The sequence below is a fragment of the Pimephales promelas genome, chromosome 5 (genome assembly GCF_988280905.1).
Source record: "Pimephales promelas chromosome 5, fPimPro1.hap1.1, whole genome shotgun sequence".
Lineage (NCBI taxonomy): Eukaryota > Metazoa > Chordata > Actinopteri > Cypriniformes > Leuciscidae > Pimephales > Pimephales promelas.
The window spans coordinates 26,244,324-26,388,502 of record NC_142773.1 but is presented as its reverse complement, the minus strand read 5'-3'; the positions used below and the strand labels follow the sequence as shown (position 1 = coordinate 26,388,502).

Sequence of the window (144,179 nt, the reverse complement as noted above, 5' to 3'; positions counted from 1 at the left end):
CCAGATCTAGCGATTTCCAGTTTTGATGAATTGGTATCTTTTTTCTTTCTTTTTTTAAAGAAAAGAGTACAAAACAAATATTAAGAGAAAGACAGATGTTTGAGTTTTCAATGAATAAATAAATAAGTCTGCTCATATCTCTACTGATTAAAGGGGAGCTTTTTTAAAAGGAGGTTTTATCTGTGTTGTTGCCAGTTGCTGAACATTATGAGATTGGAATTAAAGAAGAGTTTTTTTTTTTTTTTAGATAAAGTGTATCTTAAAACAGAGAAACTCTTTATATCAGCCTCCTCGTTGGGGACTGCAGTTTTTTCCCAGTTTTTTTGTGGAATAAACTGGTTTGTATTTTATGAGTTTAATCCCCAGATGTCTACTAGCTATAGTAATGTTGGGTATTAAGTATAGACAGTGCCTCGGGTTAAAGAGATGCTTGCGAGCTTTCTCTCTCCCGAGTCGGTGTCATCGTCGTTATTAACCCTGACGTTACCCACCAGCCATTATAAATAATGAATACATTTGTATTAAGCAGCCCTGGTGGGTAAAGTATAACATGGATGATTGTGAGGGACGACTCTCTGAGGAGGGTCGCCGCGCTGCCAGTTCAGTTGTTTCCCGCTGGTGGCCACAGAACTATATAGAAGTGTATATATTTGTTTTTTTCTGATATAAAAATAAAGGGAAAATAAAGATATAAATATGTCTGTTCTTCTGGACGCTCCGCTTTCAATAAGACTAAGAAATAAGCCATTCAGTGGCGTTCCAGAGGTTTCTTCCTCACCAATCTAATGTTCCTGAGACTGCTGGGTGGGAGCAGTCTCGGCCTATTAAGCTCCTTGCAGCACAAAGTGCAAAATGGAGGCGGTCAGGCTTCTAAGGGTGGTCCCCTCTGGAGTAGGGACGGTTTTGAGAAATCGTTTCTCCTAAGCGCCCTTTGGGATGCGATTCTCTGAGGAGGGTCGCAGAACTCCAGTTCGGTTTCCCTGCCGGTTCGCCGTTTCAGCGCACCAAGCTGTCAGTGTCCCCAAATGAGCCTTCAAAAAAAAAGAAAAAGAGAAAAAAGAAGAGCAATCAATTCGGATTCCCTGCCGGTTCGCCGTTTCAGGGCGCCGAGGTGCTATTATCTTCTTCTAGAGATGTTCAGAAGTCATTTTTTGGAAGTCCAAATCAAGTCTCAAGTCTTTGAGCTCGAGTCCAAGTCAAGTCTTTGAGGGGCAAGCTCAAGTCAAGTCTCAAGTCTTTTGCCACGAGTCCAAATCAAGTCTTAAATTATTAGGCATTATTTAATTAAACATGTGAGAATATATATATATATATATATATATATATATATATATATATATATATATATATAACAACGAAATCTGAGTAGCCAATTAGATAAAGCCAGGTTTAAAATATTTTTTTTTCATTGTGTTCACAAAATTGATGGGGGAAAATAGATATTTATGGATATCTATTTTTGTTATCTTGGAATCATATAGCCGTAAATAGATTTTCGCCATGTTTTTGGAAAAAACAATGTTATACAAATCAAGCTAGGAATAATATATTTACAAATCCATCTGTAATAGGCTTCATAATAAAACTAGGTACAAGACTGGAGAGTTTGGTGTATATGGGTGCTAATGAAGTGGAGATTTCAGACTTGGAGTTTGAGAGAAAAGTCATTTTGAGAAAGCGCAAAACGGGCTCTAAAGATCAGGCCAATGAGATTGCTCATTTAGAGTTAAATCCCCCCTTTTACTTTCGCTATTGGTTGCTGATTAAAAGGAAACGGGGACATGCAGCTTATCATACGCTTCCCCAACGTATGCGCCAATAAAATAAAATAGAAATACATTAAAATGAATTTTGATTTAAAAAGCAATAATTGCATGAAAACAGGTTGTTGAGTCTTTTGAGTCGAGTCGTGAGTCAAGTCTGAAGTCTTTTGGGTCGAGTCACAAGTCAAGTCTGATTTTGTTTGGGCATTAGATGCCTACGCTGCACAGAGCTGCCCTGTGGCGTAAGTATGAACAATTGTTTGTTTACTTTGGGTCACTCAAGATTTGGGTCCCCTGCATCTAAACAGGTTACGAGCAAATGGATAGTCGAGGCTATATCATTGGCTTATGAAGTGGCCGGACAGCCTTCACCTATGGCTGTTCGGGCCCATTCAACTAGGAGTATGATGGCCTTAATTTTGGGTGTTTCCCTTCTTGACATTTGTAATGCAACAGGATATTCCTCTCTGCATACATTTGGTAGATTTTATGACCTTGACCTCTCCACTCCAGGGGCTAGGTTGCTTGCTTAGTGTGCGCAAGGAGTTCACACAGAACGGGTATTTCTCAGCATGGCGTAGTGGGTTCCCACCGCGTTTTAGTGCAGCTCGAGGTTCCCTTGAAAGGGAATGTCTCAGGTTATGTATGCAACCCTGGTTCCCTGAGAGGGAACGAGAGCTGCGTTCGCCTGCCATACTTCCTGCCTGCCCTGATCGACTTGCTTCAGGTTTTTTCAGAAGCTGGCGTGGTCTGACTTCAGGGGTGCTTTATAGTTTCCTGGTCTATGACATCACCCGCCTTGACGTTTCGGGCTTCCATTGGACTGATTTTACATTTGCTTCACGACATAATCATGCAGAGCGTTCCCACCCAGTTTTAACGCATCTCTCGTTCCCTCTCAGGGAACCAGGGTTACATCCGTAACCTGAGAAATTTTTTTTACAAACACTTTTTACTTGTGTTTGTAGTTCCTCTTCTAAAACGACATGGGTTTTGGGCAATATTAGCTGTTACAGTGATCCAGCCCATTCTCACCCCCAAGGCGTCACCTAACTGACGCCTTGGGAAGCATTTGGACATGCTTCAATATCTGACGCTTTAGGCGCCCTTTAGCGTCAGTTAGATGACGCCCTAGGATCGCGTGTACCCTACCCCCACCCCACACCTAAACCTAACCGCGTCCTCTAACAGACGCTTTCCTTTAGCGTCAGTTAGATGACGCCGTAGGATCGCGTCATGTAAGTGATGCTAAAGGGCGCCTAAAACGTCAAATATTGAAGCATGGTCAAAGGTGACGCCTTGGGGTGAGAATGCGTTGAGTGATCGCATGGATCCACACTTTGAAAATCTACAGGAAATAGTAGACCATCCGGGGACTTCCTGAATACTCTATATACCATACTATGCTTTGGGACACACTTATTCTAATCTCACATGTTTAGGACGGATATATGGACATTAAGACGCAGAGCTTATCAGCCCGGCATAGCAACATTAGCTGATCCGATGGCACAAGCTTGGGTTGGACCCGGTAAGAAAAAGAATGAGCTGAGTCAGAATGCAGTTAAGATGGGCTTGTGGTCAAGTGCCCCAAGTCTCTATAAATCCTATGGAGAGGCGGACAGCCCAGACTGATTCCTGATTCCCATTCATCTCAATGACAGTCGCTCAGCTGGTGCGAGATCACCCCACAAATAAGTGATTTGACATCCTGCCATATTGTGCGAGGCTTCCAAAGTCATTCGATTCCAGTTTTTCTTTTTGAATGGGGTTTATTTAAATGGCTGAAATCAGGTCTGTGGTGAGCACAAGCTCAAGAAACTCTCACGTTTTATTCTATGACATAAAATACATATTACTTCACTCTGGATTTTTTTAAGCCATTACGTGTCTTGAAATAGGCAGTTAAATGTGACTACAGAGGCAGTCGAGGAGATTAAATGTCATCACACCGAAAAGGTAAACGGATTTACAAATTCCGTATTTACAGCCAAGTTATGGTTTGACCGACCCATAGCTGTCAACATCGAAGGGAGATTTCCCGGAAACGAGGCTGAATCCATTCCCAATATATATATTCATGATTCTTACTCACAAACTTACTCATAAACTAAATAAAGCACTAATCATTCAAAGTCTAAATAGTTTATAACTAGCCTACATATGTGTGAGAGAGAAAGAGAGTGTGTAATTTAAAAAAATACCATAGAATGTTTAAATACAAATATCAGCTTACGAGGGAAACGGGGAGGCTGCTTCTGCTGGAGATGATTGGGAGAGGTCACCTTTACCGATATGAGCGTGCACTGACACGGAGTAAAGCTTTGTTTATACTTGACGTGTCTGCACGAGCGCGGACAAAATGACGCGTTGGGTGTGCAAGACCTCATTTCGCTTAGCTGTGGGAATGGAATGGATAATAAATAATTATGAAAAATCTCTATTCATATGTACTAATCATGTTGATAACAATGTTGATATTTGTAAATAAAAAAATGCATATATTAATCATGTAAATTTCCTGCAACTGTAATAGACGTCCAAATGAGGTCTAAAAAATGACCCAGTTCAATGGTCAAATGTTGAACGTCAATATGCAACGCATTCTCACCCCAAGGCGTCACCTTTGACCATGCTTCAATATTTGACATTTTAGGCGCCCTTTAGCGTCAGTTACATGACGCGATCCTACGACGTCATCTAACTGACGCTAAAGGAAAGTGTCAGATAGATGACGCGGTTAGGTTTATGTCTGGGGTGGGGGTAGGGTTACGCGATCCTAGGGCGTCATCTAACTGTAAAGGGCGCCTAAAGCGTCAGATATTGAAGCATGGTCAAAATGCTTCCCAAGGCAAAATGCTTCAGTTAGGTGACGCCTTGGGGGTGAGAATGGGCTGCAACATGACGTTCAAGTTGGGTCACGGTTGGACGTCCAAATAATGGACCAGTTTGGACGTCAAATAGATCTCCAGAATTGGTCATGGACCGACGGACCCAATATATACATGATCTGCATGTCTATCGGACGTCCAGTGTTTGCTTATTTCTGGCAGCGGCATTTAGGCTTCAAAATTCATAAAAGTTGTATTCATCTGTGATCATTATCATGATGGACAAAATGTGCAAGTATCATAAACTTTTGTTGATCACAGAGCTTGTTTTTAGCAATAATCCAAAAGCCTATGAGAAAATCCCATTGGGTTTTTGTTGAGGGAATCGGCATGATGATGCTAACATCATACCTGCACCACTCAATTGCAAACTGGTATGTGTTATTATTTTATTTGAATTAAACCACACTGATTTGGAATGCACATAGTTTTACTGAATCGAAGAAAAGAAAGCTTACTTCTGCATTGCAAGATAAGACAATTAGTGGCATTCCTTAAATTTGATTGGTCGTGTTTGGCAGTCCAACAGTAACTGGTCCATACATATCACTTTCTGCATCTTTATACCAGTAGGTGGCAACAAATGATTGTCTTTATTGTGTTAAGTGACAGTGAGCTGGTTTTGAACTCAGTAATGGCTTTAACTGCTTTGACTGAGTGAGTCTGATTTGAGCCGCTAAAGGCGCAGTCACCTTGGCGAAATTTTGCAGGTAATCAATGTCCATCAAAGTCAATTTCAAACCAAGAAGCTTTCTGTGAAATGATTTTGCCTGCAAGAAAATGCTAAACAATGCCCCAGCCGTGTTTTTATAGAACTTTTTGAATAACACTTTAAAAAGACCCACAAAAGTTTTTTTTTCCCCTTAAGTTCATAAGTTCATTGAACTACATAAAAAAAAAAAACTTTTTACTAAGCCTTTCTCCTAAAATTAAAATAATAAGAAACCCATTGTTCATTCATACTGCTTGAGGAATTCAGAAGAATCAAACCAGGACAGTATTTAAATAAAGATCCTAATGCAACATGATGAGACTGCGTAGCTGTCAATATTTAATATCTTTTTCTTTTTTCCAGGGATATTTAAACTGCACTTTGCCAGGCTGAAAAACTCTAAAGAGTTTTATTCCTTCCCTCAGCATTTTCCTTAAATCAAGAGATTAATTTAAATTGGCCAAAGGCATTGCGTTTGTCCATCTTTCTTTACTACTGTGTTGAAACAGAGATCTGTTTTATTTAGGGGTTTGAATATTTCTTTTTGAAATGGATGGATGACTCAATCACAGACCATATTACTTGTTTTTAGAGCTTTTGGAGAAGAAGATGTTTGACACGCTCTGGGGTTATGGTGGAAACGGGATTTCACTTAGATCTTGAGTCGCACTATTCAGAGTTTAGGACCTTGATTAAAGTCTTCCTTCTTATTTTTGGGCCAATTTCAGGATGTGCACTGCTCTTTGAAATATACATGCTGACTGATCTGCATATCCTGGGGAGAACCTTCATCCTTTATTAGAGCCTGTTTGTTGACCCCAGGCTTTAGGAGCTCTACAATCTCAAATCTCATTTGCAATTTAGAAAACTGAATGCTTAATAACAGATAATCCGTTAATAAGATGTCAACGCCCGCCTACACTATAGGTCAAGTGTGATTTTTCTATCCATCTCAAGCACTTTAACAGTTGTGATATTGCTATTGTTTGTGCTCATGTGTGTGCGTTTGTAGGGTTCAAAAATAACACTCGCCATTAAATAGTTTTTTTTTTTTTAAGTTTCTGACTGCTTGTTGACCTGTAGGTTTACCTGCGCTGTTTGTTGTAAATTATGCAAACAAAATCAGAGCAAAATATTAATACTTTTTTTTTCTTTTTTTTTATTACTAATAATACTGTGAAATCACTTCAAATGCATATAGGAAGTATTTATGCATATTTAGGCATGTAGTCTCATATTAGCAAAATACATTTATACAATATACAGTAGATTGAATTTCTTTCACATGTTGTGCTCCTGGTAGACCATCCACAACAGACAACATTGTCAACAGACTAATTCTTCACTTTCTTTAGCCTTGTATATGTATCTCTGAATTGTTGGCTGGATCCCAGTGCTTACAGGGGTCCTGGCTGGTGATGAGGGTACACTGGGAGGTGTCCTGTAGAGAGGGAGGCGCTGAAGTCTCACAGAGTTGAGATCACACCATAAAAGCCAATGTTTATTAATTCCTCATGCCTTAGGGAAAGCACAATAGATATAGGGGGGATGGTTTAGTTGTCACACTTTCTGCTAAAATATTGACTAAAATAACTACCATTGATTTACGGTAAAAGAGTAGCCCTTGAACTTGACGCAAAACCTACCAACTTACTCTTTTTATGTATACCGATCTGTTCGGCCGTCTGCCGGAAGCTATTTTATTTGATAAAGTTTTAAATATGGATATTTTTCTGACACAAACACATGGCTACACTTCAGAAGACCTTCTTTCACCCCCGGAGACGCGTGGAGCATTTTAATAATGAATAGATGCTCTTTGTTGGACTTCCAAAGACATACAGCCAATCACTGCCATTATGAAGCTTGGAAGAGTCAGGTCATTTTTTTTTTTTATATAACTCCGATTGTATTCGTCTGAAAGAAGAACGTCCTATACACCTAGGATGGCTTCAGGGAGAGTAAACCATGCATGGGCTAATTTTCATTTTTTGGGTAAACTACCCATTTAAAGGCATATAGATGGATAGAAAAATCACACTTGACCCACCTCGTCTAAAAGGCAAAGGGGGGGATGTTGCTGTAATTTATAGTAATATCCTCAAAACCACTAAGAAATCTAGTTTTAAATGTACTTCTTTTCAAGTATTGGTGCTTAGTGTAAAAATATATTGTGTAAATGATTAAATGTCACTTGACATTTAATCAAATTAAATTATAAATTAATAATATATATTTATACATAAAGCTACTTTTCCACCCTTACTGGCCTCGAAAAAAAGAGACAGTTCATTGAACATACATTCACCCCCTGCGGGTCTATATTGGGACATTTTGTCACACTTTATAGGATTAATTAATATTCATGTTTTAGCTTGGAGGATAAAATTAACAAATATCGATCGATCGATCTATCGGATTTGAACAAGGTGTTTGAAATCAACATTAAAACCCAATGCTGAAGAAAACATGCATAACTATTAACAGAGATATAGCTCTTGTGACACCTTCCATGTGTTACAAAATCAAACTTAAATCCTTCCTCATCAAATCTCTGTGAACTGGGTAGGTTAGCCCACACATCCTATTAAATGCAGTAATGGGCTGCATGTGTTCGTGCAGTGAGCTCTGATGTAACACTTGTCACCTACAATTGATATATCTTCATGTTTGTTTGTCTTTTCTTGAAAGGTGAAATATTACTATCTTTCGTATTTCTTTATTTCTAACAACTTACCCTACAATTTTCTGTCTGCGATTCAAAGTAGCATGATTTGATATTTATTTGTATTTTCATTCTTATTTTCAATCGTTATTTCATCCTTATATTATTTGGTAACATTATTTGGAAATATAACTGATTTGGAAATACAAAAGCACACTAAATTGAAAGATATTTAATATCTGAATAAGACACCAGAGGCGTCCAAATGCATCTACAGTAGTTTCAATGACATTATGCCACAATTAAACACATATATGATCCGGTTCTTGGATCTGGTAATAGAATATGGAAGTTATAATTTCAATGAAATTGTAATTATATCATCATGTGAGCAATTATAAAGTCTATTTCAGTAAGCCATCTGGTAATGCAGATGAGTTTAATCACTGCTATTGTCACGGCGACCTTTAGTAATGCACTTTTCTGCTCCCTTTGCTGTATCATTATGTGTCTGTAGCTTCTCATTCAAGTTATGATATCAATTAAACTTTATTTATGTTCAAGACTATACTCTTTAAAGGGTGCCAATGCAGCCAGTGATAATTATCTCTTAATTCGGAGCTGACGTTTACTTTATTACAGGAGTATTTAATTAACATTCTAAGAGGTCGAGTCTCTACATTGCCCGTGATTTCCCGATATACCGTGTATAAATATGAAATGAAATAAGCAATGCATTTCTGGAATAGTTATTGAAAATTGTCAAGTTGGCATCCATCCATCCATCAAGTTGCAAAAGTCTCATGGGCGTTTAAAGCTGTGGAAAAGAGGGGAGAAAACAATACAAGTTGAGGGGACCTTGATGTATTATAAAAATATAATCCTATATGACAACAACAAACTCCAAAGAATAAGGGAGAAACGTGTAAAAACAGTTAAAAGTTCTAATCATATTTTCATTATATGTGCACTAAAACCTCTGAACAAATGGGGGGGGGGGGGGGGGCTTGGGTAATGACATTTTTGGGTGAACTGTTGCTACATAAGTTCAATAGAATTCCTTCTCTTGGCAATGACAAGTTTAATTTAGCATGTTTGGGGGTCATATGAACTATGTTCAACAAACCTGTCTGTCAGCTCTTGTTTTCCTCAGCTGGTCTAATCAATCCACACTTTGCTCCATTGCTTTGACTTTGACAGTCTATCATTCGTTGCTCCTTCATGTTACACTCCGTCAACCAACCTGCATTCCTGTGCACAGAGAATCAGAGCCGACTGATTCAAGACTAATGTTTCCTGAGTCTGGTTATTACCGTGTGGATATGTTGCCCCGGAATTCCATCCATCCCCTCGGACAGGAATCTCTAATAGAATTCTCATGTGCAACGTTCCACAAAAATATCCGCAAATATCCGTTAGCAAAAACAGTCTATATTCTCCAAATCAGCCCGACTTTCTTTATCATCCGGTCCTGTTATGAATGAGACTTTGCAGCCCGTGCTCTCTGTTTGTCTTTTTTTTCATGCTTGAGGGAAAGATTAATTTAACCAGAGAGAGTGGGTAATGGATTTCAGATAGGAAATTATGCTTGAATCTGTATACACTGCGATTCTGATATTTACTGTATTGCATGGCTGACTTCAGCTTCTGAAATTGGCTGCCTCCAAGCAAGAGGAAATGACAAACAGAAAAATATAAAAGAGAGAAATGGGGAAGCCGAGTTCTATGGTCCATGTCAGGCAGTCTCTCTGTTCTCTCTCTCGCCAAATACAACACCCACAAATCCTATAATTGATACATACATCTCAAATACTGACAAATACTGCACTACCCACAAAAAGTATCAGCTAAATTCATCTGCAGCAGAAAAAGAGATGATATGGGACTATAGGAGTTTTCTTGGATCTGGTGTTTGTTTACATGTTTTGTGCATCCTGTGGAAACGCAGCATCTTCATATGTTCCATCTGTCTGCAAACAGCCACCTGCCCCCGACAAGCTGTGCTCTCCCCAGGGTTTTGCTCTGTGCCGTCTGCCCTATGACCTGTCTGTAGTTATCACTCTATCCTCTTTCTAAACCCAATTAGAACCAGTTTTTAAGTGTGAAAAGTGACAATATGTTCATCATATACATGTCACTTTAGCTGAAGTGATAAGTCATGAAGGGGTTAAATTAGAGCTGCTGTGGCTCAGAAAAATAAGAGATTTTTGACTGAACGATCATTTTTTAAATAAACAATTTAAAACTGTATGTGGTTGCAATTTATTTCATGATTTTACTAGAATAAAGAGCATAAGCAGTTACTTTGTATCTTCTTTAATCATGTTTATCTTGTTTTTTTCATTTCATTTTAGTTTAGCCTTTCTTTTTTTCGTGTTTTCTAATTTTTAAAAAGTGACAGTAAATACTTTTACATTGTTACATTTAAAGTTAAATCTCAAATGGATTGGATCATGTGACACTAAAGACTGGAGGAATGGCTGCTATGTACAAGCCACAACATGCACAACCTTGAGGGTTGGTTGATGGGCTACAACAGCAGAAGACCCCACCGGGTACCACTCATCTCCTCTACAAAGAGGAAAAAGAGGCTACAATTTGCAAGAGCTCACCAAAATTGGACAGTTGAAGACTTTAAAAATGTTGTCTAATCTGATGAGTCTCGATTTCTGTTGAGAAATTCAGATGGTAGAGTCAGGAGTTAACAGAATGAGAACTTGGTCCATCATGCCTTGTTACCACTGTGCAGGCTGGTGGTGGTGGTGTGGGGGGATGTTTTCTTGGCACACTTTAGGCCTCTTAGTGTCAATTTGGGCATCGGTTAAATGCCACGGCCTACCTGAGCATTGTTTCTGACCATGTCCATCCCTTTATGACCACAATGTACCCATCCTCTGATGGCTACTTCCAGAAGGAAAATGCACCATGTCACAAAGCTTCAATCATTTCAAATTAATTTCTTGAACATGACAATAAGTTCACTGTACTAAAATGGCCCTCACAGTCACCAGATCTCAACCCAATGGAGCATCTTTGGAATGTGGTGGAATATGAGCTTCATGCCCTGGATGTGCATCCCACAAATCTCCATCAACTTAAAGATGCAATATGGGCCAACATTTCTAAAGAATGCTTTCAGCACTTTGTTGAATCAATGCCACATAGAATTAAGGCAGGTCTGAAGGCTGAAGGTCTGAACACAGTATTAGTATGGTTTTTTTAAGTGAGTGTATATTCATATAAATTTTTTAATTTAGTTAGATTGATAACAATGATAACACTCACTGCAGCTGCTACTTTAAACAAACATGGTGAGAAATCACAAAAATTGTAAATGGGCTGACAGCTTCATTGCACATTTTTAGGGGAGCTAAATAAAAAAGGGTGTAAACCTATAGCTTCATAAGCTGTTTTTCTTCAATCCAAGTAAAATTTGTGGCAAAAATCATTCAAAGTGGTGTGTGTGTGTGTGTGTGTGTGCGCCTGGCTAACCCTACATTATGGGGACAAAATGTCTCTACAAAGATAGCAATATCTGAAATCCTTGTCCTTGTGGGGACATTTTTGGTCCCCATGAGGAAAAACAGCATAAATCATACTAAGTGAGGGTTTTTGAAAATGTAAAAATGCAGAAAGTTGTGTGTGATGTGTAGGTTTAGGGTTAGACTTAGTTTAAGGGGATAGATTATACAGTTTGTACAGTATAAAAATCATCATGCCTATGAAGAGTCCCCACAGAGAAAGCAGACCAGACGAGAGAGAGAAAGAGAGAAAGGTCATTAATGCTGGGCAGTATTTAAGTACATCTGACAGTGCACATTAACTTTAACAGAATCGTCTGCTTCCTCGGCTGGAGTAATTTACAGTTTAATTCATTGCTTAAGGGGGTCTCTTACCCTTTATTGACACACAGTGTTTGTTCGATGTGCTGAGCATGAGCATATGTTCTGAGTGGACACCAGAGAAAATGAATGGAGAACTGGTACAGCCTCATGCCACATCTCCTTAAACTGATTAAAGTAATGACTAACCGTTTGTCTTTTTTCGAATACACTTTCAATTAGCTCCAAAATGACCTTGAACATCTCCAATCAGATGAGAGCCTGATGCAATGAATGAAATAGGTTTTGTGGAAAAAGCAGATTTCATGAATTTTCCTGTATTATGAAAATAGGAGTAAATAGCCAGTGGTGAGAAGGCTTAGTGTTTTTAAATACTGTATACTGTATACAAAGCAGGCTGGATGCAGAGCCGAGCCGGGCCAGCCTTCAGCAGCAGGGTGACTGGGCGGAATACAGAGCATTTTGCTCGCGCCGAGCACCAATGAGCGACGGGGGCCGCCATGTGATTTGTGTTTCTGCCTGGGTCGGAATCACACAGCTGTTGCCATCATTGCGAGTTATTGCCCTTGGTGACTCTGAGGACTCACCTATCCTTCTCAGAGACTGCACCTCCAGTTTCTGAACTCCCCGTAAATAAGTGCAGCACTCAGCGGGACCCCGAGCTTTCTCAAGCCTGCGAAAGCTCCCTGGTTCGCCCGTCAGCTTCGCCAGCCTTACTCGGATCGTTCACAGACGGACAACGGCAGCCGTCCGCAGCCACTTCCGCCATTGTTAATGTATAACCTTGAATGAAAATACCATATGAAAAGTTAATGCAGGTTTTAAATTTGTTTAAAACAACATAAGGACACCAATTTAGTAGATGAGCGTTTTTTTGTCGTTTTTCAACACCACGTCATTTTACGTCATGAAAGGGACCCTCAGCTCAGTGCAGTAGGTTGGCTTTCAGTAGAGCGGTCATGAGTCAGTGCGTTTTCGGTAGTTTAAAAAAAAAAAAAATTATCATCTTCATGCTAAATTATTGTGTTTGTGGAGGTTACAGAAACTTCGAAAACCGCGTGCTTCAGATTGGAGGATTATCATCCCGGTGATATGATGGAATTCAACATTGGATGCCGAAGCAAGAACCTTGGGAGGTGACATTTTCCACTAAGGCCAGTTTGTATCCACCTCCCTGCAGCACTGACTCTCCTACCTGTGAACATTGCCTTGCATTTAAACCTTGCCTTGCATAAGCTAACATTGGTCTCTGACCAAGACACTTGCCTTATTCTCCACTGGTTCTCCTCAAACCACAACCCAATTCATATCCTCTTACCGTTATTCTGTCTAACATTAATACTGGCATGTCCCTACTCTCTGGGCAGCATAGCAGGCTCATAATTGTATGGCTTTGGTCCGTCATATGATTTAGTATGAGAAGAACTTCCTCGGCATCCGAAACGTCATTGGAATCCATTGTTTTCCTGTTGTTTGAATCGCCCACTATAACGCCTGTTAATTCACGTCCGGCACGCCCATTTTCAGACACGGTAAATTTAAAATTCTCACAAAAACTCCTCCAGAAGCCTCTGTAGTCATGTATTTATAAGCATTTTTTAAAGAAAATCTAGTTCACATTTTTCTATACATTATTTTTTATACCTTGGGTTACCTAACCTGCAATATGCTCTATGTAATTATGCAATATGCGAACATATAGCCATTCAATTTGATTATATAGTGCAGGAATTGAAGTTCGGATTTATTTTTGTGGAGACATTTATGTGGCCAAGCGTAAATGGAACCATTTTAACAAATCAGATAGCTATCTGAATAGAAAAAAACGTATGTGTGAGCTGTCATGAACCAGGTTTCTCTCCTCTTCTAATTAGTCTCTCTCGCACTCACTTGCGCACACACTCGCACACCTTTTCTCTACTTTAGCTGTTCCTCATTATTGTACTGATCATCTCACACCTGCCCTCCCTGATGTTTGCTACTTCTAGCCTTCTCTCTGTCTGCTTCCATGTGAGATTATTTTGTATCAAATTGATGTCTGAGTCCTCTCGGAGTCTTTTCTCTTTAAATGGTATAACTAAACCGCAAAACATCTTTTTAAAGTTAATGATCTGTAAGACTGCATGGGGCTTTATTAATGCTGTTAATTGATTCAAGTAATTTTTTTGACATTTGGGTATAAAGTAGGGTGTAACAAAAATTCACGAAATTCACGGTTCGGTTCGATACGATACACTTGTGTCACAGTTCGGTGTGGCTCGGTACTTTTTCGATACAGCAAAAAGAAAGAAATGCCCGAGAATTTTCCTTGATTTAATTATTTTTTATAATATTTTTATTAAAACTAACATTATAAAGTTGTTGTTTTACTTTGAACAATGATGGAGCTACTTTTCTTAGGAGCATTTAAAACAAAACTGCTTCTTGGACAAAATGAAATGTAATATTGTAGTAGTTATAAACAAAGGTTTATTTTAGTTCGGATTAACATTTGAGGGCAGAAATTGTGTTCATTATGTCAAAATAAAACTGACGTAATGTTATTTGCCTATTCCTGCCAAACTTCCATGGTTACAGTTAATACAGTTAGTAAAATTCCATGTAGTGTCACTACAGTAAATCCATGGTGAATGTTGCTGATCTGTACACACTGAATAGTTCATTCATGGCACAATGTTTCCTTTTTGTTTCCAGCGTCAGCAATGTTTCCAGCGTCAGCGCTGTTTGATCCATTAGTAATGGAGAAATGTGAATGTTTCTAACTAGATCTTGCAGCGATGTTATTACTTTAGTGGCGAATATTTTTTTTCTTTACTGGATTTCGCTGTGTAGTAACAGTGCTGCTTGATTAAGATTGACTCGCACTGCATTGGTTCAAACTGATAAACGGTCCGTAAACCAAACAATAACGAGTAGCTCAGTTTCATTCTGCTTAAATAACATTTGCCATTTGATGTTGGGCAATGTTGTGGTCACTGACATTTTGTATGTAAGTCTTTTATATTATGAGCGCACTTGTCATCCGCAACGCGCCTATACGTTTGAACATTTGAAATAATTTGAAAAAATTTTGGTCAGCAGAAAAAATGGTCCAACGAATCGTTCGGTTTAAAAATGCATACCTGAACGGCTTGTACCGAACGGCTTGTACCTTGCCTTGTACCGAACGGTTCAATATGAATACGTGTATCGTTGCACCCCTTGTATAAAGTGTTTTAATTCCACAATATATGGTGTAAAAACGTCTGAGTGCTGCCCTCTTCAGGTTGAATGGTGGCTACTGTAGTTCAATTTTCCTTTTGGAAGTTGTGGTGCCTCAACACTATCTCACGACCAATTCGTACGAATTCGACGCATGATTAAAAAGTGTCTAATTCGTACTAATTCGTACGATTTGTCTAAACCCACGTGATGGTTGGGTTTAGGGGCGGGGTCAGGGGTAGGTCATTCGAGGTCGTATGAATTATTGTTACGAATTAGCCACTTTTTAATCATTTAATCATTTGTCGAATTCGTACGACTTGGTCGTGAGATCGGGTTGGGTGCCCTGTGATGTAAGCAGGCACCAGCTAACCATGCCCTTGCCTACAGAGAGACCTGTCTCAGGTGAACTTTTAGTTTCATTTGCGGCATATTGTGCGTCCCCTATAGACCTTATTCAGAGGAGCGCCATCACTACATTTTTTTTGTCTATTGAAATTTCTTGGAAAGAAATATTTTTTGCAGTGTTTGATCAGCAAACCAATCCAAAAACACATTAAATAGGCGCTGATGGCGAAGATGGCGCTGCTGTTAATAAAGTCTATATACTGTAGCTCTTTGACGTGCTATATCTGTGATGAATGTTGAAGTAGCACTGTCATAACATGACATATATCCTATCCTCAGACATTTATTTTTAAACATTTTGGGAAGACTAAAATGTATATTATGGTATTAGACAGTACAAATAATCTTGGAATGTGTTTTAAATCTGAAGCTATGGCTAACCAGAGCCACTTCCACTAATAAAACATCAGGACAGTGAACTTGCAATGCTGTTTAATCAGTTCCTTGAAGTATTTTGTCACATGTCACATTCCTCCCCAGAAGGAGTACCATATGCACAGAGACTCAACATACAACATCCTGTTCACTGTTTGCTTGTTGATGTTGTTTAAATCAGACAGGGTGTTTTGGCATGACCTTGGGTCTTTTTGTTCTCCACATCATCTGTGAATGCTCATTTCTCTCCTTCATGCCAGAGGCTGCTTACTATTAACACCTCAAAGCAGGGGTTGCCAAGCTTGCCACATCCATTTGATGTATGAGAGAGAGAGAGAGAGAGAGAGAGAGAGAGGGAGAGAGAGAGAGAGAGAGAGAGAGAAAGAGAGAGAGAGAGAGAGAATTTGATTTAAACAGACTTTTACTTTGACCAGACACAAAAAGGGCTTATGTTCTTGAAAAGGCTTGACAAAGCCCATATTGTGGGATAATAAGGGATCAAGCCTGAAGATGTGAAGCACTGCAGAGACATGCAATGAAATTAATCATGCTGGAAATGTTGGATACAATCTTAATAATCTCACTGAAATGCTCTAAATCAATGGATTGAACGGTATAATGGAAATAGATTCCGGGGCTTGTGCATCCATGGCATGATTATTAGATATATGAAATCAAATTAGCCTACTCTATTTGCCTTGTACACATACAGTACATTTTAGAAAAAGAGGTATTTAATCATCACTGAACGCAAATGTTTCTGGTCAGTTTTAGTGATATTGATGAATAATGAGATTTATCACTGTACATGCAGTACCAGCAATAAAACTGTGTTACTGGGTAACAAAAGCTTTTGTGTTCTGGTTTTAAGTCAGTCCTATTAAATTCAATTCCAGAAAAAGGAATCTCTGCTCTAAACATGGAACAGTAATTGTTGGAGTGGAAATCCAATTATTTTTGCTAATGTTCAATTTTAATATGTTATGGTCAATTATACAACTAATTAGAAAGCTAATCAGAACACGTCCTCTACATGTTCCGACTGCTTTTATCATTCCGACTGAATTTCAATTGAATGGCCATTTCTACTCATATTTTTCAATATTTCAATCATCTTGCAGCTGAAATTGTAGCTGTGTGAATTTGATGTAATTGTATTAAGTTCTGAATTCATATTAACTCTGTTACAACAATATTCATAATGCAAAATTGATTTTTGGAAATATTTTCATGGCATTAAAAAAATAGGGTCAGTAGTTTTTAAAGAAATTAATACTTTTATTTCAAAAGTGACTGTAAAGATATTTATATTGTTATAAAAGATTTAAATTTGAAATAAACGCTCTTCTTTTGAACTTTCCATTTATCAAAGAATTGTTACTTTTTTATCACTGTAAGCAGTATTGAAAGCACTTTTCAACAATGACATCAAAGTATCTGACCAGCAAATCAACATTTTAAAATTTAATTTAATTTCATTTTAAGATTTCTGAAGGATCATGTGGCACAAGACGAGCAATGTCTGATTAAAATTCAGCTTTGTCATCACAGGAATAAACTACCTTCCTCCATCTTCCTCCATCATCTTATTTCTATTGGCATCTCTGGCACTGCACTTCTTTGGCTTACCTCCTACCTCTCTGACCATCACCAAATTGTCTCTGTTAACAGCTGCAACTCTAACACCTCCCCTGTTTCCCCTCGGTCAGATCATCCGCCACCATGGACTCCATTTTCATTGTTATGCCGACGATACCCAACTCTACATATCCACCAAATCCATCACCCCGGCTATCCTCTCCACCATCCCCGATTGTATTTCTGATATTAAATTCTGGATGGAAAATAACTTTCTTAAACTCAACAGCAATAAAACTGAACTTCTCATCACTGGCCCAAAATCTTTCCTCTCATCTATTCAGAACTTTACTCTCCTTATCGACGGACAGAATGTCACCCCCTCTCTCTCTGTCCGAAACCTTGGTATCATAATGGATCATTCATACCGAACACACATCAACCATATCACTAAACTATCCTTCTTCCACCTCCATAACATTGCCCATTTTCGCACCTCACTTACACAGTCAACAGCTGAAATCCTCATCCAAACATTCATAACTTCAAGACTTGATTCTTGCAATAGCCTTCTCTACGGATCTCCTACCAATCAACTCTCAAAACTACAATATTTCCAAAACTCAGCCGCCCGCCTCCTGACCCACACCCAGTCCCGAGAACACATCACCCCTGTTCATTATCTCATTCAATATAAGCTTCTCCTCCTCACCTATACGTCCCTCCATTACCTGGCACCACCCTACCTCATTGAGCTCCTGGTACAGCACAAATCCACCCACCACCTCCGAACTAGTTCTAGTTCAAAGTTTAAACTAGTTCAGTTCATAGTTCAAAATGAACCAAGTTCACGGTTCCAAAAAATGAACAAGCCAGGGTTTAAGCTGATTAAATAATTAGAGAAGTTTGGCATCTGAAGATTGAGTTATCACATTTAATTTTTTTACAGTGATGCATGTACGGATTAATAATTTTCAATAAGATCAATAACATGCATTTTATGTTGACACTTTATTTTAAAGCACGCTCAAAAGAATGCTTAGTGACCAAACGATCAAAAGAAGTAAAACAGGTCAGCTGGCATGACTCCATCTGCAAATGTGTTTATTATGAATGAGTTCCTTTGTCCTGAATGCTCTGTTCTGTTGCCATTTCTGATGTACTCATTCAAATGCTAATGTGGTGTAGGTGCTGAAGAGCTGGTAATTCAAGCGAGTAGCGCAGCTGCTTGAGTGGGATTTTGTTTGGGCTGTTGTGTTGTGCAAGGATGGGTGGGGGCGGCAGGTAACGGGATGTCATCCGATGCCTCAGTTGCTGAAAACTTCTGTTTGCTGCCTTGTCATAACTCCCCAGGTTAATCAATAATTCACAGATTGACATGTTCTGTGGCTGGCTGGTTTTCTCTTCTTCTGCTGCAGGGGCCCCTGATTCTCAGCTCTTCATCAGTCATGCTGTATTCATTTTGTTCTTACCAATTTCTCAATAATAGGAAAACCCTATATTGTATTATTCATGAGGTATGAATTCTGTCTCTGTATACAGCCGAAATATCAACCCACTTAAAGTTAGTGCTAACTGCCATTGAAGGCACGAATATGTGGTTTAGCGTACTGTAGGGCAATTTCTTGAAACACAGCAACTTCCAGTCAGCCCCAAACAAAAGAGTGTTTGTAGTTCCCTTTCGTTGTCACTCCGAGTTCCGTCGGATGACGTTGAATGAGGCTTCGCTTAGAAAGTCTATTAGCTTTGATTAATATAAAATGAGGTCATGGGTCTGCAGATTTTGCATGGCGTAACGCCGCCTCACCTCATGCGTATAAAAAGGAAGACGATTTCTGCTTATCTGTGCAGACCAGTGAGTGTGTTTCTTCCCGGGCACTTCAAGCACAGAGTTTCCTCTCAAAAAGAGCTTCCAATCGGCATGTCTTTATAAAGATGCCTCACCCGTGCACTTCTGGTTGACCATCGCGTCACTACCGTCGAGACTCAGTGAGCTTGCAAGAGCGAGAGTCCCCTCATCCACACCCCGATCTACTTCCTCTAGGCTTAGAGCTAGTACTTCGGCTGGTGGCCAGGGTGACCTGAGGGTGACTGTGTGGAACATGGTACTGACTACCAGAGCAAACTTTGCCCCGTGCAGAGGATCTCCGTGCAGCTTACGAACGAGCGCGCACAGTCAATGCTGACTTGCCTGAGACAGTTCGAGGGCAAGAGTGCGGTCCCACTGAAACGTTTTTAGAGGTTCCTGGGGCATATGGCATCTGCAGCCATGGCAACGCCGCTCGGATTGCTTCTTATGAGACCGCTTCAGCTTTGGCTTCGCGACCAAGTCCAAAGATGGGCAACACGGCACTCTCTGAGTTACTCCGACCTGCCGTCAGACCTTCACCACGTGGACGAACCTATAGTTTTCTACGGCCTGCAGTGCCCCTGGAACAAGCTTCCCGGCATTGTTGTAACGACAGATGTCGACAGATAATGACACTGTAAATGTGTCTTTCAAAACTCTGAGCGTCTTTCCCTTGGCAAGCCAACTTGCCACCCCTTGGGTTGAAACATTCCTCCTGCGGCTGGACACCCCAGTGTTCTCCTTATGCATCCCTCTGGGTCATATGTGTATTCTCTAAAAAATAAATAAATAAAAATAAATAAATAAATAAAATAATGTCTCTTTATTTTGTTTCTCATTAGACCTGTTTAATGGGAATGATTCACTCTTTACTTAGGTAATTGGTTTATCTTTAGGACCAAGATTTTACTGTGGACATCTAATAGTGACCCAACATATTACTGACTATGAAATACTATGAAACTTTGCTGTTCAGTAAGTGAGTCACATCTTGTTTCATTACCAGGGATAACCAATTCATTTCTCAGACTAATTCAAACTGGCACTCTTGAGTTTGTGAGTGGTTGGAATGATTCATTAAAAAAAACCCCATTAAAACTAATTAAAAGACTAAACTGTTTGTGATGTGTATTTGTATTTATGTGTCTGTGACATCTCAATAGGAAGATTTGTTTTCTTTCTTCGTTTTCTTTTACTGTGAATTAATGCATCACAGCAAAGTAATTCATCAAGTGAAAGCGTGGCAAAATATTGTAGGTGCAGACACATTTACTGCTGCGAAAGCAAAACATTTCACCACGCAGATATGGCACTGGGTTCTTCATGCGTTTTGATTGGCGAAACATTCATGCATTTAAGGGTTAAAAGTGTTTTCCTTTATACGTTTCAACTGTTTTCAAACAAGGTAAAAGATTAAAAGTAAGTCAGAGTATTCTCAATATACATGTGTGAATGTAACCAACGGCTCCTTGATTTCCTGTCTGTATCTGATTGACAGTGTTGGCAGTAACGCATTACAAAAGTAATACATTACAGTAACATATTACTTTTTGATGTAACGCAGTAGTATAAGGCATTACTAATCAATTTTCAGTAATATTTTACTCGTTTTTACATGTTCAGTGAGGCTTGTATTACAGTTGTATTACAGTGAATTGTCTGCTTTTACTTCTTAAAGGCAACAGACTATGTGAAAGTTTTAAAGCAGTCTTTTAGTGCCAGTTCAGTGCGGTCGCGTCTGTGACATTGTTTTTTCCTCATAAATGCGAACACGAAAACTAAAATAAAATGAATATTTTAAGTTCTATGGAGACTGGAGAGCCAACCCTTCCTCATCCGATTTGCGCAGTGTAATTAACAGAATTACAAAAAATCGATTTTGCCTCCTATTTTTTTGTCATGCATGAATGTGTGTCTTTTCCCTAATATTAAAAATAAAACAGACTGATATTTGTCTAATGTCTGGAGTCCTTTAAGGAAGTAGCCTATATATGTTTCAATACATGTATTTTCTGAGAATTTTTATTTCAAGTTTTGACTGCAAATGTCATGTCCATAATGCTGGACTTCCCCAATTTTAAATAATTTATCCTCAACTAGTTTTGTGGTGTAGGTCTACGTATTTTATAATGTTAACTTCAAATACTAATAGCCTAATTTAAAGATAAGGCAGCATTGGATATGGACGGTAAGGAGAATAACGCTGGAGTTGGAAGAGGTGTGTCGCGATTCTGTAGGTTCGTGGATCTGAGTCGTGTGGCGAATCGCGATTTCGGTTTCATATTGCATATCGTTATAGCCCAAAAGTTAAGTTCTACTTAGTTATTTTGGTGAAAGTAACTCAAAAGTAATACATGAGTAATGTAACGCATTACAATTCTGGGACAGTAATATTGTAAGGTAATGAATACTTTTAAATAACAGTAACACCTTACAGTTTGGAAGTAACTTGCACAACACTGCTGATTGACAAAGTTTACTGTCATTATTTCACAGTGTTATAGATTTACACTTCAAAAATACATCATAAAAAAACATTGTATTTTAAAGCTGAGCCTCTTGAAAATAATTAATTTGCATACTGGCTCTCATATTACATCCCATTCATCATCTCGATGCAACAAACAGTGCATTTCCGTAGCTTTTAAGTCCAGTCTGTGGGCTTGAGAAACTACTAAAGTGTTCTTCAGAAAAAGATAAAATGGTTCAGTTGGATTGGTATGGGTTGTCATACGCGAGAGTCATGGGATGCAGTGCTGGACGTAAATACACATAAGCGGAGTCCAAATAATAGAACTTACAGAGCCTGGTGTTGTGATCCCACCCAGTAATAGGCTTACATCAAAGAGAAGAATGCTTAATACAGGAGGCAAGGGGAGGGAGGAAACGGTGGCTAGGTATCGGTCTCCTCACACTTCTGCCCCTTTCATCCTTTTAAATGCCATCATTTCTCCACATGGGACTTGTCAATTTCCTCCAAGAATTATAATTGCTTTCCTAGCCGTCGTACTGCAGTCTCGTGCTATGTTATCGTGTGCCAGATCTGTAACGATGAGCGAGATTACTTTATTGATCTTCACGTCTTTGACAATTTTATCCCTCAGAATGCACAGCGCAGGCAGTTAGCGCACATCATGAGCACTCCTTACCTTCCCATATCAGTTTTTCTAACCAATGCTCTTTTGTATTCAGACAGAGCACTGAAAAATCTTTCATGCAACCTCAGCAATGTAGGATAACTTTTGGAAAAGTATACTGTACTGAAGGTTACCCTTGGAATTTCTAAACAAAAAACAAAACAAAAAACACTTTATCTGAAATGCGTATCGGCAATGTAATTTATAATGATGATTTCATAACACTATCTGATAGAAGTAGAATTCCTGATCTGTGCTGCCCATCTTTTTTATGCATTTTTTAGCTAATCTCTAAGCTAAACAGATTGCGTGCCTGTCAATCATATACGCATTATTTTCTTTTGCTTGTTAGGCGTCCTCAAAAGCCAAGTGTTTATGGATTAACTGTCACACATGTCTTACTGTATGTAATTCTACAGGCTGCCCTTGTTGTTGTCGGCTTATGTTTTCCATGTTTACAAGAAGCAACATTTTGAAACTCAAGAAATTCATGGCATGACTTATTATTTCACATAGCTGACCGCACACAATATGCTGATGCCATGTCAATATTTGGAATAATTAGATTTTTTTTTTTTTTTTCAAAGCAGCAAAAGATGTCGAATAAATGGGTCTACTTTCCGGTCAAGCTCTCATCGTTTATGAGTTTTACTGCTTAAAAAAACCTCTGAGTAAACAGTTTCTGTCATATGAAAATCATAGCCATAGAGAAGATTGGCTAGTAGATGTGTTATCCTCCCTTTTTTACATTCTCCTGAGCTCTGTTACCTCGACAACCAGGTCTCTGTAAAGCTTTGAGAGATTGCAGCATGATCCAATTAAGGTACATGTCCTCACACGATGCACTGCAAACCATCTCTTGGGCCAATGATAATTACCCTGGGGGCCCGGCAACTCCAATAACCTTTTTCAGTCCTTACCAGGCAGAGAGCAGCTTCTCCTTAGTAACTTCCTGTCAGTGTATGCCCCTGGTTCAGGGTGTGCACCGGTGCAAGGTATTGCACTGGAAATGTTTATTGATGGCAACCATGAAGCACAGCATAGACTGGGATTTAGATCAATGTTTATTTTTTTACTGTATTTACTGTGTTCACAACTATCTTACCCCTGTTTGTTGTGCATTGTAGTTTTTATTTTTGCAAAAGCACTCAAGTTTGATAATAGGCTTTATATTACTATTGTCTTCATATACAGGGGTTGGACAATAAAACTGAAACACTGGCCAATGTTGGAGGTTTCACATCTATATGCCTGGCGGCCAATCTTCAGAGTGAAGCACGGGTGGATCAGTGATGGTTTGAGCTCCAATATCATGACAATCCTGATTGTATTTGATGGACACGACACTGCCGAGGACTACCAAACCCTTAGATGAAGATGAAAGTGACGTTGAACATCTCCCATGGTCTGACAGTCACCAGATCTGAATATTATTGAGGTGTTTTGGAGGAGCGAGTCCACCAGCATCATATAGTGACCTGGACACTGTTCTGGAAGAGCAACGGCTCATAATCCCTCTGGTCACTGTGAAGGACTTCTATCTGTCAATTGGTGCTGTATTTGGATGCAAAATGAGGCCCTCACCATTCTAACAAATTATTGTGTAGTAAAACCAGGTGTTTCAGTTTTTTTTTGTCCAACCCCTGTATACTATTGTCTTAATTATACAAAAGTTATACTCTGTTCACTCTAGCATATTCTTTGATTCATTCATTGTATTCTTTTAGTGGTCACAAATTAATACTGTGTGATTTCTTTGCGAGTTTGTGATTTCAGACGCAGTGAAATTTGCACTTAAGAATCGAGCCAGAATTAGGTTATCCGGGTACTTTTTATCCGGGTCAACTTTTTTATGAGTACCTTGAATTAATTCAGACACATTTGTCACTTACTGTTTTTATCATAGTGGTGAAGTATGTGATTTCGGAAACAACTACTGTCTTTATGATTGAGTCATTGAAACCTTCATTCAAATGATTCATTCAGGAACCAAACAAGTGGCTATCATTTTGAGTGATTCATTGAAGATGCTTAATTCTGCTGTGTTTGGAACTATTTTTGTTGGCCAAGAAGCAATATACCAGGTAATTGACTAAGCCCTGACCACCTTTTTGAGTACTTTTAGACAAACAAAAAAAGGTTTTATTAAACGGCTGTTCTTATCTTTGTTTGTCGTTTGTTTTTTAACAAATTCTATTGCAAATCAAATTTCCCCGGGTGTGACAATAAAGACTGAACTGACAATACGTCTGAAATGTAAGTACTCAATATTAAAATTTTGTATCAAACTATTTTATATAATCTATCTCGCACTCTCTGACCATTTCAAGTTTCAGCAGGTATATTGTGTTTGTGTATTATGGGGTTTGTCTTCTAGTTTTATCTATATTATTTACATGATTCATGTCATTTGATCCACAAATGCAGCACACACACACACACACACGCTAGCACTTCCTGTGCAAGTTGTTTGACCTCAAGTGTCACAAAATGTAATGGTTAAAGTGCAACCAAAAGAAACAGAAAACTACAAGGTGTGCATTACGTGCTCTCAAGCCTTTTTCAGTTGTGCTGGAGTCTTTCAGAGTCTCGAACATTTACTCAGAAAGGTGTCATTTATTTTTCCCATGCATCTAACAGAGTGTTTTTTATTTTTATTTCACCACTGTGTGGGTTTCAGTGAGGAAGGGATGAGGCCTGTGTCACTTTTTTTGTGTGAGGGGTGAGACTGTGTGGGAAGAGGTTGGTAGAACTAACTGTACTTGAATTGTAATAGCTTTCAGCTCCCACATAATTACATTCTTCATTTGTATAGACCCTAAAAGGCTTTATCGTCTTACTAGCTCTGCAGTCATGACCTTTCCATTTGAGTTAATTTAAGCTATTTGTGTCTAAGAGAGCAACTTGAAAGGTTAATTCAAAGGGAATTTTTAATAATGTATTATAAACAGACTGCTTTACATCCCCAGATTCGAAGATTAATTAGCAAACACTGTCAATTTAATACTATGAAAGAACAACTTTGCCATTTCATGTTCCTCTTTTCAAAATCTCAATATTCCAATATATAAATATTTGTGTGTGTGTGTGTGTGTGTGTGTGTGTGTGTATGTATGCATGTATGTTTGTGTAATAATCAGGGTTAAAATTTTTCTACTTGCAGCATAAAAATAATTAATTATATTGTATTTATTATGCTTTCTAGCTAAGATGTACATTTTGTTTAATAAATGAGTTTGGTTATTGAGTTGGTAATTGAGTTTGGTAACTGTTATTTCCCGAATCTATGGACACGGTGAAATGTGAATGATTTTTTAAAAAAATACTTCACCTAGTGTGGTTTGTTTTTGCCCTTTAAATAACGTGACAGCCTCAAGTTGGTTTGGCAGCAATACTGCAGCTCTCTCTTCACAAATCTAGTACATCACTCTGTTCTCAGATATCCACCTTTCTGACCTCCCACATTGGCACGGAGCTGTCACAGTGAGCTAGAGCTTTACTTCCCTTCCATCTTTAATCTGATCTCCAGGGATTTCAGATTTCACACTGTCACCCATGTGCCAAAAAAGATTTCAAGGCATCTCTCTTTCTCTTTTACTTCTGTGTCTAAAACTGATATAGAGGCTAAACAGAAAGAAAGTAGAAATGATAGGGTGAAGCGATACAAAAGACAGAACTCGCAGAGGCTGGAACCTGCTCTCATCATGACAATTTATACCAGTGCAACCTATAGCGCTGCAAAGGAATCAAAACATTCCCAATATAAAATAATAATAAAAAAAATCTTGGTTGGTTGAAACGTATCTTGAAAAAAAAAAATAAATAAATAAAAACACACAAACACCACCCTCCACCAATGAATATACACATATATATATATATATAAAGATTTTTTTTTAAATTAAAGAAATGAATACTTTTTTCAGCAAGTTCATTACATTGATCAAATTTTTTTTGGCTTTTTTTTTGCTATTTTTTTCTTCATAATTGTAGTCTACGTAGTTTTAAGGAATGGTCATGGGTAGGTTTAGGGGTAGGAGTAGGATTAGTGGCTCATAATATATTATAATGCTATATTGTTGATAAAACTGCCATTTTTATATTCTGTATAAATGTATGTTTTGGTTTGGGAAAATGGTTAAGATCTTACATTTATCTATAAAATGGTAAAAGAGAAATTATACAGATATCTTTATGATATGGAAAATATGTAAGTGCAACGTTTTGTAGCTGTAAAATCATAATTATGTTATGTTAATGTTGCAGATGCATCCATATTATACATTTCTTATACATCTTTTTGTAAGTTTCCTATCTTTGAAAATAACTTATCACTACATATTAACAATAAGACCTGGCTGGCTGAACTTAAGTATGCTGGCAGGTAAGTGTGCAACGAGGTAATTAATGTAACACAGCTGAACTAAGATCTAATGACATTAGTAACCATGACAACGTAAGAGAAGCAGGAAAAGAACAAAGAAACACAGGAAACTCAATAGAACAAGGACAAACTCAACAGAATTTTTGTAACAGTAGGATCTTGTGACTGATAGGATTTTTGGTTGCTGAGCGTTTTGCTATGCCGTCACAGCAATAAATGATAAAATAGATTCAATTTTATTTAATCATATTTTGGTTCATTTTAATTCTCAACATAAATTCACAATATTACCGTTGTACTGTATTTTGTATGCAGCCTTGATGAATACTAGAGACTTCTTTCAAAAACATTTGAAAAAAAATCTTACTGATCCCACACTTTTTTATATGTCCTGAATATATATATATTCAATATACATATATTTGCCAATTTTTGGCAATTTTCTATATGTACAGTCTGTAATATACTGTATTTAGGCATTTTAAGGTTTAAATGTAATCTATTTCAAAATATATCAATATTCATATTCTAAAACAGTAGCCTATTTCTTTGCAAGTATTTTAGGTCACACTACAAACATTTGTATTGCTTTCTCATTTCAATCTGAAAAGTTCATAAATTCAGTGCACAGTGTTGTTGCAGCTGTGCCCTTTCAGGGTTTACATATCTGATGAATCTAATTGCTATTCAGGAGTCCAGTCTGATGGCATTTGATTTCTTGGGCACAGTGTATTTGTTTTTCTTTTTTTTTTTTCTTTTCTTTCCAGGATCGGTCATACTTTAAAACAAAAATTACAAGTGAGTCATTAAAAGATTGATCATTTACATGGCGAAAGCTTTGCCACCGTGACTCCAGCCCACTTAGCAGGTGTACATTAATTAATAATCTCACTAAATCCCAGTGACTTCAGGCATATTAATTTACTTCAGTGGGGCATGTTTAATTATTTTCCCTTGCTCAAATGCCACAGCAAGAACGTGTTAGCTGGAAAGTTTGGGAGAGTAAAGGTCTTTCATTTTTTTAGCTCATAGGCATTGTGTCGAATTTTAACCGAGGAGTAGTGAATGGAAAACACAAAACAACAGGGCGGCAACAACATATCCACCATAATCAAACACCTACTTGAACAAATGCCAGGAACTGACTCTTGTTGTCGAGTGAAAAAATATTGAACATTACTCAGTGGCTTTCTGCAGTTCAGCCAGTGTTTATGCACTCAAAGACACTCACTGCGTATATGTCTTCATTTTTGAACTGCTCCTTGTGTTCTGTGAGTATCATTTTGGGATTTTCAACTCTGAAAGCTCACACCCACACAAGCCAAATGTCATAAAGCAAACTTTAAGAAGCTTTAAAAAGACTTAATTCTGATCAGAACCACAGATCAACACCTCTTTAAGGCAGCGTCACTCTAGCAACAACTTGATTCTTGCATTTGCCGACTGTTGAGGAAGTCTAGCCCTCTTCTTCTGGAGGTTATTTGTTTGAAGGGTGAAATAAATAAATGCCTCAAACAACTGCTTATTGGTCACTTCAATGGCTATAAGAGTCCTGAACATCAGACAGAAAATTGGCTAAAATGATGGTTTATGTAGCATATCAAAGTCCACTTAAAGAGGAAAAAGTATTGGGTAACACTTTACTTGAAGGGGTGTGCATAAGACTAAAATGACAATGAAGGAAGGTTATGAAAATGAAGGAAGTTTTATGCATGTTTGTGACGCTCAGTTATGAGATTTTTAATGCACATATGACATTGTTTGAGATGTCTTTGTCATGACAACTTGACATTACTAAGACAACACAACATGTCATAAACATGACATAGCAGATTAATGATCAAACTTAAGAAACCACCTAGCTTTATTGGTTAACATCAATGTACCATCATCATTAAACTGAGGTAAAATTGTCCTTATAATGGGGATCACTTTCAAAGTTTTGTTGGAACATCTGAAAAAAAAAGGACTAAACAAAACAAAGTTTCTGATGTTTCATGCTTTGTGCACTTGCCAGGTTTGCCGAGTTTAGAAAAGCCTATTAGTTTACCAATAGAAGGGTTTGGAACCAGAAAGTGATCCATCTAAATAACTGTCACTTATTTGACAGCAATGTATTTTATACATCAATTATCTTTTATGTCTTATTTTTAAGATTATTTTTTTAAAGAGTTTTACCAGGCCTAAAATGGACCACAAAGTAAAACATAAGCTTTAGGAAAAAAATAACACAAACAAGTCTTTGATCCACTTCTTAAGCTCGGAGGAAAATCCTAAGAACTTGGAAGTTTTGATACGAGTGACTTGCTTGTTTGTTCTTTGTGCACTGCTTTATTGTAGAAATCTAACAGAGTGAATACTGTTGATCTTGTGGGGAAAACTCTGTCACACTGCATAGAAGTTCTTGTGTTGGGATCTGATCAGAGCGGGCTGAAGTTGTTTTTTATGGTGCAGTGCTGCATTGTAGATTATTGTGGAAACTAGACACATTCCTTGAGAAAACTACCAACTTGTCAAAACTGTGTGAAGGTTATATTTTATAAGTAAGTGAGAAATGAGAGATGCTGATGGTAATGACAGTTATCTCCAGAGCAGTGAGAAGTGCTACGAGAAATCACAATGATGTGATATGCTTTCCACAGTACTGTGAATTTTTGCAGTGTACCAACAGATCGCTTGAACTGTCGACTGTCTCACTGCTAGGAGACTGACTGTGCTGTGACTCTCGCTATAGAAAGACGGTTAGCCTTGAAAAATAAAGTTTTTAATAATGTCATTTAATTGACATCAGCTAAGAGCCATCCATTTTGATATAAAGGCTCAATCTGGTGTGTTTCCCGAAAGCATCATTAGCCAACTATGGTCGCAACTTCCGTTGTTACCAACCGTCGTTTCCGTCGAGTTCAATGGAAATTGCGACCAACTTGCGATCATAGTTGGCTAACGATGCTTTTGGGAAACGCACCCCTGAATGATAGTTATTAACAAGAAACATTTTATTCATTCATTACTTGAATTATATAAATGCATTCACTCATAATGCATATAGGTTTTTTTTTTAAGAAAATAAGCTAAATGTTTAGGTTTAATGTGTTGAAAACATTCTTTCAAATGCAAGATTTCGTTTCAATTTTTATTTTTTTTTTATCATAGACTATCGTATAAGAACATAACATGTTATGGCATGGTAAGAAATAGCCTAGCCTAACCTTTTTGAACGTAATAATTTTATCACACAATCACTTTATCATTTATATTTAAATTAAAGGCTGTTCTTTTGGACTTTCTATTTATCAAAGAATCCTGATTAAGTTTCCACTAAAATATTAAGAACAACTGCTTTCAGCCAATAATACAAGAATAACTTCCATATAAGAATGACTTCTGATGGATCATGTGACACTAAAGACTGGAGTAATGATTAAAAGTAATTTGCTGATTCATCAAAAATTCAGCTGCGCCATCGCACAAATAAATTACTTTTTAAAACATTATAAGCTGGAAATGGTTTATAAATATAGCAGTAATATTTCACAATATTAGAGCCTACTGTTTTATTTTTTGTTTGTTTTTTTACAGATTTTTTTTTATTTAATAATTGTAGCCTTGGTGAGTGTAAAAGACTTTTAAAAATATTTTTAAAAATTGTGCTGACCGATATATAGATTCTTCAGGAACCCAGCAGTGCCAACATTGTTCCAGGATCACTGGTTGTCTCCCATGTGCCTGTGCCATTTTCATCTGATCCTGAATCACACACACACACACGATCACATATAACAGCACACGCATGCCTCGTCATCATCTGAATTTGCATTCTGCTTGACATGATCCACTCATTCCTGTTCGTCTTCCTCCCCAGGGATTTTGACAGTAGTGGTGTGGACTGGTTGCTCATTTTGGGTGTCATTGGTTCTCCTCCTGACAGTTGTGATTAGAGGAACTCTCTGGAGGGAGAGACAGTCTTAGGACATCTTCAGGGATGCTTCATTTTGGGACAGACACACAAACCACCCTGCCATCGAGGTGAGTGGTTCTCTATAGCAGACGCTGCCTCTCCAGGAATACATGAAGCTCAGAAACAAAAGCAGAATTTGTTTTCACACACTGCTGCTTGTGTCCTTTATTTCACTGCTTCTGGATGTTTCCTTATCATTTGTTTCCTGACACCACATGGCATTGTTATAATTGCAATTGGCTACTTAATAGATAGGATGAGACCTTACTTTGTTTGCTCTGAATGCAACATTAGAAAGCCAAGGTGAAAGATTAAATTTTCTGTTGCACAAGGACAAGAACTGTACACAATCCATACACAATATTCTTATTGCATTACATCAGCAATAAGGTACGAGAGGCTGTGCTGCATCGTGAATAAGTAATAGTGAAGGGCGTTTCACGGAGTTCCTGCAGCTTTTACTTATTCACGATACAGCACTTGCCTCGAGTACCTTATTGCTAACGGTTACCACACAATAAAAATATTAGTAAAAAAAGTTTAAAAAAAATGTATATATGTATTAGTGCAACTTTCATGAAGTAATCACTAAAAGTCTTCCTTCCGCTGGAAAAAAAATAGTCCCTGACCGTGAACAGCAACAACGTTTCAATGTGTAATATGCATGAAAGCTCAAATTAAAACAGCATAGGCAGCGCAGTCTCATCCCAAGACGTCATACAACTGAAGATCGAGAATTATAGGCCTGGACTTATGTTGTGTTTTATTTTATTTGACAGCCGTCATCTATGAGGGGGCATTTCTTTTCTTTTTGTATTTGTTTATTTTATTATTAAATTGTGTAATGAACGTTCCCGGCTACTCCTTCCCACAACATTAACTGCCTTACAATTACTAGGCCGATAATTTATTGACAATTAAAATTAAAAACTTCCCCATGTTGGAAGAAATGGTATATTTAAGGTATAATACAATTGAAAGCTTCCCCATGTTGTGAGAAATGGTACTGTATATTTAGGGTATACAAATGCAGAGATATACAGAGTGCAACCAAGTTTATTTTCAGTTAAACTTGAGATTTATGTTTTAAGGGCCAAGGGCCAACATAAGCTTTGCCATTGGCTGTTGTCAAGTGTAAGTATTGCTTTCTGTTGGTTGGGCGCAATAGTAAAACAACCAAACTAATTATACAGTTTTAGCTAGTACGTTGTAAAAAATGTAGCATTTGCGGTTTTGATGCACAGTATCAATTCTATGAATTCCAAAAACCATAAAATTAATAATATAACATCTAGCACACCAACAAATTCAATTATTCTATTTTCTAGTCCATCATTAAACATGGTATTGAATGCGAAAGACAACATATTTCAAGGCCAGATACACATGAGAGTTTCCCCCAATGCTTTTCTGCACAGCTTCAAATGAGCCAGTGTCATTAAAGAGTTACTCACTCTCTTTTTTCAGCTGCACATTGCCTGGAGCACAAAAGAAGAAGATCAAGAAAGACGGTTGCAAAAAAGTCCCTTTATTTCTTTATTTTTGGGAGGGGATCCTTAGTTCTTGTTCTTTCAGCTGGCCTTAGGATTACATTAAACCGTTGTCTCCTAGTAGATCCTGCATAACTTTTGTCATTAATGTAAGAGGAGAAAAAGAAAAGTATAGGACAACCTTAATTATAATACTAGGAAAGCTTATCACAAATAAAGTGACCGTTAGAATTGTGTCTTCATTTACTCAACTTCATGTCGTTCCAAACCTGTATAACATTCTTCATTCCGTGGGACAAAAAAGAAAAGGTGAATTGTTTATAAATCTGTTATCAACAAAATACTTTAAGGTCTTCTTGTGGTTTTCTGATTAGACAACATTAAGACAGCCATATAGTATTGGTATTTTATTTTTGGTTCACTAAAAATAAAATAATTCAAATTATAATTTTTTCTGTTTCTATTATTGTACCTTTTATTTTACAGTATAATATTATTGCAATAGTATTATATTTCTTTGGGTGTTTAATTTAAATAATAATAATGTATAGTCATATTTAGCTTTAGCTTCTTTTTTGTCCTTAGCTGATCATGTTGCACGATACAGGTTTGGAACAGCATGAAGGTAAGTAAATGATTACAGCATTTCAATTGTTTGGGGGTAAACTGTTTCAACTCTTTGGTGGTGAATCGTATGCAAACAAACACAGATTAAAAAAAAAAATCTATTAGAAACCAGTAATATTTTAGAGGTTCAGTCACAAGAAAACAGATTTTCTTCAAAACGACTCATTGATCTGAACTTTTACCCTCCGTGGCAGATTCTGTTACTTCTTCAAACCTCCCATTGACCTGAGTAACAAATCACATCTTTATTCCTCAAGTGGGAAACGGATTTCAGGATTACAACCCACAACCCAAAGCGGTTTCCTTTGAAAATAATTACTATTCATTAAAGTGTCCTGTCAGATTCTCTTCTACCCTTTTCCTCTCCCTCACAGGATGTCCTTCAGGACTCCCGGTGGCTGTCATTCTGTCAACCCCCAACCATCTTATCGATTCACACATCTCTGCTGAAGCTGAGGAAGCTGGCGGGCCAATTCCTCCTGTTCCTCTACCAGTGTCGACCTTTTCGTTTCTTTAAAACCCCCGTTTTAGAGGGAACAAATAAACTAGGCTGGCGTATCCACCCTCAATGCCCATGGAAACCTGTCTTGTTAACTTTCTTCTAGTTCTCTGTTGTGCTAAACTGGTTTGTGGTGTCTCTTTATCTGCCTTTGAATCCTCAAACATACACTGGAGGAGAATCAGGCTGAATTTATTTGCTCTGCGGTGTGATGTGTTGAAGTCAGATTACATTTTGATCTCCCTGGCTCTCTTATCTTCCTGCTTCCTCACAGGATTTCTATTCCAGCAGGAACATACAGTATAGAGTCAGTAGGAAGTGACTGAGTTCAAAATGGCCTCTCTTATAAACAGAGCCACAGCAGCGAATTTGGCAATGTTTTATAAAATAGTTTTTGGTTAAAATCAGTTAATGCTCTATCCAAGGTTATGTGACATGTTTAAGTAAACCAATAACCTCAACTTTCTGTTCCAAAAACAGAGGTAACATTCAGGGTAATGTAAGTAGCCAGTTGACAATTGACTGTTGACAATGCCTTGTGTGTTAACATACTTATAAACATATTTATTTTGAAAAAGTAATTTCTTCATGACCGCTAAAACAGTAGGCTATGTTCTATATACACGTAGTATGAATGTAATCTAGACGAACTACATTTGCCATGTTGTCACTATCATGTGACCTACCAGTGTCAGTTATGTGCATTCACTGACATTCATAAATCCTCTGCCGTGGCCTCATGGGTTAGTAAAGTGTCCATCGTATGCACACTTCAGAATCTCGCCAGAAGAACTATCATCTTGGTACTTTTAGCCTACTCTTTTATGACTACTGTAAATTCGAACTTTTATTGTTACATACTGTTTTTCGCCTACTACATTACCATTAAATTTAGACTAAAACAACTCTTTGACCTAGCATACACATAGCATTATCAACTTCTATAATTCAATGTTAGGCTGCATAGATTAGGTCAGCCGGGAACACTTCCCTTAAATCCTGATGTACTCGTTACATCATAAGAAGGATGATGTCTACGTTACTATTAGTGTCTTTGTTTATCCCGAGGTTTACCCCAGTCCCCCGGATCCAAGCCATATCCAGATCTGATGAAGGACCTGCACCCGGACACGACGACAACGCAAGTGTCTACTAGTCTATCCCCAGGGAAGACCTACTTCCCTTCCCTTTACCTCTGTACAGATAAAACGTTGTCAAAATAATTTCAGTTCACATCATGGCTACGCGAAAGCGGTAAATAATTCTGTATTATACATTTTTAAGGCCAGATAAGAAGTTTGTTGAGGTCAGGTCAATTTGTAAAGAAAGACGTGCCTATGCACATATATATTCAAATGCGCATACCTATAGACTATACCTGAAACAATCAAAACTAACTTTAGCTGGACAATAACTTTATTCTAGAGCTGCTGCGAACCCAAAACAATCTCTGTTATTTTAATTTCCAAGCTGCTTTGAAACAATAACAAAACAATTTGTTAAAAGCGCTATGCAAATGAAGGTGACTTGACTTACCTACTATAATATTTCGACTGCAGCCCATAATTAGCTGGTTCACGTATGTTTAATCAGGGCTGGAGCTGAACTCTACAGGACAGTGACCCTCCAGGAGCGGGATTGGACACTCCTGGCACACACTGATCCCTATGCTAAACCTAACCAATAGCTTATTCTAGTTTCACAGGATTCTTGAGTGTTGGACATTGCAAGTGCAATGTAGTACCAGGTGAGCTAACAAGCAAGTTTATTACACCAGAAAAAGCATCATGGAGCTAGTTCTACCAGAAAGACTTGGGAGATAAATGATGTAACGAAGCATTCATTTATTTGCTGGCCAGCAAGCAATTATTCATAATGTTCTTTGGGGTAGGCCCCGTCCATAGTTCATAATCTGAGGGTGGCGGATCAGCATCTCCTGCCTGAAGACGAAGGCAGGGGCGCAGCCGACCCCCTGGGAAGTACGACAGGACCATGCAGGTGGTGATGGGGAGGATGGAGGTTATTGTCGTGTCGGCATCTGCAAACTCAAACATGTGTAAGTACCACTCTTTACAGTATGAATAAGGACATGATTGGATAGATTTGAAGGAACTTAAGTAACGCAGTAATTAAGTCTTCCTGGCAGAATGTATGCTAAATCTTTCATTTCTGTAATGCCAACATGAGTTAGTTTACAAATCGTGTATGGTAAAAGTGTTGTGAGGTCATAACATAAGCTACAGTACTATTGTGAAAGGAACTATGTGAAAAATAAATATAGTAACATATTATAATGACCCCTGTAATTATTATTTGTCTGAAAAGGAATATGAAAAATGGTCATTTCAGATGGGATCTGCAGTGAATATAGGTACATTTTTTTGGAGTTTTGCAAAAATTTAATAAAAGGGCACGTATTTCCAGAGGGCCAATATGCTACATTCCATTGAAAAACAAATTCAGAAATTAGAGTTTTAAAGGCATTCTGAATTCAATTTTGAATAAGGGACCCTCTAAACCACAGACATTTACTTAAAATAAAACTGCGGTTCTATAAACCGGCTTACAAATTGATGCAGCAAACATCTCTATAAAAGTAAATGATTGGCGCCATGGAAAACAGGCTAAATTCAATCTTTTGATGGTCGCCTGTTGCTGTATAACAGTTCAAAGAGTAAGCTCTTCATGGCAGAATGGCATTTGCCCAGTAAAGCATTTATTTAGGGACTCCATGCAGGGAAAGGATTGCTTCTTCCTTTTATTAATTCATGTAGAACATAAGAACATTTACATCTTGTTAAAACATTGAGAGAGAGAGAGAGAGAGAGAGAGAGAGAGAGAGAGAGAGAGAGAGAGAGAGAGAGAGAGAGAGAGAGAGATGATCTTAAGAGTATAAAGATTGTTTAATTTCACAGCCACACCACCCATATCTGACGGTGTAGAGCATCATTCGCCACATACAGAATCCTTTCTGCAATATTTCATGCCGGCATCTCACGCTCGTAACTGAGCTATATTGTCTTTCATAGTAATGGATGCAGTCAAACTATTTACATTCAGCACTTTGGTTCTGGACATTTATAGCTCTCAAAAAACAAACAACAAAAACACATCCCACTGTTGCAATGCATGGAGGCTGAAGGCAGGACTCTGGACTGACCCCTCTGAGATCAAATCTTATTTGAACATTATTCATGAATTGCTGGATGTAACAGGCAGGCATAATAAATTCATCACCACTGTTTATGAAATGGTCGAGATTCAAATTCAGTCACTTGATGTTTACAGCATGGTAAAGCTGTCTGCTGTCTGACTACTGCAGCACAGAACTGTAGTTTAAATATGGGATGGGGTAAATTGATTGCTAACAGAATCAATAAATCAAATGAGCTGAAATGTCCTGAAATAGCATTCAGGTGTGTTTTAAGTTGACTAGTATGATGCCAACGGATACCTCAAACTCCAGGAGTTGTATTTGCTTGACAACATGCCATTTTGTTTCAGAGCATGCCAAGTAAATACCTACAGGCTAAAATTAATTCATGTGATGATTTCACTAAAAATATCTGTTGTTTTTTTTTTTTTTTTTTTTTTGCCTCTTTCCTGCAGCATTACTGTAGATTTTTTTTTCTTCAAAGAATGCTAATGAGAACTGGTTTTCAGAACGTTTTTCTGAAACTCCCTCCCCATTTTATTTTTGAAACGGCGTGCAGAGAAAGCCTGAAAGTAGGTCACATATTACATGTTTCTAGAAAAGCTGAATCGTTTGTATCTGTTGCAAAATCAGAAAAAAAAAATAAAAAACAAGGCTGCTTGTAACTGTTACAGTAAATAATCTAAAACATGTCTGGTCTGTGTTGAAGGTAAATGTAGATGTTAACATCAAATTTGCAAAAGGAAAACAAACAGTAAAAACTGGAATCCAAAAGGTGGCTGGGTTAAACATATAGGTACGTTCACTTTGAAATGAGTATATTCCAAAACATTCAGTAGATGGTCAGAGCCACAGTAAATTATTTTCATCCAGCCCATTCTATGCGTTGTTTCATCTCATGCCTTTGCACAGAAAAATACAATAGCTTTCTCAGTCAACTGTGCATAATCAACACGAATGAGACCATATAGCGTAGGCTATTTTAATCAGAAATATATTAGATTGTAAGATAAAAACAAACAAACAAACAAACAAACAAACAAAAAATTAAATCTCTAAACTCCAAGTACAAAACAGTGAGATATTAACCCATGATTTATATCTCACATATCCATGAGATAAACTATTTAATAACTTTTTAAGCAGTACATCATATGCTTCAAAGATCACTAGGTAATACTGATACTGATTATTGTACATATTAATTTAATATATATATATATATATATATATATATATATATATATATATATATATACGCTACAGTACAGAAGTTTGGGGTAAGTAATTTTTTTTTTAAATAAATGTATAGTTTTATTAAACAAGTACACTACACATTAATTTAATAGTTACAATGTTGCATTTAAAATAAATGCTGTTGAATCCTGAATATATATATATATATATAAAATATATAATATATATATTTTATACATATTTTATATATATATATATATATATATATATATATATATATATACTATATATATATATATATATATATATATATATATATTTTATTACGTTATATATTACGGTTTCCACAAAATATTAAGCAGCACAACTTTTTCAACATTTTTCAACATATATATATATATATATATATATATATATATTCAAATCAGCATATTAAAATGATTTCTGAAGGATGTGAGAGTGAAGACTGGAGTAATGATAATGAAAATTATCTTGGCAGCCTTGCCATCACAAAAAAATATAATAAAGCAGAAAACAGTTGTTTGTTTTAAATTGTGATAATATTTTACAATAGTACTGTTTTTTCCCTGTATTTTTGACCAAATAAATGCAGCCTTGGTGAACAAAAGAGACTTTTAAAACATAAAACAAATCTTACCAACCCCACACTTTTGAACAGTAGTGTAAAGTATGTAAATTCTTTATTTATGACTTAATTCAGAAAAGTTATTATAAAGTGTGTCTCAAAAACATTGTAAATTCAGGCAGTTTAGTCATAATAAATCATGAAATACAGAACTTCATATATTCAGATAGTTTATGCCTTCTCAAGAGGGAGGCCCCTGCCATTTTACATATGTTGTGATTGATTAGATGCCTTTCACTGTCTTGACAATTTGTTGAAGGGTGAAAGCTGATCCCTGTCTTAGACATTAAGATAAACAACTCATATTTACAGACTCTGTGATTTCCATCTTCTGAATTTAGTGAGAATGCTCTCCCCCTTTGCAGCTGAGTCACATATATATATATATATATATATATATATATATATATATATATATATATATATATATATGAAGGTCCTACGGCTCTCCATGACAACAGCATAAATTGCACTTTTTTATTCTGTTTTTTTCCCCTTGCACTGTAAAAGTTGCTCCTCATATATTGAGCGATCCATCTTATCTTGACAGAAAACGTATCTTTTTTTATGTTGATGCATATATGCAATTTTCACAGACATTTCCACACATTCCCATTTTATATAAAAAGCAGTAATAAATGCTCTGTGTTGTCAAAGGCTGTAATTCTGTGGCTGTTCATGTTGACAAATGCTACAACCCAAGCAACTTAACCAAGAACACTTAAGCAGTACATGTACAGTTATTCAATGCTGAGTGGAAATAATTGCCTCTAGATGTAGAGATATATTAAAATGAATTCATGTATAACAGTTACGCTTTGTCACATCATCATGTCTAATAGAAAAGCAGGGAAATGTAGTAAAACAAAGCTATCGAATCAGGTGATGTAAATGTAACTCTGTATTTGCACATAGATGACACGTAATGCACTCCTCATAATACTTCAATTAAAAATGGACATTTACAGAGAAGAACATTTCTTAAAGCGAGAGACATACAGCCAAGTGTGCTTTGATATCAGAACAGAGATTTCACTTCATAAGGCAATTGTTTTGTGGTAAAGTGTTTTTTTTTTTTTTTTTTTTTTGGTCTTTGCACTTTCAAAAAGTGCAAATACGGGTGTTTATCAGTATATATCCAAGAAGCAAATGTGAAGCTTTTCATGTTTTGAATGAGATGAGCAGTATTTACAAAGCGGCCAACAAACAATATTGTAAGCGTGTTCCATAACTTTAAGGTTGCCTTCTCAAAAGAGATTTCAATAAACATTAAAAAACCTGTAATGAAATTTAGCCATTCAGTTTACCTTTTGGTTTAGCCATATCTCTGAATACAAAGGAGTTTATATCCAACATTCTGGCAATTTAGTCCCACATTAAATACAGATATACAGATCTCACAATACAGGATTTGTAACTCCAGATAGAATAGAAAAGCACGAATTTGAATCTTTGCTGATTGTTATAACTGTTGGACCACTGTGCTCCAATACTTTACATCAGAATAGACTTCTTATTGTTGATTCTCCATCTCAAACAATGACATGACCAAGAATAACTACAGCCCCCGCACATACGTGCTAAGAAACCGTAGGTATATATTCTGACTTAAATTGTTATTTTTCAAGGCTCAAGGCAGTCCACTTAGGAAAACCCCCCATAGTCTCAAAAGGAACCCTTACTCAAAGACACTATGTGGGTTTAACCGTAAGCTAGATCCAACAATGTTTTCCAAGCAAGGGAATATTCTGGCAACGTACGGCTTCCGCATGGTATGCTCCTGTATCGGTTACAATCAAAAATTCTGCTTCTTACAATTGGTGCCCGAAGGAAGAGGGTTCAAAGAAAATCTCATCCACAAACATTTACATGTACACTGACAATAAATTTATTTTCCCTTTCTCCCTTTTTCTCTCTTTCACATTTACAAATACATTCTCACTGGCAGGCACAAATGAACAACAGAGGCTCATTTGAACTAACTGCACAGCTGACTGAGTTCTGGCTCTGTGGAGTTGGGGAGCTTGGTGTTAAAACTCTGGAGTGCTTCCCGTATTCGCACCACCTCGCTGGACGAAAGCTTGAGCCTGTGCCTCAGCAGGCAGGAGAAGAGGTCCAGCTGCTGGGCTCCCGGCGGAGAGAGCCGGTTGATGCGGTCCCTCATCTCCAGAAGCATTAGGAAGGCCGCATCCTGGGATCCTTGCGTGTACGGGTAGTCCAACTGCAGGATCAGGTCCTTGATCCCCTCCGGATCAAAGTGCATGCTGTAGCCAAAGACCTTCAAGCTGTTGATTTTCATGTAGCCCAGGTTGGCCGAGTGGTCATCCAGGTCCAGTGGCTCGTAAAAAAGCGTCTCATTGACGGCGGGGTCGTCAGTGATGATGCGACTGCGCAGGTAAATGTGCACTGTTTCAAAGAAGGACTTCCACTTGCTGCCAAGAGCGAGGGTCCAGTTATAGCACTGGAGTGAGGCATCCAATTTAGTTCTTTCCCAGTCTGGGAAGTCTAGCTGGTTGACGGGCATAAACCAGCTCTCGGAGTGGCTTCCCCCGAAGGGGTTGACATAGATAGCAGGCACGGGTTCCAGCGTGCTGTTCTTGGTGGAACAGATCTGGAAAGAGATCCCCATCAGCATGTGGATGAGGTTGGACTTGTTCTTGTTACTCTTGAGGGTGAGCAGCATGCGCTTCCTCCAAGCCGGGTTGAACCAGCTGCCCAGGCGCACGTCGTTGCTTATGTAGATGGCGTGGACCTCCATGCGGCTATCGAGCCTTTGGAGAAGGTAACGCATCTCTGCGTCTGGCATGTCAAAGTCAAAGTTGATGTAGTGGTCCAAAGAGTTGGCGATGTTGGGGCGGCAGAAGCCCATATGGAGGATGCTGCCTGGGAGGCATGTGCCACAGCGGGTGACGTTGTCCGGGGCGCAGGACAAGCAGAGGGTCCCCTCACCCACCCCACATGGCACGGAGCCCTGGCAGACAGTGCGTTGCTCTGCGGCACAGATGCAGCTCTGCAGTTCCTCAGAGAAGGTGCCGTGCACACCATGCTCGCTGCAATACAACAGAGACTGGGCTTTGTTGAGCCAAAAACCCAGAGTTCTGCAAGACAGAAGGTAGCAATTACCGACAAGATTAGTTCCTAAAAAAATTACAGGCTAGCATTTGCTAAATGAAGATAAAAATCGAAAGATTTCTGTGCTTCGTCGCCACGAAAAATTGTTCAGCTAATATGTTAATATTGTTCAGTCACAACTTGACATCAGCTTTATTTTCTTTGTGGTAAATGAGGCATTCATTTCCTCTTGCTGATTGATACGATTATTATATCGAGTGCTGATGGCCTGTTCTTTGACAAATGCAAATTGTTCTTAACTAGTAGAGGAAGTGAGTCTTGCCTTTGGGGATGTGTGTGAGGAGATGGCACATTCTTTTCATTCTCTTTTATCCAATTTAGTGAGAGACAATTTGAAAATAAATGCTCTCCATTATTAAGTGCAACTCACTTCACAATTGTTGACGAATACTTAATAGCATGCATAGATAAACAAAATTTATTTGTCCTTTCTGTTGGCTGCCTCCCTATGGGATTTCATTTCATCTTGCCTTCCTTTTGTCCTCGAGTCTCGAGTTTATTAATCATCTTATAATGTAAAAGGTTCTTCTTTTTCATGAGAGCATTTGATGTCAAGATGCAATTCAGGCGGTAAATAAACCACTAAGCAGTGCTCATATATTCATGTTGACTCAGTTAACTGCATCTTGGTTCAGCTTGGCAGCTTGGTTCAATAATTAAGTTGTTGAATATTCTATTTTGATGACAAATCTCTCTGAAATCAGTTGTATGTTAAAATATTCTTTTTTTTACCATTCAAATAAACTGAAAATATCATAAAACAAATAGAACTTTTCTTCTATTTTTGAAAATTACTAATTGTGACCATCTCAGACTTGGCCAGACATAGCAATTAAGTTCTTAAACTTTTTTTGGGGAACATCAAACTTACAACATAGCTCCACTGTCTGTCAAGAAAATAACCCTAGACTTCATGCTAAAAAAAAAAAAAAAAAAAAAAAAATATGAATGCAAAGGGGATCAAAATGTGCACAGGTGATCAAAACGACCTGGTTTTAGTTTTTATTTAAAGAAAATACATCATGATTTGATATTTTTCAGAGTAATGCCATCATTTTCACGAAGCAGATTTTTGACTACAATTATAATTCTAAGTTGATTCTAGGGTACTTTTGTTTATGAAACTAATGAAGCAGCAAAAATGATTTCACTCTCCGTTTGGGTTAATTCTAGTGTGTTTTTCCTTGCGCGGTGTTAAACGTACAAGCAGACACAGATGGAAGCAGTCTGAAAGGAGTTAAAGTCTTCAAGCTGAAGGATGCTAACTACAACCTGTCCCTCGTGTGGAGCTCTTGATTATAGTGTGTGCAAGCTGACCACTCTTCAGAAATGTTCGCTCTAAACAGGCACCACGAGGCACAATGTTCACTCACTTTAATTTCATCCAGCCTTATTTCTCATCTCTTCCCCCCCCCCAAAAAAAAATCAAATATCCAGCAACCATTTCTTTGCATAATCAAAAATGATTGTCCTGCAAGAACAACATCTGAACCACACAATCGTGCAGCTTCAATGCCTCTAAGCCATAGTCTAAATAAACCACACAATGTTGTGTTTACTGAGAGTGAAACAGCCAACTGTCTTATAGACACAGAACCACAAAGACAAATGTTTGAATGCTAAAGTAAGCTAAAAAAAAGAAAAAGAAAAAAGAAAAAATCTTATCATTTGCTTACACTCATGATGTTCCAAACATGTTATTTCTTTCTTCTATGGACCATGGAAGACGTTATTTTGAGGAATGTTTTGAAGAAATGCTTTTGTACATAAAAAGTCAATGGAGTCAAAAAACAACCATGAACTTTCATTGTTTTGACAAAAATACTTTAAGAACTATCCTATTTTTGTTCCACTGAAGAAAGACAGAAAGTCATGGAAGGTTGAACTGACACGAGGGTGAGAAAATGATGAAAGAATTTTTTTTTTTTTTTTTTTTGATGAGCTATCCGTTTAATTGATGCTTTCTAAAACCCACAATGCACATGCTCCCTTACATGATTTCCAAAAACAACAACAACAAAAGGCCTTGTACCTTTCTCTAGGCAGGCTGATCTTTGGCTGTGTAGGACAGCGCTTGCTGAGAGCGAAGAGTTTGCGCACTATCTTGATGGCTTTTCCCAGCACCACTTTAGTGCTCGCCTCCAGCAGACCATAACGTCTCTGCAGGAGCAGATCTGACGTCCAGAACTTTAAGACGGCAGAGGTGTTTAAAAAATGATCTGTTGGCAATTTCTTGAGAAAGGCCTTGAACTCATCTGAAAAACATAAGGAGAGCAAGAAATGTTATTATAGTTATTATTACTGTGAAACCTTGGAGAAGGTGAATAAACTATATCGAGCTGTTATGAGCTTCAATAAGAGGACATGAAATGGCTCATGATATGAATGCAAGTTATCGAGCGATTCATTGTGGGTGTTAGGGAAATAACAGTAGCAGAGACAAAAACGTTAATCACTTGACTCGCAACACATCACCAAACTGTATAGCAGCATCACAAAGTGAGGTTTTATTAAAACTTTTGACAATCATTGTGTACTTTTGATTGATCACTACTTGAAATAAGGACAAGCTAATCTGTCTTCAGCACAGACAGTTTAGCTGAAAAACTCATAATTCTTAACAGAATTTCCCAACACCTTCCATTGCAAAATGTTGTACAAGCTGTAAACAGTGAAATATTAGCAGAATTATCAAATTCGAGTCTAGAAAATGCATTTGGTGCCACTTAAAAAGACATTAGCATCCCTCAAAACTGGAGAGAAATGAAGACATTTGCACAGCTCTGAGGAGACAAACCCCTATCCCCCTGAATTTTTTCATTGTAAGGCCATGCAGAAAGAGCTCCATTAGTGTCACAGGGCATTACATTGTGCAATGATCCCGCGAGCGGTGAGCCCAAAGGCTTTGGCATTGGCTTAAACTGCCAGTTAAGCTCAGTTTAAACTCTGTTTTTCTTCTTCTCTTAGCATTTTATTAGTACCCTTCTTTGGAAGTCACATGTGTACAGTATATTATATCTGTGTATTGCAGTGAAAGCAGTGTAATATTAACAACACTAAATTATTAGGAACACCATACTAATTCTGTGCTTGACCCCATTTTGCCTTCAGAACATGACTTAATTCTATGTGGCATTGATTCAACAAGGTGCTTAAAGCATTCTTTAGAAATATTGATAGGATAGCATCTTCCAGTTGATAGAGATTTGTGGGATGCACATCCAGGGTACAAAGCTCCCATTCCACCACATCCCAAATATGCTCTATGGGTTGAGATCTGGTGACTGAGTTCACTGTAATAAAAGGGCCCATTGTCAAGTTCAAGAAACCAATTTGAAATGATTTGAGTTTTTTTGACATCAGAGGATGGGTACATGGTGGCCATAAAGGGATGGACATGGTCAGAAACAATGCTCAGGTAGGCCGTGGCATTTAAACAATGGCCAATTGGCACCAAGGGGCCTAAAGTTTGCCAAGAAAACACCCCCCACACCATTACACCACCACCAGCAGCCTGCAAAGTGGTAACAGGGCATGATGGATCCATGTTCTCATTCTGTTTACGCCAAATTCTGACTCTACCATCTGAATGTCTCAACAGAAATCGAGACTCATCAGACCAGGCAATATTTTTCCAGGCTTCAAAAGTCCAATTTTGGTGAGCTCTTGCTAATTTTAGCCTCTTTTTCCTATTTGTAGTGGAGATGAGTGGTGTCTTCTGCTGTTGTAGCCCATCCGCCTCAAGGTTGTGCGTGTTGTGGCTTTACAAATACTTTGCTGCATACAGTCCCTCGCTTGTAACAAGTGGTTATTTCAGTACAAGTTGCTCTTCTATCATCCTTGAATCAGTCGGCCCATTCTCCTCTGACCTCTAGCATCAGCAAGGCATTTTCACCCACAGGACTGCCGCATATTGGATGTTTTTTCCCTTTTCACTCCATTCTTTGTAAACCCTAGATATGGTTGTGCGTTAAAATCCCAATAACTGAGAAGATTGTGAAATACTCAGACCGGCCTGTCTGGAACCAACAACCATGCCATGCTCAAACTGACTGCACTCACTGCTCTTGATAGAATAATTATAAAAAGTAGCTTTTATAAGAACATATTTTTTTTTTCTTGAATGCTTAAAAGGATAAGTTTATTCAGAATTAAAAACTCCTGATAATTTACTTAAATGAGCAGGAGCAATTGTTTCATCACATTGCCATCTTCAGTGCACCTGTTCATTTGTTTTTAATTCACTTTCGATTTGCACTTTTTGAACAATGCAATAAAAAACAAACAAACAAACAAACAAAAAAACAATGCATCAGACTACTAAATCCAGTATGCGGCCAGCCACCTTCTTGCTCATTTTCCATAGTACTGTGGCTCCACGCACTAGAATTTTTATTTTTTTTGTCAATTTAGAGCGCAGCAATTTCTTCTAGTTTCCTGATCACTCACTCATGCGCGTCCACGACTTCATGCATTTATGTTGAAAAAGTCATAAATGACGTAGGCGGAAGTACCGACCCAGTGTTTACAAAGCGAATGTGCAAAGCATAAATTAAAGGACCTTTACCAAAAAAAGGTAAAACAATGATGTCAGGCGAAGAAAATTAGATTTTCGCTTTGTAAACACTAGGTCGGTTCTTCAGCCTACGTGACGTGTGACCTTTCCAACGTGACTATGTAATGCGTGAAGTCGTGGATGCGCAGAACTAGTGCAAGACGAACATTTGTGGTTAAAAAGTAAATACAAATTTTATTTAATTTTTTTTTTTTAGAAAACTTTGTAGCTGCATTGAAACTGCAATTTTGACCTTCAAACCCGTTGACGTCACAATGCATTGAAACAAACCCAGATAGCAGACTGACATTGAATCAACGTGGAAATATGACATCGAAACAACGTTGATCTGACATTGTTTTGCTCATCGAATTAACGTTGAACCAACGTCAGATGCGTCATTCTTTCAAAAATAACGGAAAATCAACTTGAAATCAACGCGTTGTTTCAACGTTATGAAAGCAAACCAATTTTCGATTTCATTTAGCTTTGAAGAATGCCGCGTCTGACGTTGGTTCAACGTTAATTCGATGAGCAAATCAACGTTGTTTCAATGTCATGAGAGACGTCGTTTCCACGTTGATTCAATGTCAGTTTGCTATCTGGGAACGGCTTATTCCGAGACACTGTTTATGATTTATGAGGATTAAAATGGAGTGTGTAAAATTCTACCATTATAGGGTGGTTGTGTACATATATATATATATATTCATAAATATTTTTCATAAATTATACTTTTGATGCAGCTAGTAGTATACTTACATTTAATTAGTATAGGCCTATTTTATTGATTCATTTAAAACTTAAACAACGAAAAAAAATAGTATGTAATCCTAATAATAATTATAATGATAATATGATGAAGAAGAAGAAGAAGAAGAAGAAGAAGAAGAAGAAGAAGGAGGAGGAGGGGGAGAACAGTTTTATTCTGTCACGAAACTGCTGCTATAATTCCTCTGCTGTTATCGCTTCAGTGAACCTCGCGCTGCCCGCGCGCACCACAGATCAGCTGATCATCGTCGGCATCGGATTTGAAAGTAACGGCTCCTCTCATCAAAGCTTCAGCTGTTTGTTCGGCTCTCCGTTACAAGGTTTGTAAACTCGCCAAAGAAATATACAGAGTCTACTCACTTTATACTCAAACACATACATATATAAACTAAAACACGCGTTCTTACAGAGTTTATCACTCGTTTATTGCACAGCCTATGTGGTATGAAGGTTTGAGCCGCGATGCTAACTAATCTAACGTTAATGAACTAACGTTAAAGAATTAATGAAAATCATTGACTTATTGTCTTAGATTGATTTAGTCATTCACTTAAATCTATTCTGTACAACTGTGTATTGCTGATATAAATTATTAATAAATAATTTCTGCTGTCGACTGTCGTCATTGGCGTTATGAATAACAAGTGGATAGGCGTTAGTTTGGTCTGTTTTTGTTTAGCTATTTACTACAGGTGCCCTGATTCTTTCAAATACCATTTTAAAGCCCTTTACTGGCCAACAATTATTATGTTGTGAATGGACATAATCAGCTTTGTTCTTTTGTTTCCTCAGAAGAACCACTCACTGCATTTCTAAAATCATCATTTCAGAGGCTATACATTGAATTACAGTAAGTTATATGCACCACATTCAAGTAGGCCTGCTTTATTATGAACTTTTCTGTGTGAATTTGTTTTGTTTGACTGTGTACTTGTGTGTTTTTTAATCAGTTATTCTCTGAAAATATTCCTTCATGCTCTCAAATCACAGATTTGGCACCAATTATGCTATATGCATTTTTTCTTATACCTTAATCTTTTGCATTTTAATATAAAAAATTGAACTCTGAATTATAACTTAAAGTGTATTCTTTTTAGACAAAAATAGGGCTATTATATGGCTTCAGAAGACTTGCAACACAACTCGTAACACATGAGTTGTGGACCAATTTTTTTTAATTTAATTTTTCATATTTTTTGGATCTTTTCTGTGACATTTTTGGAGATTAACACAATATTTAACCATTTTTACATAAATTGTTGCATTGAATTGAACTAAACAAGTGTACATAAGAATGGTTTCATGAATGATTTACACAGTTTTGTTCTGCTTGTCTCCGGCTGTAAAACTGAATGATGACTGGGGTTGCATTACGCCTGAGATCTTTTGGGTTCCACAGACTGAAAGTCAAACAGGTTCGGAATGTCACAAGGCTGAGGACATTATTTTAAGTTCACAACTATCGCAACTATCACAAGTTTCGCAACTATATTAATTTTTGAGGTATGTTCCGCCATTATCTGATGAGTGATATCAATATTCTTATTAAAAACAAATGATTCAGTTTAGTCATTTAGTTACAAAGAAGGCTTTGCATTCCTTGATTGAATGAGCTCAATGGGCTATATGCACGCATAAATTCCGCATTTGACGCAAGGATGCTCGTCCATTTCCGGTTGTGGAGATTAAAGCGGAGGAGAACCAAGGAAAACGGGATTATGGCAGAGTCTTCAAAATTTACTGTCCTCCCGACTTTGAAACGAAACGTACATACGTTTAGATGTAATTTTATATATAGTTATGTTTATTTAATATAATTTTAAAAAGAAGCATAAACACAACGAGGGGTGTCTGTTTTATCTGTTTTTGTGACTAACGTTTCTTTATTATAACCATGGAGTATAAAATTCAATATAAATTATCTGTATTGCATTGGACTCTACGATCGGCGGAAGTTATCGAGCATCCTTAATCCTTCACCGGAAATACCGCCGTGCATAGAGCCCATAGCATTTCGTTTTACAGTTATTGTATTCAGATGATTCTTACATCTGCACAGATGCTTTATCGCTTCATGAATCTGATCTGCAGCACACTTGCTTTCATTACATGATAAAAAAGCAAGCATTTAATATGTATACGTATTTTCCAAACAAAAGCCTAAAGGAGATGAGATCAGGGTTGTTATATAATGCAACCCAATAAAACCATAGCGGTTCGTTCTGTACCTGATCATAACCTACCGTCCCTTTCCCACATAATGGCATGAATTGTAGCCATATGCAGCAGTGCTTTTATTAGATTTTTCTCACTCACTCTCTCCCTTTCTACCTTCCTTACTTTGAATCGAATCTCTCTCTCTGTCTCTCTCTCTCTTTCTATCTTTTCCCCATCTCTTTATCTCCTTCTTGCCCATATTCTTCCGGATATCTCATTATTCACAGCGGCACATTTACAATGTGAACTTTTCTTCCCGTTTCTGCCATATTCTGGCATTTATGACTATATGTTCAAATTTATGGACTATTTAGCCCTTCCTAAAAATGTCAGCTGGAATGATGAGGTTATTTTCCTCAAAACACATTCTCATTTTGTGCATTAGTACCTAAAATTTCTATGAACAAGAAGAGATGGGAACTTACTGCTGTCTATGCACATTCAAGAACATAACTATGGGAAGCCGTTTAAGCTTAAATTGTACCCAGCCTTACTCGTCGTAATTTCATTTTTACGAGTAAGAATTCAAGAGCTGTACAATTCAATTCATACAGGTAGCAATTACAATTAGAGAACTCTCTAATTCAATTCTACCAGTACCAATTGCGATTAGAAAGCTCTCTAATTCGATTCTTACTAGTAAGAATGTAATTGCAGAGCTAGCTCTGCAATTGCATTCTTACAAGTAATAATTGAATTAGAGAGCTCTCTAAATCAGTTTTTGCTAAGAATTACATTAAGAGAGCTCTTTAATGCGATTTATAGAGCTCACTATTCAGTTCTTACAATAAGAATGCAATTTCAGAGCTCTTTAATTCAATTAGAGAGCTCTTTAGTGCAATTCTTACTAGTAGGAACTCAATTAGAGAGCTCTGTAGTTCAATTATTACTAGTGAGAATTACACTTGCAGAGCTCTCTAATTAAATTCTTACTAGTAACAATCCAAATTGGAGCTCTACAAATGAAATTTTACTAGTCATATGTCTCCAATTGACCATTCATTTTTAATTACAGAGCTAACAATTAGAGAGCTCTCAAATTGAGCTCTGCAATAGCATTCTTACTAGTAAGAATTCAATTAGAGAGCTCTGCAATTGTAATTTTTACTAGTAACAATTAAATTAGAGAGTTCTCTAACTGTAATTGTTACTATAGTAAGAACAGAATTGTAGAGCTCTAATTAAATTCTCACTGGTACAATTACGACGAGTAAGGCTGGATACAATTTAAGCTAAAACGGCTTTCCATACATAACCGCAATCATGCTCATTAAATAATGGTTGATTACTGGTCGCTACATCTGCATGAGCACTGATTGCTCATGCAGATGTAGCGCAGACCAGACCGCTGGCAGGTGACAATTCTCAAATGTGTTTGTACCGAATTAGGTCCCTTAAATAGAAAAGGAAGTTGTGTGTACATAGTGAGTTTATCCTGTAACAACAACAACCCTTTGGATCACGGAGGAGAAAACTTGACATTTACACTTTACCTTACCATTTCTTATATTGCATCCTGTGTTGCATCTGCACAGTATGGACTGTAAACAACAAAGACAGTTGAAGGAATAGTAATCAATGCTGTCTGCTGATGCAACTATAGACTGTCAACTACAAAACTATCAGATCTCCAACAAAGTTTTTCTTAGACAGCCACAATTTATTTGAAATGATAATTCTTTACCTGTTGTTGTAGTACACAATCCCAGTGCAACTATTTGCGTTCTCTTTTATTTTAGATATTCAGTTTCAAAGTGCCTCTTAGATTTCATCTAAATGTGTTCAGTTTGTGAACACATTTATAAAGCTCCAGTGATGCCTTTTTTTGAGCGTTAGAGAGCTGTCTAACCAAGCCAAGCGTCCCTGCAGGTATGGCCTGATTTAGTTTTGTAATTATAAGCAAACCATCAGTGCGGTGCAAACTATTCTCAAGTAGACACACTGAGGAACTTAAACTTTTGATATCAGGCTGAAAGCAGATGCTGGCGATATTGTTGAAATTACCTAAAAAGGCCTCTTATTTTTTTGTTATCACATGCAAATAGGGCTCGCAAATTCATTATAGCTGTAATGAACTGTTTTGCATCTAAATAGAAACAAACGTAATTATCAGCTCCAAAAACTCCACAGAAGTTGCATTCTGTGCAAAGAAAAATACAAGTTGTATGGAATTTAGTTTACAGTTGTTTGAAATAACAGTTTTGAACTGTTAAGTCAGGACAGAGAAGACAGATCAAGGATGTACCTTCTGCCCTTCAGCTTATTATTGCTTGGATTTTTTTTCTTTCTCAACGAGAAAGCAGGGCACCTGTATAATATATTCAAATGAGTGCTTTTCGCTCTTCATGGGAGGGAGCATTCTTGTTATCTTTACCGGACACCCTACAGAACAAACAGTGCCGCCTGGCCTCTTTACGTCTTTTATATCTCCAAGTGGAATATGATTTTAAAGCCGGTAAAAATGTGGTGGCTACCAGATGACAGGGCATAATTCAGAGATTGATCAAAGCACAGGTAACGGCGGGATGGCTGAATTACGGCTCGTCTGGAGATGCTGACTAGTCACTGGGTCCTGATTAGACATTTCTCGCGGTGTTAGAACGAAATGAAGGACATTTGCTCTGTTAATCAGTCAACTGGGCACAATTTTTTTCCCTGGACATTAATGCAGAATTGAGTTTCCCCTGTAATTGCAGAAGAAGACATTTTGTGACATGAACAAGACACCGTTTCAAGTCTGTGGAAGGAATCGAGGTAAAATAAGCCTGGCAATCAGGCAATGACAGATTTACATGAACTCACGATTTAACACATTCCAATGACAGCCACATATGTACGTGTTTTTACATTTCTAGGCATCACCCCAAGCCTTTGAATCATCTTATTTTTTAACTGACAAACAAAAGTTGGTTTTGTCTATATGCAAAAGTGATATTGCATAGATAACGCCTATCATGTCCACAAATAGAGGTTGAATAGTACTGTGTGTACAGACAAATCGAAGGGCTAATAAACAGTATTTTACTACTGTTTCACTGTACTGAGAAGCCATATTGCATTCTGAAGTCACGGCTGTTGCACCGACAAATGGAACTCACCACAAAGTAGGCCTATGTTTTTGTCAGAATGTGTATGTCCAGTTGTAAAGGCGAACATAGCAGTGTGTGGGTGTCTCAACGTTGCTCTTGGTACTGACCTGAGAGTTGACCATTTATAGTGCTGCCCGTTTGTCAAAATTGTTCTGATATCAGTCTGTTGATAATCGCCAGTAATGTTTATGCGAGTACTCATGTCACCAGTCATTAGTAGGCTATAGCTTTTTACATTTAAACTGTAACCTGATTACTTTCAGTATAATTTATTTTACATTAATTTATTTTTAAATCAGCAGGCCTACTTTACACGTTGTTAAATTTGCACTTTCTCTGAAACCAAAATTTTGTAAGCCTCTACTAAAATTAGATGTAATTTAATCTGACTAAAACATATAAATATGACATTTACTTTGAAACTAAATGTCAAGAAACAATATTTTATATATATTTGCCATTGTGGGACTGACCATAAAAACCAAGAAATTTTCTTTTTCGTCCAATAAAGAAAAATGAGCAATGAATCATCTTTCTTTACACGCTAAACAAGAAAGTCAAAGCGAGGAATGCTATCATAATGCATCGATGGCAACCTGTTGAAAGAGACTGTATAGCTTTTAGAATAAGAATGAACCGTCGCTTGAGCTTTTCTCTGATAAAATACTGTTTCCTCCACTCCTGCTGTCATCAGAGCTCCAAAGCAGTCACTGAAATATACCTCTCTCTCCCTCTCTCTCTGTTGCTGAAACCTGAGACATAAATTTAGAGCCTTTAGCCTCTTTGTCTTGGTGCTGTGCACTGCGATCACTGCTTATGGTTCTCTTGTGTGTGCTTTCAGCAAGGCCAAGCTGTGTTGTTGAGGTCTCAGCCTCCAAAATCTCATGAAGGAGATCAATCCTAACTAAGACAGTGATTTTTGCCAATCAAAGTCTGGAGAGGAGCATAAAACACTTGAAATGCCCGCTCGTATGTTGTGAAATATAGGCAGCCAGCATTGTGGACCGACACAACATAAATTTATAATTATAACCACAGTCGCAAAAGTACACTCACAAAAAAGAAAAAGACTGAAAGAAGACAAACATGTTTACAGAAGAGTACTCAATTCCATTAAACATATAAGCATGTCTTTTTATAGTCGGTTTGAAAAGATTTATCTGCCATGCTATGAAAAGTGACGCAAATTTCTAAATGCGTACATAACCATATTGCAGCCTGGGAATTCTTGGTTTAAGTAAAATTATAATTTTAATCACCCCATACTTCTAAGTTATCAGAAATGATAGTGCTGCTTGTTTTTCTTAATAGTCCATTACAAAGTAGCATATCAGGCCATCGTGTCATTATGAGTTTGAGGTGCACTGAGGCCTGGTCTGAACTTAAATGGGGCAGCAGGATGAATAAAACTCTTAACCTGAAACAGGCATCGGGCTGCAGCATATTCATCAAAACCAAATGGACTGTTCTGTCATACAAGACACTGCTCGCATCATTAAAGTTAAAATAAAATTAAAATGTAAATGCTTGTGAGTTCGGAAACTAAAGTTAAGTGGCAGTTTTTTTTGTTTTTTTTCCCCCCTAGGCTGGAAGATAAGTTTGCATGATTCAGTTTAGTTGCAAATTATTGCGGTCCAGCAGGGCTGGCTGGCTGTACTTGGTATCCACTACCAATTTATTATTAAGACATACTATTATTTGGAGCTCTCCTACAGAACAGCAGGAAGACAGCTAAATAATCTCAATCCATTTTCTCCATTTTTACACAAACTATATAGTGTTGTCTGCATTCATAAATCTCCACCGGCTACCCAAGTAATTGTAAGAAACAATAGCCTAATTATCCACAAATAGTCCACTTTAATAATACATTTAAATATAAGTTTATTAACAACTACAAGCCAACATATGCCACCAAATTAACAAACCCCTACTGATATAGGGATGTATATGTTATTCAGCTCAGCTTTAACAAAAACACAAACAGTATACAAATATGATAATATTGAGCCTGACACATATTTTTTTATTTATTTAAAATAATTGTCAGTGAAAGGTGATGCTTAATAAAATAAAAATGTATGAATCTATATAAATACAACTTATACAACAGTATTTTATCATCTTACATTTTATCTAGTTTATTTTGATGTTTAATTAAAGGTTCTCTAAGCGATGTCACACGTTTTTTTAGGCCCAAACATTTTTTGTCTCATACAGCAAACATCTCCTCACTACCCGCTAGCTGCCTGTCCCCTAAACACACTGTAAAAAAAATAAAAAATAAAATAAAAAAAATTAAAAATAAAAGTGGTCTATGCAAACAACCCAGGCTCCACAAATGACAACAAAAATAAACTGTGGCAACCCGCTCCTCGAAACATAATAAACTGTTTTTAAAAATCATCTCCAAAAGACGGTCAAAATTTAATTAGACTATCATGAGATTGACAATCAAACAATTTTAAGATACTCTTTTCACTGACAATTTAATGAAAATAAATAAATAAATAGAGATTCTTGCCCAGTTTTGTGGATTTGTTGAAGAGATTATGGTCAATTAGTCATGCTCAAAACAGAGAGAGAGAGAGAGAGAGAGAGAGAGAGAGAGAGAGAGAGAGAGAGAGAGAGAGAGAGAGAGAGAGAGAGAGAGAGAGAGAGAGAGGGTGTTCTGCAGTGTCTCTGCTCATCTGTATGAGAAAAGCAGATCTCACTCAGTATTCCATCACTCATAGTGAGTTATTCGCACTCAGTACACCTGAATTTCATTATAAAATATTCTCAGATTCCATGCAAGGTCAGTAAGATTAAAAACAAATAAAAAAAAAAGCATTAGGGGGTCTGCAACTTATTTGAAGTAACTGTTTGAAGTTTCACTCACGCAGAGAAAAGAATTAAAGTGGAAAGAGCAGCAATTTTCAAATAACTTATCACCTAAGGAACTGAATAAGATAACGTGACACAAATATACAATTTACCTTTATGAAATATCACCAGTCTTCTACTGGCCTTCAGATGGAAAGCACATAGGCGGGTATGCTACTGTACTGTATGTTATTTTCTCTACTTTAAGAATGCCTCGAGATTAAGGCTTTAGCTGCTTGCAGATTTTTTTCATTACCTATAGCTAAGAAAACATTTCAGGTCTATCATATGTTTCTCTGTCAGACGGCCCACCTTTATCTTTAAAGACATTTTTTGAGGCTCAGGGCTGAATTGAAGTCTGCATGGCACCGGAGCTCAGTCTCCTGCCCACATTAGTGCTCTGACAGCAGGGGTGCCATCACATGCTTGAAAGTAAGCAGTTCAGAGACCCCTGATGCTATCCAGCAACAGAACTCTGATGGATCTGCTCAGTCGGCTATAGCGTCTTTACACAAGAAAATCCTTGATTTAACTGTTTGACAAATAATTGCAGAAAAATGAAGTGGAGATCTGCCACAGGATTTAGGACTGGAAAACAAAACTGTGTGCAATGCTGCTTATGAACCTAATATGCATACTATGTATTTACACACTGTCAGCAAGTGTAATTTTTCATACATGATCCGCAGTTTTGATTGTACATGCACACTAGGAATAATGCAAACAAGTCCAGATGGCTCTATTGAACAGGTGTGTGGTTGAATGTTGCTTCCTTTACATAAGCAAAACAATGAACTGAAGCACAAAGAAAAAATAGAATCCTATCAGGGTCATTAAATCATGTTTATATCTCTGAGAAATATAGAAAAAGGGAATTATTTTATTGCATGTGTATTTTTAGGGTCCGGCGGGGTTACGACGAGTCAGGCATTTGATGTCTTATTGAACTTATTTGCTCTGCTTTGTTGCACTGCAATTGCAGATGAATGAATGCTGTCAAACTGTTTCTTACAAAACAATTGAGATCGAAAGAAAAAAAAGCCAAAATAAAAGGAAAAATGTGTGTAATAAATTAATATAATATAAATTAAGTTATTATTCAATGGCAATTGTATTCATGTATTTATTTCTTTAGAATAAAATATAATTAATTGATTTACAGATATTAACAGCAAAAGTATATCATGTTTGGACAGAATTAAATAATAATTATAATGTTAAAATTAATTATCTAAATTAAAATGAATATATAAAAATAACTATTGTATTTATTTATTTACCTTTACAACAAAAAAATATGATGTTGTAATTTTTTTTGAAAGACAGCATTTACTAAAACAATCCTGTTGAAAACTTGGAACTAGGTTTTTGAAACTAAAATACAAAACCATTTAATACTGTAGACTTTTTGCTATTGAGATATAGCCCTTATAACAACTTCTCTGTGCACCAACTAGCCCTGTCTCCACTATATTTAACTCTTGCCGTTGCTCACATCGCCCTCATTTATAAAAGTCAATGATATCAGTAAATGGACTGCTCATAGTCCTAGAGAAAGTGATGTATGTCATCATGATCGTCATCACAGTGAAGATTAGACTTTCAATTAAAGTCTGTCTTGCTCTTCTTTTGAGGAAGCAAATGACCTTGACTACCCTGCTCTCCTAGAAAGATTGCTACATGTGTGAATGCTAATAACAGTCTTTTTTATTGATCCTAGCAAATTCAACAGAGATGTACAGAGCATGGGGAATACCTCATGTGATCTCTTCTATGCTGATGTACCACCAATTACATGTAATGTAATGCCAGTAAAGAGCTTGTGGAAAAACATAAATCTTAGCACTCACAGCAGGGAGGAAATGAGGATACATTTCAGGCTTTCTTCCTCAAGGAAGCATTTGTAGCCTTCGGCAACTTAAATTGTGTTTGTTTGGCGTTCTTTTTCATTCTTTTCTTGCTTTTTTGCTTGCTTTTTTATTGTGAATTTACTCTTTTCCTTTTTCTATAAACTCTTATGTGAATTGCAGGCCTGTTTGGTGGACACAATTCCTCCCTGCATGCGTTTGTAGAGCCTGTTTTGCTTAGTTACATTCTTTTGCCGCATTCTTTGTGTTTTAGGTCATGTGTGGAGCTCTTAGTTTAGTCACATTTAACCAAAACCAATCTCGCTGTTCCACGTCATTGCACCAAGGTGACACCAAACTGTCATGCTGCGATGTTCGTATATTCTATTCCCTACCTTTATTTTCCAGGGTTGACATTTATATTTTGCAACCTCCTCTAAAAATTTTAAAAAACATCTTTTGTGTGGGAGTTTTTCAGTGAAAACCTACTTGGCTGTCCGCAGATTGCATGCTTTACTACACAAAGACTACGACCTCATCATAACGTGTTTTAGAAATAGCAGGCAATCACTATTTACTTTCTGCCTGAACAGATTTATTATATTTCAGAGTGACTCGTGATCACCCTGTATCTACTGGTTTGGCTGCCGTCACAATGGATATTGGAAAGGCCAATATCTGACCCATGCAATTACAATTTTATTGGGTTCACAGATATTGCCTAGAGGACCAAAATCTCAGCTGAAGGATACATACAGTGATTCACACTAATGGATGCATGTGATTCACATTAATGACCAATCCTGATTACAAGAAAATCTCTAACATCTGCTAATAACCAACAATAGACTAATGCATCTATGCATCCCTAGCAAACACTGCTAAATTGAAATGGTTGTCAAATAAGAAGACAATTGAAAATCAGGAAGACTTTGACCCCTTGTTACTCCCCCATAATGGAAAAGTTAATTTTCTATTGTGCAAACATTAACATTACATTGACCAATGCCAGAGTAATGACTTAAATGGACTGTAAATATCTGCAAACATTGATTTTGAAGCTTCTAATCCAAAACAAGAAAGGCAGAACAAAGAAGTGAGGACATGATAAGTAGCTGTTGACTGAGTATCTCTGACATGCAAGAAAAGCTTATACCTCTCACCCACCATTAACCACTCAATCTTTTCCCATTAGTGCTGGAGTGCCTTTTGATTTTGATGAATTTATATAACATGCATCATGGCCTATTCTCTAGTGATGAATGCAGATATTGATTGTGCCTCTCCGATGACTGCCTCAACCAACTTCACGGCAATTAGAGCAATTAATATAGACATGGCTGATTCTTACAACACAGTTACTGTTGTTCACTGTTCAACATTGAAATGTGACAAAAACAGCTGCACATCCTGTTAAAAAATGAAAATGGGACTGAGATTTAATATGTAGAGGTGCAATATGTGCTATTATAATAACATTTAGAGTTAGCACAATGTCATCATTTTTACACCAGTGAGGGATCCTTGCTCAAACCGACTATTGCGGAAACACTGGTTGCATGTTAGATATGTTCTATTTAGCATATCGTCTATTTTCGTTGCACAGTATAGGTTTTAAGATGGTTCACTCATATTACTATGAATGTAAGAAAGTGCAATGCACAATTTGGTAGAATCATTCTTGTTTTCCCAAAAATAAACAAGAATATTAACAGCACTGCTAAACGGATGTGTTTGACCACTGCGCTGGTAGCAGAGAATCTCAATCATCCTTATCATCCTCGCAAAACTCTTCATAAAAGTGATTATAAATTCAATTATTGCATCTAAAATGATTATTTTTAGTTATTAGACTTTTATTTTTTATTTATTTACAAAATATAAAATGATATTCTATTAGGCTACTGATATAAGAATCGATTCCCCCTTTTACCTGATATATAATATTTGCAATTTGTACTGAGTATAGTTTACACTGTATACTGTGGCAAATTGCTACATCTTGAAATCTGACTGCAAACTTACAATGGAGAAAACTTTCTTTTGTTATTTGGTAACACTCTAGAATACTGAATAAATACACAGGAACAAATGAGTAAAGCATTTTTAACACTCTAGTAACTCTAGTAACTTACTTAGTCAGTAATAATAATGCTTAGTTAAATGTGGTGCTTCACTGTTAGCAATTGGTATCTACATTTTTTTGTACCTCCCAGAGGACTGCTAAGACCTGCAGTTTCATAATTAATATGAATAATGTATAAGTGTTATAATTATAATGTGTAAAAGTGAAGGTCATTGTAACCCACTAATAACGACTCAAGTATTACCAAATCCTTCAGAAGGAATTACTAATGATTTGGATCCATATTCTAAAGTGAAAAAAACATCATTATAAGCTTGAGTTTTTTTGTAATGTTTTGGATGATAATAATACGGTGACCCAGTAGTGCACAACACAACACAATTTAAAAAAAAAATAAAATACATAGGTTCACAATGAAATTTAGCCACAACACACCGAAATGAATGAAATGATTTCTTCAAAGGTATACATTTTTCCCCCCCTCCATTTTTCAATTTACGACAGTAGGTGTCCTCAAAAAGTTTTTATCAGTGCCATGGACTGCTGTGTTGAATAGTGCTACAGAATACTAATGTCTTTTTAGCGGTGTGTGTGTGGTCCCTCCAAATGACATTATTTAGAGGTGCTCAGTGGGTGATCTCAGCGAGAAATGTGACCTGAATTAAAGGCTTTCTCACCCTACTCGAATTACCCCAAGTGGATTTGATCCTTTTCCCTTTACACGAGCACATAGATCAGGCCGCGTACAAGACGAACTGCCATTGTCTCTCACATTTGTCAGCAGAAGGAGATCCGGGAAGTGCTCAGGCTACCTACAAGCCTAAGTGGCAGACAGTCAGAAAGTGACACTTCTAATACCATTGCTGATGACAATGACAGTATTTTTTCTCAGAGTCGAAAACTCATTTTGTACACGCCGCACCGCACAAATCTATCCTCATTTTGTCTGGGCCACCTGCCAGATTTAATGACAGCTGCTTATCAAGGCAGAAAATATATGCAGCTGTGCAGAACAAGGTTTCCCAGCAGTCAGTGGGAGTGTCACTATGTGATAAACCTTCGTCATACTCATAGAAGTCTTTATGTCTGTCTAAATGTAAGTAGGTTTGTTTACTGTAATAGTGTAAAGTGCAGCTTCCGAGTTAATTTCTTTATTGTAATGGATATTTTTTTTTAAATAAAAACAAGGGTCTGAATTATTACAAGATAATACAATAATATAAGAGACTGTATAATTTCTATGAATTAGATTGTTTTTCTCAGTAGCTGTATTTCCATTACCTTTCAATTGTGAATTGAAAATACGCACAATGGAATTTTTTTTTTTTTTTACGCTTGCACGAGGTGGTTTTTCAGGAAATGCGAAAAAGGAATATTTCGCAAAACTACAATGGAAACAGTTTTTGAGCATTTACAGTCACCTGACTTAGAAGACACAGTGTGTTTCAATCAATGAGTTTCTCCTATTTCTTGGACTAAAATTTACAAAATATAAATTCTCGATGAAATGGGATAACCCTTTATATGTGTTACCTCAATATTACAGGTTTTTAAACTATGGTAACTTTGTAATATCATTTTAGCTGATGCCTTTGTCTTATCTAACATTAATGATAAACTAAATCCTATGAAAATCATCTGCTTAAATCTATAACAGATAGATATTCATACACAAGTATAACTACGGTTGCAGAAGCACAGTCAACTAACTTTTGAGTGTTTACGGACTGGATTTGACTGTTGCAGCCCATAGAAACAGATGTTCATAGTATTTTTTGTAATTTTTAACCAAAATGTTAGGATTCAAAAATGACAGTCAAAACATCTGACTTTTCTGTAGTAACATATTCCCGACGTCTCCTATCATTTAGTCCAATAATTTAAACCCTGAGACTTTTTTCCATCTAATCAACAACCAATTAATAAAACAAAGTCCCCATCATTACTTTTTACTTGTATGTATCACAATACAATAAAAACCATCAGTTGATACTCACATTTAATTGAAACTTATACATGTATATTAAAAATGTAAGTAAAATAAAATAAAACGTAAAATAGAACTATATAACATATATAACTATATAAATAAAAAAAATATGTACATCATGCAGAGTTATATATTTGTAAAATGTAAAACACAGAGATATACTCAAAACTCTGAGCACAGAGTTATATAATTTGGCTATAGGTTTAACCCTAGCGAACAATTAATCAATCAATCCTGTTAATTCATGGAGTCTTAGGGAAAACTGGTTTTCCCCAACTGGTTATTTTATATTACCAGAACAGTAAGAAAAATTGAGAAAACAGGTATTTGTTCCTTTCTTCAAAAGGTTGTTCTATGGCATCAGGCTGTCAAATGTGTGTGTATGAGTGTGCTTATGTTGTGTAAGTAAGTGTGTGAGTGGGTGTCTAGATGTTGTCAATGTGTTATGGAACTGTCCTACACTAACTGAAACTGACTGTACATCCACAAAGGCCTTTGGAAACATCTACAACGTCCAACATTGTACCTTGCTGAAGATTGGACCTTGATGTCCCTAAGCCGGAACCTATCTGTCAGTCTAGGTCCAGTGGGAACCTCAGTGGGATACAAGGTCAGTAGAGCTGACAGGAGCTCCAAACAATGCATTTCTCTAGAAATCATCTGCCTACATGTGCTCTGCTCTGTCCATCCTCTTCCCTTGCCCAACAACAACTTCATGACAGCAACTTCCTGAAGTTTCTAGAGACCCTTTGCAAAAGTTTCTGGACTTTTCAGAAATGTACAAGAATGCATTGAGAGGAATGGTGATAGTCTAGCCCTGAGCAGAGGAAATAATCCATTGTGAATCACAGGAATTGAAGAATTCTAGGACTATTACAAGACAAGTGTATGTTATCATACATTCAAAAGATCAAAACCATTGCCTGTGAAAAAAAGCATCAGAAAATGAGATGCGCATAGTAAAAAGAAAGATAAATAATAAATATTATTTTTCCAAAATGGTTAGTAGCTGTATTTGCATTGATTTTGCAAGTCAAATTAAACCGCTTTTATTTATTTTTATTTATATGCAGCATTTTTTAGGTAAAAATCCTGAAACATTGAAATTACATTTCGATGATAAAAAATAATAAGCCTGGTATTCTGCTTAAGAAAACAAATGGCTTGACATCTTAAACATCCCATTACAATCTGAACTGCTAAACATACTTAGTTAATTGCAACAGCAAAACATAAGGGAAGGACATGCTATCCATAATTCATTTTCTAAATCCACAGCAATTATTCCCCCCAAGCAACATGCAAATATTAAATAAGAAACTGCCATTTTTGGCATTTGTGAATATGCATAGGTCGACCCGCTGGTTTGTTTATTGGCTTCTTTAGCGAAAGCGAATAACTTGTGGGATTTGGTGGGGAGAAGTATCATGTTTATGACAGTACAGTTTTGTATAATCCCTAAAAGCACTGTTGCTGGGTGAATCCATTCGTTCTGCTAGCTGATTTAACCCGAAGTGAACGGACTCGTAAAATCTTGCACGCTAGAGAACTCAGGATATGGTGTACTTTATTCTTAAAAACAGCATCCACTACCGTGCCAAGCTAATCTACCTCTGATTTACTCAGTTTATGAGGTAATGAGAAGCATGGTGAAGCGATTTACTACCTGCATTAAGTTAATCAATTGCCAAAAGGAAAATGTTTGTATTAAGCAGGCTACCGTGTGCTACATTTGACATGTCAGATACAGTAATCAAACAGTTTGAATCATATTTTTAGTCTCTCTAAAGTAAGGAATTCTATTTTCCAAAGTTGTCCATTAAGAAGGAATAGACCCCTTCATTTTATATTGTTTATCATAATCCTGCATGACAAATCAGTTTCCCATTCTTAATCTGAATGAATGTTCTCACTCCTATTTGGCCTCCTGACAATAGTGACAGGTTTCTGTGAGTCTGGATAAATAAAACCCTTACGCTGTAGCTATGCTATGGCCAAAGAGCACTTTCCCCAAGCCTAGCACTTCACCTGCTGAAAGGAGATATGCGTTCTTATGAGTGCAGTGCCACAGTTAAAGGGATTTGAGCTGCTTTCATTAATGCTCCATCACTGAGCAGGAGAAGCTTTTAGAGCCAGCTAGGGTTTATCTCTCTGATTGAATCATTCTTTGAATGTGGAAATACTCAACTAGGAGAAAAACCTGAGGTGCCATCTTTCTATGCTTCTCTCTCTTCGGCTTGCTTTACTTTGAGTTTGCTCTCCCTCTCGCTCAGACACCATTAAAACCCAAGATTTTATCAGTCTGGCCTTCTCGCAACCATAGCAATAAAACAGACAAACCCTCCCTCTTGTCGGTTTAGTTTTCTACTCCAAGGTGCAAATATATCATAGTCAGTGAACTTTAAAGAACTCTGAATTAAACCCAAACATGGGTCCCATTTATCAAAGCAGTCCACAGTTCATTATTGACTTGTAGGCCCTTGCAGGCTTATTCAGGGTTTTCAGAAACAAATGAACCAAAAACCCTGTAGTCAATCATTTTTATCCATTAAAACTCATCTATCATCACCAAAATGACATATTTAAAAAAAAATAAAAATAAATAATATATATTTTTCTTTATGCCTAAAATGGCTTGAATGTAATTTGCTTTACACCTTTTACACCTTTTCATTATATGATGTATGCGGATACATGAATATGCAAATTAGCCCTGCCTCCACTCCACTGACAGTAATTAATATTAGCCTTTTGCTCTACTGGGTTATCAAACAGCTGATAATGTGTTGCTAATGTTAACACAGTCTCATCCCAAGAAGTCATATAACTTACGTCTTGGGACGTCTTTCGACCATACGTCAACATCCGCCTTTTTAGGGTACCCTTAAACGTCGGTTACATGACGATCCCGGGCCGTCATACAACTGACGCTTTACCTTTAACGTCGGTTAGGTTTAGGGGTAGGTTTAGGTCTGGGGTAGGGTTAGGATCCGATAATGTCATCTAACCAACGTTTAAGGGTACCCTAAAAAGGCGGATGTTGACGTATGGTCAAAAGACGTCCCCAGACGTCAGTTATGTTAAACAAACCATGTTGCTGTTAAACAACTCGGACAGCAATCTTCTACAAATCAGTATCCTTAAAAACACTTTAAAAACATAGAACATCAGTGGAGAAAGCCAAAGGCATATATATCATCATAGGATTGTAATATTTACATAATTCACCTGCTACATTGCTAAATGTACCCAATTTTTCATCTCAACAGAAAAAAAATACTGGGATAACCTGGCTTCTCTCGAGACTCCACTGCTTCACAGCATAGTTAATGATACTAAAGCCCGCATGCATGTCGACGTGATTTGTTACAAGGTAGTTTGTGAGGTAAGGAACAATGTCGATTTTTAAACTGCGTTTTTGAGACTGTCTTTGGTTCACTGCAGTTTTGAGAAAATAATCAGCAATGGTGTTGACTCATGAAATTTCACTTGGTTTAAGCCTTTAAAAAAACACACAGAGACATAAACAACATTAAAAAATTGTTTTTACCTTCAAAGAAATATAACACCAGGACACATTTAAAGCCAAAATTCCATACTTCAATATAAAAATAGTGTTATTTATACTTATCTAATAATAATAATAATAATAATAATAATAATACATATGTGGCTTTTAGTGTCTTCTACTTTTTAAAAGTTTTGAGTCATTAAGATTAAAAAAAAACGTTTTGAAGGAAATCTCTTATGCTCAGCAAGGCTGTATTTATTTGATCAAAAAGCAGTTATATTGTGCAATATTAATACAGCAATTTAAACAATTGTTTTATATTTAAATATATTTTAAATCTGCAGTCCGCAGTTTTTCCTCTTTGTCGCCATCTGTCATCTGCAATTGCAGTCATTCGCGGAATTCTCAAATTTACTTGAGTTGTACTTCAACACCCTCAACACGGCACAGCGTGGATGAACACAATGTTTGAGGAGAGTGTGCAGCTGTCAGTCGCCACGCCGGTGTGGATACTGGCATTCATAATCACTGATGTCATCTGAACTATAAGAAACATCCACTTTTGTTCTGGTTCTGACATTGCAGTAAATCACGCTGATACCATATCATATCATATCATATCATATCACGCAAAACCGTGCAAATTATACTTTGTTCTCGAATTTTTCATTTTAACAACGTCAGCATTGCGTGACTACATGTATTGTCCTTCCGATATGTATCCTTGTTTTCGCACGGGTCCGATTGCAGTCTCTTTTTTTTTTCTGTAGCCACTCCCAAGTCTGAACTAAGTCTTTTACATTTTACAGCAGGTGAATCTGTTGTCACTGGTGATTGTTGTTTGAACCTTTCTAGATCCACCATTAAATTGATACGTTTAATTATATCAAGTCAAGTGCTGTTAGAAAAGGCTATAAATCTCCACCAGTACCACTGGAATTAAAAACATTATTACAATCTTACCGCTTTGATTCGAGCTAAGGCAAGCAGATAGTTTTGAACACCGGCTGAAATGCATTTATGTATTTTGGATCATTTTTAACCCCCCAAAAAGCCTGCCTACGGACTGGAGCTTTAAAATGTAATTTATTCCTGAAGGCAACACATATTCAGCAGCCTTTACTCCAATCTTCTAGAAATCATTCTAATATGCTGATTTGCTGCTCAAGAAACATTTTTTATTTTCAATGTTAAAAATGGTTATGCTGCTTAATAGACTGTGAAAAGCATGTTACATTTCATCAGGATTCTTTGATAAATAAAAAAGGTTAAAAATAACAGCATTTATTTACTGACACTTTTGAACAATTTAATATATCCTTGCTGACTATTAATTTATATATATATATATATATATATATATATATATATATTAGAGCAGCAGTTGTTCTTTAATTGGACCCATCGATTGCTTGTCTGATACTGAATTTAATAACACTGACTTTTTAATATATTCAGTCTGTAGGGGTTGTTGTTAACATTTAGCAGATGCTTTTCATCCAAAGTGGCATACAGTACATTAATTGCAGAGACAATCCCCCAGGTGCAGCTTGGGGTTAAGTGCTTTGCCTATGGACACAATGGAAACAGAGCAGGACTGTTTTCTCATTAACTCTCCCATTTCCTTGGACACCTGGGATTGTACCTTCAGCCCTTGTGTTTGAAGCACAGATCCTTATCCATTACGCCACTGCCCATACTGTATTACCCTATGCATTATCAATGTAAGTGTAATTAAAAGATACTTTGCTGGAGCTGTGACACAGCTCTAAACACTTTTTAGTTCTGATGTTCTTTTCATAGTATATACTTGCAAAGTGCATCTGTTTACACTGCGGTGAACTCAGAAACCTTGAGAGAAAGAGTTGCTGAGGGAATATGACAGTATATCAATCATCTGTCAAGATTGAGATATAGCTTACCAATGATACCTGCCATTTTAAACCTGAGAAGTTCCACACTTTGATGTAATGTGAAGACACGAAGTGAGTGTGAAAAGGTGTTGTAACCCCAGAGATTATACAGATTTTAACACTTCCATGTCCATCAGGTTAACTTACCTGACTCCATAAAGTCATTGTTGAGGTTGACCCAGGACTCTTTGCTTTTTCGCAGACTATCCTCCATAGCTTTGATGTCTGCAAAGGGGCAGTTACAATCAGGGAACTTTGCGGAGCAGCGGCACCAGCAGTCATTGTTGCGGCACAGTAGCTCGCCCTCTGAATTACATGCCACGTAACTGAGCGCTGCCTCCACAAAACGATTCCGTAGAAACTCAGGAAGCACATCCTGCAAACCTGTGAATGGGGGAAAGTGAGAAATATCGGTTTACTGTCATATTAGACTCAGAACTAAACTGAAATTTGATTCCAGATTAAATATTTTGTAAGTTACACAATACTGTTTTTCTGCTGCTAGGTTGGTAAACAAGTTCAGAATGATGTCTGGATTTGTTATAGTCCAACATAGGTCTGGCATTCCCGTATGGAGACACACACAAAAATCAATCCCTGAGTCATATGAACCCACCCATCATCTTTCCTCTGGCTATCCTCTCCTCTCTCCTCTCCACATCTTTCTCTCAACCTACTTAACTCTCAAAGTGTTTTCTTTAGTTAAGTCTTCATTTAGAACAATACAATAATGCAGAGGCATGAGGTGGACCTCTAAAATGATGAGGAAAAGTGCCCTTCTTACATGGTAAATGTGTAAATTTTCCCGTTCTAGTTGATATTTTTCACTTGACCGTACACCATCAACAAGCATATTTACCACAGATTTAACAAACAACCTGTGAGGAACACTGCTATTGTTATTCCACTGCAATTTAGAGCTTTTGGGGGGGATTAATGTATTTAATTGTATTAATAAATTACAATTTTGTACTTATTTCATCTGTTAACTCTCGCTTGACTTGCTCATAACATGACATTAGTTGGGGAGGGGGGTGGGGTGGGGTGGGGGGCGGTCAGGTATTGAGATACTGGATAGGGGGCGCTGGCCCAATAAAGTTTGAGAACCACTGATCTAGCGGGACTACATTTCAAGATATCTGTATGGTGGCAGGCTGGGCATCCCCGTCTACATATATATAGTTGTATAACCTAGAGGTTTCCGCCTTACAGGCTAAACTACTTTCGTTATAAAATCAAGTATTTCATTTGCACGTAGCAAAGCGCCCCCATCGGACCATCACTAAAGGGCCTCCAACACTATCTCACGACCAATTCGTACGAATTCGACGCATGATTAAAAAGGGTCTAATTCGTACTAATTCGTACGACCTCACTCGTACTAATTCGTACGATTTGTCTAAACCCACGTGATGGTTAGGTTTAGGGGCGGGGTCAGGGGTAGGTCATTCGTACGAATTCATACGAATTGGCCAATTCGTAAAATATGTACGATTTAGCAAAATCGTATTAATTCGTACGAGTGAGGTCGTATGAATTGTTACGAATTAGCCACTTTTTAATCATTCGTCAAATTAGTACGACTTGGTCGTGAGATCGGGTTGGCCTCTCTCGATAGTCTGCTGATTGCCTTGCCTATGTCTGCATGCTGCCGCAACGAGTTTTACGTTAATTCAAAATTAAGGATAATTTTTGGCTTTAATATTTTGTGGAAAAGAGGTTTTCCCCTAGCGTAAGGTATTACGCAGTACTTGTTCCCTCTTCTAGAGAGAACTGAGGTTATGTTGGTAACCGAGTACGTTTCACAGCCTTCAATTTGCTCAGCAATACAGTGAAGGCTGAGTTGGGAAACAGAGAGCATGTAAAGTGGGTCAGAGAGACTGACAGCCTGACTGCTAACAGCATCAGTGATGGGAGTCCTATTTGGGACGGAGAGGTCTGCTATGTCAGCGCAGTAATGGGGTAATGGGATGAATAAAGACCAACAATCTCTGTGGCAAGGTCATTCGGCCGTAAACCTTTGTCATGAACTGCAGGCACGCTGCAGACAGGGAATCAATTCGGCTATTGCGGAATTCTCCTGCCCGATTAGATATTTTGATAGCAGGCAATGGAAGAATTGACATTTGCCCGGGAAACTAATTATTGATTTTCTTGAGCGATTTGGGAACAAGCGGTAACAAGATGGTACAATTGTAAACAGGGTCCAACATTAATTGTTTGCCACACTTGCCAATTGCAGGTGAATTGAAGATATATAGGCTAGCTTCTTATTACACTCTAAAAAATGCTGGGTTATTTTAACCCAACTTTGGGTCAAATATGGACTAACCCAGCCGTTGGGTTAATTTTTTACATTACATTTTTAACCCAACATTTAGGGTTTGTCCATATTAGACCCAAAATTGGGTTAAAACAACCCAGCATTTTTTAGAGTGTAGTTTTATTTTTCACCAGTCATGAATCTGTATTTTGCATTCTGCTTTTTTTCCACTTTCTAAAATAATTATATTTATCTCAGAAGTCGCGTTGCTATGGAAGCCCGTTTCTGCCACAATTGAGTAAAAAAACTATAATTCTGTAAGTCATTATAATGAGAAACTTACTCGTAATTATGACTTAGTATCTCTTAATAATGAGTAATTTTCTCATAATAATGAGACTTTCTCATAATAATGACTTAACATCTTGTAATAATGAGAAAGTTTCTCGTAATGATTTAACATTTCGTAATAATGACTTAACATCTCATTATAATGACATAACGTCATTACGTCAACGACGTTCGATGGGTTTTTGCATTCAAAAACATCAAAATGAATAACTAATAAGCTATTTTCTACCGTAGTTTTTGAGCCCAGCTCAGAAACGCTCGGTTTTTATGGGCGTCTCTCACTGAAGACTTGGAAGTAAACGCCCACTGCTGTGAGTGGATAACAGTTTTGCATATTATGATGAGTTTCAACTCACCCGTCGGTGTACGTGCGGGAAATTGTTTTGAAAACATCCAATGTTGTAACATGGCAACTGGAATGATTCGCCCATACATGTTCGACCCAGAGTCTGTGTGTTGCACCATTCCTGTCGGATCCAATATATTTAAGGCACAGCACCGTTCTTTACTCTTAATCGGTCTGCAAATCCAGTCTTGTTTACAAAACAATCCTCAATGAAATGAAGCGAACAGATGGACGATGTTTTACCTCGTCAGCTGGAACGTCATTAAAATAAAGTTTATCTATGCAGTCCAATTAGAATTCAGAGGAAGCTTATGCAGCCACTGTCTTCTTCCACAAACAGGCACTGCACAATATTTTTTATTGCTCGGTAGCTTGATCCGGATTGTCATCTCTAGGTAGGCCTATGCTATTTAGCTATGCGCGTAATGCGCGAATCGTTGGGCGGGGCTAAATTGGCCGTGTTGAAGAAGGCGTTGATCTTCTTCTGCGGGGGTGGTGTTTTATCCTCTTTGACGTCATAGTTCCCCTCTTTGAAAAACGAGTCATTTTCTAAGCCTGGTGTCAATAAAAGCTTTTATTGGACTAACAAGGACGTTTTCAGTTCTGAAACCTACAGGATATTCTTAGAATTTAATGTCCTTTTAGATGTCAAAAGCTCAAGAAAAATTTGATTTCAGTTAATTAATTTTGATTGTAAATAATGTAGAGAAATCTATGCAGACATTTTGGAGAGCAGAACCCCTCTGTTAATTTTGAAAGATTTGATCCTCTTCTCAGGCCTTCTCATCAATACTCACCTATGAATTACTTATGAAAGCATTCAGTGCTGAATATATTAATCCACCAGCTCTTCTACCACGTAAGTGAAAGATTCAGATTTCACAGCCCAGCTGTGGGTGCTGAACACCTGCTAATTATATTATGTGAGAAAATGCTCTTCACAGCTTTACCAGGTTTGACATCCTTAAAGAAAGAATCAATGCATTTTGCCTTCATATTCAGTCTTTTTAAATTCCCTTCCAAGTGTGAATATTTATGATGTGTTCCTCAGTATTTATCCGTCGGATTGTGGAAAAACAAGAGACATAATTAGATGCAGTCTTCGTCTTAAGCTTTGGCTTCTGGGGAGAGAGCCAACAGTGTGGGGAGCCTCACAAAAGAGACTGACTTGGATGGCTTTCATACCGGAGACAGCTAAATAGCTGCTCGTGTGCCCCCTCCTCCAGAGCCTCAGCCTTTTTAAAGAGAACGAGAGGAACGTGAATTTTTCCAGTGGATTATTTCAGTCCTCTATGGAATTGACGGCTTGATGTCCTAATTTGAAGGGGTCTAAATTCTTCTCTCTGAAAGGACACACCACTTTGATCGAAAATATCCTGGGAAGCCCCCAAAAAGTGAACGAAAGAATGCAGAAAGTGACATGCTTAAATATATTCAAAACTCTTAACTACAACTGCACCCCGCATCCTACACTTTTTTTTTTCCCAAGTCTTTACTCAGCAAAAGATAAGCTTTGGCGCCGAACCCTATGGCTAGCTCATTAAAGTTGTTACACGAATCTGGGCAGCAGGGAACTTGCTTCAGGAGATGGCAGTATTAAGTAGGTTGTCAATTTAAATGTCAATGTCAAGAAGGCAGTGGAAATTGACGCAGGCCACGTGTATAATTAGCAACGGCTAGAGGCTTAAAACCTTCCTTTTTGCTCTTTTCAGTCCTGTTACTTTTCTCTTTTTTTCTTTTTTTCTGATCCGACCACCTCTGACTTGTGGTGACCCTGCTGTCACGAGAGTGTGAGTTGAATTAATACAATTTTAAATGCCTGTCTTCTGATAACCCTTTACTTGCTTTTAGAAAGCATGGAGACTGTATGAGTATTAGCAAGTCATTAAATAAGTGAGTCATTAAATAAGTGAATTAGTTCAAATGAATTAGTATCGATTATTTCACTAAAATAGCTCAGAAAACAAGAATTTCTTCTTTTCGTGGATATGTAATTTTCCAGTGTTTCCAAAATCTGTTTGCCCACGTACTATTTTATTTATTCAGTATATTCTTAATTAAGAATCATGAATTTACTAATACTGTAAGTGTCTGCAGTAATTGGCTTGATTGCACAGGAGTTAAAGAACATTTAGTGATCTCAAAAACAGTCAAATACATCAACTGTCTTACCTTTTAGATGGATTTTATTTTCGGGGCTGTGCACTAAGACAGAGCTGACGGAATCCAGGCTGTCGTAGTTACTGCATCCAAGAGGCCCCGTTCTGGTCTCCGTTACCTAGGAAACAAGGAGATATTATAATGCCTTATTATCGTTGAAATCATGCACCTGTTTGTTCCTCTTCAGTAGCCGTAGAGTGCTGAGTACATGCAGTTGTCTAAAACAAACCGACACGCCTGTGCAATAAGCCAGAGTCAATATCTAAATGTCACCAAAGCCCATTTCAGCATGTCACAGCTCTCCAAAAATGCTCACTTTGCAGAGCGCCATAGAAATAGCAAATTGACTCAATAGTGTTAGGTCCCAATGCATTATTAATTTCAAATCTGAGAGCAGTGAGTCATGTGCAGTGGCATATTTCTGTTAACGCACCCTAGTGTTAAATAAGGAGATTTTTATGATTCTAAACTAAGGTGTCTGACCTCCCATCTCAACTGGGACTTATTATACTTTGGCAAAGCTCCAGGAATTTCTTTTTTAATGGCTGTATTTTTTAAATATTGATGGCCCTAATGGGGATCCTTTCCATGTGTCTTCAACATGTCTTCTCATTAATTAATTAATAATGAGATAAAGCACTTATAAATTGGTGGATAAATAAGCATTAGGTATAGCATCAACACTTAACAAATCAATGACTGTCAAAAAATCATTCAAAACAAAAAGTGCGTATGTGTAGTGTGTGTGTGCGTAAAATATATATTGTGAAAGTTTTTTTTGTGTGTGTTTTTGTTTTGTTTTTCCACAAGGGTGGCACATGACTGACTGTGATAATTTTTAATTTAGTGAATGAGTCTGCTAGGGTAATTTCAACTCCATAATCACTTCAATGATGTGCACAATGCTTTTGTTTTAGTCTATTTGTTGAAAAGAGACTATTTAACATCTGCCAGCTCACAAAAGCAGTAAATGCTGAATATTGTCACAACGTATTTATGGTTTCAAACAATGTTAAAAACTGGTTGATGTTACTTTGTTGAATTACAATTTGATGCTCTTCACAAATTTTAGCAAAGCTGACTAAATTGTTCCCAAAATGAAGTGTAACAGGATATTATATCATAACCTAAGCTATATTTAATACTGAAAGTGATCTTTCAATTTTATTTATGTGTACTACAGACAATATATAGCCTATGACTAGATATATTTTGTCAATAAGAAACAAGGATATCACTTGGTTAATGTAGTGCATTTTTTTAATCTTGTAGCCTAGTTTTCTAATTATACAGGATTAATTCTTTTCACAAGATAAGTTGGCTATGAATTCCATAGCTATGAAGACATCCTTTATAGCTAATTAATATTAAAAGGCTGTGCAAATTAAATTATCATGTTTTTCCTTTTAAACAACATTTTTGTTTAATGCTCTGAAATATCTTGCAAATATTTCACCAGCAAAAACAGCTTTCTTCCATTAGATTTCGCCCCACTGGAAGCATGGCACCGCCTCTGGTTTGACAGCAGTTCACAAAATTGGTGATTTTACACATCATTGTCAGGTCTATGTATCAAAGTGAAATTCTGTAGCTAATCCAACACTAATCCAATAGAATTGGGACCATTTCCTCAAAATCATTAGTTTGGATATTTCAGTTAAGCAATTAAATATCCACTCACCTAAAGGATTATTAGGAACACCATACAAATACTGTGTTTGACCCCCTTTCAACTTCAGAACTGGCTAAATTCTACGTGGCATTGATTCAACAAGGTGCTGAAAGCATTCTTTAGAAATGTTGGCCCATATTGATAGGATTGCATCTTGCAGTTGAAGTAGATTTGTGGAATGCACATCCAGGGCACGAAGCTCCCGTTCCACTACAGTACATCCCAAGGATGCTCCTTTGGGTTGAGATCTGGTGACTGTGGGGCCCATTTTAGTACAGTGAACTCATTGTCATGTCAAGAAACCAACTTGAAATGATTCAAGCTTTGTGACATGGTGCATTATCCTGCTGGAAATAGCCATCAGAGGATGGGTACATGGTGGCCATAAAGGGATGGACATGGTCAGAAAAAATATATTCAGGTAGGCCGTGGCATTTAAACAATTCCCAATTGGCATTAAGGGGCCTAAAGTGTGCCAAGAAACATCCCCCACAACACCACCACCACCACCAGCAGCAGCCTGCACAGTGGTAACAAGGCATGATGGATCCATGTTCTCATTCTGTTTACGCCAAATTCTGACTCTACCATCTGAATGTCTGAATCGAGACTCATAAGACCAGGCAACATTTTTCCAGTCTTCAACTGTCCAATTTTGGTGAGCTCTTGCAAATTGTAACCTCTTTTTCTTATTTGTAGTGGAGATGAGTGGTACCCGGTGGGGTCTTCTGCTGTTGTAGCCCATCCACCTCAAGGTTGTGTGTGTTGTGGCTTCACAAATACTTTGCTGCATACCTCGGTTGTAACGAGTGGTTATTTCAGTCAAAGTTGCTCTTCTATCAGCTTGAATCAGTCGGCCCATTCTCCTCTGACCTCTAGGATTAACAAGGCATTTTCACCAACAGGACTGCCACATACAGAATGTTTTTTTTCCCTTTTCACACCATTCTACATTCTACAAATACTACGTGTTTTCTACTAATATAAAGCTTAATGCTAAATCCCGAAGTATCCCTTTACGTAAAGTCCGTATGATGATGTTGACAGTTTGTGTGAAAGCATAAACATTTATCATAATACGGTATGTGTGCATACAGATGCACACTTTATCATTAATTTATGAAATACTGTCTCTTTTCTGAAGTGTTGTACACATGCCCTCCTCTGCACACCGTCCCACTCCAGTATCTCATTAGATCACTTGTCATTTATGACTGCTTACTGCAGCTCAATTGCTCTGATCCCAATAGGACTCCAGGCTGTTTACCTCACGCATAAAACCAGACACTAATCCGTGTAACTGTCTTCACAAAGCATTCTTCATGAGGAAATCATTCCAATCATTTCTTTTTTTCATTATTTTTCTCAAGGTCTTTCATACTGAGCCTATAACGTACATAGAGAGAGAACTTATCATGGGCTGTAATTGATCTGATTTTTTTTTTTTACGTATCCCGAGGAAGTCTGTTCTGCTTACCAAGGCTGCATTTATTTTAACCCTTAAACAGGGAAGAGTAGAAAATGCTAAACAAAAAATAATTTAATTAAAATTTTATATCATCTGGACTTAAATCAAACAAATCCAATATATATATATATATATATATATATAATTTATATATTTTGGATTTTATGAGTTGTGTCTCCTGAGATATGTTGCCCGAACAGAGTATAAAAAAGACCATGTCATTAATCTGTTAACGATTGCTGCCACTGTATGTTTAAATCAATTATATATAACATATTTCACCTGACCTAATGTTGACAAATTATATATAATTCAAAAGCTTACAAACTCGAGATTCAGCCTATGAACTCTGTTTTAACGGTACTCTAAATTCTTTTAATGGGCTCCTACTGTACCCTTTTGGGCATCGTCATGTTTCATAATTTATGATCAAAACGTTTTGTTTTGTTTTTTAATCTTGACAAAACACATGTTGTCAGAAAGGTCTGAGTCTCAAGGTTCCATATTTTGTGACAGAAGTGATATTTGGACAGAAATGTATTAATTTGTTGTGACAGAATGCCTACAATTAAATTCAATGGAATTTAAATCACCCAGTGGCTATTATTATGCCTAAACAAAATCTCATGGGAACTCCAATTTTTGTGATATCAACTTCAAATATGGAACACACCTTGGTTATATATTTGGCTTTGATTCTATAGTAATTTTATAGTAAAAAATAAAATTAAAATACATAATTTATAAAAACTAATATCATATTTGATTTAATGTAAGTTTTAAACTGCCTTAACTTTTTCATTCTTGATTTTTAATTTAAGTGCTTTGATTTTTCATACTTTAATTTTTGTGTGATTTCAAGTGATTTAAAACAAGACCAAAATTAGGTCTATATTCCAAAGCATTCTTGAATTACTATCATTTAAGTTTGAATAGTGCATTATGAATAGAGCTAGTTTAATACCTTTTTTTAATACCCTAAACAGGCAACGTGTCTCATACACTTCAAAACGTGCTAAATAATAACATGAACATATTCCTTAATTTTCTCCTTCAGCGCCTAAAATAATGTTCACTATTAATGTTAGCAGTATTCTTCTTCTTTTTTTTCAGAAGAAAAGTAAGTTTAATATATATTTACTTATCTCAATATCTGAATGCTGTGCACCACTGGCAGCCATGTTGGATTTAGGTCAGGCTGGCTGACTAATTGATCACAAAAAAATTTGAAGCAAATCATGTGACCAGCATACTCAAGACAGACCAAGCTGTCATAAGTGATAAAAGATCTGATGAAAAAATTGTTCTCATGCCCCCAAAAAATACAATAAAAAGGATGTGTCTCGTGAGACACGTTGCCTGTTTTCTTAATCCAAATTACAGTAAAAACAATATTGCAATATTGTGTAAATGATTACATTTTAATTAAATAAATTAAAAGATGATATATATATATATATATGTGTGTGTGTGTGTGTGTGTGTGTGTGTGTATATATATTCATTTTGTTGCACTATAAAGTAGGTCTCTACAGAGAGGATGATGAATAAAAAAATATAGCCAGCTGTTCCATGCTAAGCCCAACAAAATCTCTAGTTTACTTGTCAACCTGCTGTTTTTACTCCACAATGTGTATAAGTTTTATCAGCAGCACGTAATATTGCCATCTATGTAAGGAATGATATCATACCTAACAAAACAACCGGATAACACTGAAATCCCACATTTTCCACCCTGACTCCTCAGAGAGTATCATGTTTTGTTGTTGATCTTAAATTTACCGGAGCTGTTTTTCCACAGCTTCCTCGGCATGCTTTTCTTAAGGGCATAACAAAGGAAATGAATACCTGGGGTACAGTAGTACTCTCCTCTCCAATTCTCTAACATCTCACATCATCCACAGTCCCTGAAAACTCACACAGGCTTTTTCTTTGTCACTTGAAATGCTGGAGGAATGCATATATCAAGTTGACTCATTTGTCAAAAATGCCTCTGCCTCCACTGTGGAAGGCAAAGTTGGCTAAAGACTGCAGATGCGCTCTGAAAGCAGTTTAGGAGTTCATGACATGTGACAGGATTTTAAGTGCAGATTCTGAGCTTCATTGAATTTGACAGCTTATTTTGATTATACGGCACTGTCAAGTCACTTGACCAGTGCCAACTATCTAGAGGCGGCTCTTGACATAAATGGTGCTGAGTTCTGAGCTCCCTCCTTTAAATACTGGTGCTCATTTACATTCAGACAAAAAAAAAAAAAAAGGAAAGAAAAAGTACTGTGTTGGTGAATGCCACGTTAGTTATGTCACCATTACATATATCAGTGTCCCGAATTATCATCATAAATATGCATCTGGAATCAATTATATTTATATTATGTTTTGGATTCACAAAGAAAAGGCTCATAAAAGTCAAATGTTTGGTGATCACAATAAACTGCTCATGCTGTGTGTTTATGAGTCACTACAAAGAATGATTGCCTGGATTCACAGACAATGCTTAAACGTAGTCCCAGAATAGAATGCATGTTTAAGCTACTTGCCCTGAAATATCTTAAAATATCAACGTGCACACCAGTAATGATTTTTTTTTCTAAGGCACGTTAATAAAAGCTACTGTACTTAAATGTCACTATTTTACTACAATATGAGGCCCACTCCTGGCATAAGCCCTGAACCAGACACATAAGAGTTACTTTTTAGGTGATCATAGTAAATTGGCCCCGGCGCCATGTGTTGTTTCGCGACCATTCATTATAAAGAACTGTCTCAGAACTGCTCATGTTGCATGTTTTTGATTCACTTAAAAGAAACTTGTCATAAGAATCAACCTGACAGTTTGGTAACTGTCGTAAACTGGTCACTCTAAAACAGTCTCATCCCAAGTCGTCAAATAACTGACGCTTTTGACCATACGTCAGTTAGATGACGATCCTGGTGCTTTATCCATCTGACGCTTTACCTTTAACGTCAGTTGACGCGGGTAGGTTTAGTTCTAGGGTAGGGTTAGGATTAGATATAGCGTCATCTAACAACCTTAAAGGGTACCCTAAAACGGCGGATGTTGAAGTATGGTTGCATGACGTCTGCTGGTCACTCTGTATATGTTTTTGAGTCACTAAAAAGAACTGGCAACTAAGAATCATTTGTTTGGTAATCATTGTGCATTGCTCATGTTGTATCTTTTTGGCTCACTAAAAATAATTGGACCGTAAGAGTCATTTGTTCTGGAATTGAATCTCGATGTATGTTTTGAGCTGTAGATTGGTTCACTGTTGTGGCATTGCTGAATAGTTGTGCAGGAAACACTGTACAGCGTATTTTAGAATTGTGTCCCGTCCATATTGGCGGAAAGAAAGAACATGAGAGAAAGGTTATCAGAATCAAACGTGATTGTAAGTTTTGCATTGATTCTGTGTAATGCTGCAGTGACTTTCATTTTCACTCCAGTACCCTTTGGACAAGTGAGATGTCCTTGCGTGTTTAAAGAAGTGTCACCTTTAATGACATGTACCTAGTCTTTTAACATGGTCTTTACAATTATATGCTTCTCATGTCCATAGGCCATAGGTTTGGTGGTAACTCTGAGATCCGTGTCCTACACAGAGGTGACTGTTAATAGTATGTCATTATGACAAATGGTTATATTACAGAGAGGGGCGAGTCTAGTTGTAGATATAGACTGAACGGAAAACTTTATGAAATCATACGTAAATACGCTGATATTGAATCTCCAAAGCAGTGTAAATTTTACCGTTGAGCCAACAGAATCTTGTTGATCTGTGAAGACCAGCTAATCCCAGGACTGTTTGTTCCTGCAGAATCTGATCACCACTAAACCTGCCTAAGGATCTCAGGCTATTTTTGGTCTTAAGTGGTCTCTGATTACACCAAGGCAAAGTGATATCCGCCAGAAGCCGCTTCCTGGTGTGTTTTTGCACTTTGTTTGTGAGTGGAGGGTGTAATTGATCATCCTTTATGGCATTATTGATGAGCTCGCGATAACCCACTTCTGCTATGGTGCCCAATTCATCAGGCTGATTTGCACACAGGGTGCAGGAAGAAAGCAGTCAAAGAAGGGGCCTATAGCCCCGTAACGTCTCATTAGCTCTCCCCTGACAGAAACACCTGGCAGGACAGACTGCTCCCTAAAGCGATGCTAGAAAGCTCTCTGAAAACATTTCAGGGGTGTACATAAAAAAAAAAAAAAAAAACTAAAAAAAAACAATCACTGATATGATTTGATGAGGTCAGTCTGTCACAAAGTGTCATTTACTGTTACCATTGACACTTTTCTTGAGCACAAGCAGGACATTTTTGAATATGTTTACAAAATGGTACATCTAATCTAATTTGAATAGCGTGATGTATTTTGCAATCCCGATCTACAGAGCTTCACATCTAGAGCACATTTGCTGCAAATTCATGCAGATGAGTGTGTAGGTCCATGGTCATACTGAAATGAAATTGTACGTGTTAAATTGAACATCTCTGCAGATGTTGTGTAGGGAAAGCTCAGGCTAATGAAAAGCATGTCGAAGCGCAAAGAGAAAGTTATTATCTTCCCACAGAGCCATCATTCCTGTTCCTATTTCATCTTGCTTCCATTTCACACACTTTTTTTGAGGCTAAAACTTTTCTTCACAGGAGTATGCGCTTGGTAGAAAGTTTGGCTTTGACAGTGTTTGACAGAGCTTGAAAATACTTCATTTTGACTAGCCAGCATTAGTGTGAATAACAAAAGATGGTCACAGCATGAGGTATATTGCATGATCAGCTTTTGCGACGTTGGCAAGTATGCTTTGGATCGATTGCGGTGAAAATATGCTTATGTAATTAGTATTGAATACTAAGCAAAAGCTCATAAACATATTAACAAAAGCTCATTTTGTCATCATTTTTTCCTGCCCTCATATTTTTTTTTTAATTCTCTAAAGCTCTAAAGCAGTCTTGAGTATTTAAAAAAGGCACTATATAAATAAATAAATAAAAATGTATTATGCTATTTTAGCAAGTGAGAAATATCCTTTGAGAGATTTTGAGAAAGCATCTCCAACCCTGACAGATATATTTCTTATATAAAACTATAACATAGAAGCAGGTGCATATCTTTATTAAAAGTCAATGATTTTTGTCTCAGATCAGCAGCGTAATGTCATGCAGAGCTCCCTCTAAATAAATCATGATGTTACAGTCACCAGCATTTCTACGCCCACTCAGCAGCTGCGAGTAAGACCAAGGGCCACTTGACACGTCATGGAAATAGCATTGCTGCAAATGCGAGAACCTTAATTGCTAAAGAGTTACCATGGCAACAAACATACATCTCAAACGCCTATAGGACTGATTGTGACAAATAATAAACAGCATGCATCGAAACACAGCACATTCAATCCTGTGAAGAAAAGGTTTAGCCTTAAAAAAAGTGGGTAAAATGGAAGCAAGATACAATGAACTGGAACGATGGCTCTGTAGGAAGATAATGACTTTCTCTTTGGGCTTAAAGAGAACTGGAAAACTTTTACATTCAAAGATTTATAGATTGTTTTTTTTGTTTTTTTTTAATCACTCTGAAATGTCAGCTAGAACAAAACCGACATTGGCCCATTGAAAAAAATGCCCTTTGGCTATTTTTGTGCAAACATCCAAAAGCGTACCAGTAGGCTAGTGGTTCTCAATCCTGGTCCTGGCCTGGGGACCCACTACACTGCACATTTTATATGTCTCCTTTATCTGACACAGCCAGTTCAGTTCATAGAGCTCTTTCCTATAACGAGCTGATGATCAAGCTGTGGGTCCCCAGGACCAGGATTCAGAACCACTGCACAATTCATTGCAGATTCCATCCAGCTGAAATTAGGCTGCATAGAGACGGTAATTTTTTTTAAAAAATTTTTCCACTCGAATTATAATTATTGGGGATATTATTATTTAACAGAGGCGGACAGAGTACACAGCTTTATTACTTAAAAGTACAAGTAGCTACACATACCCCTTGCTAAATTTTACACAATTTTACAGTCAGATGTCTACTTAATTTAAAGTACTGAAGTACTTGTTTTTAAAAGTACTTGAGTATCAAGAGTACATTTTCTAAATATTGCATTACTGCTGCCACAGTGCTTACATTTATGGACAGAAACATCCTACATGGAGTTATGAAAAATGTTAATGTTAATACCTTGGAGAATGTAAAAGGAATTGAAAGTAAAATCAAGTAATTTTAATCTATAATTTTGGTAATTTTAAATTCAGAAACTTGAAATAGTCTGGCGACGGGTTGGCAGATTCCCGGGATGGACCTGCTGCGTCTTCATCCATTGTTTCATCCATGGTTTCGTCTATTATCTAAATCTGACCATGGAGTTGACTTTGCCGGGAAAGGTGAAGGTGATTGCTGATAGGCTGTCCCAATCAGTGGCACCTGGACAATCCAAGTTTGAGAGGGAAACAATAAATTGAGGGTTTCCGAGATTTTTCTTTTTTCCGTTTTTGTTTTTTGTTTAGAAGTAGTAACGGGTACACGCGGTTATGGATAGAAATGTAGTGGAGTAAAGAGTACAACATTTCCCTGTCAAATGTACTTGAGTAAAGTCATGAGTACCCCCCAAAAATGATACTCGAGTAAAGTACAGATCCCTCAAAATTGTACTTAAGTACTGTACTTTTGTTTAATTTTAGTAATTTTAAATTAAAAAACTTGAAATAGTCTGGCGACGGGTTGGCAGATTCCCGGGATGGACCTGCTGTGTCTTCATCCATTGTTTCATCCATGGTTTTGTCTATTATCTAAATCTGTACAGTAACTGTACTCAAGTAAATGTACTCCGTTACTGTTCGGCTCTGTTTAATAAAGACTTATATTTTTGCTTTTCTTGCACAATACTCAGCTCCATAGACTCCAAAGATTTGATTGTCATTCCCATGCCATCTACGCGAACGATCCCCTGGAAATCGTCGGCAAGCATCCCTAAATGTCTTCCAACAATGGTGACTTCAGCAAATACTGCGGATCTAATACCGTGACAATGTCAGCAATGAGGAAATCTCCTGACAGACCATTTTCTGGTCTGATTAAGCCCGTTGGCAATTGCTTCACGCCCAATGCTTCACACGGCGCAGGCTTTTCGCACTTGAAAGTCCGAACCAAAGTTCACGTTTTGATACATTTTATACATTCGGTAAGTTTTTGTTTTGTTTCACATTGCAATTATGAGAGCGCACTAAAACTTTACTTGTATCCTGTCATCATCATGTGGGTTGCATCTCGACATCGATAAGTTACATTTTTTGTAAATGGACATGCGCCTGATGTCAGTGTTTTGTCAGTTCGGCAGGTAACTTTGGCAAGAATAAAAAAAAATAACAAAAAACAAAAACTTTGACGAGAATGAATGAACCGCATATCATTGCCACTATACTGTTGTTATTACGGCATTACTACCTGCAGCACCAACTACACTCTAGTTCAAATTCGCCAAATGAACGTCCTCGTTGTGTGAACAATTTTATCGCTGCCGGCAGTAACGGAGAAGACTTCAAGCAAACCTGCGAGAACCGTAACTTCCTGTAAATGGTCTGAAAGTCCGAACCATACAGAAAATGCTTACACGCTAGAAACGAACCAAACCTTTGTTCAGTTTAAACCGGACCGAGACTACCTCTTTTCATCTGACCAGATTTGGTCTTTCAGCAGACAAAAACTATATGAATCAGTTTTTAAAGTTGTGTGTTTTGAAAATGATATGATTTTTTACACTTATACAGTGAAGTCAATCCTTCACACTGCACACGTTTTCATGCATGTCAAATTCTGTATGGGCTCTAACCTAACTAAGGTCTATATGGCTTTTTTTGGCATAGTAAACTTGCTCATAATCTTACCTGGTACTGCATTACACTATAACTACAGGGTTTAATGTAATAGCAGCATTAACCTTTTAGCACCACTCACTGGACTTTTCATTTTCGAACTTTCACAAGACGTACAACCGCCAGCATAAAATGTTGCCAGATTCAAATTCATCTGTTTCTGAAAAACATGTGCATATTTTTAGTGCCATTCACTGGATGTCTCGTCAAGAAGCAACATAATCTAATTTAGCAGAAATGTCGCCACCGGCACGGCACCAGACTTATTTTCCAATGAGTCTGGTTTGGATTAGAAAGGAAGAAGCTGAGTCGTCTGTTACCTTGATGGCAGATGTAGCGATCTGCAGGTGGTGGAGTCTTCGTAGGGTGCTCTCTCTGTCTGTGAAGTATGACGCCGCCAACTGGTGCAAGATTTCTAGGGAGACCACTGAGCTGTTTCCGTTGCCCTCTGACTTTTTGCTCAGCTTCTGTTTGTCCAAGAAGATCGTGAGTGATTCCTCCCCTTAGGAAAGATGCATGCAAAAAAACCAACCATGAGACCAAATACATAAAGTCTTCACTTTCCAAAGACAATGTTCAGCAAAGCAGTGGTGAGTTCTGCTCTGAGACTGACTGTCAGAGTGTACTATCATATGTCTTTCGTACAGTTGTTTAACATGAACTGTGGACACCACCTACACCTGCCCTTACAAGAAAGGCAGGGCCACAGCTCTCCCACAATCCATGAGATAAACCCTTCCCATCACGTTATCCCGTAATGCCTCCTGTTCCTATAAAAGTCCTATAGAATAACTGTGGATAGAGTTTTTCAAGTCTTCGTTAAATATGAATCACAGAAGTTAAGGCAGAGAAGCAATAACGATTTTGAAGGAAGGAAATGGGCACACACACAAAAGGGGTTTTTATCCCAAAGGGAGGTTGTTAAAATCGTACATTTCTTCTGAAGATCAATTTTAGATTTATTTTTTTTATATATAAATGCTATTTTTGATCTGTGGCTCAGCCTGAAATTCAGATTAATACTATTTTCTGGGCTGAGGAGCATCTCCTTTACCTATATGAGATTGAGTGTTGCTATTAGTTTCAGTCTGATTAGTATGCAAGCAATAGCACAGTCCCCCCATTTCCTTTGCTTTGAGCCGTTAATTACCAGCGTTCACTCTAGCTTTACCACTTCATTTGTCTCCCCTGTCGCTGAAGTTCTGCAGCTTCACTGCATACATAGACCAATAAGTGACATCATAATTAGTGTCAGTAACGTGGAACATTTTGGAAGAGACGCACTGAAAGGTTTGAACCCACCACTGGGACATTCTGCCCTACTTATTATTTGGGTGCCAGAGGGAGAAGAGAAAATTAATGTCTAATAATGGATAAACGTATGCCAGGGATGTCAGAATCTGTATGAATAGTAAACATATGCCCTTTTTTATTTTATTTTATTATTGTACAGAAGCAACACTAAATTCTCAAAACACCTCAATATATCCTTTTAAATTGCTGCTTTATACCTTCCTGTCTTTTTTCATTGAGAGACTACATGAGGGTTAGTTCATCAAGAAATGAGTGCCATATTTCTCGATCATTCATTTCTTTCTCTCTGGGCCTCGAGATAGTTTACGTATAGTGTTACTGCGCAGTGCTTCTAGGTCGAACGTCACACGCATCACACACATGACCACATGGCCAATTGTTAGCCTACTTGTGACGTATAACCCAGAAGCGCTGCACTGTTGCTTGAACTATCTCGAGGCCCACAGAAAAGGAAATCATTATTTGAAGAAGTCGTTTTTTTTTTTTGTTTGTTTGTTTTTTGCACACAAATAGTATTCTCGTCACTTGACAAATTTAAGATTGAGCTACTTTAGTCACTCTGACTATTTTAACAATGTCTTTAACTTTTCTGGGCCGTTTCAATCCCTTAGAAGCCATATGGAGGAGTGAGCCAGCTCTCAGATTTAATCAAAAAAATGTAATTTGTGTTCCGAAAATGAACGAAAGTCATCGACGTGAGGGCAAGTAGTTACTGACAGATTTTTTTTTTAATTTGGTGTGAACTATCCCTTTAAAGAAAATCAGTACAACTAAATTACCAATTGCATAAAAATTCATTTCTCACACCGCGTGACCATTTTCAACCATTGACCGTTGAACTAGTTTAATCATAAAACAAATATTATTTAAAAGGAAAAAAGACTTAAATGAATGATGACTGGACCTAAGATAAACACTTTCTATTTTATGTTCATAACTGTAATTTTGATGGTGACTAAACAGAATATGTTACCAAAATCTAGATAAATTATGTTACCCTAGTTATATAGATAGATCTCATCTACAATATTGGCTTACCTCCCAATGTGGCTGATACCAAGAAATGAGTGCCATATTTCTTGATCAGATTTTCATGGATCTGCTGAAGGCTCGGCCTTCTCCCCAGTAGCCTGAGGTTGCGTAAAAACTCAGGTGCCAAAGGAAGCGGGGCTTTGAAAAAGTCTCTCTTCTCTGTCACCAAGCTGTTGACTTTCCAGTGACTAAACTCCCTGCAAGACAAAACAAAGAAAGTTACAGTAAGTGCTTTAATGCATGTAGTGAATTTTGGAACCCATTTTTTCGTCGGCCATTGTTAGAAAAGGAAACTGCACGTCTGTGTGTGCACACAAGGTGCGAGAGCAAGAGAAAAATGCTGATATGTACAGAAAATAAAGCATGCATAAATATTGCATGGTGCTGAATATTGATGCACCTCATCGTAATGCGGGACAAACATGATTCAGGCTCATAAACACAATAGAGCTTACATGATGCAACTGACAGCCTTTGTAACTCTGGCATCATGCCTGCACAAACACTCTCTGTATCTACCGTATGTGCATTTTATAAAGCCAATAACAATCCCAGAACTGTTTTTCTACAGTTATGTACACAGAACAAAGCTTGCACTTCCGTGAAGATGCTACCCAAAGGAATCGTCTTTTGGGCTTAAAACGGTTCGTGAAAATCTCTAAGAGTTAATTAACGAAAGCAGTGGCTGTCCGACCATTAGCTAATGATGATAGATGGTCTTAATTATAGGCCTTTAGCACCAGCTGATAGCACCTGGAACTCTGCTGGGGAGTGGGACGCTATCACCCAAAACGCTCAGCTTTTTAATACTACTATACCAAGTTGGCACCGCACCTGGTATTATTCCATGGCCTTGCTGTAATTTAACTTCTCCCATTTATTGTTTTTATTGTATCTGTCAGACTGGTTTCTGCCTTAAGCTTTAAAGTCACCATGAAATCAAAGTGGACAATTTTTTTTTTATCGTTCATGGATCATTGTAGTTTTTATTATAAATGATTTATCCATGAACGTTTATTTTTTTTTATTCATGTGCCCTCCTTATCTTTAATCAAGATAACCACCCCTCGAACTTGAAAAGACATCTGCTTTCTGATGACGTGTTTACTGGTGTGAGACAACCTGTCACTCATTAGATCACAGCAATAGCAAACCAATGGAAAAAGTCCCAGAATGCATTTGTTCTTTTTTTAAGAAGCCAATTCACTCGGATATATGTCACAATAGGGAGGTAAAAAAAGAATTTGTGATTTTAACTTTAAGGCTCCATCTGTACAGCACATACACCCGAAAGAGAGAACTGCTGATCTGCAACACCTCGCTCTGGTGGATTAAAACTGGGTCTTCTGGCCTGTTAGTATGAGTCTGCCAATCAAGCAGAGGACGGCAGGTGCGCTTTATGAAAATATGTCCTCACCTCTCAAACTTTTCACTCATTAAAAGAGACACACGCCTTTATCGGATGTATATAATGAATGCTCTGTCCTCTGCTCAATGGTGGACTGAATAGCAAAGTCATTGTTGCTACTTTAGAATTCCTTGTAGATGGTGGTTAGTGCTATGCAGAGTTTGGTGAATGAAGGAGGGGAAGTCTGAATAGCAATTAGAGTCTCTTTCATTTCCCCTGTGAACCCGTGCTGGCGGTGCATTTTGCAGCCGTGTTTGTGCTCAGCACAATAATGGTTGCCTCACAACACTCCTTTGCTAATTTGAGACAGTTAAACATTTCCTCCAAGAGAACCTTAAACCATTTTCAAGGACAAAAGATATTACTTGTCAAGTAGCCAGTGCTGTTTAAGAGTCATTAAAGTTTGTTTTTTATTTTTTTATTTTTTATTTTTTTTCTTGTAGTAAATTGACCAATGCTGTTAATGGGATAAAGGATTGTGTTGTGCACTGAGGTTTTTTTTTTTCCAAATCAAGTAGCAGAGGCTCTGATTTTACATTGAAATTAGCCTGAATCTCAGTGCTACATGCTCTAATTAGATTTTTTTCTAGTTGCCTTTTGGTCCTCTAATAATACATTTTAGTAGAAAATACAGATTCCTGTAACTCCAGCTGAGGAATTATTGGAGATGGTCCTCACTGCAGAACATGAAATCACGGGGGAGGAGTTGGATCCAGATCCAATTACTCCCACATTACATATACCTAAACCTATCCATCTCATTCGTACGAATTCCCGTGAGATCGGGTTGGTTATTCATATTGCTGTGTGATTACAGTTGTAAAGGTTTGTATGATTATGTTCAAATGAGATTAATTGATTGAGAAGAGTTTTAAGATCCGATTTGTTCACTAACTTTTTCTGATGAACATGCCAGTGAGAGAATGAGTGAATGTCAAAATTTTCAGTGAATAATGACTTAACTTTCAGTCTCTTTCTTACACAAAGCTATCTAATGACTGAAGACAATTTGGAATAAAGAGCCATATGGATGACGTTTATGGTAGTTTTACGGTGCATTTGAAATTTTGGAGATTCCAGTCCTCATTCATATTCAGAACAGAAAAGATTTGGCAGGATATTCACCTAAAGATTAGTCTTTTGTCCTCCATAAATGAAAATCATCCTATTTAGAACAATATGAGTGAGCAAATTTAGGTGTTGTATAGTGTTTTGTTTTTTGTTTTTGCAGCAAAGCCATAAAATAATCATTTTGGGTTCCTCCAAGAACCTTTAAGAGTGTAGTTTATCTGCAGTGGCTGGAAATTCCATTCCATGGACATCACGTTCCCTAATGACCTTCACACTTTGCCTCAGTATGAAATCAGATCAGAGCTGACATGAATTAAACTGGAGTGACATACTATCAGGCTCTTAGTGCTACTGAGAAATATTTGTTCCCAGTGCATCTTGTTTTTTTGTCCATCTAAAATAAAATAGGAACTTCTTGTCAACTAAAGTACTGTAAGTATGATAAATTGCTTCCATTCCCTCATGCAGACATTACAAACATGTCCAATGTTTCACTTTTGTGAAATTGCTTTGCAGATTTACAGTCTTTGTTTTTTGTTTTTGTTTTTCCCTACACTGTTAAAATGTTTTGTCAGGTACCCTAAAATATGCTTCATGTGGTAACATCTAAATTATCCAGTTTGATTTAAATCAAAAATATTATTTAATAATACACTAGATTATACAGGCGAAAACAATTTTAAGGGCTAGGTCCGGTAGAAATAGCTCCTTAAGCTAACAACAGCACGTTTTCACTTTTTCAGTGTTCTGTAGAATGTGGAACCAATTTGAAGATAATTATAATTATAGCTCAAAGACTTGTGGCGACTAATATGAATAGTGTTAAAGCACAGTGTAGTAAATCACTGAAGTAAAACAAATCAGAAACAGACTTTACACAACTTGTCCCATGTATGTGTTTTGAAAAACCTGAAATGAAACGATGCCACGTTTTCAACAGATTGCAATTGAATCACTTTAAACAGTTTGTTCACCTATTCAGCCAAAAGCTTTAAATGTCACAATCTGTCTAAACGTCCCATCCTGTCTTTTCTCTCCTTTTATTTTCATGTTTAAACCCTCCAGTTAATGCAAAACTTCAAAGGCTTCTTTTTAGTGAACTAAAACATTGGCACATGCTTTTTTTAAGGGCGTCATCTAGAAAATAAGCTTATAGGAACCCCTCCCACCAGGGGGTGCATTGTATTGTGAAAGCAGCTTTAACTATAGATTTTTAAAGAAGGATTAGTTGTCAAAGTTAAGCAAATAAGAAATGACAAAATCATGCTTTCAGCAAAAAACAGAACCACACAATGAAAAAACAAAATTAAACTGCTCAGCAAAAACTTTTCACGGGGCAAACATCGATATAGAGAGTGAAATTTGGCTCAAACTGTGGAAGCTCAGGCAATGTTTATCAAATGCTTCTGAAATATTCTTTGGTGAGTGATTGATGTGGTAAATTGCATCAAGTCAACAGAACACAAAAGCAATTCTTTTCAAGCCCCTGTATGGGCTTTTTCACATTATAATTCCCTGCAAGCATCTCCAAGATTGCCATCCATTTGGCTTATTAATTCTACTTTGGTGACCAGCGTCAGCCACATGATTCAGCTCTTGTGTTTTCTGTGAAAACATCACATTTCATCTCAATTGTTTATGGTTTACACATGTATTTGTTTTTTTTATTTCTTGTGCAGATACTCGTTGCCTTTAGAAACCAGCTGCTACCAGGTTACTAAATCCCAACAGAGCAGCTCCCTGTTGGTCGTCACTGCCGTCACCTTGTGCAGCACCAATGGTGTGATGGTCTACAGATAATAGCACGAATGGGAGCTAATACATCATCTCAAGGTTCCCCGTGGAAAGGGTAATGTGCCATGGTCCTATAATCATAAATGTTCCTTGTAGTAGTACTTGTAGTATTCCTTGTCCAAATCTTTTAAAGGTGAATTAGTCAAGTTTTATGCATAAATGAATAGTGCTAAAAATTATAAATATATAATAGCAGTAAAATATAAAATAAATAAAAATGTAACTAAATTGCTTGTGAAATAAATTATGTGACATTAAACAACGTTCAATTTGTTAACATTTGTTAGTGTATTGGGTATGATGAACTTGAAAATGTATTAATCTGGATTAATGTTAATTTATAAATATAATATTGCTCATTAGTCAGTCAATATATCATGTTAATTCATACAACTTATTTGCATTTATACAAAAAAGCCTATATAAATATACTTGATATCCAAAATGCTTCTGAAATAAATGTAGTCAAACTTTACCAACTCTGGGTCACTAAGAACAAAAATTATGCTTAAAATTGTTGATTGGCCCAAAGTTTCAAGATATGCTATTGAGTCAGTACACAATGCTTGACTTTAGATTGACGGATAACAAATGAGTAATAAAGGGATGGCATCTCAATTTTAACCATGACTAAAATACATCTTTGACTGCATCTATAAATCTCTAAGTACTAATGACAGCACTTGCTTTTTAGGTGAAACAATGAATGATGCAATCTGGTATTGCATCATACATGATATGAATGCCATCATGTTATTCCAAAGTCATGGATGATGCAATCACAACAATGCTTACATCACAACATATTGCCCTATATCAGCTCTAGAAGTCATACGGCATGGGTGCAAATCTCCACAGCCCTGCAGAGTTCATTTCCAACCCTGCTACAAAACACACACCTGTAGTTTTCAAATAAACCTGAAAGACTTGAGCTGGATATGTTTAACTCTGCAGGGTTGTTGTGGGCCTCCAGCAACTGAGTTTTGAACACCCTGTTATGAAGTGCCGTGCTTTCTTATATTTCAGTTTTTAATTGTGCAAAGGGACACATTTCTTTTTGGCAAAAGTGAGCATAGATGCTTCGTACTTGTGTGAGAGGTAACTTCAAATGCAGCATATTGAGCCCATCACTCCTTGCAGATTGCTGGACAATACGGTGACAGAGATGCTCCATTTAATTAGAGACGAGCAAAGAAGTGCCGAGTAGACAGTGAATAGAACTAAACTATGTAGTTTTTTTGCCTTTTGTTTAATTTCCATTTGATTTATATGACCCTTTCAAGTGTACATAAACAGAGCAGGTCACATGCAGCCTACTATCTTCTATACAATATACATAGACATAAAAACTTAAATATCGTGGCTTTAGTTGTCATATTTGGAATCAGTACATCGAAATACATAATAAATAGCATTTTTTTTTATCTCTGAAGCAGACAGCTTTTAAAAAATTGTAGACCAGTATTATGAATTTCTTTTTATTGAGCACACAGAGATTCTGAATGTAACTACTGCTAAAACTTTAGAAAAAAGAAAACTATTGCAAGCGCACATCTCTTTCCATTCACAACAGAAAAAAAAATCCCCATCGGAGCTGGCAGTATGACTAAAGACCATAGAATTCACTCTGCCGGGGATCCTTTGGTGCGTTATTAACCCCCAGAGTTGTGCCCGAGGAAGCAGTAAAAGGTGCAGTGCCTGCTGGTGTTCTCTTCTTGTGATGTGCAACACTCTTCTTGGAAAGGCTGATCTGTTATCATATCAAAGGGCCAATGCAGTGACCAGCTGAAGTCCCATATTTTTAGTGTGAGTTCAGTGATGCTGTTTACACAATGCATCTGAACTGTGAGACACATACAGAAGACTCGCCTACACCCAAACACCCACACAGACTCTTTGGCTTGCAGGACAGCCTTTCAAACAGGGCTGGCAGAGGCTCATCTCCCCCTCACTGAGTCCATCACAGTTCCGTGGGCCTTTCTCTGCCCAGCTGCTGTAGGCATGCTGGGTTCTGAATTCAGCGAGCGGAGAGAGTTGGACAGAGTTGGTCATGTGCCGACGGGGGGAAAAGGAAGCAGGCAAGAAGGCCAAACTCCCCTGGTGGAGCTGAGGTCAGCCACAGTAAAGCACCAAAACACACCTTTTCTTCCCATTGTGCATGTCTTTGACATGACTGGAATGAATGTGTAGCAATCAATATACACTGTACTGAATGAATGGTGTTAGCGGCTTGCCGTGTTGTAATTAAAACTGGTGAACAGCTGAATAATCACCGCCGTGTCGGCAAGGTCACAGGTTTGATTCCCAGGGAACATTTACCACATAAGATGGTGTAGTGTAGTGCAGGGCTTTTCAAACCACACACAAAAAAAGTGTACTAATGTATTATTAACATTGACAGACATAATTTTCGGGGTGAAATATGTTTTTGAGAGAAACCTCTTATGCTTACCAAGGCTGCATTGATTTGATTAAAAATACAGTAAAATAGTAATATTGAAAATACTATTAGAATTTAAAATAACCATTTTCTATTTGAATAGGGGAGACTCTGTATGGTTGTGACTTTTTATTTAATCTGTAACTCACTACATTTTTGAGCCTGAGTGGATAAACATACAAAGTATCGACGTTTGTTTACTACAAAAGGCACCAATTAAAACGTCTGCTTGTATATCCCAGCCCTTAGAAGTTGATGTCAAATACATGGTGTGCCTTTGTTACAATCTTTATTTTTCACAGTGTATATTTAAGTAAATATATTGCTGCATTTATATTTTAGAAAGGAGATATTTTATTAGGGCATCATCGTTTATGGGTCAGTGCAGAGAAGCTGAAGTCTTCACTACATGAGCTATGGCTTTTTCTATAATGTGACCAAAATTGTCCACTTAATGATATCTGCAATAAATCGAACAGGGATGTCAGTTATTTATTTATTTTTATTTTTTTCGTTTTCTCCTGATTTGATGTTGTCAGGACTTATTTGATCCATCACAAGACTGACGGAAGGTCAGTTTGTCTGCATGAAATCTGACCCCACACTATTGTGCAGAAATCCAAGTTTTCTTCATAAATATATATAATTTCTCAAGGTAGTTTTGTAACGTTTTCCCCTACCTAGTGTAGTCAACTCCATTTAACATGGTTTGCCATAATCAACATTCAACATTTTTTTGGTTTTATTTTATTACTTTTTCTGTTTCTCTGTTATTAATATGAGTGATTTCACCATTATACATTATTTTTCTATATATCTAAAAGATAATAAAACCGCAAATTGTCAGGACTTGTCAGTATAGGCTTCATTTAATATATTTAGAATAATTTATGTGTTTTATGATTTGATGCACTGCAATTTACACAAACACTTTCTCCTACAACTAATTCCTTGCCAAAATAAAGTGGCTTTTTTTGCCAGAAAAACATCCCATTTGTGATCAGATTTCCACTTAGTAGCATTATCATTCAAAAGATTGGGGTTGTTAAAGAAGCTACGGTGGCAAAAACGGTGGCAATATCGTTGTCTGAGACAGCAGAGAATAGCCAGAATAAGCCAAGAGAGTGTGTAACTTTGTCACTGTTTCTGTACCACAGTCCATTATAAACCACATCATGGATAAAGTTTACAAAGCCATTGTCAGGTGACGATCAAGGTTCTTAATATATAATATAATAAAAGTAATCAGCTGATTGTCTAAAAGTTTAGGTGGCTAAATATGAACTGTTACTGTTGGCTGAGCTGGTTAAAGCATAAAGCTTTGTTTAAACTCGACGCATCTGAATGAGCCTAAAGATGTAACAGCGCCCGCGCCTCCACATCCCCTAGACACCATTTATCTACTACAAACAATAGGCATTTTTTACTCTGATTTTAAAAACTCTTTGCGTTCTTAAAATGCTTCCAAGATCGACTTGTTGACCGCGATCGACGGGTTGCTGATTCCTGTAACATATTGTTTTACGGTCAATGACAAGAGTACTAATCAGCTGTCTCACGAATGTAACCAGCACATTTCTCCCCACATAGCAAAGCCATAACACAGCGAGGGAGAAGAACTAAATTACATGAAACAATCCAACTACATATTTTATGTAGTTGGGTTCTTTTAAGGTAGTGATGAAACGCGCTCTGTAGCGCTGTTTGTTTACAGTCGGCTACAGTAGAAACATGGTGTAATGTATGTGTATGTCGACCTTCATAGAAAGGAAGCCCGCAGTTATGTAGATATAAATATCTCATTCTAAGGTAATAAAACATTACGGTTTATTAAGTAAGCTCTTTATACACCACTGAAAACATAGTTATTTATGTCACATTGGATTTCTGTTACTCAAAATTTTTGAGGAATTGAGGTAAAAATATCCAAAAAAAAAACGAGCTACACGTATCAAAAGAATGAGAAGAAATAAGGGCGATGATGTCATTGAAAAAATTACAAGTAACAGTGCTGCAGAGATATCAACCTGGATTAGCATGCTAATTTACTAGCCACGGCCCGACAGGTGTCATAATACCAGTTTCGGCTGTGAGAGGCAGTATGCGGGCAACATAACCACCAGTCAAACTGCAAAACACGAATAACTTGCACAGCTTGAGGGCGTTCTTGAACCTGATGTCAATCGTGTGGAAAGTACAGCCCACTACTACATTTCAGTTAAGGGAAGAGAGCGGAAGAATGGCTGAAACCCTTGGCAAGAGACCCTTGCACCACCACAACCACCCGCTGCAGGGAAAAAAAAAAAAAAGTGCTCTATAACTATTTTTTTTTTCTTGCCAACTCTCTGACCTATATTATGTTTATTAAATTGCCTTCCTGAGGTAACTCTGACATATTTGTCTTCCAGCTATGCTATTGACCTCTGCACGCTGATTTAAAAAAACAAAAAAAACAAAAAACGTATGTATAACATTTTGGTAAGTCGTAGCATACTGTCTCTTTCAACAGTGTTCGTGTTTTTTTTTTGTTTTTTTTTTTACCATTAGCTAGTAGAGATGATCGGTTCATGTGCACTAGGGTCTGTCGTGTAACATTTACAAGCGCCAAAACTGTAGGCCTGTTTATTGTTTGAATGGGCTATATGCACGCATAAATTCCGCATTTGACGCAAGGATGCTCGTCCATTTCCGGTTGTGGAGATTAAAGCGGAGGAAAACCAAGAGAGAGTCTTCAAAATTTACTGTCCTTCAGTCTTTGAAATGAAACGTACATACGTTTAGATGTAATTTTATATATAGTTATATTTATTTAATATAATTTTAAAAAGAAGCATAAACACAACGAGGGGTGTCTGTTTTATCTGTTTTTGTGACTAACGTTTCTTTAGTATAACCATGGAGTATAAAATTCAATATAAATTCTCGGTATTGCATTGGACTCTACGATCGGCGGAAGTTATCGAGCATCCCTAATGCTTCACCGGAAATAGCGCCGTGCATAGAGCCCATTGTGTAATAAAATTAACAGAATCTGAGAGCTTAGATTTTTTAGTGTCATAAGTAACCTGCTCTGTCTAGTCTGTCGGTCTCTGTGTCCTCTTTTCTTTGTGATTTTTCTGTGCGTGACTAAATTGATGAGTGGCGTGAGAGCTAGACTTGTAGTCAAGACTGCCTAAATGGAGACCAAGACACTAACAAGACGAGAGGGTATCGAGACCAAGACAAGACCAAGACCAAGACCAAGACAGACCAAGTCGAGACCAAGTCGAGACCAAGACTGAGACCAAAGTCAAGACAGGAGGGGAAAAAAACAGTGTTGTTGAAGCTAAGCTAAACTGTTTTGCATTGCCTGCCTATCTCTGCCGATTTAGACGTCTCCAAATTAATCCATTCTGCAACTTTTAAATACTTTATTATATTTAAAAAAAAAAAATTATAAGCTTAAGTGCAGTATCCGAAAGTTGGTTGTTTTGTTATGGTTTCACACACACACCATTGGCGGTGCGTCATCTGTCAGTTGTGCAGTCAACCAACATCTCCTGAATGAAGTTAAAACCCATCATGTCACTGATACGCGTTTTACTAAATATTAATACATCAAAAAAACTGCACATGATATGTGTTTTTTTTTTTTTAAATCAAGTGATCAAAATGCTTGTAGCCACCGCGATCAATGGCAGTGTTTTCTCGTGTGGCTCGCGCAAACCACAGTGTCTTCTTCACTCGGACGCACGCTTCAATCCGTTGTGGATATCGTCGTGGATATTTTAGTATTGTATTGCTAAATCCCCCGACTATGTCGGTCTGGGTCAGCGAGACCTAGACAAGGCCGAGAGGTCTGAGTCCAAGACAAAGACCAAAGACTGTCAAGGCCGTGACAAGACCTAGACCAAAAGTGGGGTCTCGAGACACATCAATGAGAGCGTGTGAAAAGTGTCAATTGCGTGTGTCTCACAGTGAATTCTTGACTGTTGGCAGCTCTGAATAGCGCTAGCTTGGTCAACATCAGCGAACGCTGTCTGTCAAATAAATGTAATTCAAACTAACAATAAAAATGTAAAATGAACAAAACGAATATGAACATATTCACGGGTAAAGGTGAAGAGGAGTAGCTTGAAGATGTCATATTTAAAAATCACTTGACATCAACCAATGTTCCTCTGGAGTCAAAATGTCCTCTATTAGGAGTTGGCTATGCCATTTTCTCGTTTGTTACTCTAGAGTAGACCAACTCACTTTCTGGAGGTATACTGCCCCCATCTGGTATGGATCGTGGAGTATGAATTGATTTTTTTTGGTGGACATTACACAATTAAGGCACCTTTAACACAAATTGAAATAGGCCTAGTTGGATTAGGGTTCAAAAATATAATACCTTGTCAGTTTATTGCTTTTTAATACTTTTAATGCCCTTAATTTTGGCTAATTTAATTTACTACCTTTTAATACTTTACAACTCCAAGGACACCTTGTCATGGGACCCGGTTTTGCTCACAAGTCAATTTTGAATATGCAGTATTTTTAACTAATAATATAATCATCACAGCACAAACCTGTAGATTTTATAGCGTGTGGAGAAGCCTTGTTGGAAGCGTTCTTTGAACTCAGTGTATTCTGGACAGCGATGGAAGGGCCCTTTATCAGACAGGAGCCAGTCCAGCTGGCCGCTGCTCCGGCCGGAGATGGAAGAGAATGGTGAGGTCTTCTGGTCCAGACGCTCAGCCAGAGCCAGAAACCAGCTCAGTGGGCCCAGAGGTGCCCAGTGCCACAGGAGCATCAAGAGGAACCATCTAACAACTGCAGCTCTCTGCCAACACAACGCCATCCTGCCCCTGGGCACCTGGCGCCAGCATTCTTCTGCCAATCACTTTGACCTGAACAGACAGGAAGAGAAGACGAAGGTAACACTTTGAAGATCAGCATATATACATAACAATTTTCTTTTGTGTGGGATCCTAAAGCAAGTATGTTAATTATAAACTCGATTCTGAATGGTCGATTGCAGCATTCAGCTGTCAGATAATCAGATATAGGAATTTTCTTCAATGATTTTATTTTCTAATAATCTCTAGACTGTATATGCGACAAAACTGAACTGTGAAAAAAATCTTCATTTTTAAACCATTGTCTCACAGTTTCTCAATGCACATTATTGCAGCAGTATTGGGAAAAATGCAAGTCTGAAAATAATGTTTGACATTTGACCAAGGGCCACAGGGGATGCTTATATTAATGAGTTCACATAGATTATGTAAAGTGCAGATAGACATCGGCTTTGAAAGAGGCAATGCCTTCATGCACCAATGCATAGACTATATCAAACGATTAGTTCCATACAGGGGTTAATTCCATTCCCTGACATTCTTTTAATCCTTCTTCAAATCCATGATAAAAATGAATTTTCTGAAGGACTAAATGCAGGTTTGGATTCCTAATGATGTATGAAAAACCTTGCATGCATCCCTAACTGCAGCAAGGGACTATTGCTAGTTTTTGTCAAAGGCAATTCGAGATGAACAGATAGTGTGAAACATAAAACAGGTCTTGATTCAGGCAATAACCATATGCACAGTATCTACGACCTCATGGTATGTACAGTAATAAGTTCCTTACCCAGCAAAGCCTTCATTAAACAAGAAATGGCCATAAGGTCACCCAGAGATGATTTCCACTTGCCCCCACAACGCTTCCTACAAGAACATCTTTCCTCACTCAGTCGTGTAGTTCTAATATACAAAATGTAATTATCCCTATTCCTTCAGCAAAATATATTTCTTCTACTCTTCACTTTTTGTTCTTCTCTAATCTCCTTTGTTTTATAACCCTACAATCCTCTCATTGCCTCATCTTGATATATCAAAATCCATGTAATTGCGTTTCCTTTCATTCCTTTCATTTGTTTGGGTTTTTTTTTCTTTCTTGCGATTAATCCCAATGCCTTTTTTCTGGTTTAATTTTCTTCTCATAGTTCTGTAATAAAGTGACCATGGTGCCATTTTTTGTAAGGGAAAATACAAATAACAGACAGTTTTAAAAAGAATATATTTTTATACATTTATTATTGAAATTAGTATCAATACAAAACGACTAAATATTTGTCAATCAATTAAAAAAAATAAAATTAGTGATGGTATGATTCATTCAATTAATCAATAAAATTTCTCAAATGGCCGGAAAATCCCACATTACTGAATTCCTTGTTATTGTTATTTTCTAAATGATCAATTTCATTAAATTAACATTAAATTGACAGTCATTTGAACAGTATATTAGAAGAGAGCAACAAAGTAAAGTCAAATTTAATTGTCACTGTGTATTTATTTACACACTTAATTGTACACAATATATATATTTTTTGAATGCCAAATCCCAATCCAGATAGGCAAATATAAGAGCCAAAATATAATACATTAAATTAACAGTGCTCAATACCTGATGCATGGCATTTGTACACAGAACGCATTCATCAATGCTCCCTGAGAGAGGAAAATGCCATGCTACTTGTCACATTAAGTAACAACTTTATTTAAAATATGATCAAAATATGACCTTTATCATTCACAGAATGCTTTGCTCATGTTTGATTGTAGCTTCAAAAAACATGCTTAATACTCTTTTTGCACAAATATTATAGGTAAAATCGGAAAAATTTTCTGCCATTGCATGTTTGGTCTTCTTGATAAAGTCAGTTTACTAAAATTCACTCACTGGCTGCGTTTCACTCCACTTTTAGACAAACACTTGCAAACTTTCCTAAACACTACCCCAAGCACTTCCCTTTGGTGGAATCCCTGCCGCCATTTTGAAGTGCGTTCTGAACATGTTTAATTTACTACCACCACAAACAACTCTATAATATATTATTATTATATATCTTTTTTTTTTAATATAAAATAATCCAAACACACCTATTTATACTGGGGATGCACAGAAATTTTGGCCAAAAATGCCCGAAACGGAAATTTCAGCCGAAAATGGCATTTCCTTTTTTTGGTCCGAAAACATTTAAAAAAGCCAGAAAAAATGCAGCCCTGCCCCTCCATGTTCAGTGATCAGGTTTCGTTTTTCCGCTCCGTGTGCTCTCCATTCCATGTGTGTGTGCGTACTCTGCTCAATGTTTGCGGCACCCTGCTCTGTCGCTCACATCCCAAACATTCCTCTCATGTACCGATCACGCTCACTGGAAAAGCAAAGTCCGCTCAAATAACGTGCTGACATGATATTTCTTTGTAGTAGACTACTCTGCTGTGCTGCGTAACACTGGTTACAATGACATTAGCCCCTCCCGGCTATCTCAAATCTTGGAGAGCAATCAACTGGTACCATTCAGGTGGTTTTGGCTCCGCTCTGGAAAAACCAGGCTTGGTTTCCAGTTCTGATGCAGACAAGCACTGCCCCATGGCCAATACCAATGAGGAAAGACCTCCTCTGTCAAGCCAAGGGCTCAATTTGGCATCCTTGCCCAGAGCTGTGGTCCCTACATGCATGGGCCATCAATGGGTACCCGCTAATCTCCCGGAGGGAGTGTTAAACACGATCACGCCGGCTAGAGCCCCATCTACTAGAAGACTCTATTCTTCAAAATAGTCAGAGTTCACTGGCTGGTGCAAAGCATTTAAATAACATTATTTAAATTCTCATCATCTCATCTCATCTCATCATCTTATCATCAGTAATCTCATCATCTCTACGAACTTTAGCAGACGTCTTATGTCAGCGTGTTCTGACCTCGCACAGAGTAAATCTTCATTCCGCGTTCACACAGAGCACATAACCGGTAATTTACTAGAAATGTTACAACTTCCCTTACTGGTACAGTAACCGGTACAGAACCAATTTACCTGTATTTTTGAAAAGGTCCTGTTCACACATGATCTCTTACTGGAAACGTAATGATAATTTACAAGTAGACTGTATGTGTGAAAGGGGCAACTGACTCGCTGTTTGATAGTACCATCACATGCAGTACCATAGCAAATTTAATCTACTCGCCGTATTGCACCGATTACATGCTGTTTGCCACATTTGAAGGAGCAACAAAAGATGGACACTGGTATTGGCTACCTTTTATTCTAAAATACCTTGACTGACTTCATTTTGAAATTTGCCTTTCAAATAAACCCAGGTCTGAGTAGTGACACCCCAGACAGCCATAGCAAATGCACAGTCTTATTGCTCTCCATTCCCTCTGGAGCCTCTGCCTAATTATAAAATGCATAAAACATCGAAATGCCAGGGAGACAATGGAAGAAATACTGAATTTAGCCCTGACATTTTCATGCGCATCTTGCATAATTTAGGTGCCTTTATATTTACCCTTCCGCTCAGGAGAGAAGCCAGGCACCAGCTGAGAGCATCTAGAATTTAGCATAGGGTTAAAGGGACACCGAGAACACAACACTTGTCCACAACACTTGCATACAAGAGTGTTCTGCAGAGCACACTAGTTCTGAAATCAGCATTGCAGCGCTTGAGGTTCACCTGAAGGCTTTAACAACTCATGATCCAAGAGGATTAAGATCTAATTGATGAAATAATGATTATGTAGTGGTTTTAGAAACTATCTTGAGGACATGCTGATACAGCTCTTTGTTATTATGAGGGATAAACATGTCCTGAGAATAGAGAATTTCTCAAGGAGTATCTATCTATCTATCTATCTATCTATCTATCTATCTATCTATCTATCTATCTATCTATCTATCTATCTATCTATCTATCTATCTATCTATCTATCTATCTATCTATCTATCTATCTATGCTGTGAATGTTTTAATTTAGCTGTTAATAAGTTTTCACATTGCAAACTCCCTCAGAAATGTTTTCTGTCAAAACAGTTGAAAATGTCTTGATATTCTTTTCTAGATCACCCCAATAATCTGTATAATGTTAATGCCCCCTAAAATGCTTGGTCAATGGTCAGGGTTAGGTGAAGCTTAATTATACAGAACTTTCTTAAGACAGATTAGGCAACAAGTTTATTTTGAAAGCATGTAGTTTTTCACATCATACTTTAATATCGTCTTGTTGGGACCTTTTATTATTTGGCAGATGAAGATTCCACGAGTATATTATTTGTTTATTAGATATCTGCATAGAAACAACACAACAAAGCTCTAAGAAATTTGGCATAGCTGTTCTCGAATATCATAATTGGTGTCATATTAGCTCAAACATTTCAATATTCTTAACAATGTTTATAAAAGAGCCTATGACTCATGCTGTGCACCTGCTAGCATTTTGGTAACCTGCTCTGCTTGTTTATCACACTTCATTATTTTCGAAGAATAACGCACCTGCAGCTTCTGGCTTAATGTACTGCACTTTATGGAGCATTTCAGAGGCTCTTTCCTTGTATAGAACAGTTATATGAGGGAAAATAACTGTACAAATGTATAAAGTTTCACTTATAGTATCCAGTAGGCACATTCCCCTGAAAAAAAAAAAAAAAAAAAAAAAAAAAAACCCAGATAAAGTATTTTCTTTATGGTTCACCTAAAAATGAAAATTGTGTCATTATTTACTCATCCTCAAGTCGTCACAAATGTGTACGATTTTCTATTGTGGTTACTAGCATTCTTCAAAATATCTTCCTTTGTGTTCTGCAAAATGAAGAAAGTCATATAGGTTTTGAATGACATGACATGAAGGTGAGTAAATAACAGTATGTTTGTGTCTATCCGTTTAAGGATATCTCACACTTTGCACGGATTGAACTAGCAACCTTACTGTTTCCATCACTGAGCTTGTAACAACTATACCAGGGTTTGGTAAATAGGTAGAATTAAAATGAATTGAAATTCATGTTTAGTAAGGTGGCCGAAAGAAGTTAACAGCACGCTGTGACTGAAGAAAACACATGCAAATAGAAAAACGTCTTGGTTACGAATGTAACCCTCGTTCCCTGAGTAGTGAAAGGAGACATTCCGTCGGATGACGATGAATGGCAAAACCCCATTCGTCGTCATCCGACGGAACTCGGAGTTACAATGAAATCTTCATCAGTTTTTCAACACGTGTGCTCCAAATATTTACAAAACAACCAAATACAGAAACACACTGCAAAAGTTCACAACACAACCAAATACAGAAACGCGCTCAAATTATCTAATATCTTACCCTCATGTCATTTTTCTCAATCCCTTTTTTCAGCTCTTTGTTAACTCTTCTTTTCTGATTTTTATTCTGATGACATTAAACATATTGGTAATACATTTTGTACATTGTATACATTGTATGTCATAAACATGTCATCTATGTATGTTTTGCAAGAAAAAAAAGTAAATTAAAATAAGGCTACAAAAACTAAGACATTGAGCCGGGTTCGTCACTTATTGGGGTCCCCTGGAAACATTTCCGTTGTGTTCTATGCTATTTTCAGCGCATTTCAGTATTTAGTCGTGTTGTGAACTTTTGCAGTGTGTTTCTTTATAGTGTTGTGTTGTAAAACTGATGAAGATGTATTCTTAATTTGCAGGTGTTTTTCTATTTGCCTGTGTTTTCTTCAGTTCAGTATCACATTGAGCTCTCTTGGCCACTGTAGTTTAGCTAATAAAAAATAAAAGTTAATAAAACTTGAAGGTTGAAGTTTTATAGGCCTTACAGACAGAGAGAATAATACAATGATATAGGTGTCACCCAGCATGCATTAGGTGTTGAATATCTTAGACTTGTAATTCAGAAAATGTCTCATCATTCCAATTCAGATTCTAAATCTACAGTATATCCTGTGAGATATGGCCAATTCAATTTCTAATAGAAAAACAAAACAAACAAAAACACCACATCATACTTGCTGCATCACATAATTCCTCCCAAAAGAATAGTGTACATCTTCTATAACACCTCATTTTAACCATTCAAGCTCTTTCTGTATGTCCATGACCATTGGAACATGATTCATGTTGAGAACCATTTAATTTTACTTAGATCCCAGAGGTGCTGCATCGCCCTCTGAGCCATCAAAGGCATTTATTCAAAATTGCCTCAACAGCGAGTTTTCAGAATGCCAGTGTATGGCTGGAATTCGGCTGCTGTTTTACTCTTTACGTATAACAGGTCCAGATGAAATCATTCACATAGTTGTGCCAAAATTGTTCTTGATTTAAAGTAGATTTAATAGCTCTCAACATGGCAGCCAGAGCTTTCAAATACCCAATATTTTCAAGTGTCTAGTCTGAGCACAGGGAAGACCTGTTGAGGATATGGTTCTTCAGTATATGTGTTCTCATCCATTATTCTATGTGAAGCTAGGAATGTTGTGCAGCTGCAGACTTTTACTGAGCCTGAGTGTGCAGAGGAAACGGGTCCACTGCCAAAACCATAAGGCCGTCTATCCTATTGAACTACTGTGCATCTACTCACCATTCTCTAAACTCAGCAAATCCCCAACACCTGCCTTACTCCACCACCATGTGTGCCTGAGGCCCCAAAACAGAAATCCAAATGTAAGCGAAAACGTACGATGAATTTTCTACTGCAAATCTATGTAGTTTTTTGCTGTATTTATACGATAGGAAAATATTTATTATAGGCCTACAACTGTTTAAAAGCTTGTAAGATTTTATAAATGGTCTCTTAAGCTCACCAAGGCAGCATTTATTTGATTAAAAAAATATAAAAAAACAACAAAAAACAGTTAAAATCTGTTAAATTGTAAAATTTTATAACTGATTTTTATAAAATTGTATAACTTCTATTTGAATCTATATATAAATTTGAATAGAAATTTGAATCTATTAGAAAAAAATCATGTGATGGCATGCAAGCTGAATTTTCATTAGCCATTCTGCCTTTGATAAACTGATCTGGTGCACAACATATTTCTCACCCTTTTATACTCACATACTCAACATATTACTCACCCTTATGTCGTTCCAAACCAAATCTTTTGAACACAAATTAAGATATTTTCTAGTGAAATCTGAGAGCTTATTGTTCCTCCTTCATTAAAGTAACCTGACTTTAGAGGTTTAACCTCAATTTTATGAAGCGAAGTGAGTACAATTGAGGTTAAATTGTGTGAACCTCACAATTTACCTCATTATTTACAAAATATTAATCTTCAGCGCACGTTTTATATAAATTAGTTTCATATAAATTAGTTGAAATATAAATTATGTGTAATATTATAAATGTATCTCATGTCACGTTTGATCAATTTAATTCATTCTTCTTTCTTTAAAAAATAAAACAAAAAAAAATAAATAAAATAACAATAATTCCTGACCCCAAACTTTTAAACAGATATTTTAATACATTTTGAGTGGTGCTTTCCACTTTTGGATGGTTGCTGGTCCATTGCTAAGTGGTTGCTAGAGTGTTCGGGGTAGTTGCTAGGATGTTGTTGTGTTCGAAGTGGTATTGGGCATTGCCAAATACAAAATACAAGCCCATTTTTTCTCATAAAACCACAAAACTTGTGTGGTACTAATTACTTGCTAACATTTTGGTCTTTTGGAGCAGTATTTAAATGAGGAATAGCCTTAATATCAATGCTATTATCTATTGTCACCATTCACCACTAATACCTATCATGCACCTGTGCTCATCACAGTTGTCAGATTTCACTCGCTCATTTAATATTTAGAGTTTTACTCTGGTAACCGGACAGCAGTTTCACCATTCGAACAGAGACTCTTGCTCAATCAAGAGAAGTAACTTAAGAGTGAGACCTTAGGGTGTATTATTTTTTTATTTTTTCCCACAAAGAGAGCCAACATTTGAAACAAGAACAATTCTATCATGCAATTCTTGCATCATGGCTATTGCATCTGTCTTGTTTATTACATTGGATCTGCCAGAATGTGAGTGTCAAAAAGCAACAAACAAAGAAGAAACTTAAGGTCGTGCTTAAACCTACACCTGTGAATGTTTATGAACAATTTCTTCCCATGAAAATAATTAAAAAACACACAAAAAATATGACCCAGGTGACCATTTTGTAAGATGGGAGATAAATAAATGAAAGCGCATAAATTCTGAAAATGTGTTTAATTAAAACATGCAAGCATGGCGAGTTAATCAGTGAAACAATTAAGCGGGTGTGAAAGAGCATTAATGTGAAAGCAATTTTAACAATACCTTGTCGCAGAGAGGTTTTAAATGTCTCTATTTACCCTGGTTTCACAGACAAGCCTTAAGCCTAGTCTCAGACTAAATGCATGTTTGAGCTGTTTTAACTGAAAGCCACTTGCTCTGGCATATCTTAAAGGGATAGTTCACTTTGAAATAAATTTTTGATTTTGTTTTAGCTGACCTCAAGGCCATCCAAGATGTAGGTGTCTTTGTTTCCACAGTATTTTCAATTTTGATATTTTTAGGTCCAACCGTTCTTGTCTGTCAGTCATTTAATGGAGATTTATGGGGTCTACCCTGGGTTCACATGACTGTGATTATAAAACGATATAAATACTGTTCGTTTTCTCACACGAACCGCTCGTTTCGTGTCTTAGGCCATCAATGTGTACTTACATTTATGAGTCATTAAATCATGTTTAATTTTGGACTTCTCTGTGCATGCTCTTTGACGTGGACCCCAATACCTCCATTATATGACTGACACACAACAACAGTTTGACCGAAACATATCAAAATTTAACATGCTGTGGAAACAAAGACATCTACGTCTTGGATGCCCTTGAGGTAAGTTAAAACATATCAAACATTAATTTCAAAGTGAACTATCCCTTTAAAATATGATCTATTCAAATTCTGCAAATTTCTTTTACAGCAGGTGTTACTGCATTATGGCGAATTAATAAGTTGTACTGTCTGCAAAAAATAACAAGCAGATGTTCTCCAAAGGCAACAGAGGGAAAACATTCACATGAGGAGTCAAAGCAAACAGCCACAATCACTGGCATTTATTTCAGAATTAGGTACAATAACATATGGATAATTAAGGCTCCTCATTGCCTTATTACTCAGCATACCTGTGCTAGATCATCAAAAAAAACAGTAATTTTTTCTGTCTAAACTAGACTCGGATCCCACATCTCAGCTGTCTCAATACTGTGCAAGCGTGAAGATTTGTGCACGTGGGGATCGGCAATGTCTTAATGCCTGACTGTCCAGCTGTTGTCTCACTATAAACACATTTCAACCTTCCGCTGGGTGTAATCGCTTCTACATCACACTTTAAAAAACACCATTCCCCCCCACACACACACCTACTCGCACTCAAGATAATTACCCCGGCTGCTTATTAGATTAACACCGCTCCATAAAAACACATCTGCATATTGCTCTGATACTATTAGCTCTGTTTCTCATCCTTAAATACATCCTGGCACACTTTGTGCCGGGTCCTCTTAGAGTTTTCATGAGTTTGTTGCCAGAGCCTGTGCAAACTCATTTGGTAATTGAGGGGAAAGCATGGTCCCTTAGCAAACAGACCTCCCACACACCTATAAAACATTCTCTGTGCTAATGAAAGAATGTGCTTTAGGAAAACTGAACACACAGAGGACAAAACATCCTTCTGTATACATTCCAGCATTGTTGCCATGGTCACCTCATATGGGCAACCAATTACCGCAAGTGCATGAATCATGATACGCCACAGGTCCTCAAGCGTTTTGAGGAGTGACCGCAAAAAAACAAAACAAACATATGATCTAAATCTTTCATCTCTGCCTTATTAAATTTTGCACCCACTGCATGATAGACTTTTCCTGAAAAATAGCAATAATAAACAACGTCTTCAAGGATATTTGTGTTGTTGTTGTTGATTGAAAAGCAGGCTTATTGTAGGGTAAAGGCAGGAACGCAATTTATAATCACAAAACTCATCTAATTTGAAGGGAACCATGGCAACTGTGTCAATTAAAGGGGAAGGACATGAAAAACATGACACGCTCCACATGTTTTATAATATACAATGGGAACCAAAAGTCGGAGATAGGCTAACATTGAAAATCTGAGATCCCAAATCTGATTGAAACAAAAAATGGTACCATCTAAATTAACTAATTCACGTCAAACAATATTAACATTATTTAACATAAACCTAAATAGTAAAAAAAAAGTAAAAAAAATCTTGAAGACAAGACCCATAAGATTTTGTCTTCCGAAGATCTTATGGGTTTGGTAGAGGTGAGGGTAATTAATGTCAGAATTTTCTTTTTTGGGGTGAATTAATCCTTTAATTTAGTTATTTCCACATCCTCTAATCATAAATTCATAGCGGTGCCTCCGTGATGGAGGAATACTAAATTGTGTCCAGCCAACCATATAATTGTAGCTGTTTATTAATTGTAACAAATGTAATTAGTATCTTAACACTCTCCAAATGATTCCTCTTTTTTCTGTTATGGGAATATGCAGGTTGGTTTTTCACACATAGATAGCACAAACACAATTTAACCTAATGTGTTAGAAAGCTTTGCACATTTAAATAACCGCTGCTAAATTGGAGTCATGTCTTTGGATAGAGTAGACAGTCAAAACATCAGTGTACTTGCACTCTCAGTTCAAGTATAATGCATTTACTTTTAGAGTACTGTTATATACTTGAATATCTGAAAAAGCGCTTCATTATATAGAATGCTGCTTTTTCTTTGAATGGTCTCCATAGCATTTGAACTCTTAATACAGGAAGGGGAGGTGGAGAGAGGAAAGGATAAGAGGAAAGAGTGGATCGATGTGAAACCGTTATACAAACACATTCTGACCTTCAGACACGACGAAATACACTACACCTTAGTGTGTAAACACTTTTTGTACAGCACATCCCTTATATCATTTTTCATGTGTGATGTAAGTTTTTTGTTATCTTGCTTTTGACTGAGCAAGAGTACTTGGCTTCTAGGGTAATGGACTCTGGCAGACAGGGTGATTGCAAAGCTCCATATGCATGTGTGTTAATGAGTGAAGACAGATGTAGTGTGCAGAGACTGATCAGGGGCATCGGGGTCCTCAGATAGTCAATAAATCTACCACAAAGCAGTAAGAGGTCCATTACCCTCCAGCAGCAGATAAAACCTCCCCTAAAGATTGTTCTGGAAAGATTTTGACCCGTGACCCTGTTTATTGGGCTTTCACTGATTGAATCAGAATCACAGAAGACTAAAAGCTCAAAGTGACTATTTGACTATACAGGGCAATTGCTAACATGAATGTATAGATGTGGTATTTAGAAGCCTGTCTATTCTCAGTGTGGTAAAACTATTATGGATTTCTATTTAAAGGCACACTAATTTCTTTTTGTTCAAATTGAACAAAAATGCAAGTAATGAGTCAATATATCATCATTCCTTCCTCCAAAAAGGTGTTTTTGTCTTACCTTGATTCACTACGGTAAGACAATTATAGGCCAAAGTGTTTATGTTATAGACCTGACAGGATGGCTTTCGCAGAAAATTGCATACATACGTTGTTACTCGCCCGTGCGTCTCATCAAACCCGTAAATAGAGAAATGAGCGAGAAAGTTGACATGGATCAGCTAAATCTCAAACCTCCAGAAAATCAGCTGTTTAAAAAAAAAACGAAAAAAGAAGAGAAGAGTCTTCCGGCAAAAAGAGAATGCAACAGAGCTTGTCATAATACGAGAAGCAACATTTGCTTAGCTTTTTAAAAAATTGAAAAAAATAAATACAAATTTACTCAATAAGTGAGTAAGGTATTTTATTGAACAGACATTGCCATGTACGTAGCTCTCTAACAGATTTCATTGTAAAACATTATCTATTGTAAACTGTCATATTCCGCACAATCACACAGAACCAAAGGGCAACCAAAACGATGTTCTACTGCAAAATGCATGCAGTTGTTTTTTAACTGCTAGAGGGCCAAAAGTTGCATATCTTAACTTGAAGCTGCGCACATTTTTTTTTATTTTTATTATTACTGAAAATGCCTTATATTGCTATCTTACATGTATGTTTGTTCAGCTCTGCTACTTTTACACGCATCAGCTCGCCATACAGTCAGCTCTATCAGATTATATCTTATATATTATGCTGTGTAACAATCCGTGGAGTATTTTATGAGGTTAGTGAATCGGAATTATGTATCATCCTAACCCCACACTCAGCGTTGCTTTAGCTGTAAAACAAATTTACAAGCATAGTTTATGCTTCTCTTTCAAAAAAAAAAAAAAAAAAAAAGCAGTTAGCTACACTAAGCTACAAACAAAAGTGAAATAACTATAGATAATTTTAAGGGGGTGATATATTTTTTAAGTGTACATTACAGTTCATTTGTTTTTAATTATTTTAAACAAATGAATACTTTTATTCAGTGACAATGGATTAAGTTGATCAAAACAATGAAGACATTAAAGACATTTATGTTACAGAGATTTCTATTTCAAATAAATTCAACACTGATAATAATAATAATAATAATAATAATAATAGCCTAATAATAATAAATGTTTTTGAGCAGCAAATCAGCATATGAGAATGATTTCTGAAGGATCATGTAACATGAAGTTTGTAGTAATGACTGCTGAAATTTCAGATTTACCATCACAGGAATCGATTATATTTAAAAATATAGAAAATAGATAAATAAATTGTAATATTGAATCATTTTACTGTATGTAGCCTTAGTAAGTGTTATACTCATGTACTGTATGATAATTATTTTTTAATTGCATGATACACGGACTGTGTGAATTAACTGAATTTGCTTTCAGTCGGTGATATTGCGCTTAGATCTTTCCTCAGCTCACACTGCCTGCATAGGACTGTATTGAAAAAGTGGAATGTGATTGCATTTATGTAAATACTTTTTAGAAACATAAATTGAATATAAATTCACTGTCCTGTTCTGATGTTTGGCAGTGATGCATTTGCTCGGGCCAGTGGGGTTTGATTCTAGCATTTGCATTGAAACTTGTGCACCATCAATCATGTATATTTGCATTCATTCATTTAGTAGACACTTTTATCCAAAGCGACTTGCAAATGAGAAATACAACAACAATTCATCCAAAGGAGACAGTGACATTAGAAAAGCTGAAATGCAAAGTTCCAACAGTGCTCAGAGTGAGAAACAAGGGATAAATCAATAATATAGAGGGAACAACAAACGATACTCCCCTTCCTGTTCTGCCATCAACTCTTATTGTCTAAACTTTCCCTGTGCATCTATTAATGAAGTAAGGTAACATCTAGGCAAGCATAAAATTCTACTAATAATACACACTATTGTGTCTGGTCATCGTCATCATCAGACACAATACTGTGTATTATCGCCCTGGGGTGCGTTTCCCGAAAGCATCGTTAGCCAACTATGGTCGCAAGTTCCGTACAGCATAGTTTAACGAGTCGTGTTTCCCGAAACCATCGTTCCAACGAACATTCGCAAGCAGCATCACAAAGTTGTGTGATTTGAACGACAGCTCTCGACCTGTGGTTAGAGGCATCGTTTCTATATTGCATCACATTTGGAGGTAATAAATCCTTATCTTGAGCAAAATAAGCAAGCTGACATTCAGTACAACCGGTGCCTTTTATTTAGAATACATACAAATGGAATTTACGTCTTTTAGTTTGTAAAAAGATTTAAAGTAACGTGTTTGAAGAGTGCGCATGTGCGAACATGCTCTACTATGTAGGAATGAGCCAAATATTGAGTCTGGTAATAAAGCAAAATAACTGAGAACAATTAGAAATAATCCTCAGATGACATGTTTGTAATTTATATTAAAAATTCCAGCGTTAATTGGATCTCAAACAGTTTCATTAAAAGTACTTATTATTCCACCACGTGCGAAACCAACATGGTTGAACGATACTTTGCGACCGTGGGTTTCGGGTAACACTAGCTGGGTCGTGACTAGCTGGTTGATTTCTCCAACGATGCATCGTACTATGGTAGTGAAGCAGCGAACTACGTCGTTGTACGGGAAACGCACCGCTGATCTCATTGCTAATACATAGTTATCAATACGTTACATTTGCAGGTACAACACATATGTTTTTGTACATTTAGATAGATTCTGAATGTACAATATGGACGTTTTGACAACATTTAAACGTAAACATTACATATTTATAGCTAAAAAAAATAGCATACATAATTTGAGCCATTTAAGAAATGGTTTATATTCTTAAATCTATATACAGTTATAAAAAAAAATAAAATAAAAAAAATCAGACAGACAAGACTGAATTATATTTGATATTATATTCATGAATTATATTTGCAAAAAATGTCAAAAGTGGTATAAGTAGTCCAATTGACACTTTGTTGGAGACGCAGTCCTCTTTGGCAGTCTATAATAGTTTTCTATGAGGTACAGAGCAGAATTTAAGTTATTTCGCTGAAAATACTATCCTGATCCATTAGTTTAGGTTCAAACGCACATCAGCCGAAACACGACATAGCAATCGTGTACTCTGGGCTCGGCCGAGCTCGGAGCCCTCCCTCTGGACAGCACACCAAATACGTGTTAAACTTTACTCCCTCTAATTGTAAGTGTGAACCTGTGAAATGAATTTGCATCAGAAGTCACACTAAACAGTGTGTCATAATTTCAAATTAAATAAAGGAGTCAGCTGAGTTAAGTTCGATTGAAAATATAATTGATCATAAATACAAAAGAATCAACTGGTTAATTTCATGAATTCGTAGATTTAAATTCGTAGATTTATAGTATATTTTAAAAAAGGGTTTGTTCGTACTCATTGTTATCATTATTGTATGTTTCATTATTTCATTATGTTTCAGTGTATGGCAACGTCAGTAATTGTACATGTGGTAGAACCACATTTTAATCAAAAATACCCACAAAAAGCTCATGACAATACAGCAGTGTGCCTGATATACCAACTGGTCAAAACGTTGCACCTGTTAGATAAGCAAACTTTTTGGAGCTGCAATATTAGTGTGTGGACATATCTCCGTTGGTCATACATTTGTTCATGCTTTGTTATCCCGCATCTGTGCATTTTTACACACCTCTTTTATTTTTGATATTTAAATTCATGTCATATGCTATTCAATTTATTTAATTTAAAGATTTATGAATGAAACATCTTCGCCACTGTGAAAGCATCTGATCAATTACCAAGTCGTCTCTTGATGTATGTGTTCTGAAGTTTGCGTCACCCTTTTAGATTTTATGGTCCTTCAGGACATTTATCATGTCCAATGTGAGTTAACATTTGAAGCTTTAATAAGACTTGATGTTATTGTTCTAGCTTGAGTCTATTCCGCTGGCCTGAGGTAGTTGGAGCAGCTGCACAGCACTACATCTGCTTATCAGGGTATAACACTAGTGTAGTTAAGACGAGTCAGTTAGGGTCACTCAGCCAAACTTTTATCGACATAATGTCAGTCCAAATTGCATTTTATTCTAGCTAACAATCTCCCTTTGACAGAAAGACACATTTAACTGACATACACATTGACCAATTAGTTATTTATTTATTTATTTATTTTTTTGGTGGATTGTTGCTACCCTATCTCACGACCAATTCGTACGAATTCGTACGAGTGATTAAAAAGTGGCTAATTCGTACGAATTTGTACGACCTCACTCGTACGAATTCATACGATTTGTCTAAACCCACGTGACGGTTATGTTTAGGGGTGGGGTCAGGGGTAGGTCATTCGTACGAATTCATACGAATTGGCCAATTCGTAAAATATGTACGATTTAGCAAAAATCGTACTAATTTGTACGACTGAGGTCGTATGAATTGTTACGAATTAGCCACCTCGTAAAATTCGTACGAATTCCCGTGAGATCGGGTTGGATTATCCGATATTATTCAAAAGTAATAGGTACTAATATTGGCTGGCATAACTCAGGAATTGCATGTACAGTGTCTGAAACTAAAGTTTTAATGTCATTAACCTGGCAAACCTTGACAGACAATCACTGAATCAAATCAGTACCTTGTAAATGCAATTTTTGCTAAACGTTTTTTTTTTTTTTTTTTTTTTTTTTTTTTTTAAAGAGAAGCAATGCAAAACAGCCATAGATTGATATTTTCCTTTGGGGTTTTATAATGATTTTTTATTTTTTTATTTTTTATGAGTGAAATAAGGCCTGTTCTAAACATGACTTGATTAAATATTAATACATAATATACTATATAACTAATAGATTGTATAGAGAATGATTGCAGATTATATTAAACCATTGTATTTCTAAAATTAAATAACTTTTTATATTGCTATAGTACTAAAGCCAAGCCAAATTATTTATTTAACTTTGTATTAAGTTCAATTAAAGTTCTATTAAAAGTAATGTTAGATTAATTGGATACCAGTTTAAAAATCTCTGGTCTAGTTAAGTGTTTTTCTTTTAATCACTAAGACTGTAGCTGGTGATTTAAGCCAATGTTTCCCATTTCTGTGTCAATATGTTTCAGAAGGTCAGTGGCTGGACTGTAGGAGTCAGTTTGCCTGAGTACAGCTCAGAGTAAATCACCGAATGCAATTGTGAGATCATTTGTTGGCATAGCAGCTGCAGGGTGACATACTTCTATCGAGCAAACCATCATAGGCAATGCTGTGGGAATGTGAAATTTGGCAGAGTTTCACACCGTCCGTATTACATATTAAGTAAGGCGCCATGAACTCTTTTCTGTGTCAGTTCTGCGGTACGTTTCCATCAGAAGCAGCCTAAAGCCACTGTCATAAAAGTTCTATCACCGCAGATCTCATTTCTCACACATCCAAGAATGGGGTGCACTGTAGGCACACTGCGGAAGTCAAAAGTATGAAAGTCAGAGGAGATGATTGACAGGCTTAGATGGATCAGATAGATTAAACGGGTCAGTTTTGATCACTCTAAGCACAACATCCACTCTCCACTCATCCTTTGCAGTGAATACACATACTGTTGGGAAAAACTGGCATCAGAAAGCTAATTCCTCTGGAGTTTGTGGCTGATATTTATGAGTGCTAGGTGATGGTGTACAGTACTTCCATCTCCCTCACAGGCATGCTGGGGTTAATGATGACCGCATTACAGAGAGGTTTATCAACAGTAGTCTACTTTACTTCTCAGATATCGTCAGTTAATTTGTAGAGTGCATTGGGCTGTTATAGCATGGGTGAATACATTTGCCAAGCTGGAAGGGTGGATTTATTCTACATTTGTTTGCTTTTTCTAGTAGACCATGTGAATGCATTTGGCTAGCTATCCTGGAACATAAAACAACAATTGTGCTGGCATTGAAAAATCGTTACGGTGACCAGTGGAATAAAGTGGTTATTTGGCTTCTCACTCTGTAATGAGTGGAGGGCGTTGCACTTTTAGCTTTCAGAGGGTTAATGGATAAATGCTTTTTTTTTTCTGTTGCATGTGGGTCGTTCCATCAGGGTCAATGAACATTAATGACCGAAGGAGCTGTGAAGCATGCATCATGGAAATGCACTTTAGCTGCTAACACAGATTTCAATACGTGGCTGTAGATCAGAAAAGGGGAATGCATTGTAGATCAGCAGAAATCCATTACTGTGGATATGAAGGCATAGTATGTAATGGGTAACAAATTAGGGCTTCAGGTTTCTCTCTTTTGGTCGCTATCGTGAGGCTAATACTGTAAATCAACAGTACGTGAGGCATAATATTCATAATTGTATGGTTTAAGGCATTATGTTATTATGGCAAGAAAGTTGTTAAAATTGGATATAAATTTATAAAGAAATCATTAGTTAGAGATTTGATCAAATTTAAATCATGTTAACAAGCATAATGTTTTATACTATTTGTTTACCATAGAAGTGAGTCTTGGATTCACTTTCATTGTTGTGTTTTCACCTTTTCTGAATCCATGCATGTGCCCAGGATACCTTCTAACTGATAATACACAGGCATGGAAACCTTTCAACTGCAATATTACGATGTTGGATCAATACACGTGCATGGTTATAGTACATCGCACCAGAGGGACTGCAGCCAGTGTGCTGCTTAGTCCACAGGATCCATAGACAGCGCCTCATGCCAAGACCATTCCATTGTGTCTGAAAACCCCAAAAGCTTGTATCAGTCCAAAATGGCCTTGAAGAGATAGTTCACCCAAATAATGTATTCTTCCTCGTGTCATTTAAAGGGGTCATATAATGCTACATGCACTTTTACAAGTTGATTATACTGAAATGTGTGTTGGCAGTGCCGTCCTATAATGATAAAAAATACATCCAGTGTTTTTGTTTAATCTCCTTATATGTTTTCCCCTGTCTCAAATCGAGCCGTTCGAACGTGTGAAGTCACACGGTCAGACGCCCCTCCCACGATTTTTACTTGACAGCAGCGTTTCAACACAGACCCGCTTCGAGCGAGCTGTCATCATAGTCCGTCATTGTTGATACGCTGGAGCAGAATGGCGTCTAAGCGATTGTGGTGTTCTGTTCTTGGGTGTAATAACGAACAGTCATTTTGATGTTCCTAAATCCGAACCGCTGAAAACACAGTGGCTGAGTTTTGTTTTCGAAGGGAATATTCCCCACGATCAATGTCAATGCTTTCATGTTTGCGTGAATCATTTAATTATTTAATTAATTCAATCATGTAATCACTCCTGGACAGCAATGCCATAGAAATATACAGAGCGACGGCAAAACAGGAAGTACAAAGACCATATTCTAAAGATGGCAGAATCTTTGTTTCTCTGCTGTATAAGGTCTATAAACCATATATCTATGCCATAAAGCCAAGAGTACCGCAGCTGCACACGGAGAATGTGTGAAACAGGTGTAAAGCTTGTAAACACAGTGATACAAACCATAACGATGGTGTTGGTTTTACCATATCAAATTGAGCCCAAGTCTTCATTCTTTGGAAGTGACTATACAGTGAATTTGTTTTTGCAGCGCAGAAAACAGTATCTTCTCGGCAAAACTGAGTTAATATTCTCCACAGAGCAAAAAAATGATGTGGGTGAAAGTAATAACGGAATTTTACATTTTGAGTAATAGGTGTTAATGTAAATGTGTGTTTGTAGTTGTGTTTAAAGAGTTTTAGTTTTTTCTCCCCCAGTTTGTTGATCAGCTAACACTCAATTACACCCACCAATCAGTGGGTGTTATTTTCCATGCATCCTCCCCAATGTTTAGTTCTCCAGACAGGCGCTAGACGCATCAGAGCTATGTTTTTATACTCTCTGTTTGCTCAGCCAGCAAACAACAGCGACGAGGTTCCTGCATGCAAAGGCGAAACCGGCATGCAATGATGTTTGAGGGGGTGGAAGAGCACTCGACTGAATGATGGACCATTTCCCAGCTCGTATACTGGCAGTTCTCACATCACTAGTCCTCAAAAGATAATGACATCCAGCCCATTTTGCATATTGGCTGCTGGTTTTCATGCCTCCATACATCATAAGCCACTTTACCCTCTGCCCCCATGGGCAACCATTGATATCAGCTTTAAAAGTTAAAACTTAAAAAAGAGAAAAGGCAATTATAGCCATTTTTGACTTTTATACCAGCTATGCAAGAAAGAGCACAATGGATGTGGATGGGGGTGCCCAATCCTGCTCCTGGCGATCGACTGTCCTGCACAGTTCATCTCAAACCATAATCAAACACACCTGAAGTAGCCAATTAAGGTCTTTAGGATCACATTCAGGTGTGTTTGATTAGGGTTGGAGATGAACTGTGCAGGACAGTCGATCGCCAGGAGCAGGATTGGGCACCCCTAGACCATACTAAAGGTAGGATTAGATGGTTACTGGTGGTTGTAAGATTCATACTTATATATTACCTCATTTTCATCTTCTTCTTGCTTTCGTCTGTTTATGAAATCTGATTGTATTTCATTATTTCAAACCATGAGAAATAAGAAAGAAAACATTGTGGTGTTCACTTGTCACTGCATTCGTGAAAATATAATTCTATTCTCTTTGGGATTTCAAGACTGAATGCTTCACAAAGCTAATATGGATGAAATGTCAAGTTGTTAAGGGATGCAATCAAACTATACATTCTGTTGTGAAAAGAAGAAAACGTTGAAAAGACTTTCCATCTGGAACAATCCAGAGGGATGCAGTGCCAAGGGCCCATGGTAGTTGATTTTGGCTCATAGTTGAGGTGGGCATTTACCTTAATATAGGCAAGCCATTAGGGACCAATTTCAACCCTGCTGACACAGCCTAACTGACTAAAACAGTTCCCGACTTGCAGTATAGTGCTACCATTATTTTATAATGCATTATGCCTGTAATGGTCTTGCTGTAAGAATGTGAGCTTTGCTATTCTTGTTTGTGGAGCCAAGGTTTTCAATGATTTGGGAATTCAGACTCAGACAATGTGATAATTCTGATAAAAACTTGAGATGATCATTAGTTTCGAATGCATTAGTTTTTTACACCTAAGCTGCCCAAAGATAACGTTAGTTTTAACCTAAAAATAAGTAACCATAAAAATAACCATAAACCTGATCTTGTTTGTGTTGAGAGAAGACTCAGAAACTCTATTGACACCTTCTTTATTGCATTTCAATTCACACTTGGTGGACCGACTGCCTCTCAGACACACGTTTCATTATCTCTGCCCAGTGTGCCATGGGGGTCTTGTATAGTTCTGACAGACGGCATGCCAAAGTGTGAGCTAAGCCAAGGCTAGCAGATGCTGACTGGATGAGCACAACTGAACACAACTGAAATCCAGACCCCTACATGAGTGTCTCTTTTTCTAATGATCCAAGTTATTGTGGCCGTACTATAGCACAGTACTGGTAGGTTGCTAAATAACGAAAGGAAAAAAATGCATCTAGAAATTAAGACTGTTTAAAATCATTCGCAGAAATGCAACGATGGCCAATTGGACAAGGATGCAAATTGCTACACTATGTATTTAGCAAATTGCTGCAGGAGACTTTCTCCGGCGAGTGAATTTATACCCGGTAAATGGTGGATTGAAGTTAGGGTCTTTAATTATGTGTGGAGGAAGAGCATGTTCAGCAGTCGGGGTGAAGGAATCGACTAAAGCGCACGAGAGGAAGGGGAAGAATAATGCTGCTGACACTGTGCCCTGGAGCAACAGAGAAGTCCATACCTCAATATTGGCCCTCTGCATCATTCCGCCCCACCTCAGCCTGTATTCAACCTACTGACAGCTAATACACATTCGGCAATTGGGCTTATGGCTGCTATACCATAGCATCCAAAGAGCGATCAGGCTAAATGTACTGTATACACCGTAAGGCTGGTTGTAATGGGGGGGGGGGGTATTGCTTTAAATCAGGTATATGAAAAATCTCAGTGGAGACTGCAAAATGTTTGCGTTACCATGCTGTGGCTGTGAAGAAAGTAAGAGGGTAAAAAATGGTAGTTTCTCTCAAATGTCAAATAGAAAATAAAGATAACAACCTCTAAGCAATTTCTGCAGTATTTGATGCAGCTGGTATATATATTTTTTTTTTCACAAAATGATTTCCATTTCAGACAGAATTGAGTACTAGAGGGCTTGCCGTGCTTGCCGCTCGTGAACCTGCATCTCATAGGAAACACAGCTGATGGAGTGTCCATTTGCATGAGAGAGAGGTTACAGCGATGAGAGCGGGTTTATAGAGATTGAATATTTTTTGCTCAAGAGTCGATAGGTTCAGTGTTATACAATCTTCTCAGTTCTATAACCTTTTGTCTCAACATCACACAGTTTTTGTCTCAACATTCCTCCTGGTACTTTTTATCTTAACATGCATGTGGTATACTGAACCCGTCAGCGCATGAATGTCTGAGAGCATTCCTCTCATTAGCATACTTTGTTCATAGCAATCACTGTTTTGGCTTCTCTCCGTCATGTTCTCTCTCACACTCACACAGAGAAATAAATATTTTTTAAAAAACGCTATGTCATAATAAGTATTCTCAGGATGATCTCAAAGAAAATGTAGACACTCTCTGACCTTCCTTTTTGCTTATCTCACATAATGCCATGACCTTTTCAAAGACCGTCTTTATAAAGTTGAGTACTGCATTGTCATTCAACTTTACTGCATGCAGATATTGAGTACATCTTTTAAAGGGGCACTTGGCAACTAGACATTTCTTAACTGATTTTCACTTTTGTTGTAGCTCTCCCTACAGCTGTGCGACATATATTCCACAACACGCTTCCTCACGCTTTCTACCGCTGCTCATGTGCATTTGTCATTATCGGAGCTGGCCAACTTTATCGTGTGGAGCTTTGTCTACTGATGGGTAATACATCATACACAGTATCATAGGATTTTCGAATTGCCATAAAACAGTTTGTGTTTCTCACTCGTTCTCGCTTCTCACGAGACTTCTATTTCCAACTTATCGGGACATTAGTTGGTTGGTTTTTCGCCTAGGTATGCTTGGAGCTCCAGAACAGGTTATTGAACCATTAAAATGATTTCTAAACAGTTTTATCAAGTTGAAATAGTTGCCAAGTGCCCCGTTAATGTTCTGAGCAGTCTTTGGAATACATCCACTAGTATTGTAAGTAGGGAGATACAGTCTGATTTAATTTTCCTGAAGAAAAAAATAATGATTCTGAAAAGATGTGTTTAGAAGCTTATTTTCAAGATATACCACAGTGCATTTCTGTTTGAACTATGGGCTACAACATTTGGTCCCACTTTATATTAAGTGGCTTTAAGTATTATGTACTTACATTGAAATTAATAATTTGATACAATGGACTTATTGTGTTCATACATGTTTTTTACATTGTACTTATATTTGAAAAATACCAGCATGTAATTACAGCTATAATTAATTTATGTAATTACATTTGTAATTACACAGTTGACCCTACGCTTGCAACTTAACTTACCCTTAAACCGACCCATACCACCACACCTGTCCCTAATCTTACCAATATCATACCTCAATAGCAGCAAAAGTGTTTTGCAATACAACAGGAACACAATAATACGTGGTACTTATTTTTAGATGTAAGTACATTAAAACCACTTAATATAAATTGGGACCCAACATTTTATTGAAGTAAGATTTGCAATTAAATTTTAAAACCCATTATAAAACAGTATTCAAGGTTTGTTCAACATTTTTTTTAACATACTTTACCATCTGACTATACAATTGTCATTTAAATATCTAAAGCTGTTTTCAATATTGATAACAAGAATTTTTTTTTTGAGAAGCAAATCCTCCCATTGAAACTGAAGACTGAAATATAGCTGCTGAAAATTCAGCTTTACCATAACATATATTTGAACAGATATTTTTTTTTATTCTAATCCGATTTCACAATATTATTGTTTTTAGTGTTTTTGATCAAATTATTGCAGTGAGCAAGAAAGACTTTTTTCAAAAATACAAAAAAAAAAATAATAATAAAAAGTGTACGTACAGTATAGATTAAATTTAAACAAAAATATGTATAGGTTAATAAATAATAATTCATAAATAAATTAATGAATATATCTAAATCACTGTATGAAACTTATAACTCTTTTTTAAATGTTTAGAATAATAGTTAAAAATCATTAACCAAATCAAAGCTGGTTTATATTTAGCTGCTTTTAACTTCCTGCCCACTTGTTCAGTTCAAATGTTAGTTTTTTATGTTATTGTTTTAATCAATAAATGCTAGTTTTGTTAAGACATTCATCTTAAGGCACATCTTTATTTATCTACAAAGCTAATGTGCAAGTATTTAAGTAAAAGACAGCTTTTTGGCTTCGTAATATCATGCAAAACTCAATTGTGTCCAAACTTTTGTGTGGTCAGTCATGTATACTATAGACCTTTATTCTGAGCTATCCCCCATAGCCTACCACATAAGAGTTGGCCAGCAGCCTTTTGCAAAACTCCTGGACTGTGAAAGCAGAGTCAAGTCTGGACCATGCAGAGAGCCATGTGAATTCCAATAAGATGTATGGGAAGACAGTTGCAAGAGCCATTTAATCTTGCTCACATTCAGCTTAATCCTACTGAGGCTGATTTATGCCTGTAGGCATTGTGGGAGAGGAACTGTGAGTCATCTGCCCAAACGCTGCACTGGCAGAATGGTGGAGACATGAAGACAGCGCATATTTTTTTTGAACCCCACAGATGAAATAAAACATGAAGGAAAAAAAAAGAAAGAAAGAAAAAGGCAGGCTTCTGTAAGATGAGTCAATTCTCACATACCACTGCTCTGTGACTGTCTGTATGAGATATGGGTAAAGACAGGAGTCTTATACTGTCTGCATGAAATATGGGTAAAGACAGGAGTCTAATATGTTAAAAATCAAATTGCTCAGACACTCTTTTTTTCTGTCTGTGAGGTCCATTTCTCTCGTCTCTGTCTCTTGTTATCATTGGCAGTCCTAGACATGCACATGGATAAATCTAACACACAGTATGTGTTTTGTCAGTATACAATTCTATTATGACAAAAGACTTTTTTTTTTTTAGGAGAATGTAACACTTATCATTGATAACACCTCATATGGAAGAAGAGCTGGAATTAGGCAATGTGATAGTGTTCAGATAAGGATATTCTAATAGTTGGGCTCTCATACAGATTTCAAATGTGGCCAAGTGGAGGCTGAGGTGTCAACAACAGTTACAGAATTTAATGGAAAGAGCGATGGCAGACGTCAGGACTATATTAATCAGTAAAGGATATTCATTCCTGCCTGCTGCTAATCTCATTGGTTAGATAATTGCTGAGACTAAGAGGGAGATTCTGATGACAATCTCAAAAGCACAAAGTGAACTCAGACGTTTGCACCAAAAATTACTAAAGGTCAGAGATAGCCAAGTAAAGGAAGAAAATGGAAAGTGGTTATCATGGGAGGTACAAATACTGTATGCTGTATCTCATATTTTTCCCAACACAGTAAGAAACATATTTTAGTGTCATTAAGTCCTTCAAAAGGTCATTGTAGAGGTGCACAGCAGCTCTAAACTCAATTCGATATCAATAAGGATTACCTTCATTGATTACAGCACAGCGGATGGTGTCAGATTAAATGAAATATGCATGTAGAAGGGATATGGGTTCAACAACTGCAGCATACAGTATTTGAGATATTAAATGACCAATGGCAGTCTTCACCTGTGTGCATGTGTGTGTGCACGTGTTTGTACCTATATATTGTTTGTAATATTTATAAAGCAAGCAAAATCAAGTAATGCAGTTGGCAGTCAGTGATCAATGTGCACATTTATGGTATTCAAAATAGCTTATTTTTACTTTTTTTTTTAAATACTCCAATCTTTCACGAGAAAAAGGTTGAAAGAAAAGAGTTTTGAGTAGATAATGACAGAATTTTCAGTGTAAAGGTGTGACCAAATGCAGATATGGATGGGTAATTTCTGGTGCAGCATTTTAGCATGCAAAAGTGCAATGTGCGATTTATGTCATTTAATTGTATTTTGCTTTTGCTAAAAAAAATCACTTTGGCAAAACATATGAGTGTTTATATTCAAGTAACTACATTACCCCAGAATAATTGCATTAAGATGACCTATATATATATATATATATATATATATATATATATATTCCTTTACAAACATGTTCATACACATATTAGTTAAAAGGTAATTCATTATTTTTTTTTAAAGAAGCCACTTGAGGCAACAATGAATATAAATGAGGCAAAGTAAAATGTTTTGTACCAAATATGCATAACGTGACATTTCATCTTCTCCTCTTTGTTATTAAACAGAAATTGAACACAATGGACTATAATGTAGCTGTCATGTCTACCCTTTTCAAATATAAAATCACAAAACAAAATGGGAAATTTAGCCTATGCACCCAATCAACAACAAGGTAGCTAATCTGTGTTCAGTGTACACGAGATAAAAGAAAAGAAAAAAACACTCAAAGGTGGGCAGAGGACAAAGCTAAACGAGTTTGCTGTTCTTCTGTTTGATTCTTGAAGAATTTGTGAAATGGTGCAGTAAATAACTCAAAGTAAAGCCAGTAATGAACTGTATGTCGGTCACTAATGAGTCTTTCAGCACTGTGTGAATTACAAATTGTCTATCCGAAGTGATCAATCTCTACAAATTCTACTAATCTTCAAGCATCAATCTCCACTAAACGTTATATTTCAAAGCACATATATTTACACAGCTTGAAGGATTTGTCGTAACCAAGGTTGGCCATGAATCTAACATTGATCCCCATATTGCAGATTTGATTGAACATAAATAGCACTCTGGTACTCTGGTACAGCACTTGTCCTCGGAGAGACATTGGTCAGGAGTTGATCGATAGGTTATGTGCATCACATTGCTGCAAGGAAAGGTCAGGGGGCCCTGAATGAAATGCCAGGAGAGTTGGCCATAACCGTAACCATCCATCTTGCTTCATAGAGACCAGGGGATTGGGGTACAGACAATGACAGGCTTGTGGTGTGTAACAATGCTTCTTCTGTCTCTTCTGCTCTCGTCTTCCGTTCGCAGAGTTAAGCCAGACAGGTTCTCTGGTTTCCACTCTCAGCAGTAATGAATGGTTGGAGGTTGCAATGCTGTTGATGTTGTGGCATCAAATGAATTGGTCATATTTGACAGTAAGGCAGGTGCTTGTCCAGGTTCCACCCAATAATTGTAAACCATAATTGGCCTTATGCCAGGTTCAGACTACACGATATCAGCCTGATTTTGGCGTGATCCATCTGACGTTGGGTGCCATGGTCATTCGGAAGTGACAATGGGTGCAATGATTGATTGTTTTATTTTGTATAGTGTGTCACAGTGGACGAAAAAACAACGCCGTGTCATGAGCACAAAAGCTCTTTCTAACACAGCTTTTAAGCATGAGAGAGGATGGTATTGGTGCTGCTATAGGTGGAATTATGCAAGGAGGAAAGGTTTGTGGAGCTATAGCAACAAAGTTCCTGCCTTTATGATGTTTGACACCACGATAGAGTGAAAAAAAGATACAAAAAGATAAAAGAAAAAAGAAACTATAGCGTTTCAACCTCTACTCCGTAGAGTACAACCATTGTTCGTTTACACTCTTGTTTCCGTAAGTCAGTCGCTAGTCCCGCATTTTAGATGACATCATGCAAGTCTTTAAAGACGTAAAGCGATGATTGGTCGAGAAGCAACGTGTAGTCTGACGTGTTTCTTGGCCGCGACACGACAATAATTTAAGAGTAAAATCACAAAATCTCAGTGACTATCGTAACCTCCTTGGTTTGTATCAGAGCAGGAAGCAGTGCCAATTTCCAGCAGTACCCTTCATGTTTTATATCCAGTTAGTTTTAAGAAAAGCAAATTATAGCAAATGCAGTATAATTGTTCTGTTTCAAATACCAGACACAACACAATAGCTAAGACTTATCTTGTTGATTGTTTTTGTGTGTGTGTGTGTGTGTGTGTTTGTGTGTAATTATTTATTTTTGCATGGTCCAATGTCCTCTCACCTATCTTTTAGGGCATTATGATGAGTAATAATTTATTTTGTGTGTGTGTTTGTGTGATTGTGTTTTGTCTTGTTTTATTATAGTTTTTTTTTTTTTTTTTTAAGTGAATTTATGCTTCATGTGGGTCAAATTGGCTGAGTCACACAACAGCAAAAGGGTGTCCAGCCTTTTTTTTTTTTTTTTTCTCCACCTTATTTTTAATGCACAAGCCGACGAGGCCATAATGTGTAAGGCTTCTGGTGTCAGCCGAAGTGGTACAAACACTGTACACTTTTTAATTGTACAAAAACTGAATGTTCTGCTGCTTGGTAATGTAAATCAGTTGTTATCATATCATATTATTTTATCGTAATCATAAACACACCGTTGTGCTGCACAAATAGTGTTTACATCTCTTTGTAATTCTTAGTTATTTAGCTAAAGCCACTAATCTGAAGTCTTGTACATTCACAGGAAAAAGCTTACTCCCGTGTTGAAAAATTAGGTTATGAATAGTCATGACAGGTTTCACATTACTCCCTACCACAGAGTTTCTTTGCAGGGAGAACAGCAAAGGCTGTTCTAGCTGATAGCTGACCCTGTCGCCACATGTAATGTCGTCCAGCTTGATGTCTGTGAAGGCCGGCCGGTACACAGCAACCAATTAAAACTTAGAGAAGTGGTCCTGCTGCTAGGGCTGATTGGTGGAGACTCCTTCTGTGATCATCTGCAGTAGGAGATTGGTGCTTCCTGGTTAGTCATAGCCTTTGATCTTTAAATCTTTGTCAAATAAATCATTTTCCCCTTGGCCCCTTGACCAGCTGGCGGGGAGTTTTCCAGTTTTGATGCCTCATGTCATGGTGAAATTCACTATTAACTTTGGAATGTGACTGTGCATACCACATAACCGGATATGCTGTGGATGTCTTAACAGGTAATGAATCGTTACAGATCCAAAAAGGATGAAATCTAATAAGAACTGCAATGTTCACATTTTTGGTAAAGCAAAATGACAATTTAGATTATAAAGTCCTTTTTTTAGTGCACCCAATCAAAGTCATGGTCAGAATTAATGGCACCCCTGGTAAATATGATCATAACTGGCTGTAAAAAAAATAAATTGCTTTTTATCCTTTTGCTCTTTCATTAAAAACATTTTGCAAAATTCAAACCTTTCATTGAAGTAAAATAATTAAAAGTGGGGGGGAATCACATTATGAAATAAATGTTTTTCTCCAAAACATGTTGGGCACAATTATTGGCACCCCTAGAATATTTTACGTGTAAAATATCTCTGAAGGATATTCCCATTCATATTTACCTTTTTTTAGCACACCAAGGTGACTAGGAAAATGAAATTGTCCTTGTTTCACAGGAGTTTAAATATGAGGAAACACAAAGGCCAAATCTCCTTAATCATCCATCACAATGAGTTAAACCAAAGAATGTAATTCTGATGTGCATCAAAAGATTGTTGACCATCACAAAATAGAAAGTGGCTGTCAGAAAATAGCTAAAGAATTGAAAATCCCCATTTTGAACATCAGTGCAATAATTAAGAAATTCCAATCAAATAAAGATGTTACAAATCTGCCTTGAAGAGGATGTGTTTCTATATTGCCTTAGTGGACGGTGAGGATGAAAGTTTAAGTGGCCAAAGAAGACTCTTCAAGGATCCCAGATGGAGAATTGCAGAGATTACTTGAGTTTTGACTTAACTACTTTGGGAGGGTTTCAAGAAAATCCTCCTCGCTCATCCAAGAACAAACTCCAGCAAATTCAGTTGTCAGACATGACTGGATCTTCAAACGACGCAAGCTTCTGTAGTCAGGTGAAACTAAAAAAAAAGAGCTTTTTGGCAGCAAACACGCTAGATTGGTTTGGTGCACACAAGGATAAAAAGTACCCCACGTGTATAATTTAATAAGCCATTGGATTTTTAATGTTGTGGGCATATTTTTCTGCTGGAGGTCCTGGACTTCAGATAGGCATTGTGGATTCCATTAAATATCAACAGATAAAAAATCAAATCTTCCAAATCTTATGGTTGGATCTTCCATCAGGACTACAATCCACAACAAACATCAAAATCCAGCCATGGATTTCAAATCCATGTCAAACAAAAGATCCAGTCAAACAAAAGATCAAATCCAGTCAAACAAAAGATCCAGTCATGTCAAAATGAAGTTTCTGCCTTGATCGTCCCAGTCCCCTGACCCGATGAGTGGAGTGAACTGGAGAGAAGAACCACTGATATGGATCTGGGAATCTGCAGGATCTTGAGAGATTCTGAATGGAGTAATGGTCTCTGATCTCTTGTACGGTGTTCTCCAAACTCAGCAGGCATTATAGGACTCAGAGCTGGTATCTTGGCAAAAGGAGATTGCAAAAAGTATTTAATAAAAGGGTGTTAATAATTGTGGTCAATGTGTTTTGGAGAAGAAAATATTTATTTAATAATGTGATTTCCACCCCACTTTCAATTATTTTAATTCAATGAACGGTTATAATTTTTGAATGAAAGGATAAACAATACAGATTTATTTTTTTACAGCCAGTTTTGATCATATTTACCAGGGGTGCCATTAATTCTGACCATAATAATAAATACACTCATTAAAATTACTTTCAACAATAATATCAAGATAAGAATCAGCCCCATCTGTCCAAATATAAATAAATAAATAAAATACAACCACAACTGTGAATTTCAAATCAAAGGCAAATCAAATTTCATATTTAAAATATCGAAGCAGTCCAGCTTCTTATCTGTATGCACTTTTATTATAGTGCCTTTAGTTTGTTCTGGGCAGGGGAATTACCCAATTCATTTAAATTAAATGTCCCTGCCATTAAAGGAGTAGACCTGGGATCGTCTTGGAAATTAGATTTGAAAATTACTGAAGCTTATCTAATGAGTGACTTAATACACCAAATGATAACCAACATGAAAGACTTAATTTACTCATCCTGGAAACTAATGAGACTTTACTGAAGCCGACTTTTAGTTATGGTAAACGCAGTATAAATATTATAGACATCACTATCTACGTATATGTCTGTCTGTCTTTTTATGAATATATCTGTATATATATATACTGTATATATATATATATATATATATATATATATATATATATGTATATATATTCTGTATTTATATATAGTTTTTTTTTTCCCCATTACAATTGATTCATTTGAGTTTTGCATGAAAATGAGGTCGATGTCATCCACCCCACAGTTCTGAAATTTGAATGACATTCGCAATTACTACGACACACACAAGTTGGTTCAAAGGAACTCAGGCTATAAAAGTTATTAGGGTGTTTCTTGGTTATTTCCAATTTTGCATGTAATTATGCATGCTAATGAGCCAAGCAAATTACGCTGAGTTGATGACAACAGAAGTGATGAGCAAGATAACCAAACATCAGAATTCATTTTCAGTATGCACTTGTATGAATTTTACATTTTTAAAGCCAGAATATTTCCCAAAGATTATCTGCTAGCTGCAGTACAGCATAAATCACATAAATCTTAAGAGTTCTCTATTTGCCCATAACTTAAGGCATTATAAGGTCAACCTAAGGCCATTAGATTTCTCTAACACAGCAGTTGGATAAAATTAGTTTTATTTACAAAAAAATATTGGTCCCACTTTATATTAAGTGGCTTTAAGTACTATGTACTTACATTGAAACAAAAAAAATGATACAATGGACTTATTGTGTACATACTGTACATGTTTTTACATTGTACTTATATTTAAAAAATACCAGCATGTAATTACAGCTGTAACTAATTTATGTAATTACATCTGTAATTACAAAGCTGACCCATACTTATACTTAAACCCACCCCTGAACCTACCCATACCACCACACCTGTCCCTTACCCTACCCATATCCCACCTCAATAGCAGCAAAAGTGTTTTACAATACAGCATTAGCCCAATAAGCACATTGTACTTATTTTTCAATATAAGTACATAGTAATTAAAGCCACTTAATATAAAGTGGGACCAAAATTTTTGTTGAAAGCACAGGGAGTGTATTATAAAGCTGACCCATACTGAAAAATTTCAAGTTGCTTTCATTTCAGTCTGTGAAGTTGTGAAGTTTCTTATCTTAGTGAGATTATTAGACTACGTTATATTTTTATATTTCCATTTCAGTGAACATACACAGTATATTTTGAATCTACTTTACGGTGAAGGTGAATATTGCTTGGGCAGATCAATATTTCTTTTATAACTTCACAGAGCAAATGACAGCCCACATGTACACACATATCAGCGTCCCCTCCGGGACTGGAAATGGAGTTTTGTGTTGTTCTTTCACTTTAACACTTCAAAAACCTCAGAGGGCTTTTTAGTAAGCAGGGGAGGATGTTCACTGGGGAAACGTCATGGACTTGCATCCCAATAACTTGGGCCTGCATGTCACAGATGCAGAATTCAGCATCTTCTGCTCATCTTAAATTAAATCTCCCTTGACAGTATCAGTGGAAATTGACCATGTTTGGATGCTAGATAGAATGGATAGACCTCTCAAATAACAAATCAATATTGTAAACTGATAATCGAGTGGTCATCTCTTCTTTTTGCAATGGTTTTAGCCGTTCTGAATACGATTCTGTTCGTCTGAGGTTGTAGGTTGCTTGCTAAGAGCAAGAGCAACCAACTGCTCCCTCTGTAGGAAAAGTTAAGAATCAAAAGTGCTGCATAAGCGCTGTCTCCAAAGAGTTTATTTTCTGTTAAAGGAAGGTGGCCCGCATTGTTTTCTGATTGCTTGCTATGACCAAATAGTCAATGGTTGTCTATCGGGTAGGTGTAAGCACAAAATACAAAGTCACGATTGCTGGCAACTGCTGAATAATGTGGATTAAAATCTATTCTTCCCACAGAAGGCCTGGTGGGTTTGTTGTGTAGACACGAAAAAAATCTCACAATGAATCGGCTTTTCCAAAATGAAATGTATCGAAACCTACTGTTAAGATGGTGAGAAAGCGAGGGAGAGTGAAAGATTGAGGGGAAGAGCGAGAGATAGAGAGAGAATCCACAGACAGCTTAAATATTTCTGCAACAGATTAAAAAGCAAGCTGCTTTATATTTTGACAGAAAGGGGCATTAAATATTTTCCTTCGACAGTGGAAATGTCAGCGTACATCTGGTCTGCTACTGTCAGAGTGAGAAAAGAGGATTCATGTAAATATGTAAGACAATACAGTCCCTCTTTTACCCCCCAGACTAGTGCAAAAAGCAGGAACCACATGCCTAAGAAATCAAGGAATGCAGTCCTTCTCTGGGTTTCTTGTGGTGTCCAGGCACACGTCCAAGCCAAACTGTGAGGAAGCCATCCCGTGAGTCACTGTAACTGTGGGGCTGTTTTGTTTTAGCTCTCCACTGCTGTTCGTATTTTTTCTGTATTATGTTCAAAAGCTTCGGAGTGAGGAGAAAGTTTGTAAATGGAGTTAAGGACTTCTTGCTTGTTTTGAGAGCGCCCCTCTGGGTTATTGTCGTTGTGCGAGGAGCTTGAAACTCTTGGGGCGAGCTCTAGATTTAGTTTGAGAAAGCATTGTGGGATGAAATTAAATCCAGTTAAATGAGATGGTGGCAAATGCCCTGTAGAAGGCTGCTACTCCAGTAAAGACGAATATATTTATTACATAAACCCATTATCACTTATGCACTTAATGTGTTCCGAAATACTCTGAATTTAGAAATGCCAAATTAACTCAATCCTAGTCAAATAGAACCACTGTTTACATCTAAATTAGAGCCACCAACCGTATCCTTTTTTGGGATCCAAAATTAAGTTACCTGCAGCTTACGTATGATGTAGTTGATTTACACTGCAGATGTAGGAGAGTGCACAGATACCCAACAGATATACAGTAAGACCCCTCAAACGCTGTAACATTTAAATCAGGAAATGATTCCAACACAACAAGGTGAGCTCAGTGTAGTGGTTAAAACCAGTATTGATTGAGTGTCCAGTGAACTGTGACAGAGTACTCACCCAGACCGTGAAGGGTGGTTTCACTCCTTTCCCTATAGCGCTTGTATCCGATCGGCTTGTATCGGCAGTCAGGATGTTGGATTCCAGTGGAGGAATGCAGCTCCCACCCGCTCGGCCCCCCGTCGTACCTCCTCCGCAGTGGTTTCACACGGGTTCACTAGGCAGTCAAAAGGGTAATCCAGGCATTGTATTGACTCTCCGAAGTGAGTGCGCTACCAAGTGTGTTATTTATGGATACAATTTAAAATGTTTGATAGCCATTAGTTGTTATTTCTTTCCTTTTTCTTGGTTAAAGACAAGATGCACAAACTTTGACATCAGTTCTTTCAGAATGCAAAGTCCCAGCAAATCGATTTTTGTCCAAGCAGGATAGGGCAGTTCAGATCTTCTTGAACAATGTGTGATCTTCCAAAACAAGTAGGATCACATCAGATTACAATCAGACAAATAAATCCATGTGAATCTGATCTCTTCTGTAAACTCATTTGCATTATCCTGCTTCTTCCAAGGTGAAAAACTGTACCTGCCACGGTTGATTTGTGACATCCACTCTCTCTGTCTCTCTCTTTCTGTGTTTTTCAGTGTGTGTGTGTGTGTGTGTGTGTGTGTGTGTGTGTGTGTGTGTGCCAGAATGCTAAAGCTAGACTTGAGCTGCTCGTGCTGTAGTCATCACTCACAACCAAGCCCCAAAGCGGTGAGCTTCGCGCAGAGGAGAGCTACTCCAAGTCTTTCAGGAAAGCATCTCTTTCTTTTCAACAAGCTCTGTCCAACTGAGACCAGAGGCTCCACCCATTTCACTCTGATTGGCTGAGCCAGCAGCAGGCAGCGATGTGACAAGGAAGGAGAGAGAGAGAGAGAGAGAGAGAGAGAGAGAGAGAGAGAGAGAGAGAGAGAGTGTGTGTTTGAGGGGAGGGTAGACTGGGTTCTGTGAGCCCTGGAGGGACAGGGTGGCTAATGAAAGTGAAAATGCTTTTCTCCCAATGCTTTAGCCAAATTTGTCTGCTACAAATTAGTTGTGACTCCTGGCAAACTGAATTCATACTGACAAAGTCTCCAGTTTCTTAAGGGAGACATATCTTGTTTTTCATACAATAAAGGCAAGTTCTTGTCAGCCTAGTGCCCTGTTAGTGCTAGATATCTTGGGAATATTGAAGGAAATGCTAATACTCGTAAATCTCATTCTGTTGTGAAAATATTTTTGAAGTCAGTCCAGTTGGGAAAAAAAGCAAGGAAATAATTATTCAAAGCCACTTGAAGGGAAGCCTGCAATCTTAGATGAAAAAAAAAGCGCAACGCCTGTTTACGCTGCAGTACACCGTGTAGTTGACAAGAGGCGGGGGTTTTTTTGTTGTTGTTGTTTTAGAGGCAACTGATTTTGTATGGAAATAGCTTATAATTCAATGAATCGACAGACCATCGGCGAATCTTCAGCATGTTTACTCTTAAAGATTCGATTTGGAATTTGGATTGATATATATATTTTTAGAGTTTACACGAAAAAAAATGCTGTTTTATGAGAAAAGTTAAAGACAGTTGCATGAAAGGTATGATTTCTCATTAATTTTTAATGGTATCTGCTGATTGACTGTCGCACAACTCTGAACAAAATTCAATGGCGTCAGTGATGTAATGTGATTTATAAAGGCACACATGATCCAAGTTTGCTGTTACGCTTTTTCAAATGGTAGAGCCACTGACCCTCATTTCTCCCAATAACTCTCCCAAAAATTATTAATATAATTTATTTTCCATAGTGCTGAGATTTACCCCCCCCCCCCCCTCCCAAAAAAAAACTATGTTCCTTAAAAAAAGCACATCAATACAAACAATAATAATAATAAACATTGTGAGATTGTGAGAGATAAGGTCTTATTGTAGTAACATTGTAATATATAAAATCACAAAATTAAAAATTAAGTTTACTTTGTGTCAACAGTGTCATATACATTTAGGTTAAGGCATAATACTTTTAAATTATGATATATTAAGTCTCACTTGTGAAAAATAAGGTCATTATTACTTTTCTCCCCATTTACAGTCAGATTAATGAAATTTCTGTGCTTGGCTCAGTTATGCTTCACGGCGTACACTACATAATTACCAGTCTAGATAATTTTGACTATTGCTGACATATATGTATGGTTGACAACTATTCTTATCCATCCCAAATGAGTGAGCTTTTCCCTGCTTCCAACTGGAACATTTTCTGCATATCATTTTTCTCTTCTGCCTGGGCTTGATAAAAATAAGCTAGGTCTCTGTTTGTGCCGGAAGCATCACATTTCTGTTTGCTTTATAAACCTTGCCACTCTTGTGCAACTGCACAAGTTATCAGTCTAAAGAAAACACTGCAAAGTAAAACAAAAGTGTTGAAGTAACTAAAGCTAGTATATTAAGAGTAAGATAGAGAAAGATTGGTTAAGGCCCCAGGGTAAGTCTGTCCGTCTTCAATTTTCCTCTTGATCATAGATCATTTTCAGCATATGTGGCTGTGCTCATCAACATCAATATTTATTAGATTTATTCCACAGGAACAGTTTATTTATTGCTGTGGGATGGCTAAGCTAAATTTTCAGCATCATTACTCCAGTCTACTGTGTCACACAACCCTTTAGAAATCATTCCAATGTGCTGATTTTGTGCTCAATATTGAAGACAGTTGTGCTGCTAAATATTTTTGTGGAAACCATAGTAAAGAACACAGCAGGCAAACCACCCAACCACAAAATTCGATCAAAGGCGCACAGGCAAACCCAGAGAAATCCAATGCTTAGAATCGCAGTGTCACTAGTCAAGACTTTGCATGGCCCCATTGACTCCCATAGAATGGAAAAAAAAAAGTCAATATAGGGTCAACAGTCAACAGCAAAAGAAAGAAATACATACAGGTTTGGAACAACTTGAGGGTGAGTAAATGATGACATGATGTCATTTTTGGGTAAACTATCCATATAAACCTTGTGTTTCTTTCTGTTCTTTGTCACTTCTCATTGTAATATCACGGTTGTTCTGCTCCCCTGTCTGAGTATTTTGAGATTTGTAAATATATTGACACTGATGCAAATAGACTATTTTCCTTACGTTTGTGCAACCATGTGTGACAATCCCAAACTTCTGAACGGTAGTCTATATTTATGTATAAGGAATTTATGAGCATGCTGGGCTGTGATCCCAATCTTTCCAGACATTTGTTAGAATACAATACAGAAAACAGTTTTTTCTTGCAATTATGGCTTTTTCTGATGCTAAAACAATGAACAAACTTTAACTTCTTGCTAAAAATAATGTTACCCCCCCCCCTCCCCATTTTGAGATGTTTAATTTTTTTATTGTATTGTAAAAGTATTGTTGACGTGTATTCTAAATTGTTACTTTTAAAAGTAAACACAAAATAAGTCAATTGGAGACATAAAAAGAAGGGGTGTAACGATACCCTCATGTCACAATTCAATACATATCATGATATTTAACTGATATTTTTGCGATACGCCAAGACAAATTGTAAAAGGTTAACAAAAAATGTACTGTTGGTTAAAATGCTAAATTTGGTATTACAGTACATTGGAGGTGTAAATGAACAGCGCAGTCTCATCCCAAGACGTCATATAACTGACTTTAAAGGTAAAGCGCCAGTTTTATGATGGCCCGGGATCGTCATGTAACCGACGTTTAAGGGTACCCTAAAAAGGCGGATGTTGACGTATGGTCAAAAGACGTCCCAAGACGTCAGTTATATGACTTCTTGGGATGAGACTGTGTTAAAATGAATAGGCTTGGACTTGGTGCTGATGATAACCCAATGCACAGGACAATAGTGACACCAGAATTAAAAAAAAATCTGTCACTGACTAGATATGTTTAAAATAATGTAGGCCACTTTTTTACTGGTAACATAAGACATTTGGCATATTAGGACCCACACATATTCCCCCGTTTATTTTACACTATAGTTTAATGTAGTACTGACACTAAAGCTCTGTAAACTTGAATTACTTTCTCACAGTAATTTTCATTTAGGGTGAACAACCCATGATACATACTGTCACTATCCACGATATTGTTGGATTTTTGTATTGCGATATATTGAGACACGATATATTGTTACACGCCTAATAAAAAGCTCTGAATGACAGTTTCAGGCACCACCATGACAGTCTGGACAAAGCTCCAATTAAGAGATCATTAACGTGACTGGGCCTTCACAATAATATTCTACAACGTTAACTCCTTTCTATTTGAAGCGCAATGGTCCGTCTCAGTGTACAGGGTTATAATATCACATTAATGGCTCTGGCTTTTCATCAAATGTGATACCTGGAATAGATATTGGTCCAGTTTTCACCGCTTCAATGTCACTGTGAGGCAAAGACGATTAAGGTGTATAAATATGTAAATATGGGAGGACACCTCACTAGGAGTCAGGTAATGACATTTTCAGCCCTGGTTTGGTTTATTCCCCAGTCGTCCCAAATTAGAAACCTTAATGACGACCAATAGGCCACAGATGGTCAAACTCTAGGGTACACGAGTCGCTTCTTGCAGCATCACTTTTACGTGCCAACAAAACATTACCTTGCCAGCTGCCGCATGCTCAAGGGGGTAATGATTACCTTGAGTAGAAGGTCAATCCATGGCAGCGTTTGCTAGTGAGATCATGGCCCAGACTGCATTTGGAGACTGGCAAACTGGACAACAGGGGTGATTCATCTTTGGGGCTGAGGGGGCAGATACTCCCTGTCGCTATTTGTCTTGTGACGTTGACGTATAAAAAACACTCAGAGGGCACAATCTCTGGAGAGAAACCTGGCGGACGTCCACAGTCAGTCTGGACGAGACCTCCTGATGTCTTTTCTGTCTCTTGTCTCTTTTAAATCAAGACTTGTTTGGTGGAGCGTTACTTCATAGATTCAGGGGATAAATTATATTTGTTGAACATTTGAGAGATGAATATGGAGTAATCTGATTGTGCTAATGTCATAACACTGATCTTTAGCATTTACAACTTGAATTAATGCAATCAGCATATGTCAGGGCCATTGCTTTAACTCATATAGGGAATAAATCTAATTCGAAATATGTTGTTAGCCCATGAACAAACTGTTGTTGTTTACAAGCATATGAGTCTAGTTATATTTTGATCATAATTTTGAATCTAATAACATTACACTGAATTACATTTTTTTTTTTTTTTGCTAGCATACACATTTATTTGTTCTGAAAAAAAGGTTGCAGTTCATGCATCTTCTGTGACTGTGACTTCAGACATATCAAATTATTTATATATTTATTTTCCAATTTTCGGCATGCACAACATAACTGACTGAAAAAAACTATCTATCTATATATCCATCTATCTATAATCTCTTGTAGATTAAGAATTATAGTGCAAGTGTTTGTGTTGAATTAGTCAAAGCTCATATGACAAAATAAATACATCAGACGTTATTGAGTATTTGTCTGAAATTGAAAAATATAAAATAGTCACTATGTGTAAAGATACTTAAAATAGAAGAACAGATATATATCTGTATAAAATGTAACACCCAAACATTCTTTCTTTTATACATCAACTCATTTACACAGTAACTAATCAATTCTAGAACTGCAATTTCAAATCTTCACCTCTTGAATTTTACAATACCACTCCACAATTTCTTGTGTGTGCTGTCTCAGCACAATCTTATGCAGTACTTTTTGTTTTTCTCCAGCTAATTGGTTAAGGTGTAACACCTTGTGCACGAGGGGAGGAAAGTCCCCCATTTTGTCAAACATTTGGCCTGTATTACTGCTTATGCATGACTGGAAAGACACCTACCAGTAGATAAATGATCTGCGTTACAGAGTATGGTGTCTGTAGTAGAACAGCTCTTAGCAGGAATGTACTATAAGGAAGATGTTTCATGGACCACAGTAGTTTAAAGGCTTATGCATGTCTGTTAGCTTAAGAATAAGCCACTGAGTATTATATAATATATTTTTTATGTGTTATACTAATGATTTTCATATGAAAATTATTTAGAGATCACTAAATCTATACAAATATGTGATCTTTAATTTTCCTGCAGTACTTGAACATAATCTTTCATCAAGTGTAATTTTTCAGAACTATTGTCAGCCCTCTATTAAAGTGCAGTCATACTGTTTGAAGATCATTTTGTGAGCTGTTTAACTCAGCAGGAAACACTTTGCAGCCGCAATTGAGAATGGCTACACGTTTATGAAGTTCTAATTGCTTGGCTAAAAACCCTTTACAGTTTATTCTTTTGTGAAGTTTTTAAAGATATTTGAGAATGTTGTATAGCATGTACGTGCCTCGACAGCCTATAAGGAGCTTGTATTTGACATTTTAAAAGAATCTGCATAGATGTGGACATGGTGTTCTGTTGTACATTGTGATGAAGAGTATGATTTGTTTTTAGAAAAGAAGCTTATGTCTAATCCCTGCTTCACACAATTTTAAAAATGCAAGGGCATTTTATTAAACATAAGAACAATATGCTGGATATAAGGTTGCAAATCCCTGAGTGATATTTGTCATGTCAAATGTAGTCTGTCTTACAGAAATCATGTGGAAATATTTTCTAAATCTAACAACTGGCTTGCATGAGGTTGCCATGGCTATCACAAGGGCCAACATGAATGCAAAAAAATGCAGAACACAGAAGATGCCAATGCATAACATAGATCCCTAGTGTCACAAAGAGGTTCTTATCTTTTGAAGGCTTAATTCATGGTATCCTGTTCTAAAACATTGTGTTTTTCATGTTCCTGAACAGCAGGAACATTCTCAGTGGTATATTCCTTTCACCACAAATCAGGATTTTTTACAATACTTTTTTGTCACTATCATAAACCATGCTTTTCAATGTGCTCTACCAAGCAAGTAGCATTTTGAAAAGGTGTCACTTTTTAAAAATATATCTTTGTTGCTATTGAGCAGTTTATGAATATTTTAGAGTGGCTTGCTCAAATTCAATCTTCATTGGATTGTTTATGATGATCATTTGAAGGCCATTACATGTGTTGTGTTATCCCTAAAACTGTACAGTATGTAGTTTCCATAACAGACCTTGGTAACAATCTGGACAATTTTTTGTTATTTAAAGATGGGACTGCACTTCCACTAAAGGCATTCCAGTCATCTGTGTACACATTTGCCTACCAGCATTGCCACCAATGGGCCAATCATTTGTGTCATGTCTAGATTCCTCAAAACATGCTCAAGTGCTCCAATTTCTCAGCTAAAATTTGAATCTAGCATCACTTACTGTATACATTTAATCTAAACAAACAGAGAGAGAGCATTATTTACCACAAGATTAATAATAGCAATAGATTGTAATTGTAATTGAAATTGAGTGCCATTATTCTCTTTTTAATAATAATAATCTAATAATAATTGTTATAATTAGCATCAGCATCTTGAATAATCATATAATCTGCCTTTTTAGAATGTAATGATGGCGACAAAGACACATCCTCAGCAGAATAATGTTATTATGCCATTTTGACAGTTCACTGTGCCAGTTGCCTTTATGTGTAAAGCACAAGCAGTAACAGCTTAGCAAGTGTTACAAAGAACCCTAAAAGAGAGCAGGATATCACAGAAATGGGACCACAAGTGTGTCGATACCCCGCTCTCTCTCCCCCAAACACCCTCAAAGTTCAATTATTGAGCAGGTCAAAGCTGAAATGAGTACTGTGCCCTTTCATCACAAAAGTGCTTCACACTTTGCTAAAGCCTTGCTTCAGTGCTGGAATAAGCTCAAGATTACACAGGGAGATCATTCTTTGGGGCAAACTGTCCTGCTTCTTTTCCCCTCTCTTTCTTCCTTTCTTCCTTCTTCCAGAGCTTGCAGCTGCTGTTGGCTTCAGTTCTGCTCTTCTTTCCTCAGTGGTCAGTGAACTATAAAACTTACTCTCACATTCTCTACAGATGCTCATATTTATTTTCAGTTTATGATACAAAGAAGATATAGCCCTGCTGAAGGGGTGGTCAGATGGTTTAAGATGGACTATAAGCTGGTAACATTGTCTGACCAGCTAAAAAGTGTAGTATAAAACCTCTTTAAAACAAAACAACGCTAGACCAGCAAACAAGATTAGACTGATTTATTTTTTCTTTACATTCATGACTTTATCTATAAACTAATTTTTTGCTGTTTTAATAGCTGTTTAACGTGTCAGGCTAATGTAAATCAGAATATAAATGATAAAAATAGGCAACAAATGTTATATAAGCTAGCATAAAAATGGTAAATTATTGTAGAATGGCGTTACATTTTTAAAACAGAAGCAAAAAGAGAGCGGAAGTATTTTGACTAGCCTATAAAACAACAAACTCGAGGATATTAATAGAAATAATAAACAATAGGCAATTTTACTGACTATTATATATTATATTATATATATAAGTGTTAGAGGACTAGCCTATTATATGTAGCTCTTGCTAATGGTTATCCACTGCAACAAGAAAAATCGTTATTAATGGCTTGAGGTGCAGAAGCCCAATAACGGGCTCCGTTGCTGCGCTGTTCCGCCTCTCTCGCTGTCATCACTAAGCCGAGTCGTGTTATGATGACAACAAGAATATTTAGCCGTTGGATGGAGAATATCTGAATCTCAAATCCTGCCTCTATCGTGTATTTTCAAGCAAATATCTAGATTAGTGTGTTGCTAGCGCATTCCTCGGTCCTCCTCCTCCTCCTCCAGCTCCCTGTGTGCCACTGACCGACTGCCGCAGCCTGACAACCGCTACACAGTCTCCGGCAAGATGCTACTACCACACTCCGGTCTGCTTATCGGCGTTCTCTGGACTGTCATCTTCAATTCCGCTGGGGTGAAATGTCTGAACGGCGAAGAAGATCAGTCTCAAGACATGGAGTGCAAAATGAAAAGCGTTACGGTATCCGCTTTGCCGTTTTTGCGAGAGAACGACCTGAGCATCATGCACAGCCCGTCGGCCTCCGAGCCCAAGCTGCTGTTCTCCGTCAGGAACGATTTTCCGGGCGAAATAGTCGTTGTTGACGACTTGGAAAATACCGAACTCCCGTACTTTGTATTGGGTGAGTGCTGTTATTTATAATCTATTTAACTTTTTATTGAATATACTTGATTGAGATAAACTATTGTTAAATGGAAATATCAGATGCAGGCCTAGTGCAGAAACTCAAATAGGTCAGTTCTATTATGTTTTTCGTCCTAAATAATAGGCGGTAAGCTGCAGATATGCGCTATAGGAAGCCTGATGTTCTTTTGGCAGGTTGAGACATATCTGCAAACAGTTGCTATAATTATGAGCATGCGTGGTACAGCTCTGATCCTATAGACTAAGTGGTCACTGAGTTACATTATTGTGAGAAAACATTCTGTAATTTGTTTTAAGTTTGTGTCGTAGCTTCTTCACCTGTTGTGAACTCTAAACACACACACAAACAACAGCAAAAAAGAAAGTAGCTAAGTAAAAGTAAAAAAAAGTAACGTTAATCTAAGTTTGTATCAAATTTATTTTACACAAATGTGTCAAGCAGTCTCATCCTCCAGTGTTATATTGATGTTTACAACAACATTGGAGAGCAGGGAGTGTTGTAACACATTTTGTTTATACATCTGTAGTGTTTTTGGTATAATGCAACTGTGGCTTTGATATACTATAAACAAAGTTGAAGAACTTTGATATTCCATAATTGTCTGCTGTAAACCAGAAGAAATATTATCACTAAACCGTGTGCTTTCATGTCAAAGTGTGCAGTTGTTACTTGCATGAGTTGGTATGGACATTGTGCTGAGTTTACCACATCTATATGGTCACACTTTAGTTTAGGGTCCAATTTTCACTATTAACTATGCCTTATTAAACTCCTAATTACTGCTTGTTAATAGTTAGTAAGATAGTTGTTAAGTTAGAATATGGTCTTGCAGAATTAGCCATTAATATGTGTTTTATAAGTAGTGAGAATTGGACCCTAAACTAAAGTGTTATCATATGCACTTTAGTATTTAGTATATTGACCTTCCCAATTCTTGTGATGTTTTTAAAGACAGGAAAAAAAATACAACTTTTGTAAACTAAACTTACAACTTGTTTTGATTGCTGTAATTTAAACTAAGAAGAACTGAATACTGTATGGGTTAAATACTGTGTTCAGCATTTATCACAAGCAGCTTCACTGGCCGCTGTCCATTGTGCTGAATTCTCTATGCATGTCTGCCGCTCACTCTGAGGTGCAAAAATAGGCAATGAGTGGACAGTTGTTCAAGTCATTTCTAGGCAATCAGATATAGTGCGAAGTGTCTGTGGCTGTCATAGAATAGGTCTGACATTTGTGCTGGGGTTGACTGTTTATTTGGCACTGCCATAGCGTTGTCAAAAATGTCATGTTGTTTCTCACTTGGGATGTCTGGAAAAAAATATTTGACAGGAAGTAAACATGGGGAAATGGCAGATCTTTTTTTTTTAAGAAAAAAAGTATTTTGCTCAATTGTGACTTTAAAGGTGGGGCATTGATATTGCTCCTAAGTTTTAGTGATTGCTACACCATTTCATTTGTTTATAAAAAAATATACTTACATGATAGATGCATATTCTAAATCTAATATCCATATTGTGCTTTATAAAAAAAGTAATTAAAAAAAAAGTTGTTATGTAATTTAAGCTTACATACTTATAGCTTGCAAAAGTATGAAAGGTTACACCTGGGAATAGCACAGTTTGATCTGCATTAATGTATGAGGACCTGCATATTTATAACTAAAAATCCTTAGAGTCCAAAAAATGGTGTCAGCATGCAGAGTTAACCAGATTTCTGTTTGTTAATGTTCAGATGCGACTGCATTTTTTCATAGCACAAAGTTCTCAGTAGTCAGGATTTTAATACTTAGCCTACAGAATTCAAATAAGCTCAGCGCCTTAGAGTGCATAAAACACTCAAAAATAGCATGCACCGCCTCTGCAGAAACCTGCTGGTCTTTATATAGGCCAAAATAGAATTTTCTAGGTTTTTGGAAACTGGGGAACTTTTTTTTTTTTTAACTCTTTAACATTACTTTTTATTTTGAATATATTGGATGTAATGTTTGAAAGCAGTCTGAAGTTTTTTTTTAGCTTAATCTGTTCGCTTATAAACTGACCTAACTCAGTGTTCATTGCGGATGAGGGTCCCAGAATACATACCGTAGAAATAGGAATGGCATGAGATTGGGATGGGACTATTTGTTTCTGTCCAGTGGGTGATATGGGAAACCCGTGTGCAAACCATAATATATTCTTTCTGGCGTCCTTTTTTAGTAATTCACATTGGACTCGGTGCTTTTTCATTTCTTTCAGACAGACTACACCTTGCCTTACTTCATAAATCTCACTCTTTCTAGATCGTCTCCTCTGTTCCTCAGCCTCTACCTTCTCCAAAGGCTCTTTGATTGCATAAGATTGATTGGAATGATCATGGGGAGTAATTTCAAGTCAGTGTTATAAATGTTTCCTCTGGTGTTTGCACGTCCCTCCCTTTGCTCTGTGGTCTTGTTTCCTGATTATAAATGCAGTCTTTACAGAGCCGCCACTAGTCTTTGAACAAGCTATTTTTAATTGGATACATTAGGGTAATTGGTACGGTCTACAAATGCATTCACAAACACGCACACACACACACACACACACTTGCTCCTGCACACACACATTTACTTAGCTCTCTAAACGAGGATACACCAAAGACCTTTTTTGCTTTTAATAACTTCCAGGGGCAGATTATGGCAATGGGATTCCCGAAAGGTAAACTCTGTGGAATTTAAGTTTTAGTTTTAGACTGGATTTCACATTTAATTGATTTTTGGCTAAGAGTCTCACATAGAAGAGGCGTTGTTGAAAAGGTTTTCATTCAGACGAGTGGAGACAAACACCTGCCTCCACGTGTTTTAAAACCTAATGATGAAATTTGAAATGAAAGGATCCCTGAAGCTGATTCATGCTAATCTTGTTAGTTTGTGATGTCATGGATTATGATGTCACTGCTGGAATTTATAGTTTTATGAAAGCTCACTCACCAAGGCTGCGTTTACTGTATGTGGTGAAAATTAAAATACATGTAAAACAATTCAATTCAGTTCAATTCAAATTTATTTGTATAGCGCTTTTTCACAATACATATTGTTTCAAAGCAGGTTTACAGAAAGTGCATTTCAGAAATGTACATGGAAAAAAACGTATTTAGTTAATCTTGTAATAATTTAGGGCATAACATATCGCTGCCGTTGAGTCGTCTCTTCACAGGCGTTGAGTCGATTTATCGCAGGTGTTTGGGCATCTGAAGTCTCTGTGAATGCATGAATGCATAAACTAACTTTTCTGAATCAGAAACATATAGCATGTTACGTAGCTTAGCAATGTTTCTAAGGTGGAAAAAGGCTGTTCTTGTAACATATGAAATATGATGTTCGAAAGACAAGTTGCGGTCTAGTATAACAGCCTGGTCTTTTACTATAAAGTAACAGGACATCCTTCTATATTAAAGTTGTATTGTAAGAGGTTTTGTGGGTGGTTTTTTGGACCAATAAGTATTACCAGAGAATGTCTAATTGAAGAGAATCGGCACTGGCTGGTTACTTCCAGGTTCTGGACTGGCTGCAGTAACGCGACTCTGTCCATGCGGGGGCGCTCGCGGTCGAGTGCAGAATGAATGGGAGTCAATGGGGTTTCACCCCCAGAAATCCACTTTTCTCAGTATGTAATTTTTTGTCAGGTAATTTGAAAGTTGCATTCAAAAGGGAGGGCTAAGAAAATACACTCATTTTTAAGTTCACTTATCTGTTCTAAAAATCAGTTCAAAACTGTGATGACGTCACACAATAGCAGAATGCTAGCGTGTTCCGGCCAACAACGGCCTAACCTGTAAGAAATCAAAAGGGCATAAGTACTCGTTCATTTGACTTTTGGCCTATAATCTATATTGAACTTGCGGAATCAACAATAAAATCGATTTTGATTTAACGACAAGCAGGTGAAAGAGACACATTTAGCCGTTTAGCCCCATAGACTCCCATTCATTCTGCACTCGCCCGCGATCACCTCCAGTGGAATTCTAATGGAACTGCAACCAAGGTGATGCACAATGGGGCTAATAGGAAGTGCCAAGGCTCTCCGTTAGATGGGCTGTGGTATTACCTCCGTTTTATCTGAATTTAATAGCAGGAAATTATGCGTCATCCAGCATTTTATATCTTTGAGACACTCTGTCAGTTTAGATGAGTTAGTGTTTTCATCTGGTCGTGATGAAATATAGAATTTGAGTGTCATCAGCAGCATATATATTGAGAATAGCAGAGGGCCGAACACCGATCCTTGCGGTACTCCATAGTCTACTGACGTTATCTTCGCCTTATTTTTCCCCATTTAAACAGACAAAGCTGAATGTTTTGCATATTCTTCAGTGTCACATAATCCTTCAGAAATCATTCTGATAGGCTGATTTGCTGCTCAGGAAACATGTTCTTGATATTATCACTGTTAAAAACAGTTGTGCTACTTAATATTTTTGTGGAAGTCATTTTTGATGACCAAATTGATGCATCCTTGCCGAATAAAAGCATTCATTTCTTTTTTTGAATGTATTGCCTCTTTTGAACTGTATTATTGTTATACTTTGAAAGAAGAAGAAAAGAAGAAAATAGGAGATTATAATTGATTGTGTTGTCTGACCTCTCTTATAGGTGAGTACTGAAGTAAAGCAAATAGAATAAGATAAAAGGATCCATGTTTCGACTCTCTCTCTTAGTTAAATCCAGGATTTAGAGGTGAGATTTACTGTGTGTTTGTGAGGAAGGTTCTGCGAGACAGCACAGGAAGATTGTGTGGCAATGAATGGTTTCCATGGCAACAAGAGCGGGTGCTTAAAGGATGCCTTGAAGAGTGGTGACATTACGCTTCCACCTCAGGAAAGAAACCGCAATTTTACATCTGAAAATAATCAAATGTAAATGTATCTTTTAGTTTACAATAGCAAGCATAGGCTTTGAGTCCTATCTCTGTCACAATCGATGTATGTTGATTTTTTATTTCTTCTAACAAGCAGCTTCATGGTGGTGTTTGCACAGTGCGATTATAGTTGTCTTAGGAAATGCCTTTGTTTTGACTGAATCATAACAATTGGAAACATTTGAATTCCTTGTTGTTTATTTAACATGGGGAGGACAATTGAGCATGTCATTACAGACATTGAAGTAGAAACATTTTAAGACAAGCAAATGGATGATGTCCGATTTTGCTTTCTGTCACAGTTCACAGTTTACACTGCTGTTTAATTTTCTTGTTTAAATGTCTTTAGCCTTTGAGTCCCTTCCGTTTCCCTCAACAACAGAACCTACATTTTCCGAA

The 144,179-nt window shown here is 37.1% G+C and overlaps 2 protein-coding genes across 4 annotated transcripts in view; one reads left to right on the top strand and one right to left on the bottom strand.

The window, feature by feature from the left end:
* Window positions 1-39,259: 39,259 nt before the first annotated feature.
* brinp2 (BMP/retinoic acid inducible neural specific 2) lies at window positions 39,260-130,555 on the bottom strand. Its single transcript, XM_039654722.2, has 8 exons — window positions 129,815-130,555; window positions 96,093-96,413; window positions 84,833-85,023; window positions 82,801-82,982; window positions 71,485-71,590; window positions 66,500-66,736; window positions 43,541-43,763; window positions 39,260-41,474 (listed from the first exon to the last, which is right to left on the bottom strand). Exons 2-8 carry the CDS (start codon window positions 96,362-96,364, stop codon window positions 40,355-40,357), a joined length of 2,331 nt encoding a protein of 776 aa, XP_039510656.1. The 5' UTR covers window positions 96,365-96,413; window positions 129,815-130,555; the 3' UTR covers window positions 39,260-40,354.
* A 7,754-nt stretch (window positions 130,556-138,309) lies between these two features.
* Window positions 138,310-144,179, top strand: part of astn1 (astrotactin 1) — a 225,066-nt gene continuing 219,196 nt past the window's right edge. For 2 of the 3 annotated variants that reach the window (XM_039654610.2, XM_039654608.2), the window contains exon 1: window positions 138,311-138,879. In XM_039654610.2, coding sequence (XP_039510544.1) covers window positions 138,588-138,879 — 292 coding nt within the window. In that variant the 5' untranslated portion in view covers window positions 138,311-138,587. Of the gene's footprint in view, window positions 138,880-144,179 lie in introns of all 3 variants that reach the window. The other variant, XM_039654609.2, reaches the window with a different exon arrangement.

Excerpts from the sequence above, each read along its gene's own strand:
- brinp2 (XM_039654722.2), bottom strand. The coding sequence starts at position 96,364 with ATGGCGTTGTGTTGGCAGAGAGCTGCAGTTGTTAGATGGTTCCTCTTG. Across the intron at positions 85,024-96,092 it reads ACACGCTATAAAATCTACAG|GGAGTTTAGTCACTGGAAAG; the intron begins GTTTGTGCTGTG and ends TTTGTCTTGCAG. Across the intron at positions 43,764-66,499 it reads CAATGACTTTATGGAGTCAG|ATGAGTTCAAGGCCTTTCTC; the intron begins GTAAGTTAACCT and ends TATGTTTTTCAG.